The sequence below is a fragment of the Cupressus sempervirens genome, chromosome 10, assembly GCF_028749045.1.
Source record: "Cupressus sempervirens isolate cs-2001-9-10 chromosome 10, ASM2874904v1, whole genome shotgun sequence".
In the NCBI taxonomy this organism is placed as follows: domain Eukaryota; kingdom Viridiplantae; phylum Streptophyta; class Pinopsida; order Cupressales; family Cupressaceae; genus Cupressus; species Cupressus sempervirens.
The window spans coordinates 808074628-808218806 of NC_143127.1; the positions used below are offsets into that span (position 1 = coordinate 808074628).

General features: G+C 35.7%; 1 protein-coding gene across 2 annotated transcripts; it reads right to left on the reverse strand.

Annotated features, from left to right (window-relative positions):
* Nucleotides 1-16778: 16778 nt before the first annotated feature.
* On the reverse strand, nucleotides 16779-90011 carry LOC149536394 (NEP1-interacting protein-like 2). Of its 2 annotated transcripts, none has more exons than XM_089804125.1 (5): nucleotides 89452-90011; nucleotides 21371-21559; nucleotides 18060-18139; nucleotides 17758-17925; nucleotides 16779-17611 (listed from the first exon to the last, which is right to left on the reverse strand). In XM_089804125.1, the coding sequence occupies exons 1-5, from the start codon at nucleotides 89738-89740 to the stop codon at nucleotides 17489-17491; spliced, it is 849 nt and encodes a 282-aa protein (XP_089660251.1). In that variant the 5' UTR covers nucleotides 89741-90011; the 3' UTR covers nucleotides 16779-17488. The 2 variants fall into 2 exon arrangements, with proteins under 2 accessions (XP_089660251.1, XP_089660252.1); XM_089804126.1 differs by having other exon boundaries at nucleotides 18060-18143; nucleotides 21381-21559; nucleotides 89452-90009.
* Nucleotides 90012-144179: the final 54168 nt, after the last annotated feature.

Consider the following 144179-nt stretch of genomic DNA (forward strand, 5'->3'; position numbering starts at 1 on the left):
AAAAAGTGTTATATATAAAAAAACCTAGTGATGCATGCAAAGACAAAGCACATATCTATCAAGTATCATTACTTAAGGGAGAAAATTATTGATATATTGTCCAAGCCATTTCCTAAGGATTCTTTTGAGTATCTAAGAGGTAAAGTGGGGGTCCTGCCCCTATCCAAAATTCACTAAGAAAAGTTGCATACTACATTAACTCATGAATGTATTGAACTATCTGGAGTAATTTGTACATGTAAGGTGCAAAGAAAATTACAAAGTTTTTTTAATAAGTTCTATATTAAAATTTATAATGACCTTTGGCATTGTTGTCAAAGGGGGAGAATAACCTAAAACGGGGAAGTTGTGTAAAAAAAGGAAAGGATATGTTGAATAAAAGGGAAGAAGATAGAAAACTATGTTAGAATTGCTTTAGAATAACTAAGAGGGGGAGGGTGAATCAGTTATTCAAGGTCCAGATGTCCTATTCAAACTTTTCTCCTAATAGAGTGAACTAATCCAAGCATTCACTCTTCCAAACTTTATCTTGTCAAATTAGCAAGTTACTATAAATTAGCATGCAAGTATGACACACAAGAAATCAACACATAACACAGTGATTTATGTGGAAACCCAATTTGGGAAAAACCACCAGTAACATGCTACTTAATTCTCACCCTTCTAAAGTGATGCCCTGTGAAAGGCATGCCCTATTAAAGGCTTACAACACACACTGTTAAATGTGACCTCATTAGAGGATTTAACCACCCTGTTAGAAATGGGCCTGGTAAAAAGACTTTAGAACATTCACTTGGAATGCCACCCTATTAAAGGATTTACAAATGGCTTTTAGGCCAACCTAAGTCCATAGGATTTTCAAGTCTAATACAATTTATAGAGAGTATTAGAAAATATTGACCTGACTTCAACATAGAACTTATCTTGTAGATTTCATATCACTTCTCAGCTCATATCCTTGTCTAGCCTTCTATCTTTGCAACTCTTAACTGCTTGTCTTTTCTTTCAAGCTTTGTCTTTTTGAGTCTCCATACTCAATGTACTAGTGCAATCATCTCTTCATGACCACTCTTATAAGTAGAGCCTCTTTTCTCTTCCTTCTCCTAGATGTCTCCTTCTTGACACCCTTTCAATCACTTCACAGATTTTTGGCACTTTTGTAGCAACAGGACCAGCAGGTCTCTACTTCTTGGTCTATGACTTCTTAAATAGAAGTCTTGGAGTTCCTTTTCCTACTCAATTCTTCCATTTTTCAATTTCAATTCACATGGATTGGGTAGGATACATTGTATCTATTTCATATTATGTTTCCTCTAGAAACTTCTTGAATAATTCATTACAATTCGCCCAAAAAATGATTCACATAAGATTCTGTGCCAACAACCCATTATCCTTATCTTTTAACTTGTTCACAAAATTCAATGTAACCACTATGTCGGCTCAGATTTGGTGAATCTTCATCATTTGAAATAATGCAGCAGCTCAGCACTATTGAAATACTGGTGCTCGGCACACACTGTGTTACTCGGCATTAACTATGTTTTTCCTGATGCTCGGTGCCTGAAGATTACTTGGCACATACTAAAAAAAATTTGATGCTCAGCACCTGATCTTTACTCAGCACTTGAAGATCACTCAGCATCAACTAAGAATTTTTTTACTCGGCTTCAACTGACTTGCTTGAAACCTTCTGATGATCAAAGTTAAAGCTTTGCAGTCAACCTTGTTACAACTTCTTCCTCCAATTTATCTAAATGTAACAAACCTCTATATATTTGAGTTTTTCATCAATACATTACTTGACCATTGTCTTAATTGATTCTTGCACTTCATTACAATATCATAACTCAACCTTTCCCTTAGGTGCTCTTGTTACATCTTGTTGATGAAATTCTCTTCATCAATCAACTAAGTGATAGTGCATGAATCTTGTAAGTGAATATCATCCCTACATATAGCAAGTTTGACATCAATGGAAAAATAATGATTGAAAACAATCTTTTACAACAATCTTCCTCTTTGATCTTCAACAACAATGAGCTTTTCAATCAGATTTCCAACAAACTAAACCTAGAACAAGAGATCATAATCAAAGGGGGAGTAATGTTGCAGAGTTTTGTTTTAGAAGATACAAACCGAGTAATAGTTTGAAAAACTAGAATTGCAAAATTTTGTTGATTGTCAATGCATATATTTGATTATCTTATGTGATATTTTGTAATGTAAAATCTTATGTTATGTGTTTCCATCAATGCTAAAGGGGGAGATTGTTATCCCCATCTGATATTGTAATTGATGATGTTGTAAATGTATGTAAAAGAGTTATAATGTCATTGATGTCAAACTCTTAATTGACTACACATTATGCTAACTTAGGAAAGTACCATATTATTTGATTGATGAAGAAGATTTGAAGAAAGTATGATGAAGATAGAGTTGATGTGTAAGGTATTCAATGGGTACTTGAATGACCTGCACAATGATTATGTAAGATTGGTTTGATTGTTTTACAATAATGTATGTTGTTTTAATATGTTGAAGATCAAAAGCTTAACTAAGTCACAAGGTTAACGAAGGGAGACTTTATTTACCAAGTGACTACAGGATTTCCCAAGTAATTGTAAAGAGGAATGAAGAAAATAGTGTTAACCAAGAAAGTCACTGATAACCGAGTTATATGTTTCCTGAGTAAATGTAATGTTTACTGAGTGACAACCAAATGAGAAAGATTGATAAATTGGAATTTGAGGCCAACTTTTGATGAAATCTTGGAAAGTTTGAGAAGGTCTATTGCAAGAGTCAAATTTTTTTGCAAGATCAACGATGGAGAGAAATCAAGAAGTATCTAAAAAAGGAATTTGAGAAAGGATAAGGATGGATTAAATTTCTATGTAATGTTATATTCTTTGTGTGTCTAAATTCATTGTATGAAGCAATTCAATTGTCAGCCTAAGCTCTCTAATTAAGTAGAAAACGATAGAGGGACCTAGAGACATTGAGAAATCTATTTAAGGAGAAGAAACTAATAGTTTTAGGTTGTTGTTTCAAAGTGGATGATGATTTCAATGTGATGTTGTTGAAGAGTTGATGAAGTTGAAAGAGATCTGATTGAAAATTGATATAGAATGCAAAGTTGTTGAAGGAGAAGAGCTAAGTGTTGAGCCAAGTGAACTAGGCCAAGAAGAGAGAAGAAAAAGAAGTTGGCGAGTGAGTAAAAGATAGAGTTAGAGTAAAAAATGATATTTGGTCAAGCAAAGCTAGTTTCTATTCTTACAAATCACTTTATATTATTTATTGTTTAACCATTATAGAAGAAAATCTCAGAAGCACCAAGTGGACCTAACAAATCTATGAAATCCTATATGGTAACATCTATTAATGGTACTTGCAATACCTCTAACAAGGTCACTTTAACAAAATGTATGTAACCTTTAACAAGGTAGTCTCCTAACAGAGGTCACTTCAAAAGAGTGAAATTTTTGGGTTGTGAGTTCCACGTGATTTTTCCCTTAACAGGGTTTCCACATTAAATATTGGTGCCAAAATTGTGTAAATTTTATTTGTGTTGCAAGTTGATTTTCAAGTTTTTAAAATTTACTTTAACTTGGTAATAACTAGAAATTTACTGACAGCCGATAATACAAGGAACAGTTTGAGAAAAAGTTGATTTATCAGTTAGTTTTATTTTGGATATTTCTATCGAGTGATTGGATGTATTAAAGTTATTGTTGTTAATTTTTACATTCTTTTTATGGTGATGAAATGTTGAATGGACTATGAGGTAACTGGACATAATCGATTCATCCCCCCACCCCCTCTCCCCCCTCTCTCAATTATCTAACAAATATTTCACATTTTATTACTTAAATTTCTTTATATAGGAGAGTCAAATTAAATTCTTTAAATGTGTAGATTCTCTTCTATTTCAAATTTTATTACTTAAATTTCTTTAAATAGGAGAGTCTAATAGGGATATCTCCTACTTATCGAAAGGCTTATAGTCAAGCATCTTAACTTCCAGAAATTTACAATTTTGTGGATATTTTAAATTATTCTATGAATCAAGTACAATAATTTACTTCTCGTGTTCTCTATTTGTAATATTTGGTTTTGGGTCCAAATTCTCAAATATGATGCCATAACAACATGCCTTTCGTTGAGTTGTTCAAAATGGTCCCCCAAAAAATCAAGAATAATAGTTGTGCAATAAGCCATGTTTAATTGGTGTATGGATGTGTCATAGCATAAATTTTGTATGAAAAAAATATAATGGGGATGAGTATCCTTTGACTATTTCAACCTCTCCACTAAAGAACTCATTTTGTTCAAATACTACATCACAATATAGGAGCCAACTCGACTAGAGTGTCCTCTACACTACCTTTTTTTGTTAAGATTGAAATGGAAATTTGGATTCCTTTTTATGACATGATATTAACTATGGACTTTTGTACACGACAACCTACTCAACAATATTCAAATTTTATGTTTCGATCTCTAAATCATGCCCTTTTTTAAATATAATTGTCATCCTAATAACCTAGCCATAAAAAACATTGACTTTATTGACTAGAAGTAATATATGTATATGTTTTTGTTAATGTTATTCACAATCATTTAGATATCCCAAAACATAATAAAAATGGGACTAGAAAAATCATACACAAACTACATTTAAAATTTGCAATTATTGCACATTTATATATTTACATTTTAGAATAGTTAAATTGCACTTCTTCCATCTATATTGTTTCTATGACATTTTTGAAAAATATATATTAACCTTTAGGGATCTTGACCATAAATTGTATATGTTAAGAAAAAATGTTCACCTTTTGTCTTAAAGAAAATCTTGTTGTGCTTCTATAACAACTTTTCAACAACATGAAAGTGAAAATTTGTGTCTTCATTTAGTCTACCTAAATAATATCAAGAAAAATAGTTTTTCTCTTAAAAGAAATTTAGAGAATATTTTCTTCCTAAAATGATTGACATCTATATCGTGCCTACTTGATGTTTATCATTCTCATTAAAGCCTATTTAACAAAAAAAATCGCAAGGAAACTAATTTTTCATAAAATGTGAAAAGAAAGAGTCCAAAGTATAGAGGTGAGGTCCTCTTTAATGGTGTAAATCATTATTCCCATGTTATTAATTATTTTTGTAATAGAAAATAAATTTGGTAATGGGAATTATAATCTTATTTGTAGCACTACCTAGTCCATCCATTTAATGTTTATATTGTCATAAAATTTAATTAATGGCCTAGAAATGACTATACAATAAATTTGATCATGCTTCGTAACTTATATAAATCTTAATAAAAATAAACACTCAGTAGAGAAAATGAAGATAGAGTAGTCATACTTCCACTAAGAAATGGATTCTTCACAATAAGAATATGAATGGTGCAACCTATTACAAGGAAAGTAGATGGAGATATTGGTGGAATATAATTCACCTATAAATGCAATATAGAGTGGACACAATTAAGAAAGGGTGTGATAATATGTTTCATTGCTAAGGGAAGGAAAGGTGATGGAAGAAGTGAATCTAGAGTAATATCAAAGTGTATGTAAATGGGTTTGATAATAAAGGAGGAATTTAATTATGAGCTTGTGAATTCAAATACTCATCTACTTTATAATATTGAACCAAACCTTAATGCTAAAACTAGTTACTGAGTGATATATTTGTTGGCGCTAAATCATTAAGAGACAAGTAAAGATCAAGGGACAAAAATATCACAAAAACAAGACAAAATAATTGACGATGGATAATAAAGTATATTACATGAAATTAAAATTAGAACATATTAAATTAAGTTAAATTGTGTGTGTATGTGTGTGTGTGTGTGTGTGTTGTTCCCAACCAGTACTGAGAGAAGGGGGGGGAGTGAATCAATACAAACTTTTCTACCAATAAACTAAACTATCACAAAGTGTATTCTTAATACTAATTGTCTTAACAGTGATACAATAGTAAAATTAGTCAAGTAGAAGCATACTAAATCATGCACAAATGAATACATCACATGATAGAGTGATTTTGAATGTGGAAACCCTTGATGAGAGGATAAAAACTATGGTGGTAGTAATATTAGCCCTTATAATATTTGTAAATGGTTGCATGGTTAAGAGATACAGTCGTTCATTCTAGCATCATATTTTGTTAGGAATTTTTATAACCTGTTATGATTAAAAAATCATGTGAAAGCTACCTAGTTAGACGATTTACAAATCTCTATCTGAGAAACACCTTGTTAGGGGATTTTAAAAAGCTTTCTACTAAAGCTTTCCCTATTAAGAGATTACAAATAGATGCAAGGATAAGAAAGAAATATAAATGAAATGATCTAATGATAGCATTGTCTTTCCTTGTAAATGTCCATTACATATTCTTCAAGATGCATTAATATTCTTCTTTACTCTGCTTGCCTCATGATCCCTTCAGTCTCACCTTTTTTTTATTCATCTAAACATCTTGTATGTTGTTACACTATCCTCTGCAACTGTGTTCACTACCTTGAACTTCAAACAAAAATGCTAATAATCTTCTTCACTAATAATTTTTTAGTTCCTTTATACACTCTACAATGTTTGGATGCAGTTACCTAAAACAAAATCATGCTCATTTTCAAATTTGAAATTCTTTCTCAAGTTGTTCACAAATAATCCATGACACCTACTAGTAGTGTCTAGACTGGTAGCCTTGAAAGTCCATCTATGATCCTATATGTAGCCTCTACCCTTGTGTCCTTCTATCGCTTTGACCTGTATCCATGTCACATCAAATTTGACTAACCTTGTGTATTGTTACATCCATGGTGACTCATATTAGATGCTTTGTGATCAACTAACCTTTATATGCATATCTGTCAGTTATGGCATAGTCTATATTACCATATGCATATATCGCTTCACTCTTCTATTGGTGGTAGAACTTCCTTGTAACGTCTACATTATCCTTGACCAATTACCAATCAATGAGAACACATTGGTGTGATAAGTGTTAGCCTCACCAATTTACATATGCCAAAGACATTCGTAAGTCCAACAATATTTCCTTTTGGTATTGATGGAAAAACCTTTTAGATCATCCTTATCTTTCTTCGTTAGAATTCCTTTCTATTTGCATTTATCTGATTGTATCAATAGATAGGTTTACACTAGTGTGTGGACTTATTCAAATTGTCCTTTCTTGTGATTACCTCTTTCAAGTCTCCCCCTACGAGTGTGTCACCTTAATCATTTTTACTCTCCTTTGTTGTATTCTCATTTTTACTTTCTCTGTCTCCTTTCCCCTTATTCTCCCTCTTTTTTTATTATCCATCATGTTCTTACTTACTATTCTTCTCCCCCTTTATACATTCTCCCCCTTTTTGCCATCAATGGCAAAGGGTTTAAAGGTTGTCAAATACATCCTTGTATTGATTTTGGGGACTGGCAAGATGGGCTTCCCATGATGCCTTGATATTAGTAAAAGTAATAGTCTTACTTCTTATAACTCCCAGGATCCCTTCAAGTCCATCCAGTGTACTAGTTGGTGCTCTGGTGATTAGTGCTTCAACATCCTTAATATGTCCTTGAATTATACCTATTGGGGTGACAGTATGTTTTGCACTTCTAGAAGTTTAATAATCTTATTTTCTTTCTTATCTTTGACTTGTTGAATTATGTGTAGTGCTTCTTGGGTCTTGGATAGATATTTTGATGTTGAATCCTTGGGCATTAAATGTGCTTTGCATTGAGTGAAGCTCTTGTTGATTTTGGTGTATTGTCTTCTCTAAGTCATGTGTGAATAAAATAGGATCAAACACCTTTTAAAGTACAGATGCAGTAGTCTTTAGTGTCTCAATCATTTCATCCATTACTTTTTGCAATGTGGTTGTTTTAAGCTCAACTAGGTTTGTGAGCTTCTCAATTCTCTTAGCTTCCACCTTCTTTTCTACATGTCTCCTATTTTCTCCTTGATATTATCAACTAGAACAGTAAGTTTACTGATCATATTTATATTGTGATCATATGTGGTATCTGAGGCAAATTCTATAATGATATCTTTGGTCATGAGCAATCTTCTTTCTCATTGTTGTCTCGTGCTCACAACATAGAGCTTCTTATGTCTCTTCAAAAAAATTATGTACTTATTGAGTTCATCCAAATCCATATGTTTTATTGTTGGCTTCTTTTTAGCAATGATTGCATCTAGATTTTTCTTTTCTTCTTTGGTATCTACATCTTTTTTGAAGAGTTCTCCTTCATCTTCTAAGATTGAAGATGATGATGATGTTATAAATTTTATAATTTTTTCTCTTATCTTCTTGGCTAGTTCACCTCCTTCAATTCTATAAATGTTTCTTCCACTCCTCGTGTTTTTCAATTCAAGGGTTTTAATTTCTAACATCAGCCCTATTTCCACTATCTTAGCATCTTCATGTTGGCCTTCCCTACTACAGAGTTAGATTTGTTCTTCTCTGGTGACTACTCTTCCACTTGCTCCTTATGTGGAGACTTGTCCTCTTTAGGTTCTTCTTCATATACCTATGTTGTCTCAAGTGTTTCCTCTCTCTTTTTCCTTTTTAAGAGATGATTCAATTACTAGAGTTTCCACCCTTATGATTTTTTCAATTTGTTGTTGACTCATGATGTCTAGTGACTTTAAACATCATATCGTATTCTATTTGAGAATTATGTGTAATCAAATACTCAAATAAAATCATGTATGAAAAATAAGAACTAATATGTGGTAGTTGTTTTGAAGCATTTCTCAAACTACTCTCAAAAAATATGTAAATGCAAAATAGCCCACATTGTAACCTGATTTAAAATCTACTATATTAAAAGAAATCCAACAATGGTCACAAAATTAATCTACAACCCTTATTTGTACATGTCATCTAATTGAAAAGTTAGGCTTAAGTAAATCAACACATAGTCTAATTTTAGATTTGATAAGAAAATGTTAATATGTATTTGTTAGTATCTATGTAATTTACTTGGTCATATGTTAACACAATAGAGCAACACACCCTCTCGGTTTAGAGTTGATAAGAAAATGTTAATATGTATTTGTTAGTATCTATGTAATTTACTTGGTCATATGTTAACACAATAGAGCAACACACCCTCTCAATTTCTTATCATTGCCAAAATGACACATGTTAACTTGTGAGGATTCAAGCAAGAGTGTCAATTCCTATAATGTCGTTATCATTAAATGTTAATTAAACTATTAAAGAATCATGGAATAAGAATGAGAGTTTAATGGAAAAGAATTTTAATTCTTAACTTTCTCATTTATATAAATAAACAAATTTTTAAAAATTAAAATAAAGTCCTGCTAAGTTGTGAACTATAAAATTTAAATAATTATCACATAATAAAAATTACTAACACAGTACCAATTATTATTAAATACATCTTAGACTTTCCATACTATAATTGCCAAACTAACCACTGTCTCAATTACTAGGTAATCTTGATTGAAACATATGTTTATCTCTTATTCAAGAAAGTATGAACATAGAAAAGTATGTATATTTTATATAACTAAAAATCTAATTATGTGGATTGAAATGTAAGTTTATCTCCAATTCATATAACTAAAATGTGGCTAATAGGAAGGCACTTGAAGTTTGAAATTTTGTTTGAATTTTAACATTTTGAATTAGTTGGACATTGTAAAGATGAAAAATGGGCAATAGTTCCAGGGAAAATGTCTAAATGTTTGAATTTTAACATTTTTAATTAGTTGGACATTGTAAAGATGAAAAATGGGCAGTAGTTCTAGAAAAAATGCCTAAATTTATGCAATATGAACGTTGATGTGACCATTTGTGGCGAGAAACTTCCTATTTAATACGAATTCCAAGATTTTCCTAAGAGTTATGCATAGGGTTTTCCTTTGATTTCTTCTTTTAATTCTCTTTAGATTTTCTTCTCTCTTTTTTTATCAGGGTTTTGTACAGCGTTCATGTTGGATTGTCTATGATTTCTTTAATTTTTATTTGATTGTTCTAATCTATTCATTTGTGATTTCTTCAATTGTTTTGATCTTTTCATCCATTATCACTTCATTTTTATTTTTATTTTGTTGTCATTTTGGTTTATTTGTTTGTGATTTTCTCCTTTCTATTTTTACTTTTCTTTCATGTGATTTATTATTTTAGTTTGTGATTTGGCCGAGAAAAGGAAAAGGCAATGAAAATGGAGGACAGTTGAAGATGCAATGCAGATGAAGTGGCAAGTGATGAAACTTTTCTAGGTAATTTTTTCTTTCAAACAGTAATTATATGAATTAACAGGTTGTTTACTTTGTTATAATGTTAAAGTATTAGTGACTATTAGGTTAATTATACTAAGAAAGATAATAAGAAAATAATTATCTACCCTTGAAATCCTAGTTTATCGTTCTTTTTCATTTTTCTATTCCAATTGTTCCTTATATCATTAAGATGTGAAATGATTATCTGTATCTTTTATTGTACAATGATGGCATCATATCTATTACTGTAAGATGATCTTATCTATGGATCCATATTGTTTATTGTTTATATTTCTATAAGATGATAAATAGCATGATTAGAATAGAGACAACTTGGTATCCTGACTAGGAAGTTCTCACCTTGTTCTATACCAAAATTATAAGAGTCAAAAACCCTGCTAGGGCCAAAGAAACATACAGAAAGAAATAAAAGTACTTGACTTCATTCTCCTCTACATTAGCTTTGGTGGGTCATATTGTTACCATTACAAGCAATGATACAGTAGAAGGCAGCACACCCAGAAGTAATATTCGCCCTCTTTCATCATGACCATTCATGATATTGAAAATTTGAGTGAGTATGGCTCCACTTAACCCTAGGAAGCCTTAAGGAATTCTAAGCATACTTCCTCTATCATATGAAATACATGTGTTTGGTATGTGGGAATCTCTTGGTCTGAAACTATCATATGCATTATTTTAGATAAGCATAAAGGAAAGTTGTGTTCTATGCCATTATCTCTTGCTTCATATCTTGACTTTATTCATGTGTAACCATGGGAGTGTTCTTTGAAACTGTCATATGCATTTCCCTTACAATCATATCAAGAATTTGGAATGTATGTCATTACCTTGTAAAATATTTCATTACTAGGTTTAAGATTTTTAAGACATTCACTATATTACTATTATGTAACCCTTATGAATACTTTAGGTCCCTCTCCTAGCCTCTATGTCTTGAATTGTCTAAGGATCTAGGCTGACACGAATTTTGAATATCCTTCATCTTTGTTTTTTCATCAACACATCTTTTTCATAGTCCACATAACTTCCTTCTTGCAAGAGTTTTACATGGGTTGGACAACTCCAAGCATGGGTTGGTCAAGCTCAACAATGGTTATTTCATCACCTTGATATATTGATTGATTTGGAGTGATTGTCCTAGTATAGTCATTTTGGTGTTTGTCTCATCTACGTCATCAAACATAAGGTAACTACTTTTATTTAGATTATATAGGGAATTTTAGTGCCCATGAACCTTAATAAAGTATCATACTTCCTTTTATCTACTATGGAAACCTCTAACATTGACAAGTTTCCTTCTTAATACAAAAATACTTAGGCTCTATATGTTGTCCTAGTATAGTCAAACCTTGAATGAATTGTAGTGATTGTCTTAGTACGGTCATTTTGGTGTTTTCCTCTTATACATCATTAGATAATATTTATTTAGAATATATAGGGAATTTCAGTGCCTACTGACCTTTATAAAGTCTCATACATCCTTTCATCTACTGTGAAAACCTCTAATATTGTCTTGAAGTTTCCTTCTTTCTAAATGTTGTATACAATTTGGAAGAAATTTGATGCATTTCTTTGACATAGACAACAAGGATTGACATTCCCTTAATTCATATCATTGTGAAGTAAAGACCAATCGAAGTAAGGTATCCCCTACACATGGCACACAACCTTCAAATGGCACTGCCACATGTAGCCAATCCAAACCATACTTGTCACTATTTGGCCCATATGGTGAAATCTCTTTTGGAGAAGCATTAAAGCTTGGAAGCCTAAGGATTGTATAGATAGGAGAGTAAAAGTTTTACAATTAACAGAAGAATTATTGTAATGGGTATCAATAATGTGGACATTATACTCGGATTGTGTGGAGGAAGACAAAGAGTGTTGGGTGTGCTAGAACTATATGCAATTGTGGGGATGTGTTCATGACCTATAACTATGATCCTTCCGGGAATCGTATAGGGCAAAAACCATATCGAGGAAGTAATTTGAGGGAATTTGTGATTTTTATTATTAATTTTTTTGATGAATCTACTCAGTGCTCTCTTCTTCACGCTAGCAAGTAGGGATATGTATGAAAGATATATGTTAAGGACAATTTAGGCTGCCCTATATATTGCTTGTACTATTGATGGTATTGGTGGGTATCCATATGTGCTCCCTTTTCTCTATGAAATGTTTCTACTCTATATTGTTATGATCGATACATTACTTTGTAATGCACCCTTGAAACTTATCTATTTTATAGTGATTATAGGAAGGTAATGGTTCAAAAACAAGTTTATATTTTTGGGGTATAGGAGGAAAAGTATGAAGTAGAAGAAGTTAGATGTTTATAAGATTAAAGATAGCCTATAGAATAACAGAGTGTACAGTGGTTATAAAGAGGAGTATGGAGTAGAATGATTTTAATGCTTGTAAGATAAAAGATAGTTTGTAGAATGAATCATTCTACCATATTTTGTGTTTTTAGTTATAGAGAAGGAAAGGGTTTTTTTTTTCGGTATTGATCAAAGTTGAAAGAATGACATTGTAAATAAAAAACAATCTGAATGGAGGACAACAAATCACCACTTGAACATATCAGTATTGTTCACAAAAAACATGTAAGGATAAACAACTGAACTCTAACATTATGCATAAATAGGATGGAAGGGCTACTAGCATTGTCCACATACAACACAAAAGAATTGGTTGTTGCTTTAGAATAATATTTTTTTTTATGAAATAAAAAATAGAAGAATTTTATATCTAGACTAAAGATAGTCTACGGAATACTCTCCATCATTCTAGTTTTCTAGTTTTCAAACTTAATCAAACAACTATCAATAACTTGGTAACAATGTTGCCCCAGTTTATGGAACATGATCTATTATTCTATATTTCAAACTTGTTGATTGTTAAAAACTTTGATAAGAACACAATGAACCACCCTAGTCTTTGAATAAATCCCCCAAAAAAAGCTTAGACAAGAAACAATGAACTCCCTTGTTCTGCCCCACTTTTGTTTATGGAACAAACTCTATCATTCTAAATTTCAAACTTCATGTTGAATTATTGTTAAAAACTTGGCAAGAACTCCCCTGTTTTACAAGTCTATCCTTCTCTTAAATGCCAGATACACAATGAGATTTCATACTTGGAAGTCTTGAGTATGGAGAATGGTCTAATATTTTGATCTATTCAGAGACATTATGAATTTGTGTTGCTTTGATTTTGCTTATCTATACAACTCTCTTCATTTAGAAGATTTATAAGACATTGTCATAAGCCTATTGATCCTTGAATATTTTCATAACTATTTACTAAAAGATCTGACTATCATTTGCACAACATGAAATCTCGACTTTCCATAGCCCTTTACACAATCCTTTTCTGGTTATCATTACATATAATGTCGGATGGGAACTTATTGCAGAAATTTCATGGGCTTTTGATATTTAGCTATAACTTAGCTCATCATTGTTCAAAATGGAATCAAGAGGCTTATGGATCTAATGAAGAAACCAGAAAAAGATTGTGTGGACAATCCTTTCTCTCCACTCTCTAACATGGTAATTTCCTTTTGCTTTGCAATGTGCCTTAATGAAGAAACCAGAAAAGGATTGTGTGGACAATCCTTTCTCTCTACTCTATAACATGGTAATTTCCTTTTGTATTTTGCAATGTGCCCTATATATTTTTTGCAAATTGCCATATATGCTTCTCCTTAAACTCAACAACATGGTTAAAAAGTAGTCATGAATAGTTGTGGTGTAGGATATCATCTGGGACATATCCAAGGTGTAATATGGGACACAGCCTATGTAGGGCATTGGCAAGGTTGTGGTGTGGGCTCTTGTCAAGGACATGATCCAAGGTGTAATCTTGGGTTGTATTCTGGCTTGGAGTTAGACTCAGTGTGGCATAAGAGAGGCATAGAGCTGATCCAAGTAGTTGAAGTGGTTTAGCTAGGATTGAAAATCTAGGACATTCCATGAGAGATCATGATTGGGTTCATTGGTTGAGCTCAGGTAGGTAAGTTGGTGGACAATGAGTTGATTTCAAAACTATGTTAGACTTTGAGATGCATTAAAGATGTGAGTATGTAGGAGGTTTCCATGAGATTGGCACTTGTAGACGCAAGTCCACCCTAGACCCAAATCTACATTATCTTGGCTTGTGAGAGGTAACCCATTGAATGAGAAGCCTTGAAGCAAAGATCCTAGGTGTTCTGTTGGGTCGAATCGATTTAAGTGAGTTTGTATTCTACACGAGTCTATTCATAGGTTCTTGGTGAGACGAAAGTCGAAGATTTTGCTCGTGCAAACTTTGGAAGTCGACAAGTACAAGGTAATCATTAGTGTCACCTGAGTCGTCACTTTGGATCGGTGACAACCTTTGTCCTATCTATTGCCCCTTCGCTTGCTACTAGGGTCTCCGTCAATTATGTGGTGATTGTTCAGCTTGGTGGCCATTCTGGTGATCTTCAAGGGTTGAATTGGTAGAAACCTAATAGTGGATTTATTCCAATTTCAAGTGTTATTTCTATGAAGTTGAATGTAGAGACTGTGGAGGAAGTAGAACATAATATGTTTGTTTTCTCCTCTCATGTTATCTGTTGATTGAAGTGTTTTGGGCCCAACCTTCCTCAATTGAATGTCAAGATCTTGCCACATCGAGAGCCTCTCCTTTCAAGTACAGTTCATATTTACTCTATAGCAAAGAGTTTTAATTGCTAAATTTGAGAATGCTTGGAATAGAAATATAATCTAATGTGATTGGTTTTTTTGTTGGGAGGAGAAATTTTTGTTAATCGTTGCATTCTAATTTTTCTCCTTTATTTGAAACCTTTAATAAGATTCTAATTTGAGTGTGACTCACTTGAGGATTTTATGATGGTTGATGTTGAATTGTCTAATATTTTCCATTCCACGTTTGTTTGTAATCTAGTTGAGATGGATCTCTTAAAGGTTGCTTGCAAAGATCGTGATTAATTCTTCTTAGGGTGGTTGGGTTCAATTTTTGGACTATGAAAAGATTTCTTTTAGGTGTAGGAGATGTTTTAAAACTAGTCATATAGTTACTCAATGTGGTGTAGAGAAAATTGTTGACTTTGTGGGAACATGGGGCTTTTGATCAACATTACACACTTGCAAAGAAATTTATAACTCAAAGTAATTTCTTCCAGGTGGTTGCACAAGATTCTTCAAGTCTTGTGGCTTCCTCTCAAGCTCATCTAGCTACTAATGATGGGTGTGTTATGTTAGGAATATGGTGTCTCAACCTTGGATAATTCCTATTCTTATTATTTGTTTTGTGAAATGTATTTCTTGCAAATAATGTTGATGTGTCAGCATCTTGAATTGTGTATAAGGAGATCACAACTAAAACGGTTATGACGGATTCCTATGACACGTAAGAGCTATGTTAGGAAGCGTTTTTAGGGTTGCGAAGAGGTGTATGCGAAAAAGTGTATTGTTGGTACTGTGAATTGCTACTGGAGTCTTCTGTTGTCGCTGTTGAACTTGCATTGTAAGTGTATTGTAACCTTGTGTTGAAGATAATACATTGTGCAAATTCTAGAGGGGTGGGGTTGTTTTACCGAAAGGTTTTTCCCCACCGGCAAATCTTTATGTTATGTGTTTCTTTCTCTATCTATTTTCTTTATTTTTGCTTGGCTGAAATATTGTTGTTTACATGATATTGAATCTGTAAGTGTAAAAAAAATTAATAAGATTTGCACCATACTTCTCTTAAGAGATTAGTGTAGGAAGTTGTTTCCACACCTGAGTTTCCTTACATGTTAGAGGCTAGTGAGTCGATTCTTGTTGCCTCCCCTAAAATGGGTGGGAATGTGGCTTAGGCTTCTACCCCAAATGCTAGTGTTTTAGCTATCAATTCTGATGATATTGTCTTGCCTACATGGATTGCCTTACCTACAAGGACTAATGATCTTGCTCCAGAGGTGGGAGTTGCCCTCTCCCTTGTCTAATGGTAATGTAGAAAGTAGAAATGGAACCAAAAGATGTTTGGTTTAAAGAATATACATTAGGTTGTGTCTTTATAATATGTAGCTTCAAGGATGTAGATATAATTATTATAAAAATATTTGAATATCATTTACATGAAATAAACAAAAGTATTTTTTAGCTTTTACAAGTATTGTTTAGCTTTTACTTTGTTCCTGATTTATAATGAACTCGCTGGTTTGATCTTATTGTTTATTTGTCTCTTCATTGTTCACCGAGTGAGAATTCAACATACCCCAAATCTCTGGTCTCATGTTCCCTATATAAAGTTAAAACTATAAGCATTCAAAAGATAGCAAAAAGATTGTGTTGTTCTAGTTGATGTGATTGCTCATATAAATAAGAATTATAACTCTAATAGATTGACAAGGTAGTTATATCCATTCATACATAATGCTGCGTTTAGTGATCTTTGTTCACTTCAAATACGTTCATATTCTATATGCTCAAGCGATGAAAATATGAGTTAATACGAGCAGATGCCCATCTAAACCTCGTTCAAATATCTTTGATCACAAGTAGTCCTTAAAATACATTTGTTCTCGGTAGGATCTGCTTTGGAGCAATTCAAGGTACTTCCCTTCAGGCTTTCCAAGTCCCTTGAGATGAATGGCCTTTTGTTTACCAAGGTTACATACCAAATGTAAATAGACTCACCTGGATTTTTTACCAAAATGTGTTTAAAGCCCTACAAACTTATTTTGTGTGCACAAGTTATACAGCCAATCTGTACCATCTCGCGAATAGGCTGCTATGGACATCACCAAAAAGCCACAAGGTATATAAAGTTTCACAACATGGAATCAAAATATCAATGAATGTGACATTTTCTCGCCATTAAGGACGATCTATTTTGCTATCTTGTAATGCCTCGTCTTTGCCTTCTAGGTTGTACTGTATATACAGATATTCAGAGGGAAAATCTAGAAAAGCTAACAACCTCACATAACAACCTGCTCTAGCTCACATAACATCCTCGATAGTAATACAGCTTTGCTTCCGCCAAATGTGAGTCCCCTCGAAAATGAAAGAATGGACTTTTATCAAAATATTGATTTGTTCAACTTATGTTCTATTGCTACAGACTCTGGAGTGTAAACATAATGACAATATTTATATATATACATAAATAACAGTTGACATGGTGATTTTACGGACATGAATGTATGTACTTTCTACCAGTTGCACTGCTAAATATCTTGCCTACAAACAGGACAGGATCCATGTCTCATGAGCCATTTATCTACACACGACATGTGAAATGTATGATGGCATGAAGGCAGGCTCCTAGCAGTTTCTCCTTGTTGAAGGTCCTGACACAACAAAAAAGAAATAAATCAAGATATAAGCATTGTCATTTCTACGATATCATTAAGTACGATTCATGTATTTCCACTAAAAATCTAAGAAATAATACTTTAAAGCAAAGGTTAAAAGAAAAAAACTATATAAGACAAACCTGCAAACAAATGGTGCAACAAATGTTCTCCCCAGAAACATCCTTTTTATTTTCTTCAGTGATTAAATGTCGTGGAAGTTTCTCTAGGTAATCCCCAGATAACCCTTGCATTCCATCTTCTCCAAATATGTCATAAATCTCTTCATGACTCGACCCTGCAATTCTAACCTGTTAAGCAAATATCCCCCTGTTATCCATGAAAACAATATAAGCCAACAAAATTGAGGATAGTCACTTCAGCTAATGACATTTGAAAATATTTGTAATAAATAATTATTTATCACCCAGGATGAAGAAAAAACCTGCCAATGGTATGCAGTTAGCGTTGCTGGGCCAACCTGTTCTTGCACAAACCTTCCGTTCAGGAGTTCTTCTATGAAATCTGCCTACACAAGTATGATCATATCATCAAACAATTAAAATTGAGTGAATCAATATGTATATACAGCCAAAGCATAGTTGCTTTAATCGCCAAAACATCATGATTCATCAGAAATCACCACTGTTGCTGATTTTCAAATCACCAGATTTTTAAAATTAAAATTAATTAATCAACTGAAAAATGAGACGTGATCAATCACAAAAACATGTGCAAACCAAAAATCTTTAACCTTTTTTGCCTTCTTTTACTTATATTTTCTTTTTTTCAAGTGTAATTTTTTATCTTTTTTTTAATTAAATTTAACATGGCTGATTACTTTGCAAGTTTTCTCCAATTTAATATATCTTTTAACTTCTAGTTTGTCAAGTTACTCTAAAGATAAATTTTTACTAAAGTTCAAACATTAGAAGTTTTATGAACATAATTCTGAGAAAGCATCATGCAAAATTACATATAGATTGTATTTTATAAGTAGTTCTAGAGGTTGAACTACATCTTGATCGGACTACAAATGCATCCCTGGAGATGCAATCATATAACTTCCAAGGCCAATTTAACATACCACAACAAGAACTACACAAGTAAACTCAAAATGTGCTTAAAATCCATAGGTATTTATTTGCTGGTCTTGAACGACTTGGAACTCTTGAACGACTTGGAACTATATATATTACAAAAACCCTCCTTGACCCTACAAAGTCAGAAGTGTGGACAAGTTGCCTACTCTTGTTATTTGGTCCAAACCAGCTACAGTTATCCCAAAGAATTAATTAACCTAACTTTGTTTTCTGAAGGTTGTTGACCAGTCTTTGCCTTCAAGGAATGCAGAATGTTGTTTTGAGCACAATTGAAAACTCATTCTCGGCAGCTTCTCGTAGAGGCCCAGCCTCGGTGAAAACACAGAAACTTCTTGGCAAAAAAACTTGGCAACTTAAATAATTGCTTAAATTTAATAAGAAAAGCATATTTTTTGCAAACTGCAATGAGGAGATGCATGTAATGAGTCAGTAAATGAGTAAACAAAAGAATCAAGCTAAGTCTAGATATATTTAAATGCAAATGGGGTACAAAATGGCATCCTCATGTGAAATGCTTATGACTGGTAGCCTGAGGATCTAGTCCTCTTCCTAACAGTTTACATCTTCCTCTTCCCAGCTCCAATAAAAACTAGGGCATAAGTAGAGGGTCGAGTCCTAAAAGTCCACTGTGGTTGTGCCTCCTCGCTCGGCATGTCCAGTTGCGGGTCACTCCCCACCCTGGAAAATATTTGTATTACTCTAAAGCAATTTAAAGTACTTAGGAAATGTCATTATTGAGTTTCTACAAACCTAGATGGGGGAAAAAGGAGATAAACCAATGTTGCACTGCCTGACAGGAACAGGAGGATGGGGGGTGCCAGGGAGAGGGGGGAACTAAGTAATGTGGAAATAAGAACATCAACTTAGTCAACGTGATTTCTCCAATTTCTTTGTTTTTAAATTCAAATTCGTTGTGATTCCCCATCAATCGATGTGTTTGAACTCCCTTGGAAATCCACTCCAAATCAACTTAATCATTGCAAATGAACTTGCAATACCCTCGAAAGACATTTTCTGGTAGTGGTAGCTAAATAGCAAACTAAAACGTAAAGCATATAAAGACAATTGGAAAAAAAACAATGAGCATCCCCATTGGTAATATACACATTTTAGTTTTCTGTTTAGACGTTGCCTACTGTGGCTTGGACAGCACACAAGAAATGATAAGAAGCAAATAAAACATTTTGTTTGCATCAAAAGTCAATTATACAGTGGCAGCCAGAGAAAAAGGCTAGGACTCACCGAGTTTTTGAGTAAAAGTCAGAAATACTTAGCAGAAACTTCTTGTGAGAAAACTTCTTCTCGCTAAGAAGTCTGCGGCACCAACAGTTGACATTTTTTGCATTGTTTTCTAAAATAACTACTCAAGATTCGGTACTGATAATGCCAATTTTGGCTAGTAATCCTATCCTTAGTTACAACCTTCAGATGTAAAATGATAACACTGACAGTGAAGTGCCAATAATACCAAACCAACACAAAATACATGAATGTGTACAAAGAGTCGACCATGCACTCAAACTATAACAAAATCACGATCATAATTCTGTTAATAATCTCCTCACAAAATTGGCATATACATTAAGCGTGACCCATGCAAATCACAATGCCCTGGCCATAACTACCTAATGTTGATAATAGAATAATACCACCAACAGTATAGAATCTAGATTGCAACAAGTATTATAGGAAATATTGTGATAATTTAGACCCAAAAAAATCAACAAATTACACGTTGAGACAAATAAGTTTAGACATTGACAGAAGAGTAGATTAACTAGGAACTTTAACAAAGTTTTGATTACAACTCCACTCCCTCATCATTCACCCTTCAACCTAAATACGTGAATCCATATAAAAGAGCTCCTGAAAGTAACACAATTATAATAGCAGAATTAGGAATTTAAAAGCAAGAACCTAGTCCAAAATTGAAGCTACATTTTCCAGAAGCATCTTAACACAAAATTAAAAGGCTATAAAACACATTAAAGGAACTACTGCCAAAATATCCTGTGTAACAGAATGGTAAATATTACAAGAAAACATGCTAGAAATGAACTATTTCAAAGTTGATTCATTTTCTTACTGGCCATCTGTGTAAATCTGCTCTATTTCAGCCTACTACAGCAAGTTATTTTCCTCGGTAAAGCTACACAAAGCAATACCATTACTATGCCTTACAGTGAGCTGCTTCCATAGTTTTCCCCAATATGTATTTAAAAACCATACCATAAGCATAGCTGCACTCATAATGCTCAATTAACTGCTAAGTTTGATCACTACGTCAAAGCCCACTTGAACAAAATTTGATTAGTTTGCACAGTAAATGGAATGATCTGATTAGTAGACCCTGACTAAATATAGTCTCTATTTCAACCAGTTAGGATGGCTGTTTCCCCTATGCCCAACATTTGACTGCCTCTGTTATTTCTCCCAGAGTACACCAAGAAACCATACCAGCTGTTCCTCTACATATCAGTAAGTTCATGATATAATCTAATCAGAAGCTTTTGTCATGAGGCCAAATCTAAGGGATACGAAGTTTGAACAGTATGCAAGTTAAACGGAAAGATTCCCAGATAGGTTTCTGCCATGCGAATCTCATACACCAAATTGTACCAGGCTCAGTTGTGGCCGAAGACACAACATTTACCTTTGCTTACCATTGATGATGAGCTCCTGGATCTGGACCGCTCTGAATACCAATAAGCACGAGATGCTTCCAACACCTCAACAGAGAGAACAGCACCAGCCACAGCTCCTAATCCAGCACCACGAATAAGGCCACTGTCAGAGGCTCGGCCTGCTAATGCGCCTGTGACAGCTCCAGTAAAAGCTCCTGCTGCAAATGGAGACAAACTATAGATTTCAGAATAGTTTCTAGAATTCCATTGTTCAAATGCAATATATAATGCAATTATGACAGTTCACCAACAATGCAAATCTACCAATGGGGTTTGAATAGAAAAAGAAGACTAGATTCATAATCAAAGAAATCAAATTTGGCATGTTAGTTTTTTAGTTCATGTTGTTTGTCCATATAGGAAACTATTGAAACAAGTGAAAAAACCAAGGTTGCATGGGTACTCGTACCCACACCCCTGGTACTCGTACCCACCGAGTAACCACGTACCCAAGTACCGGGTACACGTATCCCACGTACCGGGTACTCGGTGGAGAGCATCATAGCTAAGGACCTTGATTAAGATTCTGATTTTGGTTTTTTATTTTTGTATTAGCTTGTTTATCAAACTTAATTCAATACCAAATCAGTTTGAAACTTTGGTACTCATTAACAATAAACTTTATCACTGTTCAAGTCATAAGTTTATCATTTGCAATATGTCACTGTTATATGATTTAGGATCCTCTTGTTCATGTTTAAAGTCTGCCTTCTTTGTTATGCATCTAAGCATTTATCATGTATTATTATTTCAAACATATAGCAAATCTGAAACTGAAAACAATACATTACATTTGCAAACTTTATCACTGTTCTTGTTTTGAAAAACCATTGTCATGACTCATAATTTCAGATTTTTTATAAATATAAAGGTATAATTTTTAAATAAGTTTGACATACCCAAGTACCTCCGTCCCCTATTATGAAAAATACTTTAAACATTAAACATTCAGCAATAGCATATATATATATATATATATATATATATATATTTCAAATTTCTTGTTTTGAATGCTCAATGTCACGACTCATGACATATATTTTGATTTTTATATTTTCTATAAAATATTAATAATATAGAAAAAATAGGCATACACACGTACCCCCGTCCCCTATTTTGAAAAATATGCGTACCCGTACCCGTTCCCGTACCCATCCCCGTTCCCGTACCCACGTACCCGTGCAACCTTGGAAAAAACCTACGCAATTTTTGTTTTTCGTTTTCATGCAGTTGAATATTTCTGACCAAACAAAAGCCATTTACTGTAACTTGGAATTGTGTTTGCAAGGGACTATTAAACTTAACATAAAACCCTATTTCATTTCTCCTGAACTTAATTAGTATGCATAACTATTCAGAGAATGGTATATCTTACATGCAACTTGAATCTTTGAGCATGTGTAATCATGGCCACCTCATAGACAAATTAGATACTCATTGAAGGAATGTCATATCAGATTCTTCTTGAAACATTCTTAGGAATGGCCTTCCACAAGAAACTCGGATGACTTTCATAAGGGTCACGATTAGTTGCAACCACCTAATTAGAAAATTTTGATAAATAAGCAGTGAAACATAGGGACACGCCCCCCACCAAAACCGGGCCGCACTGGAGACAGGGGGACGCCGTCTCAGCGTCTCTAGTGGCACCACTTGGAGCGCCACCTCCGCCAGAGACGGCGAGACATCCCCACATCCCTTGTGGGTGCGAGGGAACACCTGGTCTTCCAGAGGATGATCATTGATCATTCATTTGGCATTTTGATTTGGACTCTTGGAGACTTGTAGTTTTTGTTTGCATAATATATTTATTTTGATATCATGATTCATGGCACATGATACTTATTGTAATCATCTTTATGTCATGACTCGTATGATCATTGATTACATAGTAGATACTCATACTATTGATCTAATATATATTATAAATTTAAAATTATATAATTTGACACTTTCATTTGTTGATGTCCAATGTTCATCGTCTGGTCATGAATCATGATGTTCCAATTCAAAACTTCAATGCAATGTTCAATGTTTAAGTTTTTTATATTGTAGTACATCTTTTCATAACTAACATTTTAAGTACCATATGTATAGTATATAGACCCCTGCTCCCCTTGCCACCCCCCACCCCCCCCTCGTCCCCAAATCAAGGCCCCTCTGTCCCCCCATCTCATAAACTTGTCCCCCTGCCCCGCAGGGCGGTGTAACTGTCTAAATAAGCAAGGAAATAAGTAAATATTTATATGTAAAGAGGCACGGACCAAATTTTATTTAGCTACCCATCACAATACCCAATTTACTATTTACTGTCTTGCAACTTTCCAAAAATAATTCACCAGCTTGAAAGTTTTTTTAAGAGATAAAAGGAAAACTATTCACTCTTGTAACTCTCCTCTAGCTGATCAGAAATCTTATGCTCAAGTTGTGGCCAGAGTATGCACAAACTCTAACAAATACAATTCACCAACTTGGATCTTCTAAGAATTTATTTGCTGAAATCTAATTATTTGTATGGTACATGCAAAACTCTGTTAAAATGTTGTAAGACTGCATTTATAGGTTGCTAAATTGCTAGTTAATTTATTTGTCCTAAGTTACATTCAATGTGTCCCTGACCAAAATAGAGATGTCCACACCAAGAATTTAAAAACATTTCGGGGATGTTGTGAAGGGTTGATGTCCCCTCGCCTTCAACAATTTTGTTGTTGAAACCAAAAAATCCCCAAGAACGGTTGTGAAATTCCTAGAAATGGAAAGGGACATCAACCCACCGTCCCAAGGACAGCTATGGTCCGGGAAGTTTTCATTTCATCTTAAAAAACACACAAAATAAAATGAAAAGGGAGCCTTTATCTAAAAATAACACTACAAAAATTCAAAACCCTAAAAAAATTCATTTCTATCATTTTGGAAATTTGGAGGAAGAAACGCAACACAAAGCTATGAGAAACCAAGAGAAAGAAGGGAAGAGGTTTAGCAGACGGAAAAATTAGACCAAGTCTCCATTGTTTAAGATAAGTTCGTTATATTTTGTTTATTGTTACAAATTCTTTGCTTTTTATGTTTGTGTTAAAATTTCACAAACTTAGGAGAGTTTTTTTATTTGTTTGTATTCTATGTTTGCATTTGCAGCTATCATCTACCTTTTCAACCAACACAAACAATGTGCACTGGTAACAGCGAGGGTAAAGGGATCAAGAGATTGAAATTGAACAAGCATATCATTAAAGTTCTTAAAAGAGTGAGTGTTTGAAGGACACCTAGTTTAGACAACCCATTTTACAATATGCAACAGCCATATAAATTTGAAAAACAATCAAAGGGTGTAAGCACAGCTGTGTTATATTTGTGATAGAGGGTGTAGAGTAAGGCTATGCTATATTTTCGAGGAGCACAGAAGAAGCTACACAAGTTTACTCCTATCATTCAGAGATACCTTGTAAGGGGATAAAAGCATGGACTATTGGCGGAGTACTCTCCGAGTTGCAAAAACTGGCCGAGTTTTTTGGCTTGGCGAGTTTTTATGACTTTTATTGGGGCCAAAAATTCTGCAAGTTTTTGGCAAGAACTTGTTGAGATTTTTTGTTAAAAACTCAGTCGTAGATTTATAACAGCAGTTTAAGGCAAAAAAGGCCGAAATCAGTTTCATTTCTCATTTCTTCGCTTTTATTTTGCTGAGAGGAGGAAAGCCTTCCAAACACTTGCAAACTGATTTTGATCAATTTGAAGTGGACTTGAGGCAGGTTTGAAGCACATTTGCAACAGGTTTGGAGTGGAGTTTTTGAAGAGGATGACATCAATGATTTGAAGAGGCAGGCTATGGAGGAAGGCGTGGATTTGGTTTCACGTTGCATGACATTGAGTTGAATGAGTAGTCACTGCTAGTGCCAGGGAAAGCTAAAGACAGACCTATATCTAGGATTGAGGACAAGCCACTGACTGAGTTAGACATACAGAGCAAGAAGGCAATCATGGCCAATGCAGACTTCTAAGATTAGACCCTCTAGATCTACCTCTCCCTTTGTTGTTATTAGAACTAAGAAGAGGAAGATGTAATTGGAATTATGTATTTACTTTTAGTTTTACATAACTTATTTACTATTTTGCTTTTAGCCATGAGTCTTCCTCAAGAGAATGCGATTTTGTACCCACTTTGTGTTTAAATATATCTAGACTAAGCTTGTTTGTTTTGTGTTCTCATTTATTGACTCATTGGATGTATCTCCTCGTTGAATTTTGCAAAAAAAGACATTTATAATTTTTTTTAAAGCAATTTTTTAAGTTGTCGAGTTTTTGCTGAAAACTGGCCAAGTTTTCCCCAAATTTATTTTTCAGATCTTGGCAAGTTTCTGGCTTTGTCGAGTTTTCCAACTATGGATAAAAGTATGTAAAACCATAATATTTTATAATTGCAACAGCCATAGACATTTTGACAAATAGAAGTTGTGGAATGTAGCTGTGTTATATTTGCAAGGAGCATAGGAGCAACTACACAAGTTTACTCATACCATTCAGACATACTTTTCAAGGGTAAAAGTTGCGCATGGATGGCCAATGAGGTGTTTACAGCCTAATGGGTCATTGTATAGCAGTATAGTTGGTCATTATGTAGTGCTACTACTATTATCTAGAACTAGTAAGCCTAACAATCAAAGGAGGAGGAGGTCGCCACTAAGTGTTACAAGCATGTTAAGCACGCAATTACGAGATACCGCCAATAGTTTTGTTGCAAAACATTTATATGCTAACGGCATACCATTTCATGTGGCACGCTCGCTTATACATTCCACCTCAAGATCATAAGCTATGCACCTCACTCATTGATAAGGAGTATACCAAGGTAAGTATATTGTATAATGATGAGTTGAAGAAAAGTTTGGATAACCGATGGTTGCTCTACCATTATGGATGGATGAAGTGATGTTAAACAATGTCCACCCTTCGATGTCATTGTCACATGTGCAACAGGCTTTTACTATTTTAGAGTTATTGATTGTTAGGGGAAGCGGAAGGATGCAAGTTTCCAGTTTCAGATTTTAAAGGATACCATAAAAGAGGTTGGACCCTCTTATGTTGTACAAGAAGTGTCTGATTTGTTCGAGTATGGAAATGAGCTGGCTTAATGGTGGTATAGGGTGCTTACAAGCGCATCTTTTTAACTTAATGATGTGTTCACATGTTAAACAACACATTGAAAGACAATGGACAAATTAATTGGGTGAAGGTAGTGCTGTTTGGAGGTACTAAGATGTTCATTTGCAACCATCACACATTAATTGCTCTTATTAGGACTTTTTCAAGGAAGGAATTCCTCAAGCTTGTGGATACATGTAATGTCCATTCCCCAATTTTCCCTAAAATTGCAATTGCACAAGATTAGGGTTAGGGATTACCCTACATAGTGTTTCTTCAATTATGTGATCCCACAACATGAAATCTTGCAACATAATTAGGGTTCATGTAATCAAAATGTCATGATTAGATTTCTTTAAAAACAAACATAAAGAAATCAATTGTGTTAATTTCAACATTAGTCTGCCCCCCTCAAGCCCAGGAGTGAATACATTGTTCCCCCTTGGCCTCATAGGGCCCTTGCAATACATATGAGGAAGGTTACCCAATGCAGGGTCCTATCATCACTCTCCATCTTTGACCTCCTACCCTATGCCCAAAAGCGGATACATTGTTTTGTTAGTGTTGTGTCATGATATCAAGTAATTATTGGGTTTTGACTTATCTGTTTCCATATTGCAAACACAAGTGTTCCATGTTAGCGACATGACAATACCACATATGCTAGATGCTTTCGTTGGACAGGATGATTGAAGTGCAAGAGCCTCCACAACTCTTTCCTTATTTATATCACTACCTTAATAAATACAGATCACAGTCTTTAAACGTGACGAAACAACTAAGAGTTGACCAAGGGTGAAGTACCAATCAAAGCGCTTACAAAGGCAAGACAATACCTGTCATGCTTTGCCTAAGTACAAATTGTTAAGGTAAGATCGCTACCAATGTAATAGTATTGCTTGTAATTTTTGTGTTTTCCAAAGGCAGTGATCTCTCTTGCATTTATATCGAGAATGGCCAAGGAGAGACTCGCCAAGTACTCAAATGTTCATAAGGTATGTGCACATGTATCACTCTATGATACTTACCATAGGAACATTAAAATAGTGGCTTGTCCACGGATATTAAATCCACGATGATATATCTATACAATACACTCATAGATATCTATGTGATGATATCTATCTCTTAGTTCACTAATTTACAAAATAATATCTATCGTGATCTGCTTAGATATCAACCATATGACATCCATCATGATATAAGGTTAGACTATTGTAAGATTGTCACCTTACTAGTAACCATAAACAAACATCAATAAAAGATGGTTACCTTCCATGATGTTTCTACAAAGTCATGTAGTAACATGACATCCACCATGAACATTTCCAGAGGGCGAAACAAAGGCTTTCACCTCAAACTTCTTTCTCGCACAGAAGGATGCACTATAGTACATCTCAAGTAGTCAATGATGTTGAGTCTCCCTCTCAATAAGGGCCCTAGATTATAACACCAAACTTGTCTTCAATAATGTATAAACTTCAATTTGGCACAAGAATGGACCTTCATCTCATGAATCATAGTTATCTGACTACTATAGTTTCTTGATCACTAGAGAATCCATCTCGATATGTCTACTCCCTCTGAATCAATACAACCAAGATCATCAAAAGCTGACTGAAGCATATCCTCTATCTGCTCCCTATCTTTCCAAGGTTCTCTATAATGAAATGTTTGGCTCTGTCTTTATATAGAATAATACTCATGATCTCAATCATTAAAGATATTTTCTTCAAGAGCCTCACTTTATCTAGCATGATCATAAGATTGAGTTCTGCACAATGTTTGGTAACATGCCTAATATACCATTTTTCTTTTCCTGCAAGAACACCCCCGAAGACAAAGGAAAAGATCAAGGCAAATAGCTCTTATAGTACATATAGAAATACAAATAAGAGAGAGACTACAATGAGTAGATAAATGTAATACTTAGGGATAATAAATACTTATTGTACATCAACATCTTTGATACAAGTTGCTCCAACGAAGCTCCATATGCATCAAATCAGAAAATGCCTCTACATAGACATTTGTCAAACAATGGGAATAGAACATTGGTTATTATTCCCACTCACAATGTGGCATTCCCACTTTTATATCGTTGAACAATTTTGCATCACATCAAATATGACAATAGAAGCAATCAGGCTGAGCTTTCAGCTCTAGTCAACAAACACATCACTATCATAATCAAAGTCATTTCCAACTATTGCATCTTCTCAAGCTTTTACAGAAACTTGCCCAACTCTATATCCAGCATTCTATTGAAATTGGAAACATTTTATTCTAATCCATTTCCAATGACCTTTGCATGGACATTGCTCAACCTGTGCATTTATAACCTTCAAACTACAAAATGCTATAACACTAGCAAAGATTGATTTGTCAGGGAAAGATGCTTCTCCATGATCATTTTGAGCAACTCATAATTATAATGGAAATGATGTGATAGAGCTTTCTTTCTTCAAATAACTATATGAAGTTCTAGATAAATTTGTATGCAACATTTAGATATCCACAACAACAATATCCCTTGTTATTTTCCTTTAATTTATCACATAAGGATTTCTTCGTTTCATATCTCTTAATTATTGACTGGACCCAATTTCATTCACTAGATGTCCTTCATCTATGATATTAGCACAATATGTTCTCTGACTTCTGACATTAGAAGAGTTGAATATGTTTGTTGCTCAACCTTTCTTTAAGTTTTGTATTTACTAATCTGAGGATGATGTTTTCTTTTTTTACTGGTCCTTGCTCCTCTAATTTTCTGTTGTCATTTCCTTACAACTTCCTTTTAGGAAAATATGAATGTGTATAAATATTTCAATTGCATCCACAAACTGCAACAACTATTTTGGATAATTTTATGAAGTGTCAGTGTATTTGCTTCTCAAACTATCGTCATTTGAGAAATATCTCTTCGTAACTTATTCATGGTATGAATTCTGCGATTCCAAGATCTCATAATCCTCATTGACCCTTATGTTGATATCTATGTCTTATATCTCAATAATACTCTTTCTATCTTTTGCATTCCTCTGTTCTGAAGTACTTTGTTGTATTCCCAAGTTGTTACACTTGTTTGGCATAGCGTATAGATTTGATTGGTGTTTGAGCCAAGCCCTTACTGAGTATCAAATAGTTCATGTGTGATCAATAGTTTGGTAGTTGTTTGCAAGCAACTGAGTACAGGTACCCTCTCATGCTTTCACCATTCATCCTTCATTAAATAAACAGTCTCTTCAAATTGTGACAGTACTTTGTACATGTGCTAAATCATTTTCAAGGCACATCAAATACCGGCACCAAACTTTATTGAAATGAACTCGCCATTTCTATTAACCTCCGTAACATTTCTAATCTAGTAATCGATGCGTAGGAGGTTTGGCTAGTATTTCTAAGACGGTGATTGCCTCTCCTCAGATTCCTGTATTACTCAGATATATGATCGCGGGAGTATATCTTTAATGCCCTCTTAAACTATATGCGGCTTTGAAGATAAAATATCTCAAAGAGGTCTGACTTCTATCGTTGATTATAAGATTCGATAAGATCACAAATAAGACTTCTCTTTGATTTCCTCGATCCACCCAATGTCTTCACATTGATATAATAATGTGGATATTATGTTTCAACATTAATTGCATATGTAACGATATCCTTTGAACTTTATCAAACAGACTGTCGATAATGTAGAAGCGGCACCAAATGATAAACATTGGTTCTCATTAATACTCTACTACATCATTCCATAACTATATGCAAAGAGGAGTATTTAAAAGCATAAAACTATCATTGAGAGAAGATCATATCCAACAATCATCCTTGAGATTTTAAGGTAAATCATTTCAGTGTTCATTCTGCCAAAACATCAAATAACCCCACACTCAAATGCACAATAACCCCATTAATATGAATCTGCCTGTGAAAATAATTCCTCTGCGATTGTTACCTGCTCTGAAACCATGTTAAGGTAAGATTGTTGCCAATGTAATAGTACTGCCTATAATTTTTGTGTTTTCCAAAGGCAGCAATCTCTCTTGCATTTATATTGAGGACGAGCCACGGAGAAACATGTCCCTTCATGGGACATGTCTATTCATTATTATGTGATTAATATGTTACCAATAATTTATGACTCTGTGTGTGTGTGTGTGTGTATATATATATATATATATCTCATATCTCATATATACAAAATATATATATGTATCTTCAATAGTTTTGACTCAAAGAATTTATCCAACAAAAGCTACAAAAACATCAACACAAACAAAACATTAGAGGTTGACTATATAAGATGATCGACTATATTAAGGGAAAATCAAGTCTAAAAAAATGAATTAGATAACATCTACGCCAACTATATCAAAAGGCCAACTCATGTAAAGGGAATTGCCTAAATAAATATAATCTAATCCAGTTTAAGGAGGGACAGAAAATATGCTCTATGGCAATTGACGAAACCTTCCAAGCCAGTGAAATTAATGAAGTCTTAATAAGATAAGATGAGATAAGATAGATTTATTAATGTCCAACGAGAGACCAACAAGGGTCTAAGGGACTAAAAGTTTACAAACAAGGGAAACCACCCACAGCAGGGACACCAAACAGTGCCCACAAAAGAACAAAGCAACAAAGAAGCCAAAGGAAGACACCAAAGAAAAGGACTAGGGTTCCTTCCTTGGCCGAAAGAAGTTCAACACCGAAGGATATGGAAAAGGGCAACCAAGGGTCCTAGAACGTCTCTGAATGTTGCCCGTTGAGGAGTGTCGCTGTCCGGTGAGTCCAGATCAGGGTCTCACTGATCTTAAGTGGCTGGGAGCAGGAGTGCAGAATTGTTGCTTCATGCCCCTGGAGGGGGACATGGGTGCATAAAAGTCAGTGATACGCAAACCTAAAGCCTGGTGTTGAGGAAAAATTATCTTTCCCTTAATAAAATAAAATATTACATATTGAGAAAAAATTATCTTTCCTTGATAAAGACTAATAATTGAAACAATCTGCTCATCATTCGATCATTTCAATATAGCAGCATGCTAGTCTCCAGCATTCCAAGAGCAACAAATATGTGTGTGTATTGCATAGTTTTTAAGGAAACACATAAGCCATGGTCGAAGTCATTTCTAAACATGCTTTCTCATCATAAAAAATTTCATTACAAATGGTCAGTAATTGTGAACTCTCCTGATTAATCTTTTTCAACAGTCATTCTTGCTCTGCAATGGAAAAGATAGATGTACATTAATACTTTATAGTCACAGGTTTGTGGCTTTCAGCTCTGGTAAAGTATCAGAATGCATAATGATCACACAAATAAATGACAAAAATGAATAAACAATGCCCAGTCTCATCCATAAAGGCCAAAAAAAATGTGAAGGTAAAGGTTATGCAACAAACTCCTTCATAAGTAAAATACTTCAAATCCTATGTCAAATAATATTCATTCTAATTCCTCGGATTAGGACTACTAACATTCTTAAGTGTTATAGTTCTGATATTGCAAACTCACTTCATGTAATGAATATCACTGCACTCTGAAACAACACTACAAATATTTGTTCCAAAGATGCACATGTCAACCAAGCTAAAACAACTAAAACCTTCATGTTGGGTGACATAGCATCCAATGCTCACTTAGACGAGCCTAAAGTAAATGAGATTAAGACATCTGATTATAGATTAAAGGAATTCCACCTTTATTAAGATGAAAATAAAATATGAATATGAGTGCTTTGCATAACTTAATCTATAGGACCTTAATCCAAAAAGTGTCAGATCCTTAGAGAACAATAAGGTGTCTTAAAAACAAAACCACAACTTAAAATTCACTTGCATGCATGTCTTTAGAAAAAGATTATGTCAAGCTATTGAAATATCACTTGACGCATTTTTTGAATGAATTTGTGATTTAAGGGGAACAAGCACAACTTCTAGAATGAAAATTCTTGTCACCTTTTACGAACATTAATTTAAAGTTGGGTATGCTACGCTAGTATAGATATTTGAAATACATCTTTCTAAAAACAGTGAAAAATATTAGTCTAGGGTTATTTAACTTTCCAAATATTTAAATTTTGTTCCAGAATCTAATTTATTACATTGCATTTAGGAATTATTTTATTTATATAGGTAAATAATAAGCTATTTCTATTTCCCTATGAACATGGATAGGTTAATAATAAGTTGTTTCTATTTCCCTATGAACATGGATTGGAGGAGAGGTTGAAGGTTTTGCAGGGAAGATTTTAGTGGAGGAAGGTCAAACAATGGAGGTTGAAGGAACAGTAGAAGAGGAGGTGCTCTCCCTTGGTCTCCTCCGCAACAGGCTTGGGACCCTCCAAAAAGGGTCTTGGGTCACGAAGGAGGAAATCATTTTGGCAAAGAGTCGGAGAGGCCAAATGGCTCAAAATGGGGAGATGTTAGGGTTTTCAGTGGTAGCAGCTAGACAACAAAAGGTGACGGCAAACAAACTTGGATCCCCAAACGACAAGATAAAACAAAAGATGCTAGATTCTAAACCAAAGACTATAGACGCAAGGGTTGCAAATATTCAAATAGAATTGGACACTTGGAAAGACAACATCAGAGTTTAGAAACAAACGCTCTTCTTTCTGAAATGGGGTGGTGAATGGCTAGCATATCCACGAGTTCCCAAATGGATTAACAATTGTAGTGAGCATTTTATTCTTAAATCCTTAATGAATGAGTTTTTTCTAGCGAAAGTGTAACATCCACTCATACTGGGTCTTAACTAACAACTAGTCATATCAAAGAATACAATTAATACTTCATATTCATAGGAAGATAGTTATAAAAAATATGTTCATGTTAATGAGATTAATGGTTACAAACAGTTAAACAGAAATTTTATAACTAACAATAGAAAACACCATCAATGAATTTAACACGGAATTTAAAATCTACATACCGTAGAATTCAAAATCAAAATCCATCTAGGGATGCTTCTGCAAAACCCAGGTTAGTCCATAAATATCGCTTAGGAACAAATAGCTATAGCACTTTATCGAAATGGCAAATACTATCAATTACCACTATATCATTGAGGGCATCAAATACCATTGTATCAATTATGGCATCAAATACCATTGTATCTTTTAGGGCATCAAATACCATTGTATCATTTAGGGCATCAAATACCACTGTATCAATTAGGGCATCAAATACCATTATATCATTTAGGGCATCAAATACTACTGTATCAATTAGGGCATTAAATACTATTGTATCATTTAAGGCATCAAATACCACTGTATCATCCCTTCTCCTTCCATTGCTAACTATGGCATTAACATATAGTTAGAAGATACACTCTGATTCATTATTCACATAAATGAAAGACTGAAATAACAATCCATCAGATAACCCTATCTCTTGCATAAAGATATATTCCATGTTCAGTTGGAAGATCGACTGATCTAATCGGTTACCAATTACATTGACAAAAAAGTTGCTTTCATTAAAGGAAATAACTAAATTGATGATATAAACCAATCCATCATATCTTTTACTTGTATAAATATCATAAAAGTAAAATACTTGTTACCAACAAATGTTTGAATGCATAACTTATCTTGTCTGGTGCATGTCCTGACATCTTTTTCTGGTGCATGTCCATCAATCGTGCCATGATGTAAATATATAATATTCCTAAGGTTCAATGAGTTGCAGCCTTTCCTTGCTCGCTCAAGGTAACAATTACAAGATCATCGGTTTCAAGCTACCGAGATTTTAAAAGAAAGAATAGAAAGGTGGCACCAAGTGTACTTGGTCGTCTCACAAGGAGAAATATAAGTTGAATTTATTAAAGAGCTCCATTGAAAAACATATATATATATATATATATAATTTTTAAATGATTCCATCATATTATTATTGTATCTAAAATCACACTCATTAAAATACGTATAACTATATACATGCATAGTACAAAGAATATGGTTTATTATAACATCATATATTCTTGATGTATGCACATGTATATATATTTACATATATTAATAAGTACGAACTATAGATATTACTTTAATATCCTGGTGGTATCATATATTTATATGTGTGTGTATATATATAGGTGATGATAAAATAAAAATGGAGACGACATGTAATTATCCTAACTTAATTCAATTAAAAATCTGGGTCTTGGCTAGAGGAAATTTGGTCAAACGCTTGGCACGTAATCTTGATATTATATTTTGATGTTGCTTGTAAATAATTTGAATCCAGTTTGTATAACTCTATGATTACGAAACCCATAAGTAATAAGATAATCTCAAAGAATGATGTTACTATATTTTATTAAATCCCAGATCACAACAAATTCATGCAATGTTTAACTATCATGCTTAATGTGAAACATTTACTGAAAGGGTTCTTCAACCATTAATGACATTCAAAACTCAAACGTATGCAAGAATAATGGTGGAACCTAGTATTGCAGAACCTTTAACTGTGATTTGCTCCTCCTTGTTTCCTTTAGTGATGTCAATGCCAAACACTACTGGTATCGCTGAAGCTCGTGGCAGTATTGCTTAACTGTGATTTGCTCCTCTACCCACCCGAGGATGAACTTTGCCTTGACGTTAATGCTTGGAACGACGTCCTCCTGATGTGTTGCTACTTCTGTTGTACACAACTATAGATTAGAGGGAGAATGTCGTGTACTAAAATTGCGACCCATTGATCGATGTTTGTTGTATTCAACTGTCTCCTACGTGCAAACTTACTTCTAGTTCCTTGCCACCACTGCAGATATTTATAACAGTATTGCACTGTGATGGAAGTCTAAGACACCATCCCACTATTCTCACTACCCTTGTTCCACCACCTTGTTGTGATGCCAACAAACACTAATACTGGATATTGATACCCAAGGAACAGTACTTACATTAAAGAGAGCCAATCTGCTACCATTTGAATGTATCCTCTGCTTGCCGTCCAACTTATATCTCAACTGGTATTCTTGGCACTCTATCACCTTGTACCTGTACGTTGTCTAAAAACTCCCATATCAACCTTCCAGTCCTTTAATTTGAATCCTTAGTTCTGTAATTGCAATGTGAGCCACTAGGTTTTCATCTAATCTCACTACTTTCCTCAGGGGTCTCATTCTTTGGAAAATATCTAGTCACATTGAAGCAACCTGATTAAGATTTGAATAGAAGCATATATTCGTTGTGTTCTTTCCCAAGACGGAGTCTCTTATTTATAACCTCAAAGTGAGGGAAAAGTGTTGCAATAAGAGATGTGGGATAAAACACCAATTTCGTCCTCTAGTCACTTAAGTCACATTATAAAGTGAATGGCTTTTTAAAACATAAAGTAACTTTATTAACGTACTTTAATACATTAAATGACGAACTTAAGACAAATCTTCCCTTGTGACTGGCAGGCATCCTTACTGGTAATGTCGTTAATCTATCTGAATGTGGAGATAGATTAACCAGGCGCCAAAAGAACTAGCACGAAAGAGGGGACATGAAACGACATCACCAAACAACAAAGGTAATGGTTCTAAACATGAATTTTGATGATGATAGCTATATTTTTTTTATATGTTTGATCAAGTAGCTCATGGTATTGCCCAACGTAGACTCTTGCTTGCCTAGTCATTTTCCCTTAGCCATGGTGATTCAAGATTCATACCTATTTTCCCAGTGATGGTGGTGCCCCTGTGCCCAATTTTTTTCAAACAATGCTTCCACCCCTTTGATGTGTTGCCTATAAGGAAATTCTCCACGTTTAAATCATATTACCATAACAAGTTATTAATCATAAAGAATCATAATGACTAACTGCCTTTTCAATTCCCACGAATTCATGATAAATAACCAACTTTCCAAAATAGCATTAAAATATCATCATAACGATCAACTATCAGCCAATGTCTATGCCAACATCAAAATGGCAATTTTTCAATTTTAATAAATAAAATGAAAATCAATTATAAACTGTATTTGAAATTTAAATTTAATTTTAAAATGTCATTTTGATGCCAACATAGACATCGCCCAACTATCATGCCAACTTCATATGAGATTATAACAATTAACCATCTTACCATTTCATATGATTGTAACTAATTTTATCTATCAACAGAGTTCACACGATACCTCAGCAGTTATATGAACATTTCAAATGGAGCCAAAAATTGGGATGTAACAGAAAGCTAGGAAGGAACAAGAGAAGAAAAGGATTATGTTCAACGGTCCTTTTATTATGGTGGGGATTGGGTTTTACATTAGAGACTAGGTCCCAAACTTTAACCCTAAGCAAACCACAATAGAAGAAGTCCCAAGTTAGGCTCTATAATCTTCCTCATGAGTATTGGCATGAGGAGATTCTTAAACAGATAGGGAATAGTTTGGGAAAGTTCATTTGCAAAGATGAAGCAATCGATCAAAAGGAGTTCAGTCTATATGCGTGTATTTGCATTGCGTGGAAACCCAATCCTCTTCCTTACACTGTTGAAATCAGAACTTCAGAAGGTTACTAGTGGTAGGAAATAGAGGTGGAAGAGAGTAGAAAAATGCAAGAAGTACAAAAAAATGGGGGCATGGAAAGCAAGGGTGCATCTCAAAGGACAAAGGCAAGGGGAAAGGGGAGAGCTTAGGAGAAACTCTCCTCGTGGTAGAACGAAAAAGGTGTTGGTCTGGTTAGGAGCAAAAGCGGGTCCTCGAGAGTGGGCTTCAAAGGATGAAAGGGAACCATCTGGACATGGTATAGTAGTGGCGGAGAAATGAGATTTCCCACATCAATCCGAAGAAGCAATAGTGATCCTCTTGAATTATCCCAATACAACTTAAGGAGCAGCAAGGTTGTAGAGAATAGTGGTGTTAAGGATCTATAGGTCTTATCAGTCAATGAAGATATTGCAAAGGCGTTTCTCCTTGTGGGCCTGGGTTGGAAAATTCTGGAAAAGTTTCTCTCCAAAAGGCGGGTTGCAAGTCTCTCAGGGGAATCAATACTTAGCCAATGTCTCAAGTATGGCTAAGAGCCCATTGGTTAAATCAGTAGCTTTAGAATGGTAGCTTACAGCTAGTAACCTATAAGAGCTTTTGGGTTTGAGTCGAGATGATAGTAAGATGAGGGAGGTGGTATTCAAAGATACTCAAATTTCACTGCCTAGGGTAGAGGCTTTGCAAGAAAGAAGTATAAAGGATATTGGGCTGACTTCAATATGGAAAGGGGATGAAGATTCAGAAGAGGATTCAACAAATAAAGAAGTTGTTCTTTCTCCAAGAACACTCAAAAAAGAGTATATTGGAGGAACGAAAAGTTCCATTAGGGGTAAGCAGAAGAGAGTGTGTAAGTCTGTTCAAAAATTGCTGGAAGAAGTGGGTAGCATGAAAGGGCAAAGAAAATGGAGATCCAGGAGGAACCTTTTCCCTCCTGGGGAGCAACGAGGCTGAGGCCCCTTACCTGGAATGTCAGGGGCTGCAATGCCCCTGACAAGAGACGTTTGATCAAGTGTTGCTTTGATCAAACGAAGCCAAACATTGTTTGTTTACAAGAGACAAAGGTGAATAAGGAGGTGGTAGCAAGATTCTTGGGAGTAAGGATTAGATGGTCAGATTGTTTTGTAGACTCGATAGAGGCCTAGGGGGCCTGGGCTTTTTGTGGAATCCAATGTTTGTGAAAGTGGAGTTGGCTGATCAAGGGATGAATTGGATAATGATCAACGCTCAGATCTTGATTCAGTATGTAAATTTTTTCTTGATTAATGTCTATGGTCTGGAAAAAACATGAGATAAGAAGGCATTGTAGAACCAACTTTCTGAAATTATAGGTAATTTTTGACAAGAAAGTGTAACCTGGCAGGAGATTTCAATGCCACACTTCAGACAGCTCACAAGAGGTGTGGTGTAGGAAGGCATGGAAAGGTGCAAAGAGACTTTCAGGATTTTGTCTAGGATAATGGCCTTTGGGAGATCAAACCAAAGAGTAGCAAATACACATGGACAAATCGTAGATCAGGCTTCTCAGGCATAGCTGAAAGGTTGGACCACTTTTTTGCAGGTGGTGATTGGCGACTCCTCCATTTTGAATCGGAAATTCTCCCTCAAACTACCTTGGATCATTTCCCTATGTCTGTTAGTCTGATTAAAGACAGAACTCCACCAAGAAATCCCTTTACATTTGAACAAATGTGGGTGAGAGAGGAAGGCTTTTATGAGATGGTCAGAGACTGGTGGATTCAAGCCCCATTTGTGAAAGGTAACAAAAGTTTTAAGTTCTTTAAGAAATTGCAGCATACTAAGAAGCAGCTCAAACTTTGGAACATGGACCACTTTATTTATTTTTAAAGAGAAGGAAACTTTAGAGGGGTAGTTGGCAGCTTTGAAAAGAGAGATCATTGAGGAAGGCATGGATAATGTGGATTTTGAGACAAAGGACCTCAAGTGTAAGTATGGCGAGATTTTAGCAAGAGAGGGGATACTTTGGAAACAGAAATCTCGAGAGTCGTGGTTGCGTGCAGCAGACAAGAATAGTAAGTTTTTTCACTGTTCAGTTACAACCAGGAGATCCAATTACAAGATATTTAAGCTCTAATCGCTTCAAGGGATACAAATATCAAGATTAAAGAGATCAAGTTGTAGACTTCTTTTCTCAATTGTGGAGTGAAGGGATTAATGAGAGGCAGTTGGGCAGGGATCAAATTCTGGATGTTATCCAACCATCTTTAACAGATGACGATAACAGGCATCTCTTGGCTCCAGTTACTATTGAGTTGAAAGAGGTTGTTTTTGGATTAGCTAGGGATAAATCACTTGGACCAGATGATTTTAAGGCTTTCTTTTATCACAAGTTCTAGAAGGCTGTCAACTCAAAATTGTTGGGTGTTGTTGAGGAGTCAAGGGCTTGTATATTTGTTTTGAGAGTCTTCAGTAACACCTTGGTGGCTGACTCCCAAGAAAGAAATGGCGGAAATATTGGAGCACTTAACACCAATTTCTCTCAGGAAATACAATATATAAGATCATTTCAAAGGTTGTTGCTAACATATTGAAAAAAGTCCTAAACAAACTAATATCCCACAGCGAAGTGGTTTCACATCAGGGAGGCCTATTGTAGACAGCATTATTGTTGTTCATGAGGTGATGCACTCTATTTCGACTGGCAAGAAAAGTGCAATGCTTTTGAAATTAGATATTAAGAAGGCTTACGATGGGGTTGATATGAATTTTTTATTTCAAGTTCTTGAAAGATTTGGTTTCAATAGAAACTAGATCGTATGGATAAAAAGCATGATTGAAGATTATAGGGCCACTGTGTTAGTCAATGATAGTCCGCAGGGTTTCTTTTCTACATCAAAGGGTCTGCATCAAGGCGAGCCGATTTCCCCTTTTCTCTTTATTTTTCTAGCAATAAGTTCTAGGGAGGTTCGTATCAAAGTGAAGGATTCAAGGTTTGTGGAAAGCAGTCCGAATCACAGACAACCTTGACCCTTCTCTCACTCGCAGTTTTCTGACAACACTTTCTTTGCGGTGGAGGCATCAATGAGGGAGGCAACAGTTATAAGAAATGTATTGGATTATGGATACTTACAAAGATATGTCTAGTCAAGATATCAACAGGTTGAATTCCAAAATATACTTCTTCAACGTAGAGGAGAATTTACAAAGGAACATTGCAGGAATCTTTTGTGTTTGAAAGGGATTGCTGTCAAGTAAGCTCTTGGGAGTCCCTCTTCATGCAGGTGCAGGTAGAGCCAATCTCTGGAATCAGTTAGTGGATAGATGTTGCAAGGTTATGGAGGATGGAAGTCGCAATGGCTAACTTTGGCAGGAAAATCTGTTATCTCTGCACTCCTAATATAGTCAATGTCATGTAACTGAATACCACAGAAGTTTATTAAACAAAATAGAGCAAAGAATGTGAAAGTTTCTTTGGAATGGCAACAGTGATCAGGATAAAGTTCCATTGTTGGCTTGGGATAAAGTCTGTAAGCCAACATCTAATAGGGGAGCGGGGCTTAGAAATTGGAGAATAATGAATGAAGCTTTAGGGACAAAGTTGGTGAGGGAGATGTATAGTAAACTGCAATAAAAGATGGGTTCAAATCCTCAATAAGAAATATTTACGGGGAGGCAGTAGGGAAAGCAATTTAAAGGTCGATGACCCTCCCAGGGTTCGGTTATCTGGAATTTCATTGTAAGTTGTAGACCATTCGTTATTGAACATGAATCGTGGTTGATTTGAGATGGGAGGAAGGCAGATTTATAGGAAGATTCATGGGGTGCGCAGGAAAAGATGGCAGTTTTGATGAGCAATGGGGAAGCGGTTAATGCAACAAAACAGAGGTGGGGAAATAAGGTTCGAGACTATATGGATTTGGAAGATAGGGTGGATGGAGAAATCACGATATAGAAAGACCCTGCAATGCTGGGATTGGATGAAAACTCAACCAATCAACTCAAAAATTGATTGGAACAGAGGCGCATATCATTGATCGAGGAAGAAGATAGTATTATCTGGTGTTGTTCAAAAAATGGTGAGAATGCAGTGAAGCTGGGGTATAAACTGATAGAAATTGAAGAGTCAAGGGAGAAGTGGGCCTCAAGTATTTGCTGGCATCAGGCTTGTCTTCCTAAGGTTGGGGTATTCACCTAGCTAGCAAGTTGGAGGTGAATCTGAACCGGGGAAAGGTTTCAGCAGTTAGGATTTACTGGTCCATTTAAATGCTTTTTGTGTCATGAGGCAGAGGACAACGTTGATCATCTGCTCCTCAATCACAAATTCTCAAGTCAATGTTGGGAATTTGTGTTATACAACTTAGGATGGGCAGGTCCACTCCCATGCAAAATAAAAGATTGGCTAGAATCTTAGCAAAGAATTAGAGGTAGATCTACATGTGTAGCAATTTGAGTGGTGATTCCGTCAACGGTTGTGTGGGAGATTTGGAAGGAGAGGAACCGTGGGATTTTTCAAGAAAAGGAAGATGATTGGGGCAGGTTTCCCCATTGGTTGGAACGGGCCATCTCAGAACTAGTGAGAAGTTCAGCATCTTAGGTTAATGTTTCAAAAATCCCTTGCACAAGGAATGATTCGAGAATTCAGTTAAGCTGGCCCTTGATTCATAATGGCTTGACCCTCCAATTGAGATTAGTGACCGGGAGGAGAGTGCAGGAAAGTTGGGAGCGGGATGGTTAAGAGTGCAATTTGACAGGACATCCAATGGGAACTCAGGTAGATGTGGTGCAGGTTTGCGCAATTTTAGATGTTGAAGACAACATCTTGATGCTTGGAGCAAAGTCTTTGCAATAAGGGGCTAACAATACATAGCAGAATGTTTAGCAGCAATCTAAGTCACAAGGTTCAGCGCATTTGAAGGATGAGATTCAGAATTTTCCAATTATTATTTTTTTCTTAAAAAATCACCCAAATTCATTGTTATTTGAGCACAAAAATTGGGACTTTTTTCTGTTGCCATCAATATTTACAAATTGCTAAGTTTTTCTTCTGCAGTTCATTTTTAGGTCATTTCTGAATCCATTTTACTCTATATAATAGAATTATTGAGCCCTTAAATGCACAGAAGCGCAGGCGTAGATGTATTGCAGAGCGGAGATCATTCAGGCTTCATCCATCCCATAAGGAGTGCGTTTGGTATCTATGTGAGGAGTGTCATTTGTCATTTGCTATCTGTGTCACGGATTTCCTACATCGTCTATCTCCTGCAAATTTCATCCTTCTATATTGTTGTGTTGGACCTCCGATAAAGTCCAAATGTAATTTTTATTTTCAATAGTTTTGAAAGTTCACTAAGTTTTTTGGGGAATTTGGTATATATTGTTTGGCATAATATTTTTATTATTAATGTAATATTTATTTTCTATGGTTTTTTAATTTATAAGGTGTTTTCCTATTTAGAATTTGGTATATGTTTTTTGGCATAATGTTTTTATTAATGTAATATGGCTCTAAGACGTAATTGATTGTTTGTAATGATAATTGATAATTATGTTTTCAAATAATAGTTTGTAATGGCTATCTATAGCTTAAAATATTGATATATTATCACTAATTTTTAATATCATAGTTCTTTAAATTATAAAACAGTATATTTAATTAGATATATCTTCTTCTATTTTAAATGTTTTTGTTGTTTTTCTAGGATCGTTTCTGCAAATGTAGTAACATTGCCAATGTAATTGATGCTTTTCAAATACAGATTTTGATTTCATATAAATATGAGAAGAGGATACATGTCTCTTCAAGAGACATGTTCCTATAGTTAATCATCTTAAGTTAACCATATGTATAACTCTCCTTTAAGCATATATGTAATATTAATATATTAACCATATATGTAATATATTATTATATGATGTATAATATTTTATATATATTCTTATTACAATAATAGATAAGTCATCTATTATTAGTTAATGGTTATCTATTGTAAATATCTAATTAGCTTTGGTTTGCTTTCTCCAGAATAGAATGTTTCTATTCTTTACGATCGTTTCCTAAGGAAACATTGTTTCATTCTTTTGTATAAATTGACTGTCTAGTCTCTATTAATAACAAGCAAGTATTTACCATTTACTTCCGTAATATGGTATTAGAGCTATTACTTAATTTTTTTTTCAAAAAAATTTATTATTTCTTCTTGAAATTATTTGTTTAAATTTTTTCAAAATAATTTCAGTCAATTTCTCTAAAACCTGCAAGAATTTTCTGCCTAGAGAAATTCGAACCAAATCACAATCTCGAGCTAGGTTTTGAACCCTCTATGAATCCGCCTGTCTGATGAAACATCACGATTTCCATCAAATACGACTCTAGTCATTTTTCCTCCTCACATTTTTTCAGACATTTTGACTGTCGTTTTTTTACAATCTCCATTTTCCGTCTTCAGCCTGCACTCGCGAGATTTGGAGGCTCACATTGCAATTGCTAGAGCTTGTATTTTCCTATCAAAGTCGTGGAGTCCATGGTTTTGGTGCATATCAGTATCTGAAATGTTTTTTTTTTGAGATCGTTTCAAAAAGTCTCACGACCAGCAAACTCACAATTTTAGGGAGAAAATTTGCATGTTTTAGTATCAAATATTCATTCCACCTACCGTCTTAGTCAAGACGCTCCTATTCTATAAAAAATCAGACAGTTCTGATTTCAACCACCATTTTTCTGTTGTTTATTGACCTCCATGGCTGCCAACCTGTTTTTTTTGCTTGAAACCCTAATTTTTGGGCTCGAAAAAAATTGATTTCAAATTCCTGGTGGGTTTTTCAAGAGCTCAACTGGGTTGTCATCCATTTTTTCTGGGTGTCTCGCTTTTCGTGCCTCAATTTTCGAGCCAGCAAATCTAGAAAACATATTCCTTTTAGGTTTTTTAGCTCTCTCCTAGGTCACTCTCCGATTTTTTTGGGTCTTCTGTATTTTTGCCTCAAAGAACGTGCCTCCACAATTTTTCATTGAAAAACGTGCCATGGCATCTTTGACAAACATTGCTCAAGCATAACTCAAAATTCAATGGTCGAAATTATGGCACCTAGAAGTAGAGGATCATAGCAATTTTTGAACATCGGAACACCAATCAACTTGTTCTAGGTGTTACAAAGCGTCCGACTTCTCCGGGTCCTGATCAAGATACATGGGATCTAAATAATCAAGAGGCAATGATGCTTCTCAAATTATCCGTGGCTAATGATCAGCTTTTTCAGATTCCATCCGGCAAGACAGCGGCCGAGATCTAGACACATCTCAAAGGTCTTCATGAGACTTCTGACAAAAGCATAGCCTTCTTTCTAAAAAATACTTTGTTTTCTATTGTCATGGATGAGTGCACCTCACTCCAAGCACACCTGAATCAGATTCAAGAAATCCATAATCAGTTACTTGCCATCAGTCGCAAGATGGAGGAAGAGGATATTGTGGTTATCACTGTTCTAAATTTACCAGAATCTTATGAGCATTTTATTGAGACTCTCAACATCACATCTTCTGGTGTTGATTTGAAGTTCACTGATCTCTACACATTGTTGCTTTAGCAAGATTGGTGGAAACAACAATTCAGTAGCAGCTCCAATTCCACCTCCACAAAGCAAGCCTTTGCTACGAAATCCTTTCAGAAGGATAAAAGCAAGTTTCAGTAGCCATCTTAGCAGAAGTCTTCTGCTCCAACATCAGAGGGTTCTCGAAAGAAGAACGTTCAATGCAACTACTGCCACAAGTTTGGACACATGAAAGTTGAATGTCGGAAACGCTTAGTTGCACAGTCTAAGCAATCAGGTTCGTAGCCCAAAGCAAACAATGCAGGGCACACTGAGTAGGCGAAATTTGTCTTTTACGCCTTCATGGCTAAAAGACCTACAAATCATGTGAAGTCGTCTACCTGGTACATTGATTCAAGTGCCTCTCGTCATTTCACTCATCGCAGAGACTAGTTTACTAAATACCAGCGTTATTCAGACTCTATTATTTTTGGTGGCAGAGAAGAGTACACGGTTGTCGGTAAAGGCAACATTCACATTCAGTCTATTGGGAGGAATCTCATATTCCTTGATGTGTACTTAGTTCCAAGGATGGAACTAAATGTACTCACAGTCAGTCAGTTGCTACGACATTCTCCACACTTGGTAGTCACCTTTGGTTCACATCAATGCACCATCATTGATTGGGCGACTCAGTCTATTGTTGCAATGGGTCTTGAAGATCATGATCTTTTCAAACTTACTGATTCTGGTGATTCTCAGGACTTAGCTATGCTTGCTCGACGGTCTTCTGTTAGCACACTTTGGCATCAGCAATATGGGCACTTAAATGTGCATTATCTCTCACAATTTTCTCAGGATGAGCTTGTTCTTGGATTGCCAGAGATTCAAACTCAACAGTTTGGAATTTGTGACGCATCCAAGGCTACAAAGCAACATCGCACACCTTTTACCAGTGGCGACTCATGGCGAGCTTCTCAAGTACTTCAGATTGTACATGCCAATATCTGCGGCCCCATGGCCACTCCTTCTGTTCTTGGGTCCAAGTATTTTCTATTGTTTGTTGATGATTTCAGTAGAAAAATGTGGGTGTATTTCCTTTAAAAGAAATCAAATGCATTTCCTGTATTTCAGAAGTTTAAACCTTTAGTTGAAAAAGGGTTTGGGAAATCTATTATTGCTCTTAGATCAGACAATGAGGGGGAATTGTGTTCTAATGTTTTCTCTAGTTTCTTGGATACACATGGCAGCAAACGCCAGATAAACACACCCCACACACCACAACAGAACAGTGTAGTTGAATGTCGGAACAAGATAATTACCAAGATGGCTCGATCCATGCTCGAACACAGACATGTTCCGAAGTAGTTTTGGGCAGAAGCAGTTAACACAGCAATTCATCTGTTGAACCGGTCACCCACAGTGGCGATCAAAGGTAAAACTCTGGAAGAGGCCTGGTCAGGTCGCAAGCGCAGAATCAGTCGCCTAAAGGTTCTTGGCTCCCTTGCTTTTGTTTAAATCCCTGATGCTTCACGCACCAAGTTGGATGCCAAAAGTCAAAAACTCAAGCTTGCTGGATATAGCAATCTTCATAAAGCCTACCGCCTGATCGATGTTGAGACATCTTGTCTCATCTACAATTATGATGTAGTCTTTGATGAGCAACGAGGACCTTTCATGCCTATTTCTCATGTTCCTGATCCAACAAACCAACTTATGCAAGCTCATGATTTGGGAGTTCGACTTCCATTAGGTCCACCTGATGGGAGGGCTCCAATAGCTCTTGCAACTCCAATTATACCAGTGATACCTGTACAGACACCTCCAGCTTCTCCTACAGGATTACCTCACTTTGTAAATGCTTCACTTGAGTTTGATCCAGATTCTTCTGATAAGGATCCTGCTGATCAAGCATCTCCTGGTACTAATGTTAGGCATTCTCCTATCCGGCCTAAGTGGTGGGCTAAGACACTTGTTGATCTTCGTGATGACAAGCTCATTGATGGGAAAACTACTTGTAAAAAGAGGAAAACTGCAGATCCTGCTAACTTTGCTCTCATGGCCAACATTCATAGTGTGTTTGAACCTTAAACATATTCCGAGGCTAGAGGAATTCCAAAGTGGGAACGGGCCATGACATTTGAACACCAGAGCCTACTGAAGAACAACACCTAGTTCCTTTCTGATCTTCCACCAAAGAAGAAACCCATTGGCTGCAAATGGGTCTACAAAATCAAATACAAATCGAATGGTACTTTAGATAAGTACAAAGCTCGTTTAGTGGTGAAGGGTTTTTCTCAACGTCAGGGCATTGATTATGACGAGACCTCTGCTCCTACTGCAAAGAAGAGCACCATCAGATTAGTCCTAGCCATGGCAGCACAGTTTAGCTAGAAGGTCCATCAAATGGACGTCAAAAGTGCTTTCCTGAATGGTGATCTCCATGAAGAGTTCTACATGACACAACTCCTAGTTTCAAGGTTGTTGGTAAAGACCATCAAATTCTCAAATTGGTAAAAACTCTCTATGGCTTGAAGCAGGCCCCTCAGCCATGGTACATAAAAATTGATAAGTACTTCAGTGATCAAGGCTTCAAGAGGAGTTCTTCAGACTCAAATCTGTACATCAAGACTACTGACAATGACATCATCCTTCTGGTTATTTATGTGGATGATCTGATCATCACTGGCAGTTCGGCATCTTTGATTTAGGGAATCAAACAAAATTTATGCCAATCTATTGATATAACTGACCTTGGGCTCATGCATTATTGCCTAGGTGTTGAAGTTTGGCAACAGTCTTCTAGTATATTCATCTCTCAGTCCAAACATGTCAGGGCCCTATTAGACAAATTTTGTATGCAGGATTGCAAACTTGCATCTACACCTATAGAGAAAGGTCTCAAGTTATCAACAAAGTTTGATTCTCCTTCCATTGATGATACTACATATAGGAAACTAGTAGGCAGCCTCATCTACCTCTCTGCTACTAGGCATGATATCAGCTTCGGAGTCAGCTATATTTCACCCTTTACGACAGCTCCTAAGTCTGATCATTGGATGGTAGCAAAGCGTGTGCTTCGTTATGTGAAGAGCACTTCAGATTATGGACTTCTGTACTCTCAAAGTTCTAATCCTAAACTCACTGGATTCATAGATTTAGATTGGGCAGGCTCTGTTGATGATAAAAAGTCAACCTCTAGATATGTGTTCAGTTTGGGATCCGGTGTAATCACATGGACCAATAAGAAGCAGCAAGCAGTTTCTCTCTCCTCAACAAAGGCCGAATACAGAGGGACTGGTAAGGCAGGATGTGAAGCTGTTTGGCTTTGTCAAATGCTTGGGGATATGCAGATGTCACCAACAAGACCGACTACTCTGTTTGTTGATAATGAAGGCGTTATCAAGTTAGCACGAAATCCAATTTTCCATGAACAAACCAAGCGTGTGGATGTTCACTGTCATTACATACGACAGCTGGTTGAAGATGGGACTATAGATTTGCAGTATGTTCCTACCACAAATCAGAGTGCAGACTTTCTCACCAAGCCTCTTGGTCCTAATAAGTTTGTCAAATTCCAAGGACAACTTGGTGTTTTACATAGATTAACCATTAACGGAGGGTATTACAATAATAGATAAGTCGTCTATTATTAGTTAATGGTTATCTATTGTAAATATCTAATTAGCTTTAGTTTGCTTTTTTTTTTGTTTTCTCTAGAATACAATGTTTCTATTCTTTACGATCGCTTCTTAAGAAAACATTGTTTCGTTCTTTTGTATAAATTGTTCGTCTGGTCTGTTAATAACAAGCAAGTATTTACCATTTACTTCCATAATAATTCTTATCAATAATATAAGACATAAAACAATGTTCATATAAATCATGAATACAAATACTCAATGTAATGAGTATATCACTTCGACTGATGCTATACTTCAACACTCCCTCTTAGCAAGGAAGAAATGACAAAAAAACATTTTATGAGATATCAGTATCAAGGATATCTATAAACAGTATATTATTTGCCTTTAACACTCTGAAATAGTGACTTGTTAAATAATTACAATCACAATGTTATGAACACTATCATAACATATATTATGATCTCTAATTGTCTCAAACAAATATCTAGAGTAAACATTATGCTTTCGTTATCAATGACTTCCGATATATCTGGAACAAAAAACTGTCATAATAACAGGCCTATCATTTGCAAGATCGTCATCTTACAAAGATTGCCTTCTGTATGTTTGTTATTCGTGGTGTCCAGCAAACTCTAGCCCAATGAACCATGATAACAATCATCTTATAACGGTTATCTTCTATTTATATATGTAAATGAAAGATTGTCACCTTTCATTACATATCATATGTGAAATAGTAACCACCATGAACCCACTCAAAGGGTGGTACAAAGGGTTTTCACCTCATTCTTCTTTCTCATAGAAGAGAGCGCATTATAAAAAAATTCTCTTAGAACTTCTCAAGGAGAAGATATCATCCACAAAGGATTGTATCTCAAAATTTCTCCCTCTAAACATTGATCCTAGGAAGTCAGGTCCTCTAGTTACTTCCTCGTAAACTCTCTTTACCCAAAGATACCTGTCGAACTAATCACTCCCTCGTGATATACGCAGGAGTAGGCCCATAAACATCATACAGCCACCCACATGTATTTCTAGACTTCCTCTAAGTATCAATCTTCTAAGCTCCTGCATTGTCTTCGAAGAAGTGTCATACTCCCTCTTAATGTAGAAGAATCTCATAATCTTAATCACCAAAGATGTTTTCTTCAAGAGTCTTAACTTTATCCATCTTAATCATCAAGGTCTTTGGAACTACTATCATTAGATTTAGTTTGCAAAATATTTGGTAGCATATGTGAAGTACCAACCTTCTTTTCCTATAAGAATATCCTCAAACATAAAGGAAAAGATCAAATCAAATAACCCTTATAGTAAGTATAAAATTACAAATAAATGAATAGATAAGTGTAAAAGATACAAGTACTTATCTGCCCATGAGGGTCATGGAATATCTCATTTTCTAAGGATGGTTCAAGTAGGAATGAAACATTGCCTATTATTCCCCCTACAATGTAAAATTCCCACTCTTATATCATTGAACGCTTTTACATCACATCAAATTTGACAACTTCTAAGTTTCAGCTTGTTCTTTTCATCTATTAAAGCTCCAAACATTCATTATGCTTAATAGTAGAAGCTAACACAAGCTCGTCCACAATACGCCAATATCTTGATCGAGTATGATTGTGCCACTTGAATGACACTACAACTTATACGTCAAGTTTCATTTATCAAAGAGAGACTCGTAGATAGTTTAATTTAAAGTAACAACTTTCTTATGATGTACACAAGGGGTAGGCCCATTTACATAATTGCATGAATTTCAGTCCTCTTGATTGTTACAATTTATCGATCACTGAAGGTTCCATCACAACATTGGTTTACTCCCTCTAAATCAATATGATCAATATCACTGACGGTTGATGAAACCACATCCTCTATCTGCTCACTCTGACAGATGTGTCAAAATCCTTCTGATCATAAACCTTCTAAGCTACTAAAATAAACTTCCCTTTAAAAAAGTGTTAGACTTTCTCTGAATCTGATATATATCCTCCTTTTCCTGCAAAAACATTCTCTAAGGAAAAAATCAAGGAAAATGCTTGTATAGAAAAAGCAAGTAAGCAAGATATTACAAAGATTAGATAAATAAAATACTCGAGGATAATAAATTCTCATAATAAGATCATTTCATTATAATATAGATTTAACTCAAATCTATATTTTCAACATATTGTTTTCTTATTAATGGCACATATAATATCTATGGTGACCAATTTCACTTATATTATTTACAAATTATTTAGAAAATATATTTGACTTTATGTATAATCACCACCTTGAGATCTCTTGTCAACAAGTGGCAAGCACTTATGTGCCTTTCCTTTTATCTTAGGGATCCCATGATATTTTGGTTGTAATTTTGATTACCCTTCATTCCATGAAAATAAGTTTGAGCCAATAGTTACTGGCCCTTGCTAACATTACCTCTCTCCCTTCTAATTGCTTCACTACTGTATCGTGATCCAATATCAAGTCCGCATTGATTTAACATTATATATCATATATTGATGATAGATTAAGTCATTATTCAAATAAGAAATATGTATCATTTTTCCATATATTCAATGACATTTAAAGAGGTCTCCATACATTAATCTTTTAATTATTAAATATCACTCTTAAATAAAAAATCATTCATATATCACAAACTTGTATATTTCATGTACAATATCCTATAATCTCTAACATGAAAATGAACATTATGAAATAAACAAATATTATTAGTAAACATACCTTAAAATATTACAAGTACACATACCCTTATTCTCGACACCTTTATCTCGCTGTATAATGAAATGAATTGTGCTCCGATTTGAATCTCTTTCGATGCCCTGCAAATATCGATCGAGGATCCATTTTGGTGTGTTGGGTACCATCTTATCGGGGGTCCTTTTATATAGTATGTATGACCATATTGTAGCAACATATTTGTTGAAGAATGTTGTTGTACTCCTGTCATAGTTTTCTTACATGTGGCACCCATGTGGCACCTGAAGTAATGTTTGAGTCTAATACAATCTATGCGCCCGATATGTGAGTGGTTCCTTGTTCGTTATCCATTTTAATCATCACAGGCAAATGGGTTTCCGTGTAGATGGTTGTAGATGGGTTTCCGCGTAGATGATTGTAGATGGGTTTCCGTGTAGATGGGTTTCTTGAAGTCCTCCACACCACCACGTCTGTAATTCATAAATTGCAAATAGATTTTGAATGGGATCGCCATTTCTAAGACAAAGTTATAGTTTTTCTTATATCAGTTGACATTTCAAGCAATAGTGGCCTTTAACGTCCAGTGCTCATTTCAGTCCAACCATTTACTAGTGTTTGGAATGTCTTTAATGATTGACCCCTCTATCTTGGATTGTGATTGGTGGAAGGTTTTACCTTCGTACTATTTTGTGATGTGGATTGCCACATGAGTTTGGACAAAATGGATACAGTCTTGTTGTATCGTAATCGATATATATTTTTTCTTTGCTAACAATTCACTCGTAATACGTGAATACTATGTGATCTCTCGGTGACTACTAAATGGTTTAGGTTTTTTTTATTGTTTACACTCCATCCTTTGTTGGCCACATATGTAGAGGCTTTGTTGCATCGGTTTGTTTGTAACATGCAGTAGGGGAAGTAGAATGTACATCATTGTAGAGGTCTTCAGGTTATCTGTCTCTACGATAATGGACGAACCAATGAAGGGCGCACTCTCTTCCTTTATCTGTTCATACATTAGTGTTTCATAAATTTACCATCTATTCTTTTCACAAATTGAAATCTTCAACGCTTCCAAGTTTTCCAGATGCATCATCTCGACCATGGCTCAAAGCTCAACTAGTAACTTGATCATGGTCCTTACTACTTTCCCCCTAATGACAACAAATGATCTTAATCATAATCATTGTCATATCAATTGTTATTTATGTAGTATTCCAACCGAAAATACCCAAATATTCAATCCATAACATTCAGATTATCAACTTCTCTCCGATTTTAGACGCTTCTTTTTCTTCACAGTGCATTGTGCATGAGAGAGCGATGAATCTGAATAAAATGATCATCATATATTACTTAGACAACAGTTATATCAGGGTTCTATATGTCGGCATGGAGATGTGTAAGTTCCTTGCATTTTATTATATCCACCTAGCCATATTTTTTCATGGCTAAATCTACGGTTACATCATTCTCCTTTCTTATATGACAACAAATAAATGTTGTCTTTACATGAATGGATTATGAAACTTTTGTTCTACTATATTATGCAATATCTGCAATTTTCATCCCTTTCTACATTTGCAGTTTTGGCTCTAATACCATGTTGTTTTTCTAGGACCGTTTCTGCAAATGTAGTAACATTGCCAATGTAATTGATGCTTTTCAAATGCAGATTTTGATCTCATATAAATATGAGAATAGGAGACATGCCTCTTCAAGAGACATGTTCCTATAGTTAATCATCTTCAGTTAACTATATGTGTAACTCTTCTTTAAGCATATATGTAATATTAATATATACGATATGTAGTGTATATATATATAATTCTTATCAATAATATAAGACATAAAACAATGTTCATATAAATCATGAATACAAATACTCAATGTAATGAGTATATCACTTCAACTGATGCTATACTTCAACAAATATATTATCACTAATTTTTAATATCATAGTTCCTTAAATTATAAAACATTATAGTTTATATTTAATTAGATATATCTTTTTTTTTAATGTTTTGCTTAATTACTTCTATTAAAATTTAAAAAATAAATAATATTTGTATTTTATTATGTTTTATAAATGTATATTTCAAATAATGTAATTATAAAACGGTGAAATGTTGAACTTTAACTTGTTTAATTTTAATTTAATATTTATATCTAATATGACATTGATTTATTTTACGTCAATATATTTAAATTAAATTTTAATTTAATAAATTGTTTTGTTTTAATGTTTAAAATAATTAATATTTTTTCATTTAAACAATGTTGAGTTAATGGTTTAGACATAATATATAATCTTGTTATTAATTCTACAAATTGTAATATGGCTCCCAACAAATCAACTTCAAGGCATGAAACATGTGACTTGTAATGGTGCTAATAAAGCTCATTGTAACTTGTGTCCAAAAGTTATTACTAGAAGTTTAAAAGGGTCATGGATCACTTGCTTGGTATTAAGGTGGGTAAAGGTGGAGGTGTTCCTGCATGTTTAGGTGTGACCCAAGAGCTCGGAGCTATTTTAGAGAGAGCAATCATCCTCTATTGCTAAAAAGATGAAGAAGGCACAAAAGAAACAAAGAATTGAAGATGATGTCTCTAGATTCACATCTGCTATACCTTCATCTTCATGTCTACCTCAAGTTGTAAAGGCATCAAAGGAGAGTGGAACACTGAACAACTTTTGGAAACCATGTGAGAAACAATAAGTGGATGATTCACTACCTAATTTATTCTATTCAAGTGTGATTCCATTCAGTGTAGGTAGAAATCCATTTTTTCGTGTTACATTTCAAAAGGTTGGAGAGTTTAATAAAGGGTACATACCTCCCTCTTCTAAGGCTTTGACAACAACTCTCTTAGAGAGGTCAATTAGTTGTGGTCAATGCCTCTTGGAAGGCAACAAATTGCACTATATTGAGTGATAGATGGCCGGATATATGTCATCGGCATTGATCTATATTTTAGTGGCTTGTCCTAAACGGGTTGTCTTCTTGAACGCTATTGACACTCTGAATCAAAAAAAAACTTCCGAATATGTATTTCAGATATTAGAGGAAGCAATTCTTGAAGTAGGGGTTGCAAATGTGGTTCAAGTGATCACTAACAGTGCAGCAAATCGTGTGGGAGTTGGGAAGTTGATTGTAGAGAAATCCTCGCAAATTTATTGGAGTCAATGTGCAGCTCATTGTTTGGATTTGTTGCTATATGACTTGGCAAAATTCCCTTGGATACATGAAACAATTCATAGAGGAAGAGCAGTTGCAAATTTCATACAAAATCCTTTTCTCACATTGAGTTTTTACAGGCAACATGCATCTAGGGAGTTGTTGAGGCCATGTGATACAAGATTTGCTCCATTTTATATCACTTTGAAAAGAGTGGTTGAAGAGAAAGCGGCTTTGAGATCTGTAATTTGTTCCAATGAGTGGGAAAATTCTACTCTCTAAAAGTTTTAAGGGGATGATCATAGAGCATATTGTTTTAAATAGCAGCTTTTGGGAAAGTGGGGCAAAGGCCTTAAATATATGAGAGTCAATTGTTGATGTGCTCCGTATGGTTGATTGTGTCACTCCTTGCCTTGGAATGCTTTATGAAAGCATGGATCGTTGCAAGGAAGTTATTCAGAAAACACTAAATAGTGTGGAAGCAAAGTACATAGAGATATGGGAGACTGTTGATTCCAGATGAAGAATGATGCACACTCATCTACACGTACCAACTTGCTCTTTAGAGCCTAAACTATTTCACATTGATTGACAAGGTGATGCTGAAATTATGGCAGGGTTTTATGAAACCATGAGTAGGTTTGAACCAGATCCATCAATTGCATCTCTAATTAGAAAACAATGTTGGAAATACAGGAAAGCGGAAGGGATGTTTGGAATAGGAGCAGCTAAATATGATATGACATGAGACGAGGTACCTAGTTATAGATGGTGCATGAGCTATGAGGCAGAAACTCCTAAACTTTAGCAATTTGCCATTTGAATATTGAATCAAGGAGCAAGTTCATCAACTTGTGAGAGAAATTGGAGTTTTTTTTACCACGTCCATTTCAAAAAGAGGAACAAGTTGTTGTCTAGAAAGTTGGGAGATCTTGTCCATGTTCGCAGCAATTTAAAATTGCTCATGAATAAATCAGCAAATTGCCTTATTCAATTGATGGTAAGGGGCTACATATTAGAGACTGGTCCCCTAACTTTATTCCGGAAACTAAGAAGGTCAAAAATGTTGCAGTTTGGATAAAGCTATGTAATCTTCCTTTGGAATATAGGGACAAGGAGACTCTCAAGGTCATTGGGGACTGCCTCGGATCCTTCATATCCTATGATGGGATTGTGGATATGCATGACCTCTCTATTTATCCAAGGATTCTAGTCAAAGTCCAAGAATGCCATAATATACTAGAATTTTTCGTTTTAGGCTCTGAGAAGGGCGAATGGCGACAAAGCTTAGTGGTGGAAGATTGTAAGGATATTACCATTCCTAGTACGGAGGTATGTGGTAAAGGGAAAAGACAAGAAGTGGGTAGTAAACTACTCTATTAATGAAATTTCTGAACTACTCTATTAATGAAATTTCTGAACTACTTCAAATTCAACCCGAACTTCTTCAATTTCAGCCCTCTTACTCACATCAATGTGAAGATGAGATGATTTTGATAAAAAGAAGCAATGATAGGGCTTTTCAAAGTTGGGACATTGCAGTTAATATGTGAGGTACCTTAGAACCCACTCAAATGGGTGGGATCCAATCTCAAATGGATGAATCTCAATTCCTATCCACTCAAGTTATAAAGGAGACACCCTTCACGTAGCTCAATCTGGATTCAGTGATTTGTGATTTGTGAATCTGGATGCCTGTCTCAAGACCTTCCAAGTATCTGCTGAGAGGAAGAAGGAAACAGGTAATGCTATGTTAGATATAGGTGTGTTGGAGATTGTTCTCCCATCTTTCATTCTAGACTCACTTCAGGAGAGACAAGCTTCTCAATTAATAAAGGAGATATGCATGCAGGACAGAAGTGTTAATCCTAAACAGAACCTAGAGGATCCTACTGAAATGCAGCATTTTGTTCATAGGGAGGTTAGGTCAGATGATCAGGATTTTGGCCCTTGCAAAGATATTCAGATTCCTCCTATAAGGAATCTTGAGGAGGCCATTGATGGGATGCAAGACAGCAGGGGCAATAGTCTAAACTCGGGCTCAAAATATGACTCTCATGATGAAGAAGAGGATAATGATGATTTTCATCTCTAAAGCCAATTGGATGTGGTTGAGAAGCGGTCTCTAAGTCAAACTCCTTCCCAGATACAAAAGTCAAATATTGAGGAGAAGAAGAAAAGAGGTCCCAAGAGTATCAAAGTCAATTGGATGTGATTGAGAAGCGCTCTCTAAGTCAAACTCCTTCCCAGACCATGCCAAACTGCTGAGATTGGGAAAAGGCTATGCCTTTTCTTGGAGGCAATGAGGGTCCTTTCGTGGAATGTCAGGGACTGCAATGCTGCTGACAAAGTGTGTATGACCAAACACTGTCTTGATCAAATGCATCCAGGAATTGGTCTTCCTACAAGAAACTAAACTAGGTGAATATGGTTGTGTTTTTTTTGCTCATAAATTTCCAAGTTGGGGTTGTCATATGGTGGATGTTGAGGGAGCTTCGGGTGGTTTGGGTGTTCTTTGGAAGAGAGAATCATAGAATGTTAATGTCGTGAAGTCTAGCCCTAATTGGAAATTGCTTGAGGTTGTCCTTCCAATTAGTAGCTATATAGAAGGGAAAGGTGGAAAGGCATTTGGTTGTCATATGCTGGTAGAACTTTGATGCTACAATCTGTTATATCTGCTATTCCAATATATTCTATGAGTTGTCTTAGGATTCCTATTAAGGTGCTTAAATATATTGAGCAGATGCGAAGGTTTTTTTGGAATGGGACTCAGGATGAGGATAAAATCTCTCTGGTTGCATGGGAATCTATTTGCAAATTGAAAAGAAATGGAGGTGTCGGTTTGAGAAATTGGCAATTAGTCATATTGAGGCTTTGGGTGCAAAACTTGTTTGGGAAATCTACTCGAGTCCCACTAGGCTGTGGGTAACAATCTTAAGAGCCAAGTATTTAGATTCTATGGACTTGGATCCAATATTCACTATACAAAATCCTCCGAAGGGGTCTGCCATCTGGAATTTTATTCTAGACTGCAGGGAAGTAATTACAAATCATCTTTCATGGTAAATTGCAGATGGATGCTCTGCAAGTTTTTGGCATAATTCTTGGAATGGTAAGCCAGCTTTACCCCAGAATGTTCAGCTTCAGGAAATCGTGGTGTTATTAACTAACTCGTGGGGGGATAAGGTCAAAGATTATATGACCCAAAGTCCTTCACCTGTAGGTGAAATTTGAACCTGGAAGGAATTGACAGTTGTTGGCTTAGATGAAGGGCAGCAGGCTGTGATGAAACATTTTTTTCTGGACAGAGATGTAACCTTGACAAGAAGTAGCGACAGGTTGATAGTGTGCCGCCAAGAGTAGTAAGTATTCAGCTAAACTGGGATATACAATGCTTGCAAATGAAGAGGATAACTTTGATAGACCCTTCAAATTATGTTGGGATAGAGATTGTTTGCAGAAGGCTGGAGCCTTTGCATGGTTAGCAATACAAGGATACAGAGGAAAGAAGGAAAAAATATGGTCTTATAGGCCCAACTGTGTGTCATGTGTGGAAGGTGTTAGTGAAGATGCAGATCACCTGTTGGTTCAATGTGACTTTGCTAGGGACTGTTGGGATGCACTCAAGTCGAAGTTGGGTTTGATAGGCCCTTTACTTGGTAAGAAACTTGATATCTTCAAATGTTAGCCGAGTAATTGGAAAAAATCAACTCTTCCAAAATTGTGGACAATCAGCCTGTCAATTGTCATATGGGAGATTTGGAAAGAGATGAATAGAAGGATCTTTTTGGACAAAAAGGAATCTCTAGTAAGAGTGTTGCATAGAGTTGATTCTGCTAAAGAGGAGGTAATAAGTGTGGCTACCAATCATCTAAAACCTTGCTCGACTTTCACTAGATGGGATAGTTGAGTCCACAAACAGTGGCCCGGAATCAGAGTAAGATATAGGAATACAGGGGGAAGTGTTGTGTGTGTTCCAACACATAGGAGTCAAATCTCTTGCAAACATTCTGATACAGGTTGGATTAAGATCAGTTTTGATGGGGCCTCTAAAGGCATCTCAAGGGTCTCAAGAATTGGTGTTATTGCTTGGGATTGGAACGGGAACATTGTTGCCTTTTCCGCATAGGAACTAATAATCAGATTGAGACACAGGCAGCCCTCTTATCAGTTAGAATGGGACGATTTTTAAATTTTGATAAAGTTCATCTCGAAGGGGATTCAAAAATAGTGATAGATGCTTCAAAATTCAGAAACTTGCAAACATGGCATTTACAAAATATTTTGTCAGATGTTAATGAGGAGTTATGTCTATTTAAGGATTTCAAATTAAGTCACATCGAGAGAGGGTAATTATAAAGCTGATAGGCTACAAACTAGGCGACATCCTTTCATAATGTTGGGTAGATGGCTATTGAAGACGTCCGTAGCAGATCAACTGGATTTTTGTCATGTGTGGACTAGGCCAATTATGGAATGATGACATTGATAGTTAGTTAAAGTGTAGTAATCAAACTAGAATCTTTTTTCTCCTTTTTAAGTGATCTAGTTCATTATGATGATGTGATAGGCAGAGCCGTACGACTAGAGAAGCCAAAATGATTAATGGTTAAGTGCATGAAAGGACGGAGTGTCAACATTTATCTAACGTGAGTAGGATTCGGTGTAAAAGGGAAGATTTGATGTGATTTTCATCTGGAATTGCGACAGGCACATTTTCTTATATATAACTCAAGGATGGCTTATGAAACAAGCTTGTGAAGTAGTCCTGTGTGTGTTAACAGTTGCAGTGCGTAAATTGGGTGTGATGGGTTTTAGTGGTTTTCCTTAGTAGTGGCGCAGGGTTGTGGTAAGGATGGAGGCTACTTTCTCTGTTGATATAGACAAACAACAGAAGAGTTTTAAAAGTCATGTTACTGAGGAGAGGATTAAGGGTCTCCTGAAATTCAAGAGTGATGAGATGATTACTGCAGTGCTCATGGTTTTGGGCCCCCAATTCCAGGGGAGGAAAATCAAGCACAAGGCAAATCTTAATGTCATTTCTACATTCATAGTCTGGGGATTGGAGTTGGGTGAGAGCACAGAGGAGGTGCAATGCATTACAATGGCTTTGTTTCAAGATGACATGTTGGGTGAGTTGGATTCCATTCTGGAGTGGGCAATCCCCGACATTGGCTTTGATTTGAGGGAGTGCTTTGAAGACAAGGATGAGGCACAGTGCTATGGCCTAGTTCCCTCCATAAGGTGGTGGGGGGGGGAAGGCTGATAAACTGCAATATAGGTTGGATAGGTTGGAGGCTTGAGGGTGAAGGTGGAACTAGCATTGCAGCAAAGAATCCTTAATGGTGAAGTTCGAGCATTGGCTTTACCGCTGTGGTCGTCAAGTTAGGATGGGCGATGTGTCGAGAATGTAGTTTGGTTTTAAGCAAAACCTTAATGGAAGAGACAATCGTTTTGGTTTTTAGCCTAGGTCAGAGGTTTTGTTGAATCATGATGCCAAAGGGGGACGAGCACAAGTCCATTATAGTAAAGCAGTGTGAGATGGCGGAAATCTCGATGGAACGACTAGAAGCAGCGGCAAGGTATGAATGTTTTTTGAAGACAATGGTTTCAAGCCGCATGTAGAATGAAAACGAGGGGAGGGGTTTTGATGGGTGATCTATAGTTTCGAGATGGATATCAAAGACTAATACTTTTTTTGATCGGTAATAAAAGTATTATATTAATATCCAAAAAAAGTTACATAGATTTGTAATGCTAATTATAGGCTATGCCACAGGACAACCAACCCCCCCCGACACAAAAAGGAACTTTAGAACATCAAAAAGATCACTAGACCCAAAAGTGTGATCAAACTAAACAAGCCCAAAAACTCTTGAAAACAAACTACTTGAAATAGCTGAACCAACTATCCCTTGAACCAATTGGTGGCCTCCTCACGGGTGAAGTTGACAAAGTCACCACCCATAGCATCCTCAGACCCTCCACCACAACCAACACCACCCCTTTTAGTTGCAACATTGGCATCCACGACACATTCCGATGATAAGGAGAGATCTACCCCCATCACCACACCACCAGCAGACAAAGAAGAGGCCCCAAACCCGCAAAAACCACCAAAGCTCTGCTTAGCCATCACAAAACTGCCCACACCCATAGCACCACCCCTAGTCGAAATAGCCCTGCCACCCCTATTACCACCCATCTTGCCTTGCTTCAATGGAAGTTGTCTATGAATCAATGGGTGCCCATCCTCATTCATTGGAGCAAAGGATTTGATTGTTGTTGTTTTCCTCTTCCTCACCACCCTTTCCCCAACTAGAGCACCCACCTATGCCTAGGATCACAAAAAAAGCCCTAATTTAAACCAACCAAGGCGAGCAATCAGCAAGTGGACCTTAGTTGTTGCGCTGGAGGACCATACCAGCAAAGGCTATAACTCATTCGGACCTCCACCAATCAGCCTCCACGAATGCTCCTCCATATGAATACGGAACCCCAATTCAGCCCCATTCACAACTAGTTCCAAGCCCACCTCCCCACTTCAATTCTACACATGCTTGAGCCATGCTCAACACCTCCGGCTTGGAGTTGGCAACCATCAAGGCAAGTGCCAGAAACAAAGAAGATATGTCAAGGTTTGACCTCGGTCTCCAATCAAACACCAAATAATCTTCCACAAACAGCAGTTTCAAAGCTTCCCAGAACAACTCATCGTCGAACTTGAAGACATCTTGCAACCATTTCACTGAGATTGGTCCTTCAAATGATGGAATTTGGCCTCTCATGCTCAAAGAGAAATTTGCTTTCATCTTCGATTCCTTCCTTCTACTCAATACCCAACTCACATTGTGGCTGATTTGAAAGCGGAATAGTAATTTTTAAAACCCACCACCAAAGCCACGAGAAGAAACGTTTTCCAATGATCACTTCATAATGGCAAGAGATTTCCCATATGACTCACATGTCGAAGGCACGGATTTAATTTATTATCAATCACTCCCACCTCCATTTGATTATGTTAAGTTTATAGCTTCAGTCAGATTGATTCGATCATGAGATACATTGTTAATAGTAAATCATCATTTAGACAAATATTCTTATATATGGTTATTTATATTATTGTTAATATATTATTATTATCTAATGATGATTAACCATAGAGACATGTCTCTTCATGAGACAATGTCTCCTCTCATATTTATAAGTCTTCAAATCTGCATTTGGAACACACCAATTACAATGGCAGTGTTATTACATTTGCAGAAAACGATCCTAGATAACTCAACATGGTATCAGAGCAGGCTGCAGATGTAACAGTCTAATGTCCCCTTTTTGGGACATTAGAAATATTAAAGGACACATCTATATGATATTAAAATTGACTATGAAAGCGTGGATTTTGAATATAAAAGGCCAATTTAATATTCGAAGTAGGCTAAAGAGGACAAGGAAAGATAAGACAAAAAGCCAAAGGGAAGTTGAAGAGTCACGAGAAATAAGACAAAAGCTTGAGGGGAGTCGAAGAGTCTCGTTTGGGTATTAAAAACGGAAGGAGGCTCATTGCTAGGCATGTTTGATTTATTATTCCAGATTTCAGTTCTCTCTTGTGAGAATATTTGGAAAGCTTCAGCTTCCAGCTAGTATGAAGACGTAGCCCCTCGTCCGGGAGACATCAGATCAAGGTTTTCATATGCACTTACAGGTTCTTATTCTAGTATTCCAATCTGACCGTTAATTCTGTATTTAAGATTGGATTTGTTAGTGTTGGTTATTGTATTACTGTTGTATAATGTAATAACATATTTTAAAGAGTTATAAGAGTTTGCTAGTTTTATCTTACTAGTTTGAACACATGGTTATATGCTCAACATCTTGAATGTTATTGGAAAACAACCGGTTATATTCTTGTGGAGAATCTTTCAGTTTTATTATAGTACCGTATTCCATTTGCCTATATTTGAGTTTGAATGTTATATTCAAGAAAAAGTTAGTCAAATATCAGTGGGGATTTCAACTGGATTCAGTTTAGTCAAATATCTGTGGGAATTTCTACTGGTTTTCTACTGGTTTCAGTTGTGCCGTAATACATCTGCAATGTTTAGTTCTTAATATATTGTTGAAAGGGAAATTTAGTAAATATCCACTTCGGGATATTTCAAACAGAGCAATCAAAGAAATATTGTTTAATATATTAAGGTGGATATCATCAAAGGAGATGGCTCTGCTGGAGAGAAGATACAGAATTAGGAAGAATAGAAAAACATATTTATTAAAGCATATTGTCTGACAGAGGAATAAAAGGAAGAGAATGAGCAACCATCATTGAACAGAAAAACACAATCTATTTATTATTGAATCAAAATTAAAAATCATTACCAGTCAGCAAATTGGAGGAGAATCCATAAATGTAGAACTTTGGTGTATCTTACCGATTGTCAGATATCTTGGAGGTACTCATGGGAATTTGATAGTGGACAATATATCCTGTAGCGAATATAGAATGGAGGAACACAGTAAACATCAGAGAGGCAATGTCACAGAGATTATGGGCACCAAATTATAAATATATTTGACGTCCATTGAATAGGTGGAACAATTAATCCAAAGAACTACATCACATCGAGTGCTCAGTTGGAATCATATTCAGAGGATGATACATACTTATTGCTCATTAGATGCAGTCAGTTTATTTGACATAGAGAACTTGTCATAAGGATAGGCAGTTATACCATCAGCAATATAATTAATCGGAAATGACAAAATAGCAATAGTTTATCTGGAACTATAACGTAGCCAATCAAATATTGTACTCTGGCCTTCGTAACATCTAGGAAGAGTATCATGATACCAAACAAGGAGGAGAATCATTGTGAGAAACAATAAATGGGAGGAATATTGCAGAACGATGATTAGCCATATCTCAAAATTTTGTGAAAGACATTGGATGAGGAACATCGCTTATATTGGGAAGCATGAATCACAAATTATACAGGGGCAGTACTAGACTGGCTCGTATATAAAGAACAATAAGTCCCAAACAGGGAATTTATCTATCAGTCAAGTCCCTTTATATACTTTTTGAACTATAAGTGTAATCATTCACCATTCACAAGAACATCGCATCAGTAGTAAGGTTACATATCATGTATAGCAATAAAGAAATTCACATTGGTACATGTATACTTATCCATAGACAAAGCCTATATTTCAAATATATAAATCAGGGCAACTTCATAACAAAGGCATGACAATACCTCTACTGATGTTTCTTATAGAGAGTACAATAACAATCAAGGAAGACTAAAAGTTTAATACACATTTGGCAGATGCATTGTTATAAACAGTTATATGTCTATTGAATGGGAGAGAGATGAGAACCTCCAGATTTGTATGGACAACAATCAAAGAAAGCCAGTAAATTCAACTAATGATGAAAGAGATGTGATTTTCTTTTTTTAATACTAAAACAACAACTAATTAAATACAAAATTGTTGTCAAGATGCTATCAGTAATTCATTAGTAATAAGCAATATTAGACAACAATAACAAAAGCGATGATTCTTGAAGGAAATATATGAATCTTAAGAAATGGAAAAGTGTGTTTACAATAATAATGAAACCAGTAATTCTGAATTCATTAAATGATGAAAATCAGTGACTATAGGAACCACTTGAAGAACATAAATATTCGTTAAGTGGTATGATTGGTGGTTAAAGAATGTAATTGTTCTTATGACTAAAAGCAAAGACACATCTCTTAAAAGAAGTACCCATTCAAAGAGTATGACCTTTAGAGGCTTAAACATATATAACCAGTTTGTTTGTGAGACAAGGAGGAGGAGGGGGAATCACTAAGAAAAATACAAACACAAACAATAAAACACTCGACAAAGCAAAGAACTATAAATATTTTAGAATATCTGTAGAGAACATACACAACGAAATGGATACACAAGTATCAATTATTAGTTGACCATCATATATGGTGTTGTGAATTCCATCAGATTACCCACACCAAAGGAGATGATGATAGGAGGAATAATAGCGATGATGGATCTTTCACAAGAACAAAACTTCAATTGAAGGAGAAGATGGACACTGCAGCAATGAGAAGCGACAAATGTGTGTTGGGCTAGGGCTCAATCCTATTGTGAAGTTCTCACATCATCGCCCCAAAATTTTTGGGGACCCCCTTTTTTTATCGCCTTGGCAATAATTTTTTGAAGTTGTCCAAAAATTTCTAATTTTAGAAAATTTTACGCCTTGGATTCCTTTGGGTCAAGAGGGAGGAGGTTAAATTTATTTTTCACTTTGTGTTAACTCGATTTTCCGGACTAGCAATTTTATCCTTACGCCGAACAAATTTCAACGACGACATTTTTTTCAATGGTTAGAAAAAAATTCGACAGGGTAAATTTACAAATTTTTAGACTTAGACGATTTATTTTGAAAATCGGATGTAATTTTATAATCTTGAGCATTTTTTCAAAATAAAAAATCTTTTTAGATTTAATTGTTTTTGAAAATTTTTAATTTTTGGTGAAAAGAAAATTTTGTGATAGTGAAATTGAATTGAAAAAATTGATTTTGGATGTTAGAGAAATTATTTATTTTGGTAAAATAAAATAAAATTAATTGTATTGCAAAATCGAAAATGGATTAAATTGCAAAATTTTGCATTAAATTGGTTAAATTTGCCTTGAAGATTTTAAAATTGTTTTTTTAAAAATATTGGTAAATTAAAGTTGAAAATCGATTTTAACTTGCTAAATCCGATTTTAAATGATATTTTAATTACTAAAATGTTATTAAATGAAAATTTTAACATCTCCAAGGCTTTCTTAATTTTATTTTGTAATTTTCATCTTAACCGACAATTAAATATGCTAATTTCACTATGGAAGAGGTAATTTTAATGATGCATTTAAATTTGGACCATGAATGGTGGCCTAATTTAATTTTTTGTCTCTCCCAGGGCAAGTCGGCCAGCTTGGATGATTAGTAAAATGTTGGTATAAGAGAGGCTCCCCCCTCTTTCATTTCTCATTCCATCTTCCTCCTCGTGTTGGGCGAAATTTGTGGCGAGGTAATTTCCAGCCTAGGTGATTTTCTTCTTGGAGCAGATTTTCCTTGCTTAGAGGCATTTTGTTTTCTTCTTCCATCTTGGGCGAATTTCTGCCCTAGGCAATTTTGAGGCAAATTCAGATTTTTCTTGCTTGGACGAATTTTGTGGAGGCCTGATTTTTGGGCAAATTTAGTGGAGGATTGATTTTTTTTTCTTGCAAAGGGACCGTGATTTTATATCAGATCTAGTCATGGGCGGCAAGTTAGGGTCTTGAGGCATGTGTTAGCATCTAGGGTTTTGGCGCCTCCATTGTGGACTGTTTTGGGCAGCATTTTATACATTTTCATATCTGATCCTTTGACGTCAATTCCAGTCTTCATAAGGCAGCAAAATCCATCACATTTGAGCACCTTCATTCTGGGCAATTTGCATGTGCATGTTAGGGATTTATTGGCGGCATCTTCTAGGTCATTTTGGACAGAATTTAGATAGTGTTTTGGAGGTCTAATTTATATCATTTATGAAAAATTTGAGGGCCTGATTTGACAAGTTTTATTGCAGCACTCCATGCCCTAGCTGGGTCATAACCAAACTCTAGCAATTTTTATTGACATCTTCTACTATTAGCAACTTTTTTGAAGGATATTGAAGGCAGATTTGAGGACATTGTTTTGTGCCCTAGATCAAGTATTTCAATGACAATTTCCAGAATTTGATCAAGTCTGATTTGGACAACATAAGGGCTGATTTTCACACATTTTGGTGTCCTAGACAAGGAGTTTTAATAGCATTTTCAGTATTTGCACAAGGTGGACAGAATTCCGAGGTCTTATTTCACTTGCCATGACTTCACATTCTTGCTTGAAGGACTAAATTTTCACATGCCAGACAAATTTCCAAAGGTGTTTTTTGTTGGTAGAAGGATGAACTTCATTCTGTGTTTGGAGGCCGCTCTAAGGGCAAGGTTGTCTCTCTCTTATTCTTGCTTGGTTTCATTCCTCTTCCCTCGCTTGTACTTTTCATCGACCACTTTATCATCCCATCTATAGGTTGAAGATTGGAGAGATAAGTGTAGATTCCATGATAGGACATTTGGCGAGGTAGAATTAAGCTAGACCACCCTAGGAATGAAGTTGGGAGATATAAGTATAGTCCATCCTAAGGTAACGAAAGGGCAGAAATAAGTGGTAGTCTCACCCCTAGGTTGAAGATTGGAGATTGATAAGTGTAATGATAGGACTTGGCGAGGCAGAAATAAGTTAGAATCCATTGTTAGAAAGAAGGTTAAAGATCGATAAGGGTAGTCCACATCACTTAGAACGAAGGGGTAGAAATAAGTGTTTAGGATGGTAGATGTTAGTGCAAGCAAGAACCCAAAAGGAACGTATACCAAAAAAGACAAGGAAGACATGAAGTCAAAGACCGCCTTCTTCTCAAAATTGAAGCAAGTCTGTGACACCAACAGTGGCACTATAAACATGATATAGTTGAGAGACAAACGATGGATCAAACTGCCAAGTTCCACTAGGATAATCAAGATGCCTACTTCACTCTTCTAAAACAAAATTGGGTACATGAAGCCAAGAAGGGAGTCACCAAGGCATCAAGGTTCACCCGATCAGACTTCAAATCAGAGTATGGCGACCTCATTGTGCTGCTCAACTAAGTCATGGGCGTCTCACAAGGTATGCAATTCAAGAATTGGATATATTAGTTTATTGATGAAATTGCAAATGGAAAGAGAAAAATTGATTGGGTTAAAATTATAAGTGAAAATCTACAATTACAACTTAAGGCAGTGCAAAACTAGAAGCAATTCCACATGGGGTCCTAGCCCTTCTATTTGATTGCAAGCCGACAAAGGTTGAAGTGTGAGCTTTGGTGAAGAATGAAATTGGGCGAAGGGCAAATTTGATTGAAGATTTAGATTCAAGAAGCCCTGCAATTTCAAGAAAAAGCGGATTAGTAGAAGAGATTTGAAAATATTTGAGGCTAGGCAAGGCTTGGCTATTTGTGCAAGCTAGCTTGGTTGGATTTGAATGGGAAGGTGGGAAGACCAGGAAGGTTAAGGAAGGCAAGGATAATGGGGGAGGTTAAGTTTGATTTCAAGGTAGTGGCCAAGAGCAAGGCTCTCAAGTTGCAAAGAAGTTCACATCCAGGGAAGCCATCAAGGCCAAGGCAAGATTACCCCAAGTGCATGAAGACCTCATCCTTTCAGGGTCAAGGCATCAAGTACGAGCAAGTTCGAGTGGTGATGAGAAAGTTTCTAAGGACAAGCTCAAGCATCCAAGGCTTCACCTTATCTCAAGGATTGAATAAATTTATAAGATAAGGTTGATGAGGTGGCACTTTCATGTGCATGCAATCAAATCATGCCAAGTGTCCTATGTTCTCACTGGTTGACAAATTATTGTAATTTTCTCATTGGCCCACAAAGTTGGTGCCCTCATGTAATTGGTTGAATAATGGTAACCCTAATTAGGGTTTGTAAGATATAATCTTGGCCCTTGATTTTGCCTCTTAATCTCGGCCATTCATTGTAATTTGTAGCCTCTATATAAAGCCATTTTGCTCTCATTTGTAAGGGAGTTATGTTGGAGAATTGTTGCCAAAATACTATCAAAATTGTTCTCTATTCATTGTTGTGGCTTGCATGGTGGATATACATGATCATTTTGGTGTATTGCACGGTTCTTCTCATCTCTCAAATTACAGTAGGATTTCACTTCATGTTGTTAGAGTAGAAGCAAATGGCTAATTGTATGGTGATGCTAGTGAATGTTTGATAGGGACCTATATAGTAGGCCACTAGCATCCTAGCGGCTTGTTAGGAAGCCTTGTGTGGTAATCTAGTCCAATCGCTCCTAAGTTCTACTTGCATATAATCTTTCTGCTTGTACTTCAAGTTGGGTTGGAAGATAGGTGTCAATGTGAAAATCCTAAGAGTACCCCTTAGAATCATCGCACCAATGGAGGTAGTGCCGCTGGCAAGCTTTCATTTGGTTAGATCCCCGTCCATTTCCTAATTTCTCCATCCATAGGAGTAGTAGTAGAGCAATAAGCATTTAGTGGTAGGGGTAGTTGAAAGTGAAAGTGATCAAGGAGAAAAGAACAAGTCAAGCAAGCGAAGTACCACCAAGTTATCTTCGAATGAATAACGTAAGCCAACCTACGTGATTACCAACAAATCACATCGATATACTTAGTATCCATAGGTGTAAGAAGCATTCGAGTTATTCTCATGTCCTCATGAGTATTAACTTTTCAAGAGAGGAATTGTGTGTTTGATACTCTGTATCAGATATTCAATTGCTATATGTTATGTAGTGGTACAAAAATGACATCAACGAATCCCTAGCCTCATGTTTGTTTTTTGTCTTTTTGCTGATATTATTTCCTGTACTTTTTGGATTGGCAGCTGTTGGACAAAGTTAGAGTGGATTCCGGATTTTGCAGACATTTTTGGGTTGGGGTTTTTATTGTTTGCATGGCAGGGCCTGTGATTTCTTCTACATTGATGAGGACAGATGGTTCTTCTATGCGGAGCACTTTTTGGAGATCAGTGATGGGATTATTGTCCGTCCTAGTTACCTATCTCGACAATGGTCTCATGCTCTGCATATTTTCCTGGGGTTCTTCAAAGTTTGTTCTCACCATCTTCGTGCTCAGACAGACCATCATATTGATAGTTGAGAGCGGATTTTTAAGCTATGTACTTTAGTTGAGGTGGAGACAAAGACTCACTTTTTATTCCATTGCCCTATCTATTACGAGATCATAGGGAGATTTTACTGCCTACTCCGGGATTGCTTTTCTCTTTCTGACTTCTTCAGTTACTGTGACCAGTGATGTCTAGCACTCTATCTTCAGGAGGCCACTTTGCTCTGTGATAGCAATTTACAGGCACTTCTTCCTCACCGGCATACTTCAACTCAGCTCATTACTGTTTTTTTTCACACCCTTATCTCCTTTACATGGTGTGAAAAGGCAGTCTAGTTCTTCCAATTCTTTTGGTCATTCCAGGTCTACCAGGTTCTTACATCAACAGCACTCCTCTACGAGCTCGCAGAGACATACCAAAGCTTCTTTGCACTCACAGTTGTATCATTCTATGACTGATTTCTTCTCGCCAAGAAAGGACTCCTAGTGTTTGTCTTTGTCTTGGCCTCTCTCTATGTGTCTTGTTCTATCTCTCTTCTTCTTTTGTACTTTAGTTGTTTGCCTTTTTCGGACACTATTTCGTGCTCCTATTGTTTTCAGCTTCCTGGTTGTAACCTTCCAGTCCTTTAGACCTTTGATGGTCTTTCATTGGACATTAATACTATTATCGTATCTTACCTCCAACTATGCATGCAATGAGATCTAATGTTTTATTCAAGGGAGAGCTCCAAGATGAAAAAAGTTAATTGTTGCTTTCCGTGTAGCCATGATCGCCCTGTTTTGGTTATTCCTCCAGCGGTGGTGATGGAGGACATTGAATATTGGACTAAGCATGCTTTGATATGCAAATTTTTTGGAATCCGGATTTCCTTATCTGCTTTTGAGGCATGGATCCGTCGCTCATGGCAGGTGGAAGGAGATATGGAGATCATGCTGGCTGGGAATAGCTATTTTTTTGTTGTATTCTCATGCATGTCTGATTGTGATCGCTTTTTTAGAGGGCCTTATTTCTACAACCATGTGGGGTTATTTATCAAACCCTAGCATTTAGGATTTAATTATGCTGAGGATCTCCCTTCAACAATGTCAGTTTGGGTTCGCTTGCCTCGCCTTCCCCTGGAATTCTGGCAAAAAGACATCCTCCATCAAATTTCTACTTTGCTAGGAAAGCCAACTACAATTGCGCATCAATCCCTCGATAAAAAGGTTATTTCTTTTGCTAGAATTTGTGTTGAAATTGATTTGAATAACCCATTACCAGATTCTTTGGAAATTTGTCTCGGGGCTTCTTCCTAGGTGCAGCAATTAAATTATGAATCCCTCCCTTTCCGATGTCGGATGTCATGAGTATGGTCATTTACAGTGTTAGTGTCCTCGCAACTTGACTTCCAAAGGAGTGGATGGTTCTACGGCCAACTAGGATCAAGGAAGCTAAAGCCTTTCAACATACTCTAGATATTTATTTGGTAGCTTTAGGCCAAAAAGTTAATGAGCACAAATCTTCCATTTACTTTTTTAACACTCCTAATTCTATTCAGCAAAGGATTGTTGATATCCTACAGTTTCAGATTGGGTCGCTTCCTTTATCTTGGCATCCCTATTGTTGTTTCTAGGCAGCCATGACTTTTCTGGCAAAATTTGATTATCAAGCTTCAGGAAAAGGTAAATCATTGGACTCGTAGATGGCTTTCTACTACTACTTGGGTTACTCTTCTTTAATCTATTATTCAAGCTCTTCCTACTTATAGAAGCATGGTTCAGGCTGCTCCTATTTACTTTCTCAAGGAATTTGATGCTCTTTCTTGGCAATTCCTTTGGAGTGGTAATTTGTGTAGCACTAAATGGAGTTTGATTAGCTGGGAGACTTTGCAGGCCTAAAAAGGAGGGCAGTCTTTGTCTTCGAACAGCTCTCTTGAGTAGTCAAGCTTTGGTTGCTAAGCTTTATTGCGATGGTGCTCTAGTCAACATCAACTTTGGGCTCGTATTATCACCCATAAATATTTTAGTGGAGCTGATCCTTGTTGTATTTCTGCACTTCCTCTTGAAGGTCATGGCTCTATGGTCTGGCATACTCTGAAGACTGGTGCTCTATTAGTCAACAGAGGTCTTTTTTGGATATGTAAGGGAGGCTCTAAGGCTTTGTTTTGGTTTGATGCTTGGGATGGATTCCCATCCATTTTATCCATGTACCCTCATCTTATGACTCTGTGTGATTCTTTTCATGCTATCGAATGGGATAAAGTGGCTCATTACAAGACTCCTTATCAATTGGGACCTATTGTTGGTTACAGATGGAAGCACTTTTCTAATTGGCCTCCTGGAGGCACAGAGGTGGATCGTCAAGAGCTTTCTTAGATTTTGGCCTCTAGGGAGTGTTCCTCTCTGCTAGGACCAGATGTTTTGGCTTGGGGAGGTACCTTGTCTGGTAAATATCATGTCTCTGTTGGGTATCAGGAGATAACTAGACAATTATTCGGGGATGCTAAGGTCCCTTGGTAGAAGCAAGTTTGGAATAAATTTTCTTGGTCCAAGTGCAATTTTTTCATGTGGCTAGTGGCTCACAACCGCTATCTTAAATGGGATAATATTTGTAAATGTGGATTACAGGGCCCCTATTATTGTGTTTTGTGTGGTAATGGGGAGGAGTTTGTCTCCCATCTGTTCTTCCATTGCTCCTATTCTACTCAGTTATGGCACCGTTTGGTGGAGTGCTTGGGGTTGCTCTTTTAGGCATGCTTCCTCTTTGCCTAAGTTCTAGGCCCGCTTGGGCAATGCTCCCTCCAAGTCTTCTCTCCTCCACTCTGCTTGGATTGCTGGCCCATCTTTCATTCTTTGGCATATCTAGCTAGAGAGGAATCATCGAATCTTCCAAGATGTTCAGATTGGTGTTATGCATCTTTGGTGGAAGATCTCACATTCTCTTCAGGAAACTATTGAAGTGAAGTGTGTGTTAGATGGGGGTATGGATCCAACTGATCTTGCTATATGCAATTGCCTCAATTTTCATCTTCAGAATGGGGTTGCAGCTCAATCGTATCAAAGAGTGCCCAAGCAACCTCGACACAGGGGAAAGGACGGGTGAATCAGGAGGGGCATCGGACTCCTCATGGAGTTCTAAAAATTAACACTGATGGTTCTTCCCAGGGGAATCCAAGCTCTACTGGTATTGGGGGAGTGGCTCGTTACAGTTCTGGTGAAGTTAAATTCTTTTTCTCAATGCATAAGGGTGACCATACTAACAATCTCATGGAGGCTCAGACCATTTTATATGTTGTGGAACAATGTTGTTTGCAGGGATGGCGCAAGATTATCTGTGAGTCTGATTTCCAAATGGTGGTGAACTTGCTTTCCTCACAGGAGCTTGAGGATGTTAGTTGGCAGCTGGCCATTATTGTTAATTAGACTTTTCTCTTTTGTACCTCTCTTGAGTTCATTAGATTTACTTACATCCCTCGTGAATGCAATAGAGTTGCTGATTGTTTGGCTAAATGGGCTTCTGGTCATGCTCCAAGCTAGAATATTATGGATAGAGGGCAGCTTCCCCTTGAGTTGTCACAAGAATTTGATGAACTTGTTGCTCAGGACAGAGCTCCTTGTTGAACTCTCCTTGTTGTAATCCTTTTTGTCTCAATATATTTTTACCCCTCTTTTTCCCCAAGAACAAAACTTCAATACATTCCTCAAGATACGAAATTCATAGAATGAAATTATCACTCATATCACTAAATAGATACTCTCACCCAACAATGTTGATGGAACAAGTGGGAATTTTACATTGTGGGGGGAATAATAATCAATGTTTCATTCTCATTGTTGACCACTGTTTATAGTATATACAGAGACATCATCTTCTTTGAGGCACATGGACCCTCATTGGAGCAACTTGTATCAAGAACATCAATGTGGAGATAAGTATCTATTATCTTTGACTATTATATTTACTTATTGTAGTCTCTCTCTTATTTGTAATTCTACACATACTATATGCGTTATTTCCCTTGATCTTTTCCTTTGTGTATGAGGATGTTCTTGCAGAAAAAGAAGGTTGGATGAAGTGAGAATTGAAGAAAATATCCGTGATGATTGAAATTATGAGTATCCTTCTATATTAAGAGGGAGTCTGACACTTCTGCAAAGGCAACGTAGGAGCTCAAAAGATTGAAATTCAGAAGGAGTCTAGAAATACATGTGTGTGACTGAATGATTTTGATGGGCCTACTCCTGTGTACATCATGAGGAAGTAATGACTTATCACCAGAAAGTCAGAAGATCAATATCAAATTCAAAGGGAGAGAGCCTCTAAGGGAGTAACTACAAGACCTGACATCCCAGGATCATTGTTCAGAGGGAGAATTTTGAGGTAAAATCCCTTGTGAATGATATCTTCTCTATGAGGGAGAAGTTCCAAGTGAAATTCCTTGTAACACATTCTTCTAAAAGTTGAGGTGAAGGCCCTTGTTCCACCCTCTAACTTGGTTCATGGTGGTTACTATTCTGCATATGTGGATTATCTCACGAAAGGTGACAATCTTTCATTTTTTTTTTATATTTGGAGGGTTGCTATTATAAGGTGACGATCTTATCAATAGCTTGACCTGTTATCATGACAGACTACATTAAGTTGTTGTCCAGAAGCACCAGTAGTCATGATAACGAACGTATCATGATCAAACTAACTTGCTGTCCTGAAGTGTCAGAGAACATGATACTTGGCATAATAGAGTTCATGACATGTTGATTACTAGTTATCTAATCGACTTCATTAAGTTGTTGTCCCGGAGTGCCAGAAATCAAATAACTCATAACCTACTAGGATATAACATATTCTTTTGGTAGGTATCAAGGGTTTGATGCCAGTGCACATACCAAAAGAATATAAGTATGATATTATTTCTTGTTGAAACATACTTCAGATTATATTGAAAGACAACATCTAAGTTGATGGATATATGTTGATATCCTTAAATATTTCATTCCAAGAATATCATATTGAGATGATATCTCTTCATATACTTAAAAGCATAATGTGTTCTATAACAATCCTCCCTAGCTAAGAGGGAGTATTAAGTTTATAGCTTCAGTCACATTGATTCAATCATGATATACATTGTTGATGGTAAACCATCATTTAGACAAATATTCTTATTTATATATATATATATATATGGTTATTTATATTATTGTTAATATATTATTATTATCTAATGATGATTAACCATAGAGACATGTCTCTTCTTTAGATAATGTCTCCTCCTCTCATATTTATAAGTCTTCAAATCTGCATTTGGAACACACCAATTACAATGGCAATGTTATTACATTTGCAAAAAATGATCGTAGACAATTCAACAGATTATAGAGTGAAAATCTAGGGGGATTTAGAACCGTGGTGGGTCTAGATCATACGGGGGTATATTCCTCTAATCTTCAAAAAGTACCAATTTGGCCTTGCTCCAATTTTTGATAGTTTGTCCATAATTTTGTTGGCTTCCCTCAAGACGTGTAACTCTGAAATCATCAACCTCTTCCAACAAGCACCGAATTTGCCTAATATGCTTGTTCAAATACCACACCTTCATCTCACCTTTCACAATTCCCCTTACGACCAATTGGGAATCCCCTTCCAAATGAATTTTGTGTGCCCCAAGCTACAGACCTAACAAGGTCGCTTCTACCGCTACCAAGCACTCTACCTGATTATTCCTGCCATCGGCAGCTCGTTTTGCTACCATTGCCAAAATGCTACCATCCTCACCTGTAGTAATTGCTCCTATACCCGAAGGTCCCTGATTTCCTTTTGACGCTCCATCAAAATTGATTTTAATCCAAGCAGCCTCCAACAGCTGCCACTGAACCACTTCTCTAGCATTGTCACGAGGATTAACCCTCAAGGGCCCATTAATGGGCTCCAGAGACTAATATTTTATATGTATGTAAACAATAGATTAAGTTAAAGGTTTTTTGGGGGTTTAGTTGATGAATGTCAAATATGTAATGAAGAAACATATATGATGGGTTAGCTGTTAGGTAATAATTAAGTCTATAGTCCTATGCTGGATTTAATCTCTTTTATATATTAATAAAATATATCTATTACCGATCGAAAAAAACAAATCTAAAAAAGACTTCCAACTACCAATAGAATATAATTAAAATGCTAATGTCCCTTGTTTCCACGGTTTAAGCACCCATGATTTATTCTTGTGCAACATCACAGCAACCATACACATTTGCTTGCTAATTTTGCAGCAGCATTCAATTAAGTGAGAATAATTGACAGAAGAGATTCTTTGATTACAGCGCAACAGTAATAATATTAAACATTTGATATGGTCCAAATAAACAATGTGTTATGCCCCAGCCACTACAAGCAACGTATAAGCTCAACAAATTGCAAGACATCTTAGATCACATAGGAGGACTGACAGAAGTTGAAAATATATAATGTTTGTAAGTTCCTTAATCTACAGATCATGAATGCTGGCAAGCAATCCAGAGTATTTTCAGCGGATGCTGTTCAACAAAATTTGAAACTGTTTGAGATTGAAATGTCTCGTGGAGTATAATTTTTCTGTTATGCCACAGGGTTTTTGGATTCTGAATATGATATTCAAAAAATGTTATTTTAAAAATAATAATAGACCATAAGCAGACTGTCATTATAAAATCATCCTTAAAGTATATGAGTGGTTCCTTCAAACTTCTAAACCCCTACCTCTAAAAACAGCTAAAGTATTCGTGCTTAAAGAGTGGCTACAAAATTTTCAGGTAAACAAACTAAGTTTTTGCTATTCTTATGTACTCTTATTCCACAGAGCCATTTGCAGCATAAGATTATTTACCATTGTCCCCTCCAAGGAACATCATTGTTGCAGGTCTGTACTATGGCCTGGCCTGCTGATCTGAACAGCTAAGTTGGCCTATGATATCACAATGATACATTTAAGTGGTAACAGTTAGGCACAAATATGAAGAGAATTTTTTCTCCTTACTATCTTCTTATAGCATTGTTCTCTACATATTCTCTGACTGAGTCAAATCAAGGAAGCCAGGGTGTTGATGTTTGTTAGCTGCAGGAGCTATCTTCTATACCTGCCTAATTGTTTCGATGTGAAATTGTTATCTCCATCAGCGTTGATATTGCATATTCTCATTAGTTCGTGATTGTAGAAGTCTTCAATGATGGGCGATTCTTGGTAATTGCTGTCATTTCTTGTGGCTGCCTTAAACATCACATACTAATGACTGACTCCAAGAATAGAAGTGCTAAAAAGTCAAAGTTGACTAATTTTTTCGAAGCCTAATTTGTTCTTTAATGTGTGATGTTTAAGGGCTGCCAATTTCTTGTGCCGTCACAACTTGAATATGGAACAGCATATTTTTTATAACTGCCATCAGTTCATATATATGCAGATTTTTTATAACCTTCATCGGTTCATACACATGGCAGGCATACATGCATGTGTCTTCCTTTCTTTAATGTCATCAGTTTTGAAGAAGCTTCTTTTATGGAATTTCAAGGGTCATCGCATCTGTATCTAGCGTTCTTATAATGACTCATGCATTCATGGTTGTGGTCTTGCCGCTGTGAGCATGAGATGTCATTCTGTAGCATTGATTGAATAATCTCTGATATACGTTTTCTGCAAGTATGATTTTGGGTGTCCCAACTCAGGAATCATAGCTGTAGTGTCGGTTTTGTTGGTGTCTTGTAATTCTGAGCAACACTTTTCAAGAGTTATTACACCTTTGATTCTATTTCACCCTTTTTTTGGAGAGATTCAATGATATTCTTAAGTTGGGCGATTCTGATCATGGCAGCAATGTCTGTATTATGGTATTGAATATGATAATTTGCTGAGAGTGTGATCTTCTAGTTGTTGAAGCAATTATTTTCTGTGACTATTTGTTTTCAAAGGAAGTTAGTGTAATTGTACACCGTGATATGAGTGTAGGTGTTTCAGTACCGTGTGGGTGATCATTTATTTGTTATTCTTGTTCTAAGCTTGGCAGAGATGGTCTAAGATTTTTTAGTAGACATCAGTGTTTGATGTTTTCTGGGTGATTATCATATGTGCCTTATTTTTTGTAAAGTGTTAACAATCTCGGAGAAGGTTTTGCAACTGATAAATCTTTGGAGAATTGTATTCAGATTCCTTTATTATGTTAATGTTAGTATAGTTTCAGTCAGATAAAACTCACTATATATATATATATATATATATATATATATATATATATATATATATATATATATATATGAGATATATTGCATCTATTTATTATTATATATATTAGATATGTGATATTTATATATATACAAATGTGTGTGTGTTCAATAACAAACTATTATATTAAATACTAATGAATAGACATGTCCCATGAAAGGACAGGTCTATCCATATTTCATCTAATATAAGAAAGATGGCTGCCATTTGGAAAGTACATACCACAAAGGAAGTGCAACTAAATTTTGCAGAAATCCTCCATTTCTCAACATGGTATCAGAGCCTAATTATTTTCCTGAGTGCCTGTGGATGTGATATGCAATAGAATGAGAGAGCTACATGTGCCTGTGAATAAGATTGGAGTCCTCTTAGTCATCTGCGACAGAGGGAAAAAGCATTTATCTCTCGATGTTGTGAATGATAGAAGACCACATAAGCCAATCAGAGAAATGGGATTCTTCACTCTGCAGATCATTAATGAGGTTGTTATGAATGGATATGTGAGAAGCCATCCAGATCGCTGAACATCACTATGCTGTTGCTATAAAAATAAATCTGATACGATGAGAAACATTCGTCACATAAAGATTAGCGTGTACTTGAAGTCTTAAAAGTCTCTCCAGATTCACATTAAAGATTAGTGAGTTGTATGCATGACTTGGCTTCTGTCAAAGATTCATACGGGCCAGAATGATTATTTTCCACCATCATTAAGGCTACTTGTGCCTTCATATATATGCTGCGAAAGTCTTTGGTGATATTAATTTATTGCTGAGGTAGCAATCGTGATAACTTAGAAATAATGGAGGCATTACCAAAGGCTAAAGGGGAAAGAATTGACTAATAACACAGCAGTCTTTAAATGATCTAATGGGACAGAACGACTATAGGAATACATAAACGTCATACCCTGCCATACATAGAGTTTATGTAAGGGGAGTACATAAAGTATAAGTCCATGCAGGACCGGGTCAACCACACCATGTCAGCAAGGTACCGCCGAAAATGATAAAAGTGTCACCTATTTATGAGAAGACGAACACATATTGCAAAGTGGAATGAGTCAAAGCAATGCAGTTTTGGAAATTAATGAAAAGACCACTGTAATTCATATTCATTGATTAATGGATTCCAAGTGCCGTCAAACTGCAGAGGAGGTTGTGTATTACAAAAGTGGTGATGTATAGTCAACAAACACCAAGTGTTGTACTACCACCACACATACAGAGAGATCCACCACATAGGTAAAGTGATGAACAAGGCAGAGCTTATACAAATAAACAAGGTGTCTAACATAAATACAACCAAGGTACGTGGAATTATGTGAATCTTTATCATTATTTAATAATCTAAATTGTTAGTAATATTGTGGATTTCTAATATTCTCATGAGGAATATAAATGGAATGAAATTTAACTATGATTATAAATAGTGGAATAGAGTTAGTAAAAAATAACTAATGTCATCTTGAATAGATTGTAATCTAAAGGAACAACATTACACTATTATGATTATTACGAATATCTGATTATTTCTGATATTATTATTCTTGAATCTTATATCAGTCTTTCTTTTGTTTACTATAAGAGCTAGTTGCCTTGATCTTTTCCTCCGAGAATATTACTGCAGGAAAAGGGAGATTGATTTCAGACTCAGAGGGAGTTTGACACCTCTTCAAAAGTAACACATTGAATGAGCACTTATGAAGATTGATATTCCGGAGTCTGAAAATCCATGTGTGTGACTACATGGTTTTAATAGGCCTGACCCCTGTGTACATCATGAGGAAGTGACGACTTCCAAATGATTATCACTTGTATTTGCAAAAGTTATTGAAAGGTGGCATTCTTACAATAACTTAATTTTCTATTATGATGGATATCTTAAAATGTTTATGCAGATCATGATAGATTACACTCTGCATGGTGGATGTTTATATGGTAAGAATTATGAGAATGTGTGTGCACATAGTTTATGAACATTTTGAGTACATGGTGAATGTTATGCAAATTGATGTTCAGGAGACCATTACACAGAGTAATTGGTGAATATCATATGAGATGACATTCAGGAGGCCATTTTTCACAGTACCTAGTGAATATCTTGCAACTCGACATTGAGGAGGCTATTTATCAAAGAGTACATGGTGAATGTCATATGAGATGACATACAGAAGGTCATTACTCCCAATATCAGAGTATTTGGTGAATATCATTTGTTGATATTACGGAGGCCAATACTCATGATATCACATGTGATATCAAAATATTGAATATCTTCTAATCAAAGATATTACATTGAGGTAATATATGGACCTGCGTTTATCCTCCCTAACTAAGAGGGAGTGTTCATGTTAGTCGGATATAACTCACTAAAGATATATATATGAGACATATATTTAACTAGATATATGGGAATTACATATATATATTATATATGTTATATTTATACATATACAAATATATGTGTGTTAAATAACAAACTATCCATATTTCATCTAATATAAGAGAGATAGCTGCCATTTGGAAAGTACATACAGCAAAGGCAGTGCTACTACATTTTGCAGAAATCCTCCATTTCTCAACATATTATTCAATGAAGAATAATTTTCTTGGTGTCGGTGCATTTTTTCCCTCAAGGAGAAGGGTTTTCCCAGGGCATCGCAGTTTTCTTTTGCATTTGGTCTTTTTTGTTCTTTGTTTTATGCAATTTTGGTTCTAATATTTAACACAGGGAAGCAAGGTAGAGTTGCTGTCTTGACAGACTTGAGCCAGGATAGAATTAAAATCCTGCCACGAATGAAATTTGGAAGGGAGCAATGTATAAAAACACTCCTACAGATTTCCTATCCAATTTATAGAAATGTGTTGTGTTTGTCTCCTAATCAATTCTTCTGCTTCCTGCCATCAGATGATGAAATTATGTGTGATTCTATGCATCAACATATGATACTGGTGTAATACATCTTGATTGTCAACTATGAAAGTAGTTGAGGGTATTTACTTCAGGCAATACAGACAGCATTATCAATATTCCTTAGAGACAAAACCCTAACTAATATAAAACCATCAGATTATTTACATATTCAACTTACCAACCTGTTAGCTTTCATATGGACCCCCCCCCCACCCCCAATTAAAAAATTAAAATTTTGGGTCTTCCTCGTGCAGTTCTCACTTGGATGAACATTTTATCTCTATTCTAATAGAGTCTTGAACCCCTTCAAACTAGGTTCAAAATGGTTCAGTTCGTTCAGACAGGTTTATCCAGGTTCAAAGACATGGTTCAGAGGATCAGGTTCAGTGATGACAGCATAAAAATGAAGTAGAATGATTCCAGCTTGGATCATGCGACCATCAGATTTGTGACCTGTGTATCCATCTCATTGAAATTACATGATGTACTGAATTGGAGTATGTAAAGTAAGGAGGAGGATCCTAATTTATTATTCGCAATGTGCAAAACCTCCAGTACGTTTTTGAAAGGGGTGAGATAAAAACTGCGAGTGCAGTGCATTATATGTGCAGCAAAACATCTCTATAGAGTGGATGTAGACAAGTTCGCAATAGCTCACCTATTCAACGAGCTGTCAGGAACAAAACAGTTTCAAACATTAATTAAGGTGATTTTGTTCATTCCACTGTTCTAGTTTAATAAAGAATTGCTTGATGAACTTGACAGACACTCAGAACCCGCCAATGGCTGGTCTCCTCTAAATATTGGGCTCAATCAGAATAATGAAACATCTGCAAATGATCACGCGCGACCAATTTATAAGAGAACTTCTTGCATAATTTGTACCAAATAAGGGTTCTCCAATGTGTGCAGTGACCTCGGAAATCTTCCCAGCCATGATGATTGCATTAGCATATATTGTTTAAGATCACCATCTTGAGATACACTCTGTGCAATGACTCTTAAAGTGAGAAATTGTTAGAATTAATAATTTTTCCTTGGTTGTATTTATTTATTTATTGGGATAAACCAAGGTATCCCTTATGTATTATTTATTTGTCCTCTAGTCCACATGTAAAGGACATGTCATTCTTGTCCTATTGTCCACTTGTGAGGACAACTCATTTTTGTATTTCTTTTAATAAGGAAAATAGATATTCCTCCTTAAGAAGAACTTGACACTTTGCACAGACCTTTTATAAATGTGGCATTCATAGAAATGGGAGTTACACATGCAAAGACATGCAACTCCTTTCTCATCTCTTTAAAAGAGGTGCTTCTCCCTCTCATTTTCATCTAGTCTCCATTATTGACATCAAGTTTTTAATTCTATTGTAAATGAGCTATTTTGCTCCATTTCTTCTCTCTCTTTCTTATTCTTAAGCTTTTGCCTCATTCATAATACTCACAAAGGGTTTTCTTTGCTTTCCCCTTATCAAATCCTTGTCTCCTGTGTTGCTTCCTCTTTGATATTGCTCCATTGATCTTGTATCATTTGTATGGTAAAACTCTTCTTGCTCTCTTGGATTAAATCTATTATTTCATGCTATTTTATTTTATTATATTTTATCATTTCAATCACTTTTTCTTACATGGTATCAGAGCTACTAATCCTTGTTTTGAGCTTGTGTGAAAGGTTCATTAGAAGAGCTTGATATTGTGAAGATCTTGAAGTTTGAAATATTGAAAGTCTTATCTTTTTTTTTTGCAGATTTTCTTCTTTCTTATTCATTCTAACCCTCTTTGGAAGGCTTGCTGCCAAAGAGTTCTTCATTTTTTATTTTTTCTAACCTCCTTTGGAAGGCTTGCCGCCAAAGGATTCTTTATTTTTAATTTTTTTATTATATCTAACCCTATTTCTGTTGCAAACTTTTTAAGTTTTTGAAATTCAAATTTTTTTCTATTTTTCTTTTAGAAAGAAGAGTACAGCAGTTCGTATTTTTTTTATATCTCATAATTTATGATCTAGGTTTGGTTGAAATTTTAACAGCATTTAGAAAATATAAAAATAAAAAAATATTTTAAATTTCATTTGTATCAAAATAGTATTGCAAAAGTTATTATACTATATGTGCAATATTATTTGTTTTTCAAGTTTTAAGACGGCAGTTCGTATTTTTATGATATCTCTCAATCCGGATCTGGGTTTGGCTGAAATTTGAACAGCATTTAGATGACATAAAAATGAAAAAACTCTTTAAATTTTATTGAAAATAGAGTTAAATTAAAAAAGTTATCGCTCTCTGTGTGTAACACATTTTTTCAGTTTTTCAAATTTTTATTTTTCTTGTTTCTTCAATCTGACCAGTGGTTTTGCAGGGAACATTTTAGTTTTTAATTTTTGACTCTCTAAATCTCTCAATAATTATTTAACATTCTTGTGGATAATAAGTCTCACTTTTTTATTTCAAATCTATTATTTAAATTTTAAACGTAATTTTTTAAATCATGTCGACTTTAATTCAAGAAATCAAGTTAAATAACTCAAACTATCATGCTTGGAAAACTCATCTTTCATTTATATTCCGTTTTAAGCATATTTTAGATGTTGCTACTAACTCTTCTGTAGTTCCTGGTACCTCGACTACACAAGATGAAAAAAATGCATGGAATACTAAAAATGAGGAAGCCCTTGGCCTCATTGGTATATCTCTTAACCCAGATTTATATGTTTTAATTTCTCATTGCACTAATGCCCACGAAGCTTGGGATATTTTAAAGCAAACGTATGACAGGCCATCTGAATCACACAAGATTCAATTGCAAGACAATTTGGAAGACTTGAGGTATATTGATTTCAAATCCATGGATAAATTTTTACTTAAATTTGATTATATTAAAAGTCAATTAATTGGATTAGGCGTTACTCTCACTAATATTAGAGTAATTACCATTATTTTAAAGAAATGTCTTCCTAGACAATTTCAAAAATTTATTACTAATGTTCATTCTCAACTTGCTATTCCTACTTTGTCTACTCAATTAACTTATAGTATTTTTCAAAATTTGTTACGTCAAGAGGAAGCTAAGTTGTTACAATTTGGTACACTTAGATCTAATGAACATGCTCTTGTGTCTAAAAGTCAAAATCAGAATTTCAAATCTTCTAATAATGATTCTCCCAATACTTATAATAATAATAATCACAATAATCATCCAAACACTCATCGTAATAATACTCATCCTAATCAATCTAATAAAAAACCTCACTGTACTTATTGTGGGAAAGATGGTCATGTAACTAATAATTGTTTTTAAAAATAAAAAAATAAACAACTTATAAATAACAATAATCAAAACTCTCATCCATCTCATCATGCTTTTACTGTTAGTTACAATGTTCTTAAAAATTTAGAATGGATTATTGATACTGGTGCGTCTCAACGTGTTTCTTTTCATAAAGAAGTGTTTGATTATTTAAAACCCGATCCTTCTAATATTCCAATTCAATTAGCTGATAATCATAGTTGCAAAGTTGAAGAATTTGGTAATGTTAGTATTTCAAATGGAAAATTACATGATGTCCTTTATGTTCCTGAGTTGAAATACAATCTTCTTTTTGTTGTAAAATTATGTCAAAATTACAAAGTTGAGTTTCATAGGGGCATGTGCTCTATTATTGATCCTAAAACTAATGAAGTAGTTGTTAACGCTAAGTTAGGTCATGATAACTTATTTAAATTTTCTGGGTTCACCTCTTCTAAACACTCTTTGCACAAAGATATTACTTTTAATATGGAGCATGAAAGGCTTGCTCATTTGAAAAATGAGCATATCTCATCTAATACAGTTGAAAATTTACCTCCTATTGCTTCATCTAAAATGGCATGTACAAAGTGCATGAGTGAAAACATGCAAAATACTAAAGGTTATCAAGCTTATAATCTTATTACTAACAAAGTGCACATAGCACGAAATGTTTGTCTTGCAAGAAATGGTGTGCATGATTCTTCTAATGCTCAAAATGAACAAGTTCATGGAAGCAAAATTGTGTTAGTGGAGGACCAACCTGCTTCTATAAACCCTACACCTCATATATCTTCCTTTATTCCTCCTATTCTTTTTTACAATGGTAATGGTAATGATGCATTTATAGATCATGGTAATAATGCTAATATTGATAATGGTAATAATGCTAATGTTGAAACAAATGATGCATTCATATATCATGACTCTTCCTCTAGTGATAAATTTGTTAAGAGAAAAAATAAATGGTTTCAAAAAGTACTTAATAAAAGAGATCAATTTTTAGAATGGGTGGACTTCAACCTAGGAGGATTAATTATTGCAAATATTGTTTGATGTTAATAATTATCTTTCATCATCTTTGGCATTTCTCTTTAGTATGTTGCCTAAAAATTATGTTCTATATATGATCTTAATTCTATTTGCATGATTTCATACCATGATAGTTTAGGTATATTTATTCATGTGTATATATGAGGGCCCACATATATATCCTAATAAATATACAAATTATTGTGTCTCTTGTGACTTATCAAATATGAGTGCATTCTTTATTTCACATAAGTAAATTTATTTTATTTATTTTTCTTATTCTTTGGGATTATGAGTTATTATACACTATTGCCTTCAACATTTATTTTGTTCTACTGATTGGCACATAAGTGCAGTTTATGCTTTTCTAGCATCATTCTATTGCCATATTGGCACTTTATGGTTAATACCATTTATTATTGGAGTTTCCCTCCAATTTTAGTTAATTTGACCCATCTTGAAGGCATTTTACTCTTATTTAAAGGCAGTCAATTGTTAATACTCATACTCCTCCCCTTTGATATCTTTGAAAACATGTCATATAATGTTATGCATACTTCTTTGCTTAAATCATGAATCATGCAGGTTATGGATTGATCATCCATTAACTTGCAGTAAAATGACTTATTAGTGGACTGTCTATATCCACGTGATTGAAGCATTGTTGATGTTGGATTCATTAGCTAGCCTTTTTTATGGTCTTTTTTTGAAAATTTTGATAACATATTTGTTCTTTGCAAGATATGATTTATCTTGATTTCTTTGCAGTACCAAGTTACACTTATATTTACTCTATGAGAATTTATTTATATATAAAAAGTTTCTAACTTGAATATAAGATGAAATTATCCTTGTGGATAGTTGTCTTTGTTTCTATGTTTCAGATAATCCATCAAGGCACATACAAGATATCATTATTTGTTGTACAGATCCTATGCCACATGAATCCACTTGAAGATGTAACACACTTGAAGAATTATCCACTTCTCTTGGCTCTCCAATGATGTACCCATGATAATAAGAGACCTCTTGCACAATGAAGATATTTAAAAAAATCATGTTGTAATATTGTAAATTGGTTTTGACAACATCTCCCCAAGTAAAGATTAAAGGGGGGTGTTAGAATTAATAATCTTTCCTTGGTTGTATTTATTTATTTATTGGGATAAACCAAAGTATCCCTTATGTATTATTTATTTGTCCTCTAGTCCACATGTAAAAGACATGTCATTCTTGTCCTATTGTCCACTTGTGAGGACAACTCATTTTTATATTTCTTTTAATAAGGAAAATAGATATTCCTCCTTAAGAGGAACTTGACACTTTGCACACACCTTTTATGAATGTGGCATTCATAGAAATGGGAATTACACATGCAAAGACATGCAACTCTTTTCTCATCTCTTTAAAAGAGGTGCTTCTCTCTCTCATTTTCATCTAGTCTCCATTATTCACATCAAGTTTTTGATGCTATTGTAAATGAGCTATTTTGCTCCATTTCTTCTCTCTCTCTCTCATTCTTAGGCTTTTGCCTCATTCATAATACTCACAAGGGGTTTTCTTTGCTTTCCCCTTATCAAATCCTTATCTCTTGTGTTGCTTCCTCTTTGGTATTGCTCCATTGATCTTGTATCATTTGTATGGTAAAACTCTTTTTGCTTTCTTGGATTAAATCTATTATTTCATACTATTTCATTTTATTATATTTTATCATTTCAATCACTTTTTCTTACAGAAATGAACAATGGTTCCCACTGAGTCATGGACTTGCTCTGGGCGAACCCAATCCATGAAGGCATGGACAATACATGTGATTTGTTTGACAAAATACAACCAATGCGTACGAAACTTATTGTTCGGTAGATCTTAAGAATGCAAGGAAAGTCGGAATTCCCATGGATGCAAGTTTTGTATTAGGAACTGAAGGACGACAAGGAAGTGTCTGAAATCTCAATATTTCATGTATTGGTGAAAGTGAAATGGAAAGAGCCCAAGCAAATGGCAGTGCCTGCTGGTCTGGCTATGCACAAAGAGCAATGACACACTCAATGCAGTTGTTGAAATCCAATGGTCCTAATACCATTTCAAGCCAACTCCCAACTAAACGGTAATGCTTCACAAAGGAGGACCCAAATGGTGATCGGGCTGCCAAACGCCATCAACCATGATGCATGTCAAACACATGCCTAGAGGCTTGAGAAATCAATGTTCCATTCGTTCCAACAAATGCAATCTCGTCTCAAAGGTTTAGTTACAACACAAGCGGGCAGTAGTAGATATAGAATGTGTCGAGTTGTATCCTAATGAGGTGTTATCAGGCTCCACACCACTCTCAATGTGTTGAGTATCTCTTCCACATGAAAAGTAATCACATTCCTCAGAGACCACCATGGATGAACTTGCAACTTTAATTCTTGAAGGTTTGACATTGAAGGACAAATGCTCATGTATAGACATGCTTTTGGTCGACTGTCAACGGTAAAGGTGTTTTGGTGGCAAGACGTAGTAAAGAAACAGCCCACAAATTTCTTGTATGGGGTTCTAAAGATTTATTTCTCATTCTGGCCGACCACAATAGGTGGCACTCAAAGGGTTCGCAGGCTAAACATCCCATGTGCAAATTTCATTTGAATAGGTGATTGACAGTGAAGTTGCGGAGGAAGGTATTGCTCCATGTTATCCACAAGTCTTGTATGTTCCTTTCAATGCTAGCAGATTAGATGATGTAACTCGGATGCCAGCAATGCCTAAAGGATTTCATTTGGATTCAGGGCTCACTCAAAATGGAATGAAGAAGCGGAAAGTGAATATGAACGCAAGTTCAAGCCTAGGTATACGTTTCCATCCGTACAAGGTTACTCTGCCAGTGAATTCTCAGCTACCAGCGCATCTTTTCAACAGTCACATATATGACAAAATACGCTCTTCTAAAGCGACATCGAGCATAATCCTTTAAGATGGGTACTTTATTTTGCATGATCTATCTTATCGAAGGATGATGATTTCTGTAATTCAATCTCACCCAGAGATTTTTTGTGATAAGAAGAAGTTATTTTTATGCATATATGTGGTCATTCCTCTTCCAAAACAGCGTGGCATTAACAGAGGTTACACAAAGACATTTATGAAGCTGCGAACATGTAAGAGATCTAAAGGCACATGACATGGAGAAATTATAAAAGGGGGCGGATCACAGTCCCTAGTGCCAATTTATAACGGGCAAGAATCAGATACTTTGGCCGATGAAAATTTAGAATGATAATAGAAAAAGATCACAATGCCCGAGCTTGTGAAATCCCTCTTTGCTCATATGAAGCCGATAGGCAACCAGGTGCACTGCTGCGTATATAGGCAGAAATTTTATCAAATACTAAGGACACATAAATTATTAAACTCAGCATACAGGGGTATGTGACAAAGTTAGTGGTGCCATCATCATACATGCAAATAACCTTAAAAACTTCACACCCCTCTGGCCCTATGATACAGGGTGAACATATTATTTTCCAGTTGTCATGGGCAGTTACTTTATTATAATGTTGCCTCTATGAATTATAACAAGGACATTTACATACAACATTAGGGAGATTTTGAAAGGGTAAAGTCATCGACAAAGAAGAGGAGATAAGGAAAAGATTAAATTTCCAAAGATTCAGTTATGAAACCAAAACCATCCTTCCTCCAACTACCTATTGTGAAGAACTAAAAAGAATAGGGGTTCTTCTTTTTCTTTTCTGGCAAAAGTCTTTAGGCTACAGGAAAGGAGAGGAAATCTTTTGGGGGTTTCCTGTTTGTAATTGAAGAGACGAGGATGGATATTTTATCCAAACTGTAATCTGTATGCAGGAGCAATAAAATCTGGAACTATTTTGCTTTGTGTTTCGAGAAAGAGGATATATATATCAAATCTTTGGGTATGGGTATTTGTCTTCTAACTGAGATTGATTCTTTGGATTGTTTCAGTTTTCTTTGAATATCATCCTGTTACATTTTGTGGTGTATATGCCTGTTGCTTGATCTATGAGTCTCGATCATTCGTGTACCTACAATGAAGTGTTATATTTTCCTCTATTTTTTCTGAAGCATGGAAGAATAAGTGGCCTTTGTGCAATTTGTTAATCATATTTAGTTATTTAAAATCCAAAATCGCATTCATTCTAAGTTTGTGGATGAATGTCTGATCACATTCTTTACCTTCTGGTTAAAGGTATAACTATTATTATTCATTCATCGTATATCTGAAGGAGGGAGCTATACCTTCCCAAATTCAGAGGGCACTTGCACATCCCAATTGTGAGTGACCCAATTGTTGGTTGCAGATTATGTCTTCACGTTCGCTTCACGTCTGGGCAATCAGGGTCATTTTGAAAGGGCTTTGTAGAAAGACAAATCTGTTAACTAACACAACCTAAACTTCAATTCCCAGAAAACATGTAAAAAAAGCCTCAGCTAACAGTGGCGTAATGGTAATGAGTGACATATGTAAGGGTGGCACAATTCCTCCCACATTACTAGACTGTATATAATCATAAATTAACAATAAAATAATCAGGAACCTGGTGAATTTGACAGGACGGCATGTATACCCTGACCATGATTAATGATGGCTCATCCAAAAGCGACTTCTGATATTAGGTGAACATTTGCAGGCAAGTTGTAACCAGATACTCAAAGGACAGAGATGCTGATATCTATGGAAACTTGATTATATCGATCAAAATCTTTTTACACTGAACATGAACAGAGTAGGAAAAAACAGTATCATCATTGCGTAATTCAGAATATTTCTGAGAGTATAAATCGTATTCACGTCTTATTATTTTCGATGGATCAGATGTATTTGTACTAGGGTAATCTAAAAATGATACTCCGTGGTAGCGAGCACCTCTTCAGTCCTAACACGCAATATTAGTTAGTTCTCTTCCACTGTCCTCTCCAGGCAATGAGGAGCTGCGCAATCTAACAAACATGCGGCAATGTTTGCGATGGAACGATTCCAAAGCGATGTTATAGTCTTATAATTATAAGCTATGTTTGAGCATAAGCGTGCAGAGTTCAGTCGTGAAGAGTTTTCTCAATACGAGAAACCAAAAGGGCAGCTCTCTTTCGTTGCATAATTTGCCATAACGGTGTCGCATAACCTAACCCAAGATTTACCAAGCAGAGAAATAAAACAAACAACTCGAGAGAAATTGGTGCAGCGCTTAGTACCTAAAGCAAATACGCCTGTAAGAGCTCCAGAAAGGGCAACGGCAACAAGACCTGGAAAGCAGAATCCAGATCCTCCTCCTTCTTCAACCTGATTATGATGATAGTGTTGACTAGGATGAGAAGGAACAGGAGGGGCTCCCCTCACAACCCCATAATTACTGGCGGGCATGACCGCGGCGTAGGGTTGAACTCCAATTACCGGCGGCCTAGGGTTTCCACATCCAACACATGAGCTAAGGTCCTTATCATTCCAAACAGTGCACTCGTCGCATATCCAGTTTTCATCCATTCGTACTTTCTTCCTTCGCTCCTATTCCACTGATACCATGAGACCTTAGGCCCCGCAGCTCTCCAATTCGAAGCACTCTTCAATTCCAAAATTAGCTATCAACAAAAGAATTTGACCAAATCTGCGGCCCGAAGTAGATTCGAGCATAGAACACGGAGGTTGAGATACAAGGGGCGTTTGTTGTTACTTTCATTCATACAGAGTAAATTTGTTGTTTTGCAAAGCCCCGAATGGTCCAGAGTTCGAGCCGCGTGGTTACGCGAGAAGAAAGAAGTAAAAAGATACGGCGTTTACTAGGCTCTATTAAAAAGTAAAAATAGCACATGTATTAATAGTGATCATACATTTTACTAATGGTTGACATTTTAAACTTTCTTTGTTATGATGGTTCATTTGTACAAAAAGTACTATTTTTTAGTGAGCGGCTATTGGGGGTGAACATAACAAGTTTCGGTTGAATGTTTTAAAATGACACTTTTAGATCACCTCGCACTCAATGAGTTCTACAAAGAGCTCTATAAATGCGAAAAAGTTAAAAGGTTAGCTTTAAGCTCTTCACTCACCTATGGAGGTTCATAGAAAAAATTGGCAAATTTCGACGTACGGATTAGGAGTTCTAGTCGCTTAAAGTTAACCTAGGCAGCTACTAGGTCATCTTCCCTGTAGGGAATAGAAGCAAAACTTGCACACCCTTATTTCGGATATTCATGTGAGTCGACACATGGACCTAGAACCATTTTTTAATTCAATCAAGTACATTGATGAGTTGATGAACCCAACTTAAATTTTTTGCTTGTTTGAAAACTATATGTCACGAGTTTTTCTCTCATTCATCTAATGGTGCATTTTGGTGACTCAACTAGGATGTGCACGAATCCACCACAAAAGAAAATGTTTACTCTTCAAACTAGTCAAGGTGGTTGGTTGCATGGCATTCTACTACATGGCCACCCAATCCACTACTATTACTTCTAGTGACCACCTTACATTGCAATATGAAGTAGTATATACTATGCATCGACTCACCTTGCATTTGACTAAGAGGACCTTTTCTATAATACAACTCCATTCAATGTGTCTAGGATCAAGTCATGCATAGTCATTTCTATCTCATTCATTATGGAGTCTTATATTGTTTTGGAGCCTGAACGTGTTTGACAAGGGACTACACAATTTCACCATGGCCCAACAATGTGTTCGATTTTGGACGAGCTACCACATCGTTTTATCAGATAACAAGTTATTTTTTTGGCATTTTTGCATTCTTTCCATTTGACTAGTTGTTTTTTATTTCATAATTGTTTTTTATTGCATTCTTATGAAACTACCATGTTTACTTCCTTGCATTTTCATTTGTAGGTATTCACTTTGCTTGCATCCAAGATGGACAAGTTTTTTAGCATGTTTTGGTAACCCTTAGGCTCAAATACTATGAGGAGTTATGGGAGTGTTTGGTTGCATTGTCTTAAATGGAGGTGAGAATTTTATCCACGCTAAGGCCATCAAAGAACTTTTGGGGCACTAAATTCTTTTTTTTAGCCTTGTTTCTTGCAATTTTCTAACTTAACCTCCATTGTTTATTTTTGGCTTTGTTTTGGTGTTTGTTGCATTCTATTTTATTGTTGGTGTCTCTAAACGTAAGTAGTTGTGTTAATTAACACTTACAAGCCTAAATGACAATTGCACTCCACTATTCTAGCTTTATTAGCACATTCTTAGTCATAAGAATTCAATATTTCCATCTTATTGAGCATAGTTGTCTCGCCAATTGGTATAATTAAAAATGTATTAGGTTTTGTTTTTGTTTTAATTGTATTAGCGCTTAAATTGTAATAGTGATTACAAGTTTAAAAATGTCAATTATCTTGTTAAGGGATTCTAAATTCATTTTAATTTATATGTTTAGGGTTCCAATTTTTTTGTTAAGGATTTTCAATTTCATTTCCAATGTTAGGGATGAGGGGTTCCAATTTCAGTGTTATTACTATAAAGTACAAATTGTATATACAATATGCAATGTTACCAATAACATATTGCAAAATTACTTCTCATGTTGTAATTTATTTTAGGGTTTTAATTTTATTATTAAGGATTTTCACTTTAATTTTCAATGTTAGGGAATAAGGATTTAATAAGCTGTTTAATTTATGGTTTCAATGTGAATGTTAATGGGTACCACTTTCTTTTCAATTTATCTATTACATGGTTTCCATTTTAGTGTTAATAGTTTCTTTGATTTAAATTTATTTGTTATAGGGTTCAATTTTAGTGTTAAATATTTCCACTTTCATTTTTAATGTTAAGGTTTGTGGGTTCCAATTTGTTTACAAGATTTCAATGTCATTGTCCATATTAAGGGATTTCAAATTCATTTCATTTTTTTAGTTTTAGGATTTCAATTTTATTGTTAAGGGTTCTCACTATCATCTCCAATGTTAGGGATTAAGGGTTTGATAAGATATCCATTTAATGGTTTTAGTGTGATTGTTAAATGGTTTCCACTTTCTTTCTAATTTGTTTGTTATAGGGTTTCAAATTTAGTGTCGAGGGTTTCTTTCTTTTCAATTCATCCACTATAAGATTTCAATTATAATTTTAAGGTTTTCCACTTCCATTTCCAATGTAGGGTTTAAGAGTTTTAATTTTAGTATTTATGAGATTTCAATGTCACTACTATGATTTAAGGGATTTTGAATTCATATCAATTTGTCAATCTTAGGATTTCAATTTACTAATATTAGCCCAACTGATAATGTCATTATTGTATGTGAAAGAGTCATATTAGTTGTTATGTTAATGATGTGAATCCTTAATTGGTTAGACATTATGTTAATTCGGTAGAGTACTATATCATTTGATTGATGAAGAGGATTTGAAGAAAGTATGATGATGGAAGAGATGATAAATATGGTATTTAATGAGTACTTGAATGAGTTGGACTATGATATTATAATGTTGGTTTGATTATTTTGCAATCATGTAATCTTATGATTAAGTGATGAAGATTATGTATATGCAAGACAAGTTTTGTCAATCAAAACTATAAGGTGAAAGAAGGAACACAATATTAATCTAGCTACTACAGTTGTTACCAAGCGCCTGACAAAGAAGAGTTAAAGTTTAGTTTTGACCAAGTAATCTCAAAGTTAATCGAGTGATGTATTGCCTAAGTAAAGTTGTAGTATTCATCAAGTTTGAATTGTTGAAATCTGATTGAAAAATATCACTATTCAAGAAGGGAGATTGTTGAAGAAAGAGGGAGATTGTTGATAGAGAATGTTTTCAATCATTGTTTTGTCACTGATGTCAAACCTGCTATTTATTGGAATGACAATTGCTTATAAGATCCAAGTACTATCACTTAGTTGATTGATGAAGAGGATTTAATCAATAAGATGTAACAAAAGCATCTAAGGGAAAGGTTGAGTTATGGTTTTATAAGGATCAACTAAGACAATGGTAAAATGATGTATTGATAATACATTTGAAGATACAGAGGTTGGCTACACTTAGAAACTCTAGAAGAATAAGTTGTAATAAAGTTGTCTGCAAAGCTTGACTAAATTCATTAGTGGGTGTCAAGCAAGTTAGTTCATGCCGAGCAGATTATCAGTAAGTGCCGAGCAAATGCAAAATCTAGTGTGTGCCGAGTGAAATAGAAGAAGCCGAGCAAGTTCAGGTGTCAAGCTAGACAGAATGTAATAGGTGTCAAACATTAGTAAAACTTAGTTGATGCTGAGTGAATCCATAGTAGGTGTCGAGTAACACAGTATGTGTCGAGCATCAAAAAGTCAATAGTGCCAAGCTGCTGCATTATTTGAAAAGTCAAAGATTCACTAGATCTAAGCTGACAAGTTTGTTACCTTGAATTTTGTGAACCAGATGGAAGATAAGGATGTTGAGCTGGTGGCACAGAATTCTAGGTAAACCATTTTTGGGTGAATATAGGTGGATTCTACATGATGTTTCTAGAAGAAACAAGATAAGGGGTAGATACATTGTAGCTTACCTAATCCATTCAAACCAAAACTAAGAGCAGGAAGATTAGAGCAAGAAATGTATTCCAGACTTCTATTTAAGGAGTTACAGGTCAAGAAGCAAGTGTGGTTGGAGAGTGTGTGGTGTCAAGGAGAAGACATCAAGAGGGAGGAATAGAGTACAGAGGCTCTGCTTCGATAGGTGACCACAAAGGAGATTGCATCGGCACAACAAGCATGGAGACTCAAGGAGACAAAGCTTGAAAGGAGGACAAGCTATCAGAACTGCAGAGACTACAAGCTATTTAAGTTATGTTGTGAGTTGTATCAAATCAAAAGCCCTTATTGTTACTCTATAGCAATTGTATCTGTTAGGGAAAAATCTTATGGACTTAGGTTGGTTTAATAGCCATTTTGTAAATCCTTTAACAAGGTGACATTCCAAGTGAATATTCTAAAGTCCTTTAACCAAGCCCACTTCTAACAGGGTGGTTGAAATCCTTTAACAAGGTCACATTTAACAGTGTGTTTTGTAGCCTTTAACAAGGCAAGCCTTTCACAAGGCATCACTTCAGAAGAGTGAGAAAGGAGTAGCATGTTACTAGTGGTTTTTTCCAAATTGGGTTTCCACGTAAATCACTGTGTTATGTGTTGATCTTTCGTATCTTATTCTTACATGTTGATTTTTCAGAAACTTGCTAAAATGAATGTTTAACTTGGATGTATGATTAGTATGGATGGGTTCACTATACTTAGTGAAAAAAATTTATTAAGAAATTTGGACATTGAATAACTAATTCACCCACCCCCCTTCTCAATTATTATAAAGCATTTATAACAATTGGTATCAAAGCCATCTATTGATTTGGTTTAAAGGTACTAGAAGCAGAAAGATGAAGATGTCCAAGAGAGAAGTTCCCAAGCTCAACAGAGATAACTTCGTTGCATGGCAAAGTTTACTGAAGCTACATCTTGGACCAATAGGTGATTATGCACAAACCTTAATTGAAGTGGAACATGTTGATCCAGCTGGTGTCCATACTGTAGAAGATATGAAGAAAAAGGAGCACAATCAAGCAATGTTGGAGATTGCCTCTACCCTCAACTATGTTGAATTTGATGACATTAAGGGATGTACCTTTGTATTCAAGATGTGGAAAGCCTTGACAAATATTTATGGAGGGGATCAAAATGTCCAAAGAGCAAAAAGAGAAAGCCTTAGAGGAAAGTTTAATGACATGAGAATGGAGGAAGGTGAGAACATTGCTCAATATTCCTCTAGAATAAAGGAAGTAGTACGTGCAGTAAGAAGTTTGGGTGGTCATTTAGATGATGAAACTATTAATGGAAAATTCTTAAGAACCTTACCCCCCATCTATACTATTAAAGTATCAATCATCCAAGAGTTAACATGTGTACCAAGAAACAAGCTAACTCTTGAAGGTATAGTGGGAAGACTTACTGCATTTGAGTTATCCAACTTTGATAACTACAGACTTGAGAATCTTGAATATACTTTCAAGGCCAAGATGTTATTGAAAGACACTAAAGATGTGAAACCAAAGAAGAAGAAAAGAAAGATAACATATACATCCAGTGATAGCAACACAAACGAAGAAGATGTGGAACAATTGGAAGCATTGCTGACCAGAAGATTTCATAGAGGCAAAGATAAATTAAAAGGTAAGCTACCTGTCATTTCTTTTAATTGCAATGAAGTTGGACATATTGCTACAAGATGCACACAGAAAAAGAACTACAGAGAAGGCAATAATACAAGAACAAAAGAGAAGGTGATAGTAGAGATTACAATGACAAAGGCAAAAAGTGCTACACTATTGAAGAAGAGGATTCTGATGAAAATGATGATGAGGTAGTCTATGTAGCTATGAAGGATGAGTTAGATGAAGATGAGGCAACAACACCGGTAACCTGTGTGAACAAGAATGATAGATGAATCATAGATAGTGGGTGCTCACATCACATGACAGGAGACAAAAGTAAGTTTGTTGCCTTTACTCAGTATGATGGAAATAGTGTTAGATTTGGAAATGATGCTCCATGTCTAATCAACGAAAAAGGTTCTATTAAGCTTATAGAGAAAATTCCATGTGATAATGCATATTATGTTGAAGGATTAAACTATAATCTGCTAAGTGTGTCACAGTTAAGCAATGTAGGATACAAAGTAGAATTTGGAAACAAAACTGCCAAAACCTATGACACTGATGGGAATCTAATAAGAAAAAGAGACCAAACTAGGCATGGATTAATCTATTTTACCTAGATATGGAGGATGATGCCTGTCTTATTGTAAGAGTTGATGATGTGTGGCTATGGCATAAAAGGCTATGTCATGTCAACTTTGATAATCTAATTAGCATCAGCAAAATGAAGAAAGTCAGAGGTTTACCTAAACTAAAGAAGCCTGACAATACAATGTGCAAACAGTGTCAGCTAGAAAAGATGACAAAGTCAAGTTTCAAAAGAAAAATCTATACTTTCAAAGAAGTACTAGAGTTAGTCCATACTGATCTATGTGGCCTAATAGAAGTGCAAAGTTACAAAGGAAATATATATATAATGTTGTTTGTAGATGACTATTCTAGGATGATGACTGTCATGTTCTTAAAGCAAAAATTTGATGCATTTCAAATGTTTAAGTGGTATTTGGCCAGGGTTGAGAAGGAAATAGGGAAGAGTCTGAAGTGCCTGAGATGAGATAGAGGAGGAGAGTTTATATCAAAAGAATTTGAGACATTTTGCAATGACAAAGGAATTAAGAGACAAACATCAACACCTAGAACTCCCCCATAGAATGGAATTGCAGAAAGGAGAAATAGATTAGTGATATACTGTGCTAGAACATTAATGATGGAGAAGAACGTTGATCTAAAATATTGGAGAGAAGTTTTAAGTACAACTATCTACACCTTGAATCGAGTACAAATCAAGAAAGGTACAAATGTAACACCTTTTGAATTATGGTACGGTCACTCATCCAATGTAAAATATTTTAAAGTGTTTGGTTGTAAGTGTTATATCCTTAAAGATTCTAGAAATGGCAAGTTTGATGCAAAGAGTTATGAAGGCATATTCCTTGAATACTCCACTAGAAGTAAAGCATATAAGTGTTTGATTACTAACACTGATAAAATTGTGGAGAGTGTCAATGTAAACTTTGATGAGCATGCAGAAGAATCCATCAAGAAACTAGAAGAGTACAGATCTTTTGTAGACCTCTATGAAGGAATCCCTACTGAAGAAGAAGCTGCCAATCAAGTTAAGAATCAACAACAAGTTTCAGTATCAGCCGAGTCACACCCAGTTAATGCCAAGTTGCATTCAGAAGTTGAGTTGTAGAATGAAGATAATGCACATTCTGACTCTGAAATCAGTACACATGAAAGGGATGGTGAGCTACCTGAAAAAGATGTACACAGTGACTCTGAAGCTGAAAGACCAAACATGGAAACAAGGATAGAACCAAGACTATCCAATTATGTGAGAAGACATCACCCTAGCATAGGTATGCAGACTCTAGCTCGTCCTTTACTTTTTGCTAGTTTCATTAATTGTTTTGGGGCCAGTGAGCTGTCTCCAATGGCAAGCTCTAGCGTGAATGTGTTTTCTGCTACTGGTGCCTTGTCTAATTCTGCCTCCTTACCTTGAGCCCCTCCCCCAGCTGTGCCTTTGACTGATCTTTATGCCTTGGATCTTGATATTATACCCCACCATATTTCTTCTCCTCCTTCGGTTCGTGGTGAGTGCACTTTGGTCTCCAATCATACCCATGTCGCCCCTCTCTCGCTTGTCTCGCTGATTGTCGAGGTTAACCCTCTTGGGCCTTTGTCCCCTCTCTCTCCTTCCTCTTTCATGATGGGTTGGGAATCCAAATTGGTTGTCAACTTATCTCGTGCCCCTCTTGACCCCCTCACTTTTAACTTCTTCAAACAAGGTCTCAACTTTTCCTTGTCTTCGCGTTCGATTCCTCATGTTGATTTTCTCGTCAGTATAGAGAATGCGATCCAATCTCTACCCTCAGTCATCGTAGATGAAGTTAGACAAGATTGTACCATTTCTCTCCAACACGCTAAGCCTCCCAAGTGCAACATCCCTAAGGTTGAGTTCTTAGCCTTTAAAAATCTTGTGGGCAACAACGACCTTGTCATTGTTAAAGTTGATAAGGGCAATGCCATGGTCATCCTTGACCAGGTTGATTACATTTCTAAGATGCTCAACCTTCTTTTGGACACTAATAGCTACAAGGTTGCTCCGCGTAACCCTTGTGCCAGCAGTATTAGAAAGGTTAAGGCAACCATTTCTAATTCTTCCTTTGAGGCTAATATCAAGAAATGTCTGTTACCCACCAAAGAGGTCACTCCTAGGATTTATGGGGTCCCAAAAATCCACAAAAACAACATTCCTCTCAGACCCATTGTGGACACCATTGATTCCCTAACCTACAATTTAGCCTCCTTCCTTGCCAAGCTTTTGTCCCCCCTTGGGGGTAGTTCGAACTCTTTCATCAAAGATTCCAACCACTTTGTCCAATTTATCAAGGATGCTAGACATGATAGTGGTGACTTGTTGGTTAGCTTTGACGTCGTGTCCCTCTTCACCAAGGTCCCCATTCTTGATTATGTTGAGTTAGTCAGGCGCAAATTCAATGTTGAGGTGGCCTCCCTAGTGGAGCTTTGCTTGTGCTCCACCTTCTTTTCCTTCTAGGGTGTCATTTATGAACAGGTTGATGGGGTGGCCATGGGCTCCCCCCTTTCTCCGGTTGTAGCCAACCTTTACATGGAGCATTTTGAGGACATTGCCTTGCGCTCAGCCCCGCTCAAACCCAAGTGGTGGAAGCATTATGTAGACAACACCAATGTTTGTTGGCCTCGTGGTCTTGATAGATTGGAGGAATTTCACAACCACCTGAACAATGTTGTTTCCAGCATATCGTTTACCAAAGAAGTTGAGTCTAACAATCACCTCTCCTTTCTTGATGTCCTCATCATCAAGAAACTAGATGGCTCCTTTGGTCATGGCGTCTTTCGTAAAGCCACCCATACTGATCGTTATCTTCAGGCCTCATCCCACCATCACTCGAGCCAAAAAGAGGGTATCCTCAAGACCCTTACCTTGAGAGCCCATCGAATTTGTGATGTTGAACACTTACCTCATGAGCTCTCATATCTTTGCCAAGTGTTCTTGTGGAATGGTTATTCCAACTGCCAAATCTCTAGAGCCTTCAATCATGCTAGGTCCCTTGCTTATTCCCCTCTTGCACCTCCTACCCTGCCTCCTGATCCTTCCCCTTTCTTCTCCCTTCCCTACGTCGAAGACATCTCACACAAGATCTCTAAAATTTTGGTTAAAAAAGGGGTCCAAGTGTCTTTCAAGCCCCTCTCCACTCTCAGTCGTTGCATTCCCCCTCTCAAAGACTCTAGGAATTTCTATCATGAGTTTGGAGTCTACAAGGTTCTTTGTTCTTGTGGCACCCCCTACATAGGCGAAATAGGTTGCTCTTTTGCCACCAAACTCAAGGAACATGCAACAGATATTAGACATGAGTGGGTTCTTAAGTCTGCCCTAGCTAAGCACTCATCCTCCACTAAACACCATATTCGCCTAGAGGACTCTCTTATTGTTTCCAAGGAGCATAACTTCTTTAGTAGGAAGATCAAGGAGGCTGTTGAGATTTTTAACAACCCATCTAACCTCAACCGAGATGATGGGTGGCACTTACACCACTCTTGGCATCCCTTACTATCATTTCTTAAGAATTCTAGCCCAACCTAGTCTTGTACGGGCTTGGCCTCCTCGTTGCTTCCTCCTCTGTTGCCCCCTTCCCCCCCATCTTTTTCTCCCTGGGGTTCTTTCCCTCCTCCCTCGTTCTCGTCCCCTCGCTCGCTCTTTTTCTCTTGGGTTTCCATTTTTTCCTTGGGTCCTCCTCGTTCTTCCTTTCTCTCCCTTGTAGCCCTCCTTTTGTCTTAGGGTTTTTTTCCCCCTCTCTTCTTTGTTTGTTTGGTTGTTTGTTGTGTTCCTTCTTTCGCTCCTTTTTCCTTTGTTTTTTGCATTTTTTCTCTCTTATTTCTTGTTCTTCATTTTCACTTTTTTTGTTATTTACTTTAATTTTTATTATTTTATTTCACTTTATCTTTAAATTTTTATACTATTTTTTCCCTCTATTTTCTAACCCCCTTCCCCCCGTCTTATATATATATATATAGTTTATTTTTATTTATTTTGTCTTTTTATTTTCTTTTTTCTTTTTTCTTTTAGAATTTCTTCTTCTTTATTTTTATTTATTTTTATTTTCACTTTTATTTTTATTTTCTACTCCCTTTACTTTTCCTTCCTTTTTTGTTCATTTTTCTTTCAATTGGTTGTTGGTTTAATTAATTTTCTTTCCATTTCCCCCTATTCTTTCTATTGATTATTTGATTAATTAATTAACTAATTAATTGATCATCTGTTCAATTTATTATTTATCTATTTACTCTCTGATTGCTCTAATCAATTTTCTACTTTCAATTAATTAATCAATTAATCAATCAATCATTTGATTGATTAATTAATTAACTCATTAATTCAATCAATTGGTTGATTGATTAATTGTTTAATTATTGTCCTTTTTTCTTTCTTTTTGAATTCTTCCTTTCTTTGTTCTTTCTTTTTGTTAATTTATCAATCAATCTATTGATTGATTAATTAATTAATTAGCCAATCAATTGATTAATTAAGTTACTAATCAACTTTTCAATTGACTTATTTAATTATTTAATTAAATTTTCTCTCTATCAATTAATTGATTAATTAATCATCTAATTAATCGATTAATTATCTTATCAATTTTTATCTTAATTAATCAATTGGTTAATAGATTAATTAATTAACTAATCAATTTAACAATTGTTTAATTTGATTAATTAATTAACTAATTCGGTTATTCAATTGATCAATTGATTAATTAGTTATCTTTTAATCTATCAACCATTCTACTAATCTACTAATCATTTGACTTATTAATTTTCAATTATTCTTTTTTGTTTAATTAAATTATTTTTATTTTATTTTATTATTATTATTATTTTATTATTTTTTCATTAATCTTTCCTCCATTTTTTTCTTCTTTCAATGTTGTTTATAATTTTTATAATTTTTATTTCTTTTTCAAGTAGGGTCTTTGAGTTGCTTATTGCGTTCTCCTATCTGTAGTCTTGGTCTTTTATGTTCTGCCCCCTTTTTGTTTTTAGGAGTCTCCTTGGTGGGTGGTTGTCCTCGTTCTACGTGCTATCTTTCTCCTCTCCCCTCCCCTCCCTTCCTTTTATTTGGAGTGTGTTTCCTATCTATCTCTCTTCTCCTTCTCTTCTCTTGCATGCATCCTGATGATGGATCATAGAGCGTGATATGAAACGTTGATGTAAAAAATCTATTCACACCATCAAATCCAGAAATCTAATGCACAACACTAATGGATTGTGGAAATCTAATAGCTCTAAAAGACATCACCCTGCTAAACAAATCATTGGTGACAAGGAAGCCAAACCTATGACAAGGAATAGACTAAGAAATGAATCATGTCTACTGAACAAGATTGAACCCAAAATAGTGAAAGATGCACCATAGGATGACAATTGGTGCAAAGCTATGGAAGAGGAGATTGATCAGATAAAGAAGAACAAAACCTGGACTTTAGTTCCAAGACCAGCTGATAAGAATGTGATTGGTACCAAGTGGATATATAGAAATAAGCTAAATGAGAATGGTGAGATCATAAGAAATAAGGCTAGACTAGTCTTTAAAGGTTATGCACGAGAAGAAGGACTGGACTATGGGGAAACATTTGCCCCTATTGCAAGGATGGAAGGAGTAAGACCTCTATTTTCATATGCTGCCTACAAAGGTTTTAAAGTCTACCAAATGGATGTAAATCTACTTTTCTGAATGGTATACTAGAAGAGGAAGTCTACATAGAACAACTAGAGGGATTTGTTGATGATAACAACAAGGATATGGTTTGCAAATTGCATAAAGCACTCTATGGTTTGAAACAAGCGCCTAGTGCTTGGTATGAGAGACTTCACAAATATCTTGTAAAGATAGAATTTGAGAGAACAGATGACAACAACAACCTGTATATCAAGACAGAAAAAGGTAAAGACATTTTAATATCTAAAATATTTGTTGATGATATAATATTTGGAGGAAAAGATGCACTATGCAATGATTTTGCTGATCAAATGAAACATGAGTTTGAAATGTCAATGTTTGGGGAAATCAAATTCTTTTTTGGATTGCAAGTACATAAAACTGAAACATGGCATATTTGTGACCTAATCAGAATATATCAAGGAGATACTCAAGACATTTGGCTTAGAGGATTTTACTGCCAGAAGATGATTTTCTCTTGGGTTTGTAGAAAATCTTGCCACTATTTTGATAGATTTTCCATTGAAATAGTGGCAAGATTTTCTACAAACCCAAGAGAAAATCATCTTCTGGCAGTAAAAAGAATAATGAGGTACCTAAAAGGAACATATGACTTTGGCTTATACTACAAGAGGACTGAAAAGTTTGAGTTGAATGCCTACACTGATGCTGATTGGGGAGGTAATATAGATGATAGAAAAAGTACCAATGGAGGAGCACTCTTCTTAGGTAAAAGATTAGTCATTTGGACTAGCAAAAAGTAAAGTTGTACCTCACAGTCCACAGCTGAAGCTGAGTATGTTGTTGCAGCCATCAACTGCACCAATATTGTATGGATTAAGCACTTGTTGAAAGTTACGAAGGAAGAGATAATTGAACCTACAATACTCTATTGTGATAACACAAGTGCCATCAACATATCAAAGAACCCTGTGATGCATGCCAAAACAAAGCACATTGCAATTAAGTATCACTATGTAAGATAATTGGTGGAAGAAAAACAAGTGAAGATGGAATATGTCAACTCAAAGGAACAAATTGCTAACATCTTCACAAAACCATTAGCTAAAGATGCATTTGAGTATCTTAGAGGTAAGTTAGGGGTGATACCCCTATCTAAGGCTACTTGAGTAACAACAAGATTGCCTTGCATCAAATGAGTTGATTGTTGAAATGTTATAAATTGATGCTGAGGATACTTACTTTAAGTTTTGCCTAAAGTAATTAAAGTACTAAAATTCCAAACAAGTCACAAGCAAGGTGACAAAGGGAGAAATTGGAGTTTCTACAAATGCTACACTTGCATGATAAGATGCTGAAATAGTATGTCTTTGGCATTGTTGTCAAAGAGGGAGAAATAGCAAAACTGATCAAAGTCGAAAGCTACAGAAAAGAAGGAGAAATAATAGAAACTAATCAAATCTAAAAGATCAAATGTGTAGGGGGAGAAATAGTAGAAAGGAAGAAAAAGGGAGAAATAACAGCTAAGAGAAAAGAAAAGAATGCACAGACAATAATCAATCAAGATGACAAGATTAGAGAGGGAGTAGAACAAAAAAAGGGAGAAGATAGTGTATCAGCAAAAGAGACATCCCTCATACTTTGGAAGAGGGAGTTACTTATAGAATTCAAAGGGAGTCATAAGAAATTCAAAGTTGCTAATAGAATGAATAAGTTTGGATACAAAGTTTTCTTTTTGGCATTTGACTTACAATTTTAACCTAGTTAGCATTTTGATAGCTTGGTTGATCAGTTTGGTTTACCATCAATGTGAAAGAGGGAGATTATTGAAATTTGATTGAAAAAGATCACTATTCAAAAAGGGAGATTATTGAAGAAAGGGGGAGATTGTTGATAAAGAATGTTTTCAATCATTGTTTTGTCACTGTGTTGACACTTAAAATTGTCCTAAACACTATATTAATTCATTTAATATTGCCCTTGACATTATAATTAATTAATTATTAATTAATTATAGTTTTCATATTCTGCTACTTATTTAATTAAATAAGTTTACTTTCCTAAGGTATTTAAATTTAATTTAAATACTTCCATCCCTAATGTGTTAAATTTATTTAATGCATGATCCTCCATAAATTCCATTTTAAATAAATTCTAATTTATTTAATTCCCTTCATCTCATTAAGTTCTCTAAACCTATGATTAAATTAAATCTTAATTAATTTAGTCTTAAACCTAGCCTAAAACCTAGTCTACGCCCATCACTCTCATCCTCCTAAGCCTACCCACTACTTAATCCCACTTACTTTTCCTAATCACCTTGCTAATCCCCCTTTTAATCCTAAGTGTGTGCTCACACATGTGTGAGGAAACTCACACTTCCCACACCCCTCACACTTCTCACACCTCTTACACATTTGTCCCCCTTCACATGAGAATCAAGGTGTCTCACACATGTGTGAGAAATCTTGATCCTCCACACTTCTTACACCTGCCATTGACCCATCACATCAAAGGTTGCTCACACATGTGTAAGCATCCTTCCCCCTTTAAATGGTCAAAAATCCTAATCCACATGGAATCGACTTGGCCTCTACCTCATGGATACCTCATCGATCCTGAGAGATCCTAGCCCTTCATCTTATATTGAATCTCAACCATTCGTTTCATCTCATTTTCCTATAAAAGGAGAACCCTCTACTCATCTCCATAAGCACTATCTAGTCAATTATTATGCTCTAGGATTTGTGAGCAACCACATCCTCCAACAATAAAATTATCAACAACTTGGTGATTTTATGAGGTTTGCATTAGTGCTATTTTGAATGGTTTAAACTCTTTTGATTTCATGTCATCACGATTTACATGTTGTCTTTCATATTTGAGGTTTGCATGAATATGTAGGAATAGACTTTAGTTGCTTATTGTTTGTTCCTTTGTTACATTTTATACAATACACGTTGATGTCAAACCTGCTATTTGTTGGAATGATAATTTCTTATAAGATCCAAGTACTATCCCTTAGTTTATTGATGAAGAGGATTTAATCAATAAGTGTAACAAAAGCACCTAAGGGGAAGGTTGAGTTATGGTTTTGTAATAAAGTACAAGGGTTAGCTAAGACAATGGTAAAATAATGTATTGATAATACATTTGAAGATACAAAGGTTGGCTACACTTAGAAACTCTAGAAGAATAAGTTGTAACAAGTTGTCTGCAAAGCTTGACTAAATTCATTAGTGTGTAGTTCATGCCAAGCAGATTATCAGTAAGTGTCGAGCAAATGCAAAATCTAGTATGTGCCAAGTGAAATAGAAGAAGCTAAGCAAGTTCAAGTGTCGAGCTAGATAGAATGTAATAGGTGTCAAGCATTAGTAAAACTTAGTTGATGTCAAGTGAATCCACAGTAGGTGTCGAGTAACACAATATGTATCGAGCATCAAAAAGTCAATAGTGTCGAGCTATTGCATTATTTGAAAAGTCAAAGATTCCCCATATCTAAGCTGACAAGTTTGTTACCTTGAGTTTTGTGAACTAGATGGAAGATAAGGATGTTGAGCTGGTGGTACAGAATTCTAGGTAAACCATTTTTGGGCGAACACAGGTGGATTCTACATGATGTTTCTAGAAGAAACAAGATAAGGGGTAGATACATTGCATCTTACCTAATCCATTCAAACCAAAAATAAGAGCAGGAAAAGTATTCCAGACTTCTATTTAAGGAGTTATAGGTCAAGAAGCAAGTGTGGTTGGAGAGTGTGTGGTGTCAAGGAGAAGACAATAATAACTATGGTCATAATTGCAACAAGAATTTCAATGGAAATAATACCACAAGGAACAATCTCAACCCGCCAGATTGCAATAATGGTTTCCAAAGACAGAATTGACAAAGCAATACCTATCCAAATAATGGAAGTATCTTTGTAGAGACCAATAAAAATGCTTAATTCATCGACATCAATCAACTAGACACCAATCAAAGTATACCCAATGATGGTAGCTCATTTTTTCAACAAAAATCAAGAAATGAACAAGAATTTACATTGTGCTGATAATAAGTCCCTTGTTCAATTCAATGCCATGTTTCTTGAATCTAACGATTCTCTTAAAAAACATCAAAATAAGGGACTATGTCAACAAAGAATTCATCTTCCCATTCAACTAAGAGTCAAACCCTAAACCAACAAAGATGTTTGTTTTTCAGAATGATAACCAAAATACTTAAAACTTACAAAATCGAAGGGAACCCATGACTAACAAAATTCCCCCTAGATTAGAGCCAACACCATCAGACCCAAGGGAGAATAATAATCCTACACCTGCAACAATACCCTTCTCGGGACAACAAATTCAAGCACAAGGAAACATACCTACTATACCAAAGAATCTTGCCTAGTCAACTAAAAAGTAGAATAACATTGAAAAGTTAAAAATAACCTAGGATAATATCTCCATGTACTATATGGCATAAATATTTCCTAGCCAAAGGGAAGCACTATTGAAAACTCTTAATCATACAAAGAAAACACTTGGTGCTAGCCCTTAGAATACAATATTGCCATAGGTTATCACCTTTCAGACTATGCCTACCATGTATAAAGTTAAAGCTTAAGTGCCCCCTTTTCTACTCAGCCTCAATATATTTGGAAGAAATCTTCACAATTGCCTCATAGATTTAGGAGCTTCTTGCAATGGCATGCCACTTTGAATGTCTTAGAAGAAAGGAGTCACCCTGCAAACTATGAATTGAATAATGATCCAACTTGACAAAATAGAGGTGAAAGCCATAGGAGTGTTAAAGGATGTTTTCATACAATTGACTATAAATCCTTGGATCCAAAATATAATTGACAGACATGTAGTAGAGATTCCAAAATCCAATGGTCTACTACTAAGCAAAGAATGGACCAGGTGTCTAAGAGGATGGTTCTCAATAGACTTCACCTGATTATGGCTGCCTTGCAAGGGATCGAATAACCAGATTAAAATAGATGATGAACCAAAATTAAAGGCAATGATCATAGAGGATAATGCTCCAAATGAAGTGGCATTCCTTCAATCAAACATAAGCTCTTATAGAGTAATGACTCTTGATATAACTCTAACTGAAGAATCCAATAATCAGATTATAGGATCACAAAACCCCACCCCATGGGAATAAAATTTAGCTCAATTTATAAATATCATGGTTACAAATTTCTAATGTTTGGGGGAAGAAGCATATCCAAATATCTTGCTTCTTCTAAGATTCTATAGGTTGCATCTATTGGAAATATAAGAGGACTAACTGAGAGGGGAGGGATGAATCAGTTACCACTAAAACAATTACCAATCTGTTAAATTTCAATACAAAATTCCTTTTAACTCATAGCTTAGTTAGAACTAGATATTCACTATAATTCAATTAACAAAGCAATCTTAAGATAATGATGTGCATTAACCTTTAGTAACTTAGTTGTAGAAAGATAAATAAGTGAGAAGATAACATGAACACATGAGACAACAAGATTTAATGTGGAAACCCAATTTGGGAAAACCACCAATGCAACTAGTTACAACTTTTTACTCTTCTGAAGTGAGCCCTGTTAGAAGCCAACCTTGTTAAAGGTTATAAAACACATTGTTAGGTGTGACCCTATTAAAGGCTTTAAATCACCCTATTAGGAGTGGCCTTGTTAGAGGTCTTGAGGTACTTCAATCTAGAAATGACACCTAATTAGAGAATTTACAAAATAATTGTTAAGTCAACTCTGTTAAGAGATTTCTTTATTGCTACAATTGTTAGAGAGTAATAATGATTGACCTGATTGACAAAGCAAGTGAATTTGTAGATTCAAATCACTATTTTGGCTTATCCTCTAGATCCTCCCTAATTAGAATATTCTTTGCATCTCCTTGGATACTCTACTCTAAATCAAATATACTTCTTTATTTGCATCTTATCTTTTTCTTTACTTTCTCATATTTCAATCCACATCTTGACCTTTCATATATATGAAATCCAATATCAAGTCAGCTTGAATACCCTTACAAATAAACAAATAACATCCCCTGAGTCAACTTGCATAAACCAACTAATAAATAAAACTGATCTGCTAAAGGTTGGCTAAAACTGGGTCACTTGGTTACCACTAAGCTCCTTGGTAATTGACCTTAATCGGTTTACACTAAACTCCTTTGGTGATTGACCTGTCTCCGTTTACAAAGGAATTCCTGAACTTGCTTCTTCTGAACTTATACTCGGTTGATACTGGAGTCTTCTGAGCTTAGTTTCAACTAGCAGTGCTCAGTTAGAGTATAACATTTGTGTAACATCAATGACAATATACAATTGAATAATTGTTATCAACAATCTCCCTATTTGGCATTGATGGCAACACAAAATGTCATTAAGAAAAGAAAACTTAGAGCAATCAGGATGATTTGTAAGATTTTATAATATCCTTTAGTTTCATTGAGATTCTTCATCCATCCACGAGAACTCCCTCTGCTAACTCATCTTTAGACTCCATTAGATCAAGTTCTCCCTCTTGTAGATTACTACCTCTAATTCTTCTCTTATTACATCAATCGCTCCCTTAATGAATATATGGCATGATTCTTTCCCTCTTTGACATCAAATGCCAAAGACTTGACACAGTGATTTTTATAATGTACCCAATGTACTAATTCATATGCAATGAGCTCTAACTTCTTTGCATCAACTTGATAGATCTTTAATGCAGTTCGGTTGATGCATCACTAATCTGTACTCTAGTGAGCATCAGATAAGGGAATGACCCCTAGCTTTCCTCTTACATACAAAAATGCATCCTTAGGTAATGGTTCAAATTCAATATGCAAACATGTACCTTTTAGTTTGTTCCTTGTCATTGTACCTCATGTCTGGTCTCCAATTATTTTCTTAGGTTCAATTCCTTCTGACATATCTAGCAAGTACATGTATCTTACTTCTAGATTCTAGACTAGATTGACTTGGTTCACCATGCTCAAAGGTTCTATGCATTTCCAAATGATGTTATGTTTCTACTATCTGAGACTTAATTCCCACAAACTATGACTTAGGTTCCTTTGTCTGAGACTCAGTTTGAACTGTCTCTAGCTCAAGTTGCACTAGCTGCAACTCAGTTGATACTCCAAACTTTAGTGACTCAGGTGGTGTAATCTATTGAAGGCTGGGTAAAGGGTCATGGTCAAAGCAAACAAATTTTTTGTAATCCTCAAGTTCCTTGCTACTTTGTTCTTCATTCTTTTCTACAAACTCATCAATTTTTACATGTGCATTTTCTATAACCTTGTGAGTAGCAAAATTCAAACATTTATATGATTTACTCTTGTTGGAATATCCTAGGAAAATTCCTTCATCACTTTTCACATCAAACTTTCCTTTCCTTGACTCTTTCAGGATATAATATTTGCTTCCAAATACTTTGAAATAATAGACATTAGGTTTGTACCCATACCATAATTCATAAGGTATTTGATCTGTACCTTTCTTTAGTTGAAATTTGTTCAAGGTATGAACTATTATGCTAATTGCTTCCTTCTAGTATTTGGTTGCAACATTTTTCTCTATCATCAGTGTTCTTGCACAATCCATGATGAATCTATTTCTTCTTTTGGTAATGCCATTCTGTTAAGGTGTACCAAGTGTTGATACCTGTCTTTTGATTCCTCTCTCATTGTAGAATTCATTAGAGATGAATTCTTCTCCTCTATTTAATCTTAGGCCTCACTAAGGCCTAAGATATTTCATGAATTGCATATTTCACACACATTGGATATGATACAATACATTACATATAACATATCTTCTCCTTTTACAATATAAGGGAATTTTTGGCTTCAAGGGTGTTGCCCCTAAAAACCCTCACGAGGGCATTGCCCCTTGACCCCCCCTATGCTACAACAAGGAGCACACTTGGGGTGTTGCCCCAGGACCTCGCAGGGGCACTGCCCCCAAACCCCTATAGAAATAATATGGGGAGAAAACTACGCTGAATAAACCTCTAAGTCTGATTAGGCTCCATATCACAACATAAGCGATATAGGTGAAAGAAGACCCTAGAACCCCAATAAAAGCCTCCTTATTAGTGTCAGAAAGAGCTTGAACTAAGACCACAGTGGTATGAGAGAAGAAAATAAAGTTGAAGAAGAAAACTTTGTCACCTCATGTTTTGAAAACCATCCTCGAGGTAGAAGATGAGGAAGAATGGGAGCAAATCAAATATGTCCCACTTAATAAGAGAACCCACTCAGTAAGGGTTGCAAAAGAAGAAAGAAGGAAGAGTTTGACTCAAACACTTCCTTCTATTTCCTAAGAGCCCATCCATGTAGAGGCCTTAGAAGAGGAACAAGAGAAATGGATTGAGGAAGAAGGAGCCAATGTCTTCGACATTTCAAATTTTGATTTCATGCTAGTAGGTATGGAAATGGTAGGGGAGAAGATACTAGACACCCCTTAGGATGATCAATTTGGAGAATATTGGAATTAGTTACCTCCTTTACCAAAAGGGCCTCTCGGTATCCCTCCTCCACCATCACAAGATCTTCAGTCCATGCTGATAGCCAAGTCTGAGAGTTAGACCTTAGAGGAAGGGGAGTATATCAAGATAGTGATGTTATATCAGAAGATGGACATATTGTTGAGGAAGGAGAATAAGTTCACCCAAGAACTAAAACTAGGTCTTGCATGCAAGATGAAACATAAGCTCAATCAATGGTCCTCCCCCATCAAGAAAAGACCCCAGAATGAGGTGATAAGGGAAAAGGGCCAGCATCAAAACTAACATCTTTGGCACAATATATGTCACCCATGGGAACAACTCCATCATGGTTGAAGAAGGAGACTTTACTCTGGCAAAGAAGATAGGTAGAGCTTACTGAAGAAGAAGGTATGGTGGAGTTGATAAAAGTGGCAAAAAAACTTGAGTCACCCAAGGGTGATGCTAAAATATTGGCTTTTATCATGAAGAATCAAGATTAAGATCTTTTGGTGTATATTGTTATTCCACCTCCTCATGCAGATACAAAAGAATTGACTCTGAAGAAGTATCAAATGAAAGAGATAGTGCTAGGTAAGCCCACCGTGGTTTATGATGAGTCTCATATTATAGACTGGGATTCCTTACAAGTGGAGTCAGATAGGAAGCTATCATTGGAGATCATTCATATCCTTGGCTAATGGACCCTTTGACTTTGAGGCAGATAGTTGGACCAGATTAGGGTTTGGTGGGATTGTGTTGGTAAATAGATTGTTCTTTTTTATTTTAACTCTTTAACGCCCTAATTTGTGAACAACATCTGATTACAACAGTTGGAAAATCACTTCTAAAAAGACTTATTTTCATCTAAATTATTAGGTACAACTCCCTATTGTAAAATTTGCAATGAATTTTGTTTACTCCTAAATCTAAATAGGGTATGTTCTTAACTAGAGAATAGGATAGGTAAACCAAGTCAAACCTATACAAGATTTAACTTTGGTAAGAAATGATATTTTGAGGGTTGATTAAGTCTATGAACTCACACATCTTATGAAATCATAGTTAATGTGTACTAAGGTTAACTAATCTATCTAGAAACTAAATTTCAAAGAGAAAGAGATTAAATTGAATGAAAACATCTAAAGGATCTCTTTTAAGCCTATAATGATAGTACTTATCATATTCAACTCATTCTTTCAAAACAAGGGAATGAAGCTCTATTTGTGCCTCCTTTCAATCCAAAACATAGAGAAAACAAGCAATTAACAATTAACCAAAATGGAACAAAAAAATTGATACCAAAATACCATTCAATTGACTCTGCAACATCAAGTACTCCATACCAAAAAATCCGCTGGCTTTTTATTAAACTTTCATTATCATACATATAGGATTTTGAGATGACTATTACAATGGAAGTTTAATCGGTTCATCTCCTCAAAAAAATGACAAATGGCAAGGAGCCAATTTGTCTATTAAAATGATTACATAAAAAAATTGAAAAGGTGGAATATGAATCACTTCGCCTTCTTTCCTTTTTCTACCTTTTCCCTATAGGCTTTGGCAACAAAAATGATTGGAATTAGCTCTGTGTTTATGGACATGTACATTAGTGTATCTCAAGAGCCATTTAGAATACTCTCGAACCAGATCTTTAATGACACCCAACTAGTCTTGTAATTCTTCCATGGCCACGTGCACGTATCCACCAAGCCTCTGAAGCTCAGAGATTTTGTCCTGGTGATTAGAAGTCATTCCTGAAAAATCATCTATGAAATTGGAGAAATTTGTCTACATGACAGTTACTCCAATGATTGCCTTCCCTTGTCCACTAGACTGTGAGTCTGTATGCAAACCTCTTAGTAGTTCATAATCTCTATCTTGCTCATTTACTTTGACTTCAGTTTCTTTAAGCCCCTTCTCTATCGCCATGATCATTTCAGACTTGAACTGCATGCTCTAAAACCACTCCACTAGGAGCTCATCTCCTTTAGGTAAAATCTTTGCTTCAATAGCCTCCTTTACTTTCTTGTGGATGATCATCTTCAACAAGGAAACACAATCATCACTCTTGGTTTTCTCTACAGCCAAGGTGGGTCTATTTGATGATATGTTATCTTTCTCTATTTCCAATCTTAATATATCATTACCAATCTACTCTATAATGGAGAGTCCTTCTGCCTTGATCTTCTCACTTCACTCTCTACCAATTTGTCTAAAATGCTTATCTTCCTAGAGCTGGAAGATTAGTGCCTAAACATTTGCAGTGGTGGGATCTCTAGTAATCAACATCTCAAAGATGCTTGCTAAAGGGGTGACTAATTGCCTTATGAAACCATTCAATTCCTATATTTCTGCTTTCATCTAGACCTTTGACAACTTAAGGCTTTCCAATTGTCCTTCAATCACCTCATTTGTAGACTTCCACAAGTTGATATCATGTTTGGCTTCCCCAAGATCCACCAAATGCATGGTGAAATCATCTATAGTCATATCCTCAATCTTTTCTTCTTTAGTAGGTTTTGCTATTTCCATTGTCAAATGCCTTGTTTCAAGGTCTTGTCCAAGGATAAATAAGGTGTTTTGTTTCTTAACCTTAGTCAATGCAGATCTAGAGCAGACAAAAAGGGATAAGGTATCCTTGTTGGGAGCACCTTCATCCTTCCTTTTTATCTTCCTATCCAAAGTATCTTCCAACCATGAATCTGTGCCTATTACCTTTGAAGCCATCCCAAGATAATCCATGCTAAATATTTTGCTTTTGACTAGAGTGATTGCTTTCGTGGTTAAAGAGAAGGGATTCTTTTAGGCTCGTGAAACAAGCCTTGAGGACTCTTGGCCTTTCTCTATCTCTATAGTCTTCTTGGTTGCCTCATTTGATTTAGTAGACTCGCTATCACTACTTCCTCCATATCTTAAGTCCATTACTTGCACATGAGGGTTGCTTGGTAGGAGAAGTGCAATGCTTATAGGTGGAACTTGACTACTATGAGGTGAGGAAACTGGAGTAACAACACTATCTTTTGGTTCATCCACCTTCTTCTCAACTTATGGCTAGGCACCAATCACTGGGAGGGAGCCATCTTGATAAGTCTTAGCCATAGGGATATTTTTGTTTGGAGGTTGATCACCTCCACCTACTGGTTGAGCTGGCCCTTGAGTTATGGCCAAGGTTACACTTGATGTGCCACCTTGTGAGGAGGAAGTAGGGGCAGTTGCTGGAGAAGTTTGAGTGGGTGTGCTTTTACTTTAACTCCTTGTTGTAGTCCACTTAACCCACTTCCTAGTCCTTTTAATAATTTGGGTCATCATGATATCTAGATCTTCTCTAGTATCCTCATAAGGCTTTGAGCTGATAGGAGTATTTCTTAGCTTTGTTAAATATGTATTACTATACATATTTTTCCAATCATCTTCCACTCCCTCCACATTGATATTAGCTTTATACATTTTCAATTAATCTACCATGAATCTGGTGAAAGCACAATCATGGCTCTCAAATTCATCCTTGCAATTGGCCCAGTAGTCTTCAATGGTGGTGATGTGTTTGATAACACTACTCATCTACAACACTTCTCTTGCATATCCATTTGGATCAAACAAAGGCCTCAAAACCTCATACATCTCCAATTTATATTTCATCTTGAACACCTTTAACATTTTTTTGGCATTAGAATGAGACTCACAACTGAAAGCTCCCACCTTCATAGGAAACTCACAACCTTTCTTCTTTAGACTCCCGCTCAACATGTTCACTTGAATCACTTGCCTCATGATCTCAATCAACATGATCATATCACTTGGATATCTCGGTAGCTTCAAGGAGAATCCATAAAAAGCTATAAGATGCAAATATGAAAATGATGAGAATTGGATAAAATAACTCCTAAACTTACTAATAGCTGCCATAGCTTCAGGACCGAATCTCCTCTTTGTGCATCCTTGGAGCCCCTTGCAAATTCTCATGGTAAATGCATCATTGACTCTTATATACTTTGTGTAACTATTTTCCAATTGTAAACATGGGTAGAACTCATAAGACTCCACATCATAAGGGAAATTTTCTACTCTTGGGAGACCTGGCCATAACTTTAGAGAAGCTAACATGTACATCAAAAAGGAGGACATATAGAAGGTGTTGTAGAAATTAGCAGCATGGAGAGCATTGGATAGAATCTTGCTTACCTAGTGAGTCTAATCAATATATTAGGTGTCAAAGTAGATAACTTGCACCAAAAAGAAATATTGCTCAATGAAGTTTAAAGCTTCTACCTCACCTTTCAATCTATGCAAGAGAACTAGGATGTCGATAATCTTAGGCTTGAGATTAGTACCAAAAAGAGTCTTAGGAACCTTACTCTTGGCACTCTATGGTTTTTGAAACCATGATTGCATGATTTCCTTTCTCCAAATAATTTTCTTTGTAGAAAAATCAGAGATGGCTCTGCCAATTATCAAATTTTAAAACTCCTTTTGCTCCAAAACTTGAAGGTAATTTACCATGGTTTATCTATCAATGGAGATCAATACTATGTAATTTGGTAATAAAATCTATCTAGTGTACAGGTTATAATGATTTATGAATTCATATATCAAATCTGGAGCTTGGACTACAACTAGAAAACCCACTGCTTTAACTAGCCTGCATCCTCAGAGCTTCTTAGTAATGGGATTAATAGGCTCTGATCTCACTCTCTTCTTGACGTGGGCAAGGGTGGGGGAAGGCTCACCTAGCTATCCAAACCACCCTGCAAGAGTTAACATAGTAGAAGTAAACACACGGAACAACAACCAAAGGAGGAAGAAGAGAGAAATACTTTTATTGATTCATCAAAGCATCTTCATACATGCACAACTATAAGGCCTTTTGGGTTACAACCAATTACAAATATATTCATATTCAAAATCCAACTGCAAATTCACACTCTCAGTTCTGGTCTCCCCAATTCTTCTTATCTCCCCTTCAACTTCCCTAATAATTAAGCCTAAATACTCTATATATACTTGCCAAAATAGCTTATAGAAGATTCTAGAACATAGAAAAGCCACAAGTTAGCCCATAACAAATATCAACTACCTATACCAAAATTAAATGCAAGCAAAGTCGGTCCAAACTAGAACCAGACACAGATAACTAGGCAAATGAGGACTTCATAGAAACTAGCACTCAACATCTACACGAGCTCAGCATTCAAAGGAATCACTTGGTAGCAACTATGAACTCAACACCAAAAGGATCACTTGACACCAAAAGGAACTTGGCACCTAAAGGATCACTAGGCACCAACAAGAACTCGACACCCAAAGGATCACTCGACACCCAAAGGATCACTCAGCACCAACCAAAACTTGACACCCAAAGGATCACTCGGCACCAACAAGAACTTGGCACCCAAAGGATCACTCGGCACCACTTGAAGCTTGGCACCTAAAGGATTACTTAGCACCAACACACAAAAAGAACAACAACAAAAAAATGCAAGATTGCAAGGAAACCCAGGATGCTCCTATATCAAACAATAGAGGTTGGAGAAAAAATGATTCTCCTGAATCATGCAAGTGCCACAACTTGAGCTGAATCCAACTTAGATTGAGAAATCCATGTAGCATCTTCAATTTTGTCTATTCTTCCATTTTACCAAACACACATAGTAATCTTTCCCTCTTGTACTTTTACCAATTCTCTAATCCAAAATCTATCCAACTTCTTCAATCTACTTCTTAGGGTAATCATCAAGTACAACAACTTCATCATCTAGCTCATGATACTTATACATATCAACAATATTGAATATAGGAGATATATCCATGTCATCAGGTGACTCAACTTCATAAGCATTACCACTATCAAACTTCTTCAGGATCTTACAAGGTCCAAACTTCTTCATTTTCAACTTACTGCATGTTCTAATAGAAAATCTTCCTTTCTTCAAATGAACCATTACCTCATCACCAACTTCAAGAACATGATGTCTCCTAGATTTATTAGCATTCTTCTTATACTTTTGATTACTTTGTTCCAACCTCAACTTCACTTCCTTATGCAAAGACTCCATAAAATTAGCAAATTCTTCCCTTGCAATGCTTTTCTTTTCTTCACCTGCAACATCTCTCAAGTCTGATATACCTCTAGGATGCATTCTAGTAACAATCTCAAAAGGTGTCTTCCCTATACTCCTATTCATAGAATTGTTATATGCAAATTCAACTTGTGCCAATACCATCTCCCAATTACTTGGCTTTTTCCCAACTAAACATCTTAGCAAATTACCCAAGCTTCTATTCACAACCTCTATCTGTCCATCTGTTTGTGGATGGAATGTAGAACTAAATGTCAACTCAGTACCCATCTTCTTCCACAAAGTCTTCCAAAAATAACGAACAAACTTACTATCTCTGTCAGAAATAATACTTCTTGGTAATCCATGCAATCTCACAATCTCTTTAAAGAAAAGTTCAACAACATGCTCAACATTTGATGTCTTCTTACATGGTATGAAATGAGCCATCTTAGAAAATTTGTCCACTACAACAAATATGGAATCATACCCTTTCACTGTCTTATGCAATCCAAGAACAAAATCCATACTGATGTCAGTCCAAGGTTTCTCAGGAACAGTAATAGGTGTATACAAACCAAAATTTTGACTTACCCCTTTTGCAATTTGACAAACTCCACAACTCTTTACAAATTTCTGAACATCCTTATATATTTGTGGCCAATAATACTTCTCTTTCAGCAAACTCAATGTCTTATCAATTCCAAAATGTCCAGCCAATCCACCACTATTTCACTATGATCTTGCTAATAGCTCTAGAATTAGTACACATTCTGCATTCTCCATTCTTTTTAGGTGCTAATATAGTAGGTACAACACATGGACTCAAGCTTTCTCTAATCAAACCTTTCTACAACAACTCATCAACTTGTCTATTAAGTTCTTCATTCTCTGTAGGTGTCAATCTATATGGTGCTTTGTTTGGAAAACTAGCTCCAGGAATTAGATCCATACAATGACTTATACTTCTTACTAGAGGTAAACCATTAGGAATATCATTAGCAATAATGTCTTTATACAACAATTCTGTAATTTCTACTAGTCATTATCTACTATCACTCGGTCATTACCAGCTTCTGCTACTCAGTCATTACTACCAACACTTGGTCCTCTAAGAACTACGACAAAATAAACTTGATTCTTCTTTACTTCCTTTTCAAATTGTTTCCCATTAACCATTCAAATTTTTATTGTAGTACAACTGATCTCATCTGGACTTTCAATCAAAGGCAACAATATTTGCTTCTTTCCATTCACCCAAAAAGTATATTGATTCAATCTTCCATCATGTACAACATATCTATCATATTGACAAGGTCTACCCAACAAAATATGACAATAATCCATAGGCATAATATCACACAAAACTTCATCAAAGTAATGTCCAATCTTGTACTTCACAAGGCATCGCTCACTTACCAATATCTTATGCTCATCTTTGATCCATGAAACATGATAGGGTTTTGGATGCTTTAGCCTCTGCAATTATAACTTTTTAACCAGCTCCTCTAATGCCAAATTTGTAGAACTTCCACTATCAATGATCACTTTGCAACATTTTCTAGCCATCTTACATCTTGTCTTGAAAAGACTTCTTCTTAAAACAAGTTCCTCGTCACTTCCCTTATTACATAAGGTTCTTCTCAACATTAGATTTTCTCTAGCCTTAGGTCCACTTGGTGAACCCTCATCATCTCCTTGAATCACAACATTTCTGTTACCTTGCCCACTTTCAGAGGATCTACATTCAAAAGATCTATGTCCCTTTTTACCACATCTGAAATAATTACCATGAAATCCACCTCTAGAATAAGAATTACCTCTTCCTCGGTAAAAATTAGTGCCTCCTTAGTAAGAATTACCACTTTTCCATTTGATCTTTCCTTTTTCATCATTCTTCCATTCGAATTTGCCTTTATCCTACACAAAACTTTCAGATTTGCCACCTTCACCATAAGATCTACCTTTGCATCTCTGGAATCTACTACCTCTACCTCTTTGTCTTTGTTCATGCTTCTTTGTCAAGATCTCCTCAGCTTTCAAGGCATATGGATATGCTTCCTCTACACTTTCCAACATCACAAAACTTATTTCATCTTGTATTCTAGATCTCAATCCATTAATGTACCTTGCAATTTTCTCAACATCATCATCCACATATCCAGATTTGATGTCCAATCTATATAACTCCTTGGTATATTCTTTCACTGTCATGTCTTTTTGTTTCAAAAATTGCAACTTTCTCAATAAGCTAACTTGGTAATTAGTAGGGATGAATTTGTTCTTTACCTTGTTCAACATCTTTGGCCAAGTTCTAATCTTCTCCTTTCCTCTTCTTTGTCTATCAGTTTGAAAGTGCTCCCACCATAGTGATGCATAACCTTTCAACCTAGTGACTGTAATCTTCACTTTTCTATTATTACGAGTGTTTTCATACTCAAAGAAATTCTCCATATTAGAGATCTAATCCAACACAATATTGGTATCCAATTTTCCATCATAAGAAACAACTTCTATAGCAGGCTTTGAATTTTCCCTAGACAACACTTGGAACAATCTCTCCTCATCTTGATCTCCTTCGGGTTTTGGATTATGGTTTGGTGTTGCTGCTTCATCATCACTTACATCATCAAGATGTGCTCCTCTCCTATGGGTTGTCTCCATAGCATCTAATCTGGCTACAATTTGTCTCAACTGATCTGACATAGCATCATTAACATTTCTTCTACCATGAACCATATTTACAAATCAGGTTCCTACAATATCATAACCCTCTGCAAGTTATAGGTCAAATCCACAGATCTACAACCCTAAAACCAAATTCGAATTAGGGTTCTACATGATCCAATATCCATAAGGATGAACCTCAAGCTTTGATACCAACTGATGTAGGCAAGGGTGGGAAGGCTCACCTAGCTATCTAAACCACCTTGCAAGAGTTAAAACAATGAAAGCAAACACAAGGAACAACAACCAAAGGAGGAAGAAGAGAGAAATACTTTTATTGATTCATCAAAACATCTTCATACATGCCTAGCTATAAGGCCTTCTAGGTTATGGCCAATTACAAATACATTCGTATTCAAAATCCAACTACAAATTCGCACTCTCAGTTTTGCTCTCCCCAATTCTTCTTATCTCCCCTTCAACTTCCCTAACAACTAAGCCTAAACACTCTATATATACTTGCCAAAATGACTTATAGAAGATTCTAGAACATAAAAAAGCCACAAGTTGGCCCATAACATCTATCAACTATCTATACCAAAATTAAATGCAAGCAAAGTCAGTCCAAGCTGGAACCAGACATACATAACTCGACAAATGAAGACTTCACAGAAACTGGCACTTGACATCTACAGGAGCTCAACATTCAAAGGAATTACTCGACAACAACTATGAACTTAGCACCCAAAGGATCACTCGACACCAACAGGAACTTGACACCCAAAGGATCACTCAACACCAATAGGAACTTGACACCCAAAGGATCACTCGGCACCAAAAGGAACTCAACACCAAAAGGATCACTTGACACCAAAAGGAACTCGGCACCGAAAGGATCACTCGGCACCAACCAAAGCTTGACACCTAAAGGATCACTTGACACCAATAGGCAGAAAGAACAAAAAAATAAAAAAAATGCAGGATTGCAAGGAAACCCAGGATGCTCCTACACCACTTCTGAAAATCTTACATGTCATAGAAACAAAGAGAAGTGTCAGTGAAATTCTGCAGTGAAAACTTGATTCCATTTAATCTGTTGAAACTCACAAATCTAGTTGCCATTTTTTTTGAAATTGAATTTTGAATCAATAAAATGAAAGGAATAGCAAATGTGTGTATACTAGCTTTTTGAAAAAGTAATGCAATTTTAACAGAATAACAGTTCAAGAAAGAGCAGTAGTTTTGTAACTTCATGTTTTCACCTATATAGGTGCTTCAATTCACCTGTTGATCTTTAGAATTTGTGCCACATGACTGAATTGAAGGAGAGATCCATTGGAAGTAAATGGATAGTATTAACAGGTATCTAGGTGTCTTTTCACTATTATGTTGGCCCAAAGGTAACTTTCTATCTCTCATACTTACTTTCTCATTTTCCATGAAGTTTTGAGAAGTTATGAATAGAGTGCTCTGTAAGAAAATATCTACTAAATCAAATTCTGCTTAATCAATTTTTCTTGCAATGGTTAGATTATTTCCATAATCATCTTGAGATGTTTTGCACATGAAATATGGGTTCAATCTGCTGACAAACTTGATTTTCTTTAAAATCCATAAAATTGTCCTCATGGGTTGAAAACCCACCAAGGAGAAGACAATTTCCATTTCTCTGCCCAGGCTTCACTTTTAACTTTACCTTTTGATTATGTTTTCCCTTAAGTTCATAAATGTAGAAAAGTAGTGTGAAAAATCATTAGGGGCCTACCTTTTGTTTCTTTTCCCTTAGAATTACCTTTTGCAGGAAACAAACTTCATGGGTTAAAAACCTGCCGAGGAGAAGTCAGTTTCTAGTTTTCTGCCTGGAATGATTGTAAGAGTTGAATCGAATCTTGAATACTTATTGCGATAGATAATTGTAAGAGGAACATTAATTTATCATGGGGCACCTTATTATCCTCTCATTTTGACTCGTATGCATCATTTGGTGCTCTTTGTGGGAAATCGCCTTCATGGGTTGAAAACTCGCCAAGGAGAAGACAAAATTTGGATTTCTGCAAGCTTCAATTCTCATGGATAAAATGATGGGCTACAAGAAAATATAACTCTTGCAAATAATCTTTGCATGTTTTGTGAATCTCCATTAGATTAGTTACAAAGCTACCCACAACATCCCTTGACACAAAGGAAAAACCATCCGGCTATGAAATGTGGAGAAGGGAAAAATGAAAAATCCATTGAAGATTCCTACCACCTAAGGGGACTTAGACTTGAATACACTTAGGACCTTACTAAAGCACAAATTTCCACTTTACAAATTGGTTAGAGGATGAAAAGTGGGGCAATAGATTATTATTAAGAGGTCACAACTCCATGGGAGGATGTAGTTTAGATGATATCACAGTACCCATACCTTTTTTATGAACTCCAGGAGGAGGTTCATGCCTAGTGGGGAGGATGTGAGGTCTTGCCTCGACTCATCATAGCATGGATTTTACATTTACATTTTGATACATTATGTTTTGAGGCTATGATACACTTTTGTCTGATTTAGACAATGATTTATATCATTTGAGACTATGGAATGATTTACTTTATGATGATTTTACCTATGATGATTAGGACCTACTTATTATACTTGATGATTATTTATATATGCATTCGGTTGTTCATTTTGTTGATGGAAATTGAATCATGGTCAAATGCAAATGTTAGATGAGTAATATTTGAAAATTAAGAAATGATGTTGATGATTATATAATGATGATTTTGACTATGAAAGTATTTTATATGCATACTACTTTAGATGTGGAAAGGTTATTTGAAATTGGATTGGGAAGTGTAAAATGTGGAAATTCAATTATGAAATGTAGTTTTGATTTTATATATCTATATATATGTGTGTGTGTGTGTGAGTGTGTGTGAGTGTGTGTGTGTGTGTGTGTGTGTGTGTGTGTGTGTGTGTGTGTGTGTGTGTGTGATGTTTCCTTGGACTAATGATATGCAAATTTGAGTGTGTACAAAAATAACCATGGTATTAAGTTAGAGAATTGGGGCTTAACCTATGTGCAAAATTTATGAGCTAAGGTTTAATTGGTTAAAGAGATTCAAATCTCATTATTATGTATTTTAGTTTGTAAATGTAATGTGAATATGTGTTGTTAGATTAAATTCATTTTGTGACATTTATATGTCACATGTAATGTGAAATATGTTTTATGGTATCACATGACACTTGTAATGTTTATGTGTATTATGACATGTCGAATTTGGATGTTGGTAAGAGACACATAACATGATACTAAAGCAAATAGGGTGACTAAGATATATTTATTTTCATATTAATTTCATGTGAAGCTCCATTTAGATGAATTTTGAATTCAAATTTTAGGGAGACTTTAGAGGGCTTAAAAATGGTCTTAGAGTGTTCTTTTAATTAAAACAACTTACCTAAATGATAGTAGTATAAGTTAGGACTTTCTTTTTTACCTCCTTAATGCTTAAATCACTTTTATGGTCCTTGAAATATTCCATTTTCTAAAAGTTGTGAAAATTGTAATGGTCATAATCAATTTTCCTTCTTATCCACACTCAGTTGAATTTCCATTCATGAGGGGAGACTTAGATGGAGGAAAGATTCTCTTTTTTATTCCTCGCATTTATGTTGAGTAGTGGAGTAGGAATTTGGAGGTTTTTTAGAGGAGTTTTTCAAATTTAGTTGTTCTTCACCCACTCTCTAATTTTAGAGACATCTAAAGTTTTGGAGATTGCACAAGCTAAGGAAAGGAAATGGACTCTTATCAAACCTCAATTTTCATTTGCATTGGAGCTAGGTTGGTGTTCTTTCCATGAGAGAGACTCATGCTTTTTGTTATTTTCTTTATGTTATTGTAGAGTGAGATTATAGCAGATTCATATTTGTTATATAAAATGTTCTTGTTGTAGTATTGGGTATGTTTTCATTGTTTTCTTCTTCTTTGTGATTTGGATGGCTTGTTGTTAATGGGTGTGAAAGGACATCGCTCACCCTTGGAAGGGAAGCAATGGCCTTGGGTAAAGGGGTTAGTTGGGCTAATCCTTAAGTGTAGTCTCTTCCCTAGAATGAAGAGGGATAACACATGAAGTATGGGCTTTATGTACCAAGTTTGTATTCTACACCTAGGGTGATAAGGGGATAAATTTTGAAAAAATATGATATATGTATTGTGAGTCTTGTGAAGACATGGTTTTGGTATTGAATTTTGTAGCCTTGTGAAGGTATGATATTCATTGTATTTGGCTTCTCATCTTGGGTTTGGAACAACTTTACCCTCTTTAATGGGTTGTTTGGATGACCCATTGTGATGCTCAAAATAATAGGATTTTATTGATGTTCTTGTGAAGTTTTGCATTGTAAGGTTGTGCATGTGTATAACCCATTTTTTCTTGGTTCTCCAAGCTTGGGGGTGGTCTCATAGAGACCTAGGTTAGTAGGTGAGCTCTCCAAGTTATAATCACTATTTTGCAAGTTTTATATGCAGTAAAGTTGTGGAAAATCTTTGGAGTTATTCACCACATGGGTGTTATTATGAAGAAATATTTATGTTGTATTGTGAAGTTTCATTGTAACGGAGGAATCTCTCCATTTTGTTCATTCTCTTTGTATTTCTATGTAGCAAAGTCTGTAATGGATGAAATATATCCAATTTCATTGTAATGTATTGTGTTGTGTAAAAAATGAAAATATATTTTCAATGTGAATTAAGGTTTGAATTCATTGTGAGAATTGATTTGTAATGAAAACAAGTATTCTTAAAATCTTGATTCAGTGTATTTCAAATGGTTAATGCAATGTAGAAGAATGTATTTGAATTCATTGCAAAATATGGGATTTAAAATGATGTGCTTGAATACATTTTTTTTGGTAATAGTGGAATAAATATTTGTTAATTTGAAATCATGTATTAAATTTATTTAAAGTAAATTTCATTAGAGAGAAAATGAAGTTTTAAAATAATAGTCATTTTATGTTTCAATATATTTCATTTAAAATTTAAATCTAAGGAAATCATTACATTCAAATAAATCAATTAAATTTAGTAGATGTATTAGATGTTATTAAAAGTTAGCATTAAATTAATACACACTTTACAAACAAAACTCGCAAGTTATAATATCAAAAGGAGTTAGAAAATTGAAGTGAAAAAACTCAAGAGAAAAGACAAAAAAAATTAAAATGTAAATAAAGACCTACGGGTCCTTGGAAAATGTATAAGAAAGAAAAACATTCCATATTCAAAGAATTTACACAGAGAATTTAATTATCTTTCCTATTTAATCTCCTAATAATCTTGTATTAAAGAGGCTAAGTCATTGACTCAAAAGCATAGATAGATAAAAGATGAAGTTGAAAATAATTGGGAACTCAAAAGAGATTTTCGTACACATATATTCTAAAAATAGAAATTAATAAATTGCTTTATAATAAAATATACACTTTTCCTATTTTTGGTTAAAGTGATTATTTAAAAATATAATAAACTTATTTACAAATAAAATCATATTAATTAATTTTTTTAAAAAAATATGCATTGGGGGGTACCCATGTGGGCCCCACCCATGTCACAATCTTCATGTTGGGAATGAAATCATAAAAATATTTGTTTAAAAAAAAGTTTTTTTAACCCCATGTATACGGAGGGACAAAGCCCTTGGCAAGTCATGTGCTCACCGCATCATGTAGGCTTGGCTTGCGCGGGAGGGGGGGACCACACCTTCCCTTTTATAAAAGAGCGACAAGGTAAACTTGGTAAGTTTGCTATATTTTTTTAAAAAGATGTTTTTGTAAAAAATATTTTATTATTTATTATTTAATTTATAAAATGAGTTTTACTTAATGTGTTACTTGTGTATGGGATTTATCATATATTGAATGTGCAAAGAAAGAGATGCTCAATCTTAAGAATGCCCAATATTTGAATTGAAGGTTGGCATGGAGAATCCATTCTTTAAGATTATGCATAATCCATTAAGGGACTTACAAGATGTGTGTGCAAAAAGTGATGAAGAAACAATGCATATATATGAGGATAACCAAGAAATCTTACCAGGCCTCCAAGGATAAAGTACTCTAATCCATACTCAGAATTTGTATTTGCTACACCATAATTACAGGAAAAAGGTGAGCAGAGTGTATGCCCCCATGTTAATGCAATTTCTAATGGTTTAATAAGAGAAAAAACTTTAACAAAGTAAACCTGCATCCACTTACAGATGTTTCCACTATGAAATTCCCCCAAGAGAAGAAAAATCAAGGGAAATCATCACATAGCATATAGAGAGCATAAAAGGGATCTACCAACTTTCGAGTTTAGTAGGATAATGAAATAATAAATGTAGATATTATTGCAAATAAAATTTCATCATTCCCCAAAGGAATTAGGACTACAACACAATGGAAGAAAAGATACGTAAGAGTATTTTTGGACTACCATCATGGAGACCAAAAAGAATTGGTTCTACCATGTCGCAAATCCAAGTGGAAAAATACAAGGACATAATTACAAAAATTGTCACATGTAAAACATAACACATACAACATATATAATTAGCGAGAGACAAAGAGAAGAATGATATGGCATTTTTCATTCGTTTATCACCTTGTGTCAATGAAGCAACAAGGGCCATTTAAAGAAATCTTAACAAACATATACAAAACATTATATGGGAGAAGCACATCACGTCAGGCTCACCATGATGTGCAAGGTTAAAATGTGAAGTGATCATAAAAGGGCTCAACTAATTCACATTTTGGGGGGTTAATTAATTATATACATCAAAGAGAAGTTATGGATATTGATACTTTTAATTCCAACTCAAAGGAAATTATATCTAAGAATACTAGTGCTAACCAAATGATGAAGGATAACTAACACAAGAAAAGATCCAATGATTGGAGAGTTAGAGAAAGAATGCAAGATCCTTAAAAACCTAATGTATCAAGAGCTATGAAGTACAATTAAGCGGACATGCAATATAAAGAAATGGAAATGTGTATTGAAATAGAGAAGGAAAGGAAACTCACCTGGAAAAATAAAAACCTATAAATGGGCCATAAAATGATCTCCTAAACTACCAAAACCCCCTAAACAAGATAAAAATTTGTGAGATCTACAAAACCCCAAAAAAATTCAACTTTTTGGAAGAGTCAACTTTAGGTAGTATAGTTGAGTTTAGGTAGAAAAGTTGACTTGATAGGACCGAAGTTCATCCCTATTCAATAGTGTTGGATTGCAAAATTCTAAATCTCTAAAGTGTTATTTTCCTTTTAAGATCCACAACCTACAAAAAAATGGTTTTGTTTTGTTGATGGTGGGTTTGCCTTGGTCAAACCCCAGTTTAGGAATTAACCTTGAAATTTAAATAATTAAAATGATGGAAATGTAAAATAAATGCACAAATTCACCTTAAAATAGTAGGATATCTCAAATGAAATGAAATATGCTTACTTTACCAATTGATTCAAATTAGGAGGAATGGGAATGTAGAAAATGGATCTATGTAGAAGACCTTCCTTGATGACAAGCTCCACTATCCTTAACAAAGGAAGCTAGATCTTGAAAGGTTATAGCATAAAGATTAAATAGATGATGAAGAACCAGAATCAAATCTTTGAAGCTCCTTGAAATTTCCTTGAATGCAAGGGATCTCCTTTCCAATGACTTGCAAAAGGATCCCCTTGTATGGGCTTGAAAAGTAGCTTAAATGCTTGAATGCTAGTGCATGATGGGTGATTGATATGACTTGTGGGTGGAATTATTCTATATGTATGAGATGGATGGTTTGAATTCATTATGAAAAATGATGAAAATTGATGGGCTTATATAGGAATCAAAATAAACTTTCTTTCATTGACTAATTGGGCATAAAAATTAACACCTCAGATCAACCTTAGAATAGGGCTCAAGAAGGAGATCAAAGAAGGTTCAAGATTTGAACTTGATTGAGAAGGATTAAACTTAGGCCTTTCTAACCACATCTGGAAATCCTCGAGAACCCTTTAGGGTCCCAAAATAGATCTCAATTTCTAAAAATTAGGTACATATTTTGAGAAAACCCTGTTTTCAAAAAGACATTTTAAGTGATGTGAAAGAGGAAAGGGGGTGTTGGATAAATAATATGTTGGTGAATTGGTTATCTTAGGTCCCTTTAAACAATTTTTTCCTCTTAAAACTTGTTACTCAAATTTTGAACATGTGTAAAATTTAAGTATTTAGACAAGGGAAATACATGAATGCCATTTATTTCACAAAAAAATAGAAATGTCCTTGTATTATTCATTTTCAAATATACAACTGATATTTACAAGAGAGTGAAATGAATGGATATGCTATAAATGAAAATCTCACACAAGCCGTGAGTCTGACTACTGCTTTTATACATATTGAAAATAAGAAAACCATAGCACAAGGAAGTAGAGTCAGAGGTAACCAGTCATTACCATTAAGCCTTTGACTGATTAAATGTCCTTTGTTGCCACTCCTCGTTCAGCTTTCCATCTGACAAGCTCAAGGTTTTTGTTCTCCTGCATTGGAAAAAGTGGGGTTAGATCTTTTACGATCTAAGCAATGACTGATTATCTCTGACTACATACCCAAATATGTCATTTTTTCTCTTAATTTGAATACATATCAAAGTAGTACTCTAAGTGCTCAAATGCAAATCATAGAAAGATAGTTTCATGAGCGTCATGAGCCCATGCTCGAACCCCATGAGATGCAATTTGAAACATCTAAGAATGCAAATAAAAGAGCCATTGAATTTGAAAATCTAAGAATGCTGTATTTATTGCCAAAAAATTAGAACATAACAGCTTCAGAATAATCCATCAAAAGAGATCATAAAGTGAATTTAGAGAAAAGAAAATGTCTTTTAAATAAATGGACAATTCATGAAACATGGAGATGATTGGAAAGTTGGATTCCTATATCATCTTATATGTTTGATTTCTCTTTAAAGAGCAAAAGTGGAATTAAGCCTTTCCTTTAGATGTTGAAGAAAAGAAACTCTTAAGGTGCTTGATAAGGATATTGATCAAGATAAGAGGTTAGGAATTTTTAAGTATTCATTGCTTGAATTGAAACCTAAGACATTAAAGAAGATCAACTTGAAACTCATGCCATCCCTTGACACTAATAAGATCAAAGATAGAAAGGAAGGGGGAACAATAACTAGTAGGGTTCATTATCACGAATATAGCAAAGAGGAACAACATGGCGACATTAGAAGACAAACTCAAGAGAAAACTGAATCAACATCATTGCTTCCAATCTGTCCATGGAAAACATATCAGCAAATACCTAAGGAAAACGTAGCTGATATAGTAATTTTAAATGCTGGAAATGCTCACTGATGCTGTTCAGAGCTTGAAACAACTACTCAAAGACCAGGGTTCTGATTTAATCATCAGATATGGAAGAGTTGAAGACATCTTACTTGCATTAATAAAAGAATTTAATGGTACTCATATCATCACAAAGAAGGTGGTGGAGTATGACTGGCCCAACTTAGTTCATTCAGTCACAAAATATCTTGCAACAGTTTATGTCTTAGAGGAAATCCCAAAGAGTTTGGAGAAAAATTTGGATTCATATAGAGGATTTCAAAGGATTCAGAAGCCCTCTATTTTACCTCTTTCATGCCTTACATTACCTGTGTTGATACTGGACATAGACTAGGAGCCTCTTTTAGAGCTCTATTTGGTTATGCTTATTTATTAAGAACAACTTCAAGACAAATTGGGTTGCCATGTGTTGGTAAACAGAATTGTCCTCTTTTATTTCTTATGAAAATATGACTCTCGAATGCCTGAATAATGGACAATATCTATTTACAACAGTTGAAAAGCCATTCTTTGATTACTAACTTTTCTCTGAATTATTAGGTACAACTCCCTATGTGAATGCTGCTTAAGGAATTATGTTTTATTCCTAAAACTAATGCAGGGTATGCTCTTAACCCGAGAGCAGAAGAGGCAAACCAAATTAAGCCTAACTAGAACTTAATTCAGGCAAGGAAAGACTTCTTGATATTGAAACAAATTCATGTACCCATACATCTTATGAATGCATAAATCCATTCGTGAAACCAACTGATACTAAACTAAGTTGAATTTAAATTTGAATTATAACCAATGAATCAGGAAAACTAACAGAATCTTCTCATTGAATGAATTATAACAGTACTTATTACATTCATTCGTATTCCAAAAAATAGGGGAATGAAACTTTGTTCTTCCTTAGTTCTCTATGATACCAAGAAGGAAATACTGACTATTCACAAAATCTATTGGAATGAAAAATGATTGAAACAAAATACCATTCAATTGTCTCTACAACAAATAGTACTTCACACCAAAATTTTGCCAACCTTTGATTAATCATTGAATTTCATACATATAGGATTTGAGAAATGACCGTTACAATGGGAATATTAATCAGTTCATCTTCTCTTAATGACAAATGGCAAGATACCAATTTATCATATCAAAATATTAACAAAGATTTAAAAATATACAACAGAAAATGAAAAAAAGGGGGTAATTTGAATCACTTGGACTTCTTCCCCTTTTCAGTTTTCATCCTATATGTTCTGGCAGCCACTATAATTGGGATCATCTCCTCGTGACTAGGCACTTGCATGTTGGTGAATCTCAATAGCCACCTTGAATGCTCTAGAGCTAGTTCTTTTACTTCATTCAGCTGACTTACCACTTCTTTAGCAGCCACGTGCATGCATCCACCAAGTGTTTGCAGTTCTGTTACTCTGTTTTGACTGCTTGAAGCTATCCCGAACAGGTTACTTAAATATATAGAAAAAATATTCTTCATCACTTCTATATTAATAAAGGATTTCCCTTGCCCACTGGTTTGTGACTCAGTGTGCAATCCTCGCATAAGCTCAAATGCTCTGTCCTGGGTCTTCTTCACCTTGTCCCCTATTTCTTTGAGTCCTTTCTCAGCCTCTTGAATCATTTCCATCTTGAACTGCATACTTTGGAGCCATTCATTCAGAGTTTCATTTCCCTTCTTAAGAATCTTTGCTTCAATTGCATCCTTTGCCTTCATCTGAATAACCATCATCAGGAGAGAAATACATTCTATGCATCTCGCTCTTTCTCCAGCCAAGGTATTACTGTTAGATGTAATATTATCCTTTTCAGTTTCTAGCCGGAGGATAATATTCCCAATTCGATCGATTAAGGAAACTCCATCTACATTGAGTTTCTTGATCTATTTCTTTCCAATCTGCCCAAAATGCCTATCTTTCTGGAGCTGTGATATGAAGGCTTATACCTCTTTTGCTAAAGGATTTTTAGTGGTAGGCACACCAATAATAGTTGCCAATGGAACAACTAATTGCCAGATGAACCTTCTTAACTCCTCTATTTCTACTTTCATTCTTACCTTCGATGACTTGAGATCGTCCAGTTGCTCTTCTATCACCTCATTACTCGATTTCCATAGGCCTACTTTTGTATCATGTCTAGCCTCTCCAAGATCAATTGAGTGTAGAGTGAAGTCCTCTAGCGTCATATCTTCAATTCACCTTGCCTTGTTTTGTTTTGCTACCTCCATAGTTAAGTGCCCTATTTCTGGATCTTGTCACAATATTGACAAGGTCTTTTTCTTTTTAGCTTTTACTAAGGCAGATCCTGAGTGAACCGCTTGAGATACAACATCCTTTGAAGGAAAATTTTCATCTGCTCTTTTTCTCTTCTTCTCCAAAGTATCCTCAAGCCAAGACTCTGTACTAATCACTTTGGAGGCTGTTCTGAGTGATTCAATGCTGAACATTTTCTTCTTCACTGGAGTTGTTGTTGCTGTAGCTGCAGAAAAAGGGGTCTTTGGATCTCGAGAAAGGAGCCCAGATGAACTTGGAGCTTTCTCTTCTTCTTGAGCTTTCTTTGCAACTTCATCAGACTCAATGGATTCGCTACTACTACTTTTATCATCTCCAATCTCTACTATTTGAATAGGAGAACCAGTGGGCTTCAGAGAAGGAGCACTTACAACTAGTGTAGGGCTATGATGAGGAGATAAGACAGGGGCAACATGAGGAGATGGAGTTGGAGAAGGCTAAGGAGATGAGGGTAAAGTGGCATGAAAAGGTGAGATTGGAGCAGGAGACCCATCTTTCTGCTCTTCTATTCATTTCTCAGCTTCAACTTGAGCTTCAATGACTGGTAGTGATCCACCTTGATAGGTTGGGGCTATTGGAACATTCTTCTCTGAGGGTTGGTAACCTCCTCCCGCAGATTGGGCTGGTCCTTGAGCAGCTGTGGTAGTAGCACTAGGTGTGGCGCTTTGAGATGAAGCTGTACTAACTGTAGGTGGAGAAGCTTTGCTCCTACTCCAGCTTTTCTTAGCTATCCATTCAACCCACTTCCTAGTCCTTTTGATAATTCTTGCCATCATGACATCGAAGTCTTCTTCCATGTCAACATATGGTTCAGAACTAATGGGAGTATTCCTCAACTTAGTCAAATATGTATTGCTGTACATATTTTGGCCATCATCTTCCAATCCCTCCACGTCTAAATTTATACCATATGTCTTTACCTGATAAATTGTAAATCTAGCAAAGGCACGATCTTGACTCTCCAATTCATTCTTACAATCTGCCCAATAATCCTCCATGGTTGTCACATGTTTGATTACGCTTCTAATTTGGAGCACATCTCTAGCATGTCCATTAGGATCAAACAGGGGCCTTACTGCTTCATACTCTTCCAATTTGTATTTACTCTCAAATGCTTTGAGTATATTCTTTGCATCTGAGCTAGTTTCACAATTGTATGCTCCAACTTTTATAGGGAATTCATACCCTTTCTTCCTTAGGATGGCGCTCAACACGTTCACTTGTATTGCTTGCCTCATGATCTCCATGAGCATGATCATATCATCTAGATACCTGAGCAGCTTTAGTGGGAGTCCATCAAATGCTGCAAGATGCAAATAAGAAAATGATGAAAACTGAATGAAATAACTGCCAAATTGGTTGATGGTCGCCATCGCTTCTAGATTGAATCTCCACTTTGGACACCCTTGGAGCTCCCTACAAATCCTCATGGTGAATGCATCATTTACCCAGATGTATTCTGCATAACTATTCTATAATTGCAAGCATGGATAAAACTCATAAATTTTTACATTATCAAGAAAATTCTCAATTCTAGGGAGTCCCGACCACAATTGAAGAGAAGCCAACATGTATATCAAGAAAGAGGACATATAAAATGAATTATAAAACTTGGCTGCACTGAGAGCCATAGAATGATGCTCATTGACCTCATACGACCAGTCAATATACTGTGTATCTGAGCAAATAACTTGCACCAAAAAGAAGTACTGCTCTACAAAATTAAAAGCTTCTACCTCACCTTTTAGTAGATGCAACATAACCAAAATGTCTACAATTTCTGGTTTGAGGTCTATGCCAAAAAGAGTTTTAGGGACTTTACTCTTAGCTCCCCTTGGCTTTTGAAACCAAGACTACATGATCTCCCTCCTCCAAACCATCTTCTTCAAAGAGTACTCAGACATGGCTTCACTCATTGTTAAATTTGAGAACTCCTCCCGTTTTGGAATTCACAAGCAATTCACTACTGCTTGATGAGCAATTGAATTCAACACTGTTTGGTCAAGCAATAGAATATGCTTTCTATCCAATTTGTAATGATTGATGCATTCCAAAATTAACTCTAGGGCTTGTACTGCTACAAGAAACCCAGCTGCTTCTACTAATCTACTTCCCCGAAGTTTTTTTGTTATGGAATGAATTAGCTCTGCTCTTAATCTCCTTTGAAAATCTTGCATATCATAAAAATGGAGCGAAGTATCTGTGATAGTCGACCACGCTGACTTAATTCCACCCAATCCATCAAAACCCGCGAGTCTTGTTGCCATTTTATTTGATGTATGATAGAAAAAAATTGAAACAATTGCAGATGATACAAGAAGCAAACTCTGTAATTCTGAAAACTACTTGAAAGCACTATCTAGTACAATAGTATAATAGTAAAACGGTAGTTTGAAAATCTGTTACTTCCCCCTTTATAAAATAACCCTAGATTTGCCCGTTGAATTTCATAAATCACGCCACACGAGCGAAATTAAGGGTAAATCTGTTGGATTTATGGATGTAAAGGTTTTAACGGATTTATCTTTGTCTTTTCACTGTTTCTATTGGCTCAACGATAACTCTCATTAATTACTGATTTACTTTTCGTTTGATCCATCTTTCAAAAAAATAAGAACGAAGTACTTCCTTGGGAAAAATTCACTTAAGTCAATTCTGCTTGCAAAAATCTAATCAATCCACTGATTTGCTTCTATTTACTTGCCCAAAATAATCTGCAATCAAATCACATACCTACCATGCTTGCAGGAATGACTTTCTTTGAAATGCAAAAAATGGCCTTCGAGGGTAGAAACCCCGCAGCGGAGAAGCATATTTCTGATTTTCCTCTTAAGCTTTTGCTTTTACCTTTCTACCCTAAGCACTTTACTAAAAACCTTCGGGAAACATAAAAGAGGCTTCGCAAGCAAAAAATGGGGCCCGCTTATTAACTTTACCTTTCCATTTGGGCCTTTGCAAAAAATTTACCTCTTAGTTCGAAGTCCACCAGAGGAGAAGCTACTTATGAGTTTTCTGTCGATGCTTATCCCGCTCATCCTAATGAGTTCTGAGTAATTCACGCTATGAAAACTCGATGATATTTGAATGATTTAACCATTATGTGTCTTACATATCCTTGTTTCAGCCTACAAATAGCAGTTATGGATCCCTGCAAAGTTTTACCTTCTGGGTGCGAAAACTCACAATGGAGAAGAAGAAACTTGTTTTCCGCCAATGCTCATTGTTTTACTTCCTTTTTCCTATTTAGTTTATTTTAAGCCTCCAAAAAACACAAAACCGACTTTGCAAGTGAGAGGTGGGGCCCATTGGCATCCTCAATTCCTTTACATACACCTCTTCAGAAAACTAATTTCTAACTTCAGAATCCACCATAGAGAAGCTCTTTTCTAGTTTTCCACCGATCACTGTTCTAATCATTTTCTAGACTTTAAAATGATTCTCGCTGTGAGATCATGACATTACTTGAATGATCTTTTCATAGCATGATTCACTTTACTTCAATAAAGCTTACAAATAGCATATGCCAGCCTTTGCAAAAAATCACCTTTGGGGTGCGAAAACTTGCTATGGAGAAGTCGAAACCTGATTTTTTGCCAATTCAATTTTCTGTATCTCCAGACTAAATGAGCTGCAATAAATTCAAATGATGTAGCACAATTCGAAAATCCCCATTGAGTATGGTTCTAAACTACCCCTAAGACTCATGATAATCAAGAAATACCCATCCGGGCTATATGTGACACGGGAGAAGGGAAAAGATGAAAACCCGATGGAGAAATTCAGCACCTAAAGAGGAAAGGCCTATTGACCAGACTTTACAAAAACATGACATTAGTTCATTTTCACTTTGCAAAATTTGTATATAGTGAAAAGTGGGGCAATAGCTAGCTTTGACTGGGGACTTGGGTAGAATATGCCCAAGCAACAAGACTTAGAATCTCTGGTTTCACAGAAGAAAATAAAAGGTGGCAACACAACAAAAACAAAGCAAAACATGAAAGCAAGGGAAAGACACCAGAAAGGGAAGGCTAACTAAGACACACACAACACTAAGTCTAACTATGGTACATTACAAGGGTTACCTGTTTTCAATTTGTAACTTGGTAGAGCTTGAGATCCTAACCGTTATAAGTTAGGGGTAACACTTCACCATCTTCATAAGCCAATTTGAAAGAATTATTTTCAAATACTTGTTGAATTCTGAAAGGTCCTTTCCATAAAGTATCAAACTTCTTATGCATTCTTTTGGAGCCTTTCTTTTGTCCTAGAGTAGCACCATATCTCCCGCCATAAATTTTTGAGGTCTTGTTTTCTTGTCAAAAAGTTCTTTTACTCGCATTTGGTGCTGTGTGATATGATCAACAATTTCCATCCTTTCTTCTTCCAGTTTACTCAGATACATGATTCTCTTTTCTAGACCATCCTTATAGACATCATCTTCAATTACTGTTCTGAGTTTTCTTGTGGCCAATTCCAATGGTAAAGGTAGATTAGCTTCAGTTCCATAAACTAGCTCAAAAGGAGATATTCTGATTGCCCTCTTAGGTGTCACTCTTTCTGCCCAGAGCACCTCATGAATCTTTTTGTGCCAATTCTTCTGGTTATCTAACACTAGTTTCTTTACAATATTGATCAAGTTCTTATTGCTAGATTCCGCTTGGCCATTCCCTTGAGGGAAATAATCAGATGAATGACTGATGGTGATCTCATACTCAAAATAGAAATTAGTAATCTCAATTGAAGAAAAATAGGATGCATTATCCATCACTAACTTAATAGGAATGCCAAACCTGACCAAAATGTTTTCTTTAATGAATTCACATACCACCTCAGAAGTAGTCTACTTTGTAGCCTTAGCTTCTACCCACTTGGTGAAGTAGTCAGTTGTAGTTATGATATATTGATGACCAACAGTGGATGTAGGAGTAATTGGACCAATGAAATCAAGGCCACATTGCTGAAAAGGTCCTTCAATGATAATAGGTATTAGTGGTAGTGCAGCTAATTGAGGGCGTCCAGAGAACATTTTACACTTTTCACAATTCACTACCCATGCATATGCATCTTTGAACATCCCAGGCTAGTAATAGAATTGCCTTAGTATCTTAAAAGCTGCAATTGAAGAAGAGAAGTTTCCTCCGTAGGCCTCATCATGAAATGCTTTCAATAGCTTTTCTTGTTGTAGTTTATCTACGCACCTTAGGAATGTACCATCAATAGCCCTTTTGAAAAGCTTGCCATCCCAAATCACATACTTGGCCACTTTTAATTTAAGATCTCTTCTTTGTTTTGCACTGAAACCTTCTAGACATTCACCATATGTTAAAAGGTAAGACATGTTTTCGAACCATGAATCATAGAGACCTACTGCTAGCACTAGTTGCTTCTCATTCGATTCTTCTAATTCTCCAGTGGTTTTGTTTTCTACAATTGCTTTGCATAGAGCATTTCCTCTTATCAACTTGGTAGGTTTAATCTCAATATCATATTCCTGTATCTTTGCCACCCATGCTCCTCTAACATTGCAACCTAATTCTTGTTGCATTAGTACACTTTTTACTGCTGTGTTTGGGACAAAGACAACAGAGTTTGAATGTAAGATATAGAAACGAAAATTCTTAAGTGCTCTAACTACTGCATAAGCATGCTTTTCGATTTGTGAATATTTCAGTTCATGATTTTTCAAAGGTATGCTCATAAAAGCAATGGGAGCTTGTATTCCTTCATCATTCTCCTGCACAAGAATAGCTGATAATGTATGTTTTGAAGCATAGCAATAAATAATAAAATCTTGCTTGTAATTTGGATGACATAGCACAGGGGCATTAGCAACAACATTTTTTATATTCTGACCTTCCTCACTCCATTTGAAACTTGAATTTCCCTTCATCATATCTACTATATGCTTAGTAGTTTCTGCAAAATCGGGAACAAACCTTCTAAGGAAATTCACCTAGCCAAAGAAAGATTTAACTCCTATTTTGTTTATAGGCAGGCTTAGTGTCTGGATGGCCTCCACTCTGTCAGGATCAATTTTAATGCCTTCCTGTGACATTAAATGTCCAAGTAGCCTTCCTTCAATTACACAGAAAACTAACTTCTTTGGATTGAGAGAAATCCCATGCTCTCTGCATCTTTGTAACACTCTTCTTAGATCTTCCATATGGTCTTTTCTTTTTTTGGAGAACACAATGAGATCATCTAGGTATATGACTATTATTCGATCTTTCATATCAATGAAGGTCTCACTCATACATCTTTGGAACGTAGCCCTAGTGTTGATCAGTCCGAAAGGCATCCTGTGATATGCAAATGTACCCCAAGGAGTTGTGAACACTATTTTATGTTGATCTTTCTTTTCTACTTCAACCTGGTTATATCCTGAAAAGCCATCGAGCATAGACATCATCTCAGATCCTGCAACTATTTGTAACAAATGGTCCATGTTCGGGAGAGCAAAGTTATCTTTGAGAGATGCCTGATTCAAATTACAAAAATCTACACAAATCCTTATCTCTCCATTCTTCTTCCTGACAGGTAATATGTTGGCTATCCAGGTAGAGTGATGGATAAATAAATGATCCTTGCTTTTAACATTTTATCAACTTCTTAGAAAATGGCATCTGCGACCTTTGGATTATAGTTTCTTTGCTTTTGCTGGAAAGGTACTGCATCTAGTTTGAGAGGAATATGATGTTTCACCTCTCCTCCTTTGTAGCTCTTCAGGTCTTCATAGCTCCAAGAAAAGACATCTCTATATTCCTCGTATAATTTGTTTGCAGTTTCGCTCTCTTCAGGAGTGCAACATTTTCCAGTATTAATCATTTTGGGACCGTGGACATCCCCAATGTTCAATCCTTCATATTCACCTGTGGTAGGTCCCTTTTCTCTTCTTTTCTACTTAACATAAGCATCATGTCTATTAAATAACTTTTCCAGAGCTACAAAATATGGGGGAATAATATTGCTTTTCAGTTGGACCTCACCACTTTTGTTATGTTCATTGTCCTCGCGAGACTCAGGTTCAAAGGGTGCTTTGTCATTTTCAAGAAATAGCTGTAAACTCTTATCATCATTAAAGAATTGCCAGTATTCTATATTATCTGGGACATCGGATCGATATATAATTTTAATTTGATATTTTTTATCCTTAAAATCTGGATGTGGGAGTAACAAGGAAGTAGAGACTGCAAGTAAGTTAGCCTTTGTATTCATTTCTCTCGGCATAGCTATAATGAAGAAGGCATCTAAACCTTCTATCTCATCCCACACCCTGTTCCTATAATTCTTCAATTTATGATTCTTTACTAAGTATTGTCCTTTGATTTGTCTCACAATAAGCTCTGCATCACCTTGTGCCTTTTAGACTTTTATCCCTCTTTCTTTTGCAGTAACTATCCCCAATATTAAAGCTTCATATTCTATTGTATTGTTTGTGTTACCAAACTCTAATTTGAAAGCTAAGGGCTTAGCTTCTCCTTCTGGGGATATTGATACTACGCCAGCTCCCAAGCCTGAGGAAGCACAACTTCCATCAAATTCGAGTGTCTAGATGTCAGAAGCCTCTTTGTTTTCATCAGGAACCTTCTCAACTTGATTCTCATTCATTTTTTTACTTGAATCTTCTTCAGTAAATAACATATAATTACCGAATTCCAATTCTTGATATAAAATTTGAGCTTGGGATCATCTAATTTCAAGACTGTGAATTTTGCTTTTTCTTCAGGTTCTAACTTGACCTTCTTATTACCAATAGGTATCACAGCTTGGGACTAGTCTAGCTTAATTTCTCCTCCTAAGTCTAGGAAAAAAAAATACTTAAAAGGAGTCCATAACTTGTAGGAATATCAGCTACCAGAATGGTTAACAGGAGTTTCTTTTCTGGATATGAGGCTAGAGCTACTTGTGCATGTTTAATTTGTCCAAGCAAAGGAACTTGTTTGACATCCATAGAATAACATCTCCCATGCACTTTAGTAAGATTCAACCCCAAGGCTTTAGCTATAGAATATGGCATAACATTATCTAATGCACCTAAATCTATTATGGAATTACTGAGTTTACATCCATTAATATACAATGAGATATAAAAAGGTTCAGGCTTCTGTCTAGGGAAGGTTGCTAAAACAGTAGAATCTTCTTGATTAAATAAGCCAGATGTTAAGGTTTCATCTTCAATTTCAATAGTCACATTATGATTCAAGTCTGAGGTACCTTCTTTACATTTATCCACTAATCTCTTTAGCTCAGAAGGATGTGACTTTAAATAATCAATAGTGGAAATTTGAACCTTTGACTCTTCACAAAATTGAATGAAATCAAAAGATCTATGGTCCTTACCTATTTGTGAAGTGGACGTTTCTTGATCAGTATATACCTTACTCGTAGAATGACTGGAGTTGTCTTTGTGAGTATGACCTGAGGCTTGATTCTTCATCCTTTGTCCATGGGTAAGTACTATGTATGACGTTCTGTCAACAGTTGCATAACACTCACCTTTTGATTCAGAATCCAATTCATATTCTAAAAATAAATTTCCAAAGTTTCTATTTGAACAGGAATCAGGTTTTGAACATGGAGCTGCAATATTTAATTCATTAGTAGATAGCAATTGCATCATACGAACAGTCTTCGGACAATTCTCACTGACATGACCTGTGGTTAAATGAAAGATGCACATATTTCCCTTTTTTGGTGCTACTTCGATTTGCAACCTAGGTTGTGAACCTATAAGTTGCAGAAATCTACTTTCATTGCTTCTTCTTGGTGAGTTTTAGTAATTCTATTGATAAGAGTTATTGAATCTAGGTAATTGCTTTTTCATTCCAACTAATGTTAGAATCTGATAAGATTAATAACCCAGAAAACTAGTGCAAAGAGTAAATATCTAAACTGTGAATGTAGATGATACAAAATCAAAATAGCAACACAGAGTTAGTCTCCAAGAGAGTAATGCAAATGCTGGAAGAAAAATAGCATTGAGAGGATGCAAAAACAAGAGATGCAAATACAAGCCAGGTAGCATGCTTATATAGGCTAGGAAGAGGGAGGAGGTGGCAACACCAACCAATGAGGAGCAACCATCTATCAGACTAAATATAGCAAAGTATCTTCCCAAGATAGCTAATGGATGCTCACATGTAGGAAGGTGACACCTCACAACCATTAACCTAATAAGACATTCTTTATTAGCCTAAGCCAGATTATTAAAAGTGTAGAAAAAACTTAGCAAAATAGGAAAAATAAAAAACTACACTAACACCCCCCCATAAGCAAAGCTTAGGTGGATGTAGAAATGGGTCCCGGCAAGTCAAGCCTGATGAGGTACCCATGTACATAAAATTCCCTCAAAAGAGAGAGAAAAGAGACTCCCCAAAGAAAATTAGGACTCCAAGTGAGAGGAAGAGCCCCCCCAAAAGATGAAGCATCCTGCACCTCCAGCAAAGCTTGCAAATTTTGTCTGGTAGATCCACTTACATCGAACAAGTTTTCTTCCCTTAGGAAAAGGGACAAGATCCCAAGTGTGGTTCCTCATCAAGGAACTATACTCTTCCTGCATAGCTGTATCCCACTCAGAAATACCAGAAGCCTCATGAAAGGACTGTGAATTTAAGACAATAGCAATGAAGATATGTAGAGCATCCTGGAATTGTAAACGAGTCTGCTTGGTGTCTGATGGATCCCCAACCCAATCACCTGTAAACTGCAAGGTCTGTCTAGCCCAAAGTGGACCAGAAGATGGAGAATCTAGAGGAGAATTATCAACCTGTAAATGATGAATAGGAGAGGAAGGAGGTGAGTCCTCTGAATCACTCTCTACATCAGAAGTGGAGGTAGAAGACTGCTCAAGTGAATCTGACCCATTAGAAGATCTATCATGTATTCCAAGTGACTCCAATGTCAAAGTAGAAGGCAACCCTGTGACCATGCTCTGCTGGTTAAGCTGATGCAAGTAGTGGAAGTTAAGATGGCCAAATCGCTCATGCCATAATCTACTCACATCATTAGAGTGAGTGAGTGAAATAGTCAAAGGAGGATCAGGAACAAAGTGAGAAAACATATAGAGTCGTGACTGATGATTTGCTCTCCCAACTACAACTGTAGAATCATTGTGCAACTCATGTATCTCCAATGAATCAGGAGTGAACTCAACCCGCTTGCCTAAACCTGTGTGAGTGATCTGGTGTACCGATAGGAGATTAGTTGACAATGAGGGTACACAAGGAACATCATGGCATGTGCCATCCTCCACATCAACAGACCCTTTCCCACACACCTCAACAAGAGTGTTATCACCCATCAAAATAGAAGGCATAGTACACGGCTCCAAGGATGCAAGTTCTTCCTTAGATGAAGCCATGTGGTGTGAAGCACCCGAATCAAGAACCCAAGTGGATGGTGAGGAAGCAACTGCAAAAAGGGCCTTGCCCTTTCCTTTCCCCTTGCTATTTTCTTTTTTCTTGTTAGACCCTTCATTAGAACTTTGATAGAATCAGGAACACTGATATTATTCTTCTCAAGAATGTATGTCAAATGATCAAGTTGTTTCTGCAAACATTTATGGTCATCATGACCAGGTCTTTCACAATAGGCACATTTGACCTTTTCTTTCTTAGGCTTATAGCCCTTGGAAGATGGTGTATCAATAGTTTCTTTTGAAGAAATCGATATCTGATCCTTCTTCTCCTCGCTATTCTTTTGTTTCTTATCCTTACTATTGTTGTTACTACTTTGTCCTTGTTGTTCTTTTGTGCCTTGGTTGGCAGCCAAGGCATGTGACTTAGATGACTTAAGAGTGCCCATCTGGATTAGCTTGTCCTATTCTCGAGTGAGATTGACGAAAAAATCATCTAAAGATGGCATGGTGAATTGAGTACCAAGTGCACCCTTAGTAGCATAGAAGGTAGAGACAAACACAAAATATTCTGAACTTAGCTTAGAGAGAATACTAAGAATCAGTTGTTCATCTTTCTTTTCAATTCCACATTGTTTTAACTGTAGCCTTAGTGATTTTAATTTGGTGAAGAAATCTTGGATTGTGTTGAAATTGCCTGGACTCAAACTAATTAATTCATTTTCCAACATATGACCCCTCATTGAATCTTGTGTGCCAAATAGTGTTTCTAGCTTTGTCCATACTTCATTTGGTGTATCCAAAGACTCAATGTGAAATAGCAAGTTAGGAGAAATAGAAAAACACAATGTTCTAAATGCCTCATCACATTTGTTAAACCACTTAGGCTTATCTTCATCTTTAGCAGGTTTAGTTTCAAGTCCCATAGTTATCCTATTTAATCCAGCTTTCCTTAAGTGAATTGTCATGCATGATTCCCACTCAAAGTAATTGTATGAAGTTAGGATGGGCATATTTTTTTAATCCATGATGAAGAAATGTAGAGAAGAAATGCTAAAAAGAAGAGACCCCAGCCACGACAATGCCCCCCACTTTTTACTCAATCAAAGAACCCCCCCCCAAAGAAATATGATTTGGCACTTTATTTTAGTGCGTTTACAACTACCACTAGAAAGAAATACTTAGTGGTCTTGATTTCAATGCATTACAAACCCTCATGAAGAGCATATGCTAAAAGTGAAACTTGGGCACAATAATCAAGGGAAAAAATAGCACCACTACGATCTACTCAAAAAATATGCACTTTCAAAAAAAGAATCGCCTTGATACTAGGTCGTATGAGAAAGTTATGATCCTCTAAAGTTTCCAAAATGAGAACTGTGCATAGTCACGAATGAGAATCTGCAATTTCTGAAGAATTCATGCATGAAAATCAAAAAACAACTCCACTAGTGGATAGAGCACAAAAAAATAGCCAAGTTCATAACAAGAATCATCAAAATCAGAGTTCGTATGAGCAAGAATGAGACATTTGAAAACTGCATTCAAATTTGCGACTGCCAATGGAGAGGGGTATGGCTGTAGCTTTGCATGCTCAATTCTAAAAATCTAAAAGATACCCAGATGGTTTTTCGAGGCTGCAAACAAAACTTAGAAAGCATTTTTCTTGCTGATGTACAGAAGATGTTGCTGTAGTGTAAATCAGACGCTTTTAATAGTAAAAAATGGCTCCAAAAATCAAAAAATGACCCCAACAACCAGAATATGACATGCAAATGCAGGATCAGCTTCCTAAGTCCATCAATGGCATGCTGAAACCTGCAAAACTGATTGAAAACTCCAAATATTCAAGTTGGTTGTCAGATTTGAGATTGAAACCCCAGAGAAAAACCATTTTTATCAAAACTTTTCTGATTCTCAGGATCATCCAAAGATGCAAGAGAAGAGCATATTTTTTTTTATAAAAAACTACAATAAAGTTTATTTGCCCCCTCCCCCGAATCTCTCAAATAAGGAAACTAAAATCTACTCTTGCCCATAGAAAAGCTCTGATACCATGTTAGAATCTGATAAGATTAATAACCCATAAAACTAATGCAAAGAGTAAATATCTAAACTGTGAATGCAGATGATACAAAATCAAAATAGCAACACAAAGTTAGTCTCCAAGAGAGTAATCCAAATGCTGGAAGCAAAATAACATTAAGAGGATGCAAAAATAAGAGATGCAAATATAAGCCAAGTAGCATGCTTATATAGGCTAGGAAGAGGGAGGAGGTGACAACACTAACCAATGAGGAGCAACCATCTATCGAACTAAAGATAGCAAAGTATCTTCCCAAGATAGCTAATGGATGCTCACATGTAGGAAGGTGACACCTCACAATCATTCACCTAATAAGACATGCTTTATTAACCTAAGCGAGATTATTAAAAGTGTAGAAAAAACCTAGCAAAATAGGAAAAATAAAAAACTACACTAACAACTAATTCATTAGACAACTTCTGAATCATTTCTTTTGATGATGTGGTGTTACTAGAACTCCCTTTAGTTTGAAGTTCTCGTTTCCATTTTCTCGTGGAAATTAAGTCATTCTCACATTCAATAGCTTTCTTCTGTGCGTCAGCTAGATCTGTAGGGCATGCTTTTCTCAGATCATAATTGATATCTGGAGGCATAGCACTAATAAAAAAAGTTTTTAAATTGCCAGGCGTGGGTCTATCTGTAGTGGGAATTTTGCTATTAATCTTAGTGAAGTTGGCAACGAAATCCCTCATGCTCATAGTTGGTTGCTTCTTAATTGAAGTCAAATGTGTTAGCAAGGCATGTTCATCTTCTGCAATTTTGAATCTGGCTTCAAATTCAGTTCTCATCATGTCCCAATCTGTTATTGAACCATTAGCTAAATGATAAAACCAGTTTGTTGCATTATCTGTAAGGGTTTCTACAAAAAATCTTACAGTGATATCTTCATGTCCCACCCCCAATATATGGGTAGCCACGAAGAATGCTTTAATGTGTTCATCTGTAGTGACTTTCCCATCACCTAAGAATTTAGGGAAGTTCTTCCTTGAACCATCTAGAAGTGGATGATAAGCATTTAGTGCTAACGGCCCTGTTGCCACGGCCGATGGAGCAGCCATGATTGTTCTAGCAGTATATGGTAGAAAGTTAACAATTGGAGGTGCAGTAACTCTGTGAAGTGCTAACTCTGACAAGTGGAATGCAAAGTGCTGGCGTCTTGACTTCTAATAGAGGAAGGGGGTCTACTCTGACTTTTACCTTCACCTTTCCATTTTGGAACTTCTAAGATAGGAAAACTGAGCTCT

Excerpts from the sequence above, each read along its gene's own strand:
- LOC149536394 (XM_089804125.1), bottom strand. The coding sequence starts at position 89,740 with ATGGATGAAAACTGGATATGCGACGAGTGCACTGTTTGGAATGATAAG. Across the intron at positions 21,560-89,451 it reads TACAGGCGTATTTGCTTTAG|CAGGAGCTTTTACTGGAGCT; the intron begins GTACTAAGCGCT and ends CTCCATTTGCAG. Across the intron at positions 18,140-21,370 it reads ATCATCAATGGTAAGCAAAG|ATTTCATAGAAGAACTCCTG; the intron begins GTAAATGTTGTG and ends TTGTGTAGGCAG.